The sequence below is a fragment of the Adiantum capillus-veneris genome, chromosome 12, assembly GCF_014529385.1.
Source record: "Adiantum capillus-veneris isolate H3 chromosome 12, ASM1452938v2, whole genome shotgun sequence".
Classification (NCBI taxonomy): domain Eukaryota; kingdom Viridiplantae; phylum Streptophyta; class Polypodiopsida; order Polypodiales; family Pteridaceae; genus Adiantum; species Adiantum capillus-veneris.
In genome coordinates, this window is record NC_140942.1 from 132,421,037 (window position 1) to 132,565,215 (window position 144,179).

A 144,179-nucleotide genomic window follows, 5' to 3' on the forward strand; every position below is an offset into this window, starting at 1 on the left:
GGGTTTGAATTTGCTTTTGTTCTCCAACCATCAAACTTCTCATATTTCAGAGTTTATGGTCTCAACAACCAAAATAAGGTTTTGAGAGTTTTTTCCTTGATCCTTTTTGCTCAATTTGATGGTTATAAATGTTACCTAACCAACTCCTAATTTTATAATTGAATCTTAGGACTAAACACCAACAAATGGTGCAAAACTGGAAGAAAAATGGAATACGGAACATTACTTTTAAAGCATCAAAGAATATGCAGAATGAAATGCTTTCATATGTCACTCACAACTCCTAATACCTCTCAAGAGTAGACCTAGCAAGTCCTTGACTTCTAGCCTTTACCAAGCACTAAACCCCGTGTCTAGCTACCTGATTGCTAAAATGTCATGAAGTGAAAATCAAAATCAAATTCTCTAAGTAACAATCTATGACTATGTCACTCACCACCTAAGGATCAATATCCCTAGCAATGGTGCCAATGTTAGCAAGTCGCCACCATGACGGACGTCTATAGCATAGCTTTCTGGCACTAGCATAATGTCAATACTCAGTGAAGCGATTCGGATGGGGAACAGAGACTCTTTGAGAGTGTCAACCTTAAGAAGTGAACCTATAGAATGATGATATCTCTAACACATGCAAATCTATCACTCTCGGATCTAGAAACCTACATATGTCCTATGGTGTTAGCAGGTCACCGTGACGGACGTCTGCAGCATAGCTTTTTGGTACTAACATAATGTCAATACTTAGGGAAGTGACTCGGATGGGGCACGGAGAATCTTTGAGATCGTCAATCTCAAGAAGTGAACCTTAACAAGCAATCACACTAGCTCAACAAGCAAACCAATACTCAATGATCAGGAAACTCTACCTATCTCCTTTCTCACAGCTCTAGGTCATCACGCCATTTTGGCACTCGAACGGACTCGAAATGCAACGAAACTTTTGGAGGAGGTCTAGGACACTTAGGGGCATTGTCCTACAAAGTTTGGTTGCAATCCAACAAGGTACCAAAATCACGATCCATCATGAAAAAGGTCCTGAAAACTGCAACAAATCAGTCCAAAAAGGTCGCCCTATGGTCTACGAGCACTCTCTTATGGTCAAAATGCCTAAAAGTAATGATTTAAGCACTCAAATCTGATGATTAGGCTCACTAATGAATAGTCACAAAGCCCAACAAAACTGAAAATGCTTACACTTAACTGAAAGAGCAAAGAGAGAGGAACACAATGCAAGTTTCAGAACTAAAATCTGATTACCCATTCATTAGTTGCGATGATTACAAGTTGGAGCAGCTTCGTAGCTTGGAGCGTACGTTTTTAGAGCTCCTTTCTCCTCTCTAAAGATAAGCCTCTTTTCACATTAAGGTTATTGACCTTTATACCTAGGGCATTCTAAATGGTTAGTGGCCGACTCACATGGACCTTCACAAATATCATTACAGCATTACAACTTAGGGAATTGATCCACTACTCTCGAATCAAGATTTACACATAGTATTACTACACTAGCTCAGCAAAATAATAGACTACAAATGTGGTGTTCGGCTACGTGTTCGGACAGGTGGACACCCGTTTGACATTCCCCCCTTCCTAAATCGTGTCGTCCCTTGACACAACCTTGTGTAGTCTTGTCATAGGGTTGTCTTCAGCTTTGTCTTCAAGGTTGGTCTTCAACGTGGGAAGTGCTTTGTCATTGATGATGCTCCCCCCTTCCCTGAGTGATTCATATATGCCATGTTGTTGACATGTGACTTGATCTTTGATTATCAAGGCAACTTTTCTTCTCACTGTGGAGTCTTCTCTTTGTTGATAGTCTTGGCCACCGTAAAGATGGATGTTGATGTGTCTTAGCTTGTAGAACTGGTCCTCTTTGTGGCATGGACTTTATGATCGATTTGCTTTCAAGGTCCAGTGCAATTTGAGTTTTCCACGATAGGTAGCCAATGTTGAAGCACTATGTGAGCTACATAGGTTGTTGTGGATATATCACTTGCTGAATTTTTCATTGCTTGTCGTTGTAGGCCATTCTTTGACTTGCCATTATTTGATGAAGCTTTGTTGTCGACCTTGGAGATAAAAGATTCTCTTGATAAGCATATGAAGACCTGCAGTTTTTTCTCCAAGTCGTTGTCGATTGATTTGGGTAGCCATTTCTTTATTGCTAATGTAGAAGGAATATATACAAGAAGTCGATGATGAGGGTTTCTAGATTAGGGTCTTAAAACCTGGATGACCAAAGGGAAAAAACCCGGCGGAAAAAAAGTGCCTTTGGTATACGTTCTTATTGGGGCTGAGCATTTGGACTTGAAGTACCTGTCATGTAAGGTGAGTGCTTGGGAGAAACAAAGGAAGAGTGCCTAATGCAAGTGCCAATTATGGGACACTCTATATGCATACGAGAAATTGGTCGAACAAAAGCATGCAGTGCGGAAGGTTAGTTGATTGGTGCTTCAAGGAACAAATGTAGCACATGTGACATCAAAGGATGTCTCAATAGCTTCCACGTTTCCAAGAAGGGTTTTTGATGCAGAAGCATGCCCACTCTTACCTCATTGTGATGAGTGCGTGAGTGTCTTTTGGACTTCCTCCTTTACTTACCACTATACTACAATGACTCCGACTCTTATGCTCACCTATACCAGCATGAGCGACACAACGTAATTATGCTCAACTCTTGCAACTTGAGCAGTACCTAGAATAGCTAAGACGCTCAGACCACAGAGAATATTACATGAAGGTTTGGGACTAACGCCTTGCTCATTTAGTGGCTTAGCTGCTCGACTAGACTTTCATGCCATGTATTTTTAATGGCGACTTGGACTTACCTGTTCAAGGCCAGAAACCCAATTCCATAAGTTCTGGAAATTTAGGACTCTTCCATTGTGTTGGTCTTTGGATGCTACCATTTTGGAAATTAGACTGACATACTTTGGCTCCTCTTGACTTGCTTGTTGTATATTGTCACTACTTTGTGAAACAAGTTCTTCAGTTGTTGTAAGAGACTGATGGAGCCTTTGCTTTATCTCCCATGAGAAGCGGTTGAATCTGTGTGTGGATTCTTTGTGTCTAAGTTTCCACGAGCAATTTTGGAGCCCACCTTGTCTTTGGTCCTTGTGTGACCGTCTTTGGCATTTTCTCTTCTGCTTTGGCTTGATTGACACTAGGTTTTGGTATCCATATCTGATGATTTCCTTTGTAGAAGCCTTGATTTTGGAGTTGATGGTGAGGTATCCATCTAGAGATTGCAGCAGCCTTGGTTGCAATTGACTTCTATTGGATGTTGGTTGTTTTTGCTTGCTTTTGGACTAAAGCTTGTGCTGCATGATTTCTTTTGGTTGTTCCAAATTGAGCTACAACTTTTGGTAACCATATTTGAGTGTTACCTTTATAAAATCTTGTAGCTTGATCGGAATCATCCTCTGCTTCACTTGTCTTTGTTGGGTAACTTGGCTAAGGTATGACTTTGGTACCCATTGTTTTTGCATTGCCCGCTTGGAGGTCCTTTTTCTACCTTTTGTTGTTGTTCTTTCGCTTGCCTGAGTTGTTTGTATTCCATTGATTATTTGGCTCACTTCTTGTAGAACTTCTTTCTTGAGGTGAGCACATCCAGGCTGTTACTTTAGGCTTTTTGGCCCAAACATTATTGTTTCCTTGGAAGTAGGCCTGAGTAGTGATTGACTCATTTGATGCTACCCACCCTGTCATCATTTGTTTGCTGAGGTACACTTGTGTCTTATGTATCCAAACTGGGTCTTTGACTTGGATGTGCTCTTTGGATACTAATACTTGGTCGATTCTCTTTGGCTTCTTTTGGTTGCTTTTTTGTGATGGAAACTTTGGTTGGTAGACTTTTTCCTTTGGTTTCCATTGCATTGTTGATGGTGTGGCTCTTGATGTAGAGGCTTCGTTGGAAGTTTTATGTAGGCTTGTTGAAGGTAAAGTCGTCTTGCGAGGTTGATCTCCTTCAGTATTTACTTTAGCTTTACCTTTTTCCGCAATGGATGGCAATTTCTTCTCCGCATGGATTTGAGAAGCTTCATGGACTCTTACTGTTGTTGTTGAAGCTTTTGATTGCTGTTGAAAGAAGATGTTTCTCCAAGTTTTTGTCAAGACTAGACTCTCCTTGATGTGATGGGATTCAATTATGTGGAAACTATCCTTGTACTCCCCAGTACTCAACTTGAGTACGGCTTCTGCCACTCCGAAGCTAGGAATCAGCATTTTTGAACTTGTGTACACAATGTTCTCTAGCTATTTGATTGGTGGCTTTCCCATCATGATCCATGTTCCATAAGTCATTAAATTCTTTGTCGCTTCTGGATCTATCACAGCTGAACATGTGATGTTGAGTCCTGTTTCTCCGCATATGCTAAATTTGATTGTCGTAGGAGACAATTGATCTTCTTCTTTATTCTTGTTCTTGTCTTGATCTTGCATTTGTTGAAGATTTGCCATTGAACTTGAAAACTTTTCTCCTTTATCTGCTTTCATTTGCACTTTTTTTGGAGTCAGCTTTTTTGAAACATATTTTGTCAATTCTTCACGTATGTCAATGATGACATATTCTCGTTGTTGCTTTGCTTCCTTCATGTGCACTTTGGAAACATGCCCCATGATGTAGCCATCCGTCTCCCTTTTTCTGCTTTCACACTCATAAACTTCATTAGCTTCCTTCAACACCTTTATCGTAAACAAGGGAATTATATCATAGCCATCTTCATCGCAAAATTTGGTGTTGCTCACCTCATTTACACAGACATCACGAGTCGCCAGTATTTGATCCCATTCAAAGGGTTCAAACAAATCCTCTGGAAATGGCTCCGGAATATAGTATGTGTCCTCCACAGGTCGATCGAGAATACAATCCTCCTTCCTTAGACTTACACTCTTAGGAGCTCTGTACATCCAAATATGCGTTTTGCTTTCCAAATCAGTTGTGGAGTTTAATTTGTCCCCCGCGGTTCATTCTACATCTCTATAACTATGATCTTTGACACTGATTTTTGTAGTGATCTCTTTGTGTCCCAAGTAGATATAGTCATATCCCCAATCTTGTACCATTTTGAGTTGACTCATGAAGGGTCTGCTCAATATGATATCAAAGTTGCTGCTCTTGTCAAAATTCATTATGGCAAAGGTGTGCTCATGCTCAATGCCACACGAGGATACAATGATTTTTTCTAATATTCCAATCGGTTTCTCCACGTATCCATCTGCTAATTGCAGTTTCATTCGAGTTTTCGTAAGAGCGGGCTTTCCCCATCTTTTCCATATTTATTTGGTTGTAATGGCAATTCCTGCCCCACTATCTAATATAGCAACCGTCTTTACTCCTTTGTACTCAAGTGGTAAGGTGGTGTTTCCTTCTTCTCCTTCACAATAGTCACCCACCTTATTTACTGGTACTGGCTTTGTCTGTTGTTTCTTAGGCGAGGTGTCATCCATGTTTCTGTCTGCAAGTTGGTCATGTGAAGGGATTTTCAACCCCATGTTTTCCAGTTTTTTGCCCATTTGGCCCCATAGATGCGATCTAATTTTTAGTAGCTTTATGAAATAAAGTGTGCATTGTATAGGAGAAGACATCAATTCATGCAAGCTCTTGGTATCCATCATTTTTGGTGTGGCTTTCCACTGAGAAGGTACCATTTTAACCTCCGATTTTGTTTGGAGTTCTCCTATGAAAGATGGAAAAGTCTTTATAGACCTGGTTTACTCTATTCAGATGCGACAGACCCAGCATCCCCATATAAAGAATATCCCCTAGGAAAAATTCATGATCCATGTTTTTTTCAAGGATAGGTGTTGACTGTAAGGTGGCACTACCATCTTTTTGGTTTCTAATTGATTCCCATAACGATTGTGGCCATAGTTCTTCTACCTCCGGAATTGGCATCACAACTTGTGAACCCATCCCATCTGTGGTATTGGCTACTTCCCTTGTATATAAAGGTGCCTCAACTCCTGGCTCTTCCTCTCTATTTACAATACCATGACAGCCCCAATTGAGTAGCATGAGAACCTTGAAGAGTGTTTAGAGGTTGCTTCTCTTGTTGCTTGCCCCGAAGTTTGGTGCCCCCTAGAATGAGCTAATCTCTTTAGAAAGTTATTCCAGTGTTGGAGTTCAAAGCTAGTTGTGAGTTCAGAGAATTCAAATGGTGCATATGAGATCACACAACTGGAATAGAGAACTGAACTTCGACATAGTATTGAACTAAAAAGACTGAAGACTTGGAAACTGGAATTGCTAATGCATCAGAAGGACCAATACCAACATTTTCCTTTTGGATGAGTCTGTAAATGGGCTCTTGTTCAAGCTAATCCCTCCTTGTTGTAGTCATCTCATGTTAATAGGGTGTGAGAGGGTTGTATGTTTTGGTGTCAGGCTCATATAAGGTTCATTTGCGGCCTTTTGGCAGTCTTCTCTACTACTGGCATTGAATATTCAGTAGGCTGGGTTTCTAGAGGCACAGTGGAAGATGTTGGTTCGCTAGATCTTTTGTGAAAATCCTTCAATACCTTAGAGATTTTAGCCAAACTGATCCTAGGTCTTTTAGGGATACTGGTCTCACTAGCTTCACTAGTTCTTTTCTGACCCACAACATCCAATTGTTGGCCTGTATTTGTAGCTTGGTCTTGTTTTTCCTCATCAAAAGATATTGTAACCTTTTTAGGCGGTGCACCAGGTGATGTTGCCTAGGCTTGTTTGACTTTCTAATGAGGATCTAGACCTTGAGCCTAGTAGAGATATTGCCAACATACCAAGCTTTGAACAGATTTTGTGATTTCAGTTTGGCAGTTTGCTGCAACATTTTGGTCTCATAAATCTCTATAGACATGATCACAATAAGGATTAGTTAATTGCAGATCAATGAGGTCCAAAATGGATCTAGATGCAATTACTAAATACGTTTTTGATGGTCATGGTCTAAGATTTGGAATGAATTTTTATGTGATTTGTCATGTGATATCGAATGATGTCCTGTGATGTGGCTATCAATTTGTACAAGTGTTAGATGTGTCGTGTAGTGCGTCGGTACTAACAGTCAGTGTCCCTACTAAGATAGTTTATGGCCTCTAACTATTTTTCAAGCGTAATTGAGGGAAATTACAATTCTTTCAAGAGGGGGGTATGTCATAAATTGATGACTTGGCAGTGCCCAGTACGGATTGCTGACATGGCAGCTGACGACAGACAGTACGGACTTTTACGTTTGGTGCTGACAGCTACTGACATGACAGGCTGTACAAAAATCCTGCTTTTTGTGCTGACAGGTTGACGTGGTAGAACTGTACAAAATTTTTCTTTTTGCACTAACATGCTGACGTGGCAGAATTATACGTAATTTTGCTTTTTGTGCTGGCTGATTTTATTGGCAAATTTTGAGCCAGTTACTTTTGAGAGATTATTGGTTTTGAGTTTGAAGCTTTTGGGGCTCTGCTTTTAGCATAACTTGTAATGTTTATAAGTGACCCAAGGAGGCTCACTCTGTAGAGCATCTGGACGTACAGTCTGAGAGTGAGCACCCGTGGGCAATTGTACTTTGCTGAATATAAAAAGAAATACCGAAAGGGGTGCCAGTCTTTGGGGCCAATACCTCTGGGCATGAAACTCCGCCCGGCCATGTCGACTCTCTCTCTCTCTCTCTCTCTCTCTCTCTCTCTCTCTCTCTCTCTCTCTCTCTCTCTCTCTCTCTCTCTCTCTCTCTCCATATTAAAGTTCAGTGATTATGAAGTTTTTGTTTGTGTCTTGCTATTGAATTTCCGCTTGGAGTGTCCAAGGCGGTTACAGTGGACAAACTTGGACACCCCAAGTCTAGAATCTATCTTGACACAAGAGAGAATCACTTAAAATACTTCACAACTTTAAAATCACAGTTCAATTTGGTCGACACAGCCCGGCGTAGTTCCGTGCCGAGAGAGATTGGCCCCAAAGGCTAGTGCACCTTTTGGTATTTCTTTTATATTAATCTTTGAGCAAAGTACAACTCTCGCAGAGTCCTCACTCTCAACCTCTGCGTCCAGATGCTCTGAGAAGTGAGGCCCTTATGGCTCTTTTATTCATACAAGGGATGCCCCAAAAGCAGAGCCCCAAAAGCTTCTAACTCAAAAGCAAAAGTCCTAAAAGCAATTAAACTCAAAAATCTATCCAAAAGCAAGTAGCACAAATTACAAAAATTCGTACGACTCCCATGTCACCGTGTCAGTGCATTATGTGAAAAAATTCGTACGACTCCCACGTCACCGTGTCAATGCATTATGCGGAAATCCGTACGCTGCCACATGGCACCTGTCATTGCAAAATTTGGGTGCTATTGTTGACCTGTGGGTCAACATCACGACATAATTCAACAAAGCCTTATTTTTTTAGAGTTATGAAATGCTACATATTATCGTTAAAAACATCATTTGTAATGAGTAGCTAGTTTCACCTTCGCTTGCGCAGACATCTCAGCCTCTAGAAGAACCATCCACAAAGGAGAAACCAAAAAGTTCTAGTTCAAGAGGATCAGTGTTAGTCGAGAAGGTTAATGAGCCACTAGACGCCCTCTTGAAAGCCTATGAAGTGCGGCTCAAAAACAACCAAACCCAAGAATAGAGATGGATGACATATCCATATGCGGAACTAGAAATGGACAGGCTTGAAGTGTGCCAGAAAATGATTCAAACAGCACAAGCTTTACTAGAACCACCATTTGGAAAACTTGAGGGTGTGATCCTTGTCCCACCTACACCAGTAATCCCAACAAACCATGAACAAAAAGAGCTATATTTCAATCACGAGCACGGAAAAAAGCTCAAGGACCCCGCTTTAGAGCCAAGGATAGTGTTGAATACAATGGATAACTTTTCAAGGGATTTCACAAAGCTATACCTGACATTTGTTTAAAAAAAATAGATGGTCTTGAATTGTGGAAACAAGTCAGAGAGGCCAATGAAGAAAGTGAGATAAGCAGACAAGTAAACTAGATGGGTGATAGAATACGAGTGGTTCTTCCGCCAATAGAGTAAATTGAGACTGTATCACAAACGAATCTAGAAATGGAATCATATTGGGGAGACAAAGGATTTGTACAATCTATGTACAATCAACCTCATTTGCTAATAACACTACCATTGTATACGGGAAAGTACGAGGCCAAGTCAAAGGTTGTTGCAGTCCCATCACAGAGACTGTCTTCCAACAAGGTCATTGACTTGAAAGGGGCTGATAGGCATTTTGTCGACACCAATCACATGTACGATAACGTTAGCTGAGTTGCTCACAATACGACCAAACATGTGGGCTACTGTGGAAAAATGTCTAGAGAAATGTAGTGTTAAAAAACATATGACTCAAATTGAGAAAGAGATCAAAGAGCTGGAAATGCCTCAGCTAAATACTAGATCAATGTTGTTAAACAAGGTCAAAGAGTATTATGAGGCAGAATATGGGAACACCACTCTTCCTGTGGAATTCCAAGGTGTAAAAACCATGGCAATTCTTGATAGCGGAGCTAGCATTTCCATCGAAAAAACCAACAGTTACCAGAATGAAACTGTAGCGTGCAGATGGACACATGGAAAGGCCCATAGGAATGCTAGAAAAAGCATTTGTTACTTCTTTGGCATTTAATATGAGCAAACCTTTGCTATTGTTGACCTTGGCAAGAAGAACAATTATGATATCATTCTAGGAAGACCATTCATGCAATAATTGAAAATGGTCTAGGACTAGGGATATGACCATATCTACCTAAGACATATGGAAACCACGACAATATTAAGGACCATAGTTACAAGGATGTGACAAGAACCCCAGTAGAAGAGTTTGATTCCACTATCGTAGCAAGATTAGAAATTCCAGCATGGTGGGTAAGCCTAAAGAACTGTGGATGTGTGGAGCTTCACAATGCAAAAGTTTAAAGTGAGAGGAGTCTATTTTAGAAAGGGCAATTGAAGGTAAGGATAATATCACAGATACCTTTCCTGAGGAAGCATTTGAGCCACTTGAATGGGAACACATCTTGCCTACTCTGGATGTGTGCGCTATTCAAGAGATCCAACAACAAATTTTTGTGATGAAGATGGCTATGATGTCGTTTCTTACTTTGCAGTGAGGGTAATCCAACAAAACAAAAGATGAAGAATTATATGAGTTCTATGACTCCATAGAACACTTGGAGCTTCAAGAAGATGCCAACAATAGAAATCCGGACAACCCAGCAGGTGACAAGAACGAAACTTTAACTAATGTACGGTTTTATGATCGTTTAGATCAAAAAAACCAGGAACCAATGTCATTGCTACAAGAATAAAGTACATCAAAAGTGGATTCCAAAATCTACACTGAAAATGCAATTGCAACAAGCATCCTCATACTACGTGGCTCCTATACATGAAGAAAAAACTCAACCAAGAAGAACACGGCCATGTCAACCAGCTAACAATACGTTAATCAAGCGGATAGAAATGTCATCCCAGAAACAACAACCCAAGAGCAAGCAAACAATAACTTTCCATAACAAACCAAACCACAAAGGAAAAGTGCTAGAATGCAACATTGTTGAGGATAGTAGCAACAGTGATGATTCTTATGACATCCCCTACCAGAAACTCAAGTCATCACTATCAATAGCAACTTCTACAACAACTAAGGAAGGCCAAAGAACAACAAGTCAGAGCCAAAAATCTTGACAAATTTGATACCAAAGAGCCAGCTCAGCCAAAAGCAGGTATGGATCAATTAGATGAAAATCTCTGATGGAGAATCACAAGATCCAATGCCAGAAGAAAAATGAAGCCTGCAAGAACATCTACAAAAGTCCCAAAGTCACAAGATTCCGCAACTCAGATTTGAGTTCAAAGAAGTTGATTCAAGCACAAAGAGGTCAAGAATTTATTTGGATTCCAAAATAGTTAGAATATCAACTCCCAAAGTCTAAATCCCATGCCCAACCAAGCCTACAAGGATTGAAGCAAAGATTGTTGCTGACTCACACAAAGACAAGGTGGATCGCAGAGAAGTCTCTTCAAACACAAATGAAGCAGGGACAAGTATGGGTTACCAAACGAGCAGCATCAATGAAACATCCAGTAATCACAAAGAAGTGGGTCCCAAAGGAAATCAATAAAACTATAGTTACTGCACCGTCGCTTGAATTCTTTCAATTCCTCCTACATTTACAATAATGCAATTAGAAGAGAACCCACTCTGAGGAACATTTCCAAATGCGACAACCAACCACAGGGCTAAACTGGATTCCAAGAAGCATCAAACATATTTCAATTCCTCCTACATTTACAATAATACAATTAGAAGAGAACCCACTCTGAGGAACATTTCCAAATACGACAACCAACCACAGGGCTAAACTGGATTCCAAGAAGCATCAAATAGATAAGTAAGCCTTCAAACAATCTCTACAACCTTCAATCAAGCAAAATAGCACACACATGAGCTTCAAAGATTATCACATTGCTTAGAATACGAAGCCTCGCCAGCAAATGCCAATAAGAAAACTGCTTATATCCACATCTTGCACATCATAAATTTTTCCACGCATTGATTGTGTATGCATACTAGGGATACATTATAAGGCCTGCATAGGCACAAATTTTTATTGCCTAAGCACAACACATACCCTTGGCAATACCTTGTTGCCAAGGAGGACTCCAAATAGGAGGGGGAGAGGCATTCTAAATGATGACCTAATATATATGAACATTAGAGGGCAATGCTTGCGAGTTGTATTGAATTTTTGCGTTTGTTTGTGATAATTTTTTGACAAAATTCAAAGTATAGGCCCTCATAATAGTGTTACAAGAGGAGTACAAGGACAAAAGCCATATATGAGCCCCTAGGGACATGTGTACAGTGTCTATAGCATTTAGAATTCTATTAAAATGATTTTGAGTTTTTGGTTGAGTTGATTTTTTATTTTATTTTGCTATTTTTGCGATTTTCCAAAAAAAATCCATATTCTAGGTGAAGAACACACTGAAGAGATACCGAGCAATACAAAGAGAACAAAGTCTAAGAAAATGACGACACTTCACGAAGCATGTCTCAAAAGCCATATGCACAATAAGTAATGCCAGAGGTAAGAAAAGGACGCTGATCAACCTTCAACACCAAGATGAGGCCAAAAATGACTAAAAATTGTCATAAAACTCTGGGATGGACTACAAGGACAAAGAAAGTTGGTGATAGACTAAACAAAAGCACCCATCAGTGTAAAGTTTCCATCAGACATTTTATACAACTACAATGCCATATACACGACGTAGATCTTTATATTGTACTCTTCTATCTTGTATGTGACTTAATGAAGCTGAACAAACAAAAGGAACTAATAGTACTGACAAGAACATAAGGTGCCAGAGATGCCCATCAGTCATTCTCGAGATTGAAATTCAAAAAATTAAGCTTGGAAAGCCAAATGCAAGTCCAAATCAAGCTAAACTTTGCCAGGAGGCTATGAATAGAGAATACCAGCTAAGGGTTTATTTTTACTTTTTTTATTTTTAAAAGTCTAACCCCTAGCCACCAAAGATGTAATTTTTTCAAAGCTAAAGCAATGATAGCCACCTACATACCTTGTACATCATGTCTATGAGTTTTGGGGACGAATAGCTCATTGATGATGAATGATGATAGATAAGGCCCTTTTGATGCAAGTTACTAACTTTGGGAATTATTTGGGGTTTATCGGGCTTTAATTAAGTCATGTATCAAGTAGAAAGGGTATAATGATTTACACATCACACAAAAGCTAACACTGGCAAATGCGACTTGGGTCACCTTGATGTAGGAACAAAGGAGTCACCAATGACGAAGATCAGACACAAATGGTCGACAAACCAACCTTTGCAGGGTTACATATCTTGTCCTTGATGAGGCAAATTGAATGATGGCCATGGGTTTTCCACGTCAGATAAGACAAATTACCTCCCAGATTCAGCTTGACAGGCAGACTTGGTATTGGACTAAAGAAGTTGAAGGTTTAACCAGACAATTTATATAGAATCCTTACAAAGTTGTCATTGGTTCACAAGATCTGAAAGCCAATCATTCAATTCTACAAATTGTAGAAGTTGTTTTTGACAATGATAAAGACACAAAATTGGCAGATGTTCATCTCATCAATTATGATTTTCTTGAATCATGTGAAGACTATGTACATCGGATTGGATAAACAGGATGAGCTCGTGCAAAGGCTACAGCCTATACTTTCTTTACATCAGCAAAATGAAAACAAAGACCGCACCACCATCGACAACCAGGTCATGTCAAGGACGACATGAATTTGGAAGGGGGAGTTTTGACATGTGGGTCAACATCACGACATAACTCAACAAAGTCTTATTTTTTGAGAGTTATGAAATGTTGTGGATTATGATTAAAAACATCATTTGTAATGAGTAGCTAGTCTAGTTGCAGAAGCCAGGGTGCAATGGCACTTCCAAATTATACATACAAAGCCATTTTACCCCTTGAACTCTATTTTAGGTTTAGCCTATGGTAGCCTTAGTATATAAGGTACCTAGGTCATTTTGTAAGAAGGAACATTATCATAATCTAAGCTATAAGCTGTCATCGACTCTGTGTGAGAGAGAGAAAGAGAGAGGGCGTGAGCTTCATCCTAGTGCTACTCCCCGCTCGCTCATTGCATTAGAGAATCAACAACATCATTGTGCTAGGCTCGTTGAGAGCTACACAACAATGCCAAGTATTCCTCATGGAACGGAGTGTGCATCGTCAAGAAGTGCGCAATGCGGCTAGGAAAGCACTAGGCCTCTAACTGTGAGAATTCATAGCAAAATCAAGTAAGGCGTAGACGATTTGAAGCTAAAAGTACACTAAAAAAGAACAAAACTCCATCCATAAAATCTCCACTTCGAAAAAGAACCAAGATCAACTTAAAACTCTTGTTTGTGTAAAGATTAGGTATAACCTCGCTCCCAATTGCACAGATGCAATGCTCTTTCGGCCTGTTAAAAACCCTAAATTGGTGCTTTGATTCTTTGTTGTGACCATTTCATGGAAGCTTCACAACTTCATTGGAGAAGCCCAAGTAGTTATTTGAAGAGGGAAAACCCTAATTGGAGGCCTCATAGCCTCGAACGTGTAGTGGAAGCAGCATATGACTGTACTAGCACCCTGGATTGTAATGGTTGTATCTCCTTGCTTATATGCTCAAATGAGCTCATTCTTGGCTCTAAAACTTGCCTCAACTAAAGGATCAGTTAGTACCGGCTTTACCTGAGACCATGTTGGCTGCGGTACAAGGACTAGCTGATGAACTGAGAATTGATGGAAGGAGTGGAAGCGCTGCAAAAGAGGAATGGCAGTGTGAAGATACCAGTTCTTCAAGCTCTGACAATCAGTCTGACCAAGAGAGAGAAGAAATTCATGTGAAAATTTGTGATAGAATTCAGAAGTTGATTGTAGAGCTGAAGGATATCAGACTAACCTTGCTTGAAGTGGCCAACTTTATCAGACAACACAGGAAAGCTGAGGCAGAGGCTCGAACAGTGGACCTGACGGCCGTCCGAGATGATGAAGTTCCACTTATTCAGGTGGACTACAAGGTTAGGAAGCAGTGGGAACCTCTCTCAAGTGCTATCTTGGATGGAGGAGCAGGAGTCAACATAATGGGAGTTCATCTCCAGCAGAGAATGGGTATCACTAATCTGAAGCCAACACCATTTAAAGTGCGAATGGCAGATCACAGAGTGGTACAAGCAACGGATATGATTGAAAATATGCAGATAAGAGTTGGGAGGAAAAAATTTAAAACCAGTTTCTTAGTTCTGGATGTCCAAGGGGCATATGGGATACTGCTAGGGAGCCCATGGTTGAGAACAGCACATGATGTTCATGACTATGCAAACCAAACATTAACCATAGAAGGGGCCAGTGGCAGAATTCAAATCCAGACAAACAATACTAGGAGCTGGAGAAAATAACTAAGGCCGAAGGATTTATGTCAGAAGTACAGAGCCAAGAAGATCGAGCGAATGTTAGCGGCCATGAACATATTCCCTTTAGCAGAGATTGACTTGAATGCAGTCTTGCTGAATAAAGAGCAGGCTGACAAGCAGAAAAGGCAATTCCCCGATCAGTTTACTGAAATCAACACAGGGGAAAGAACAGTTCAGCTAACTGGAAGGTTGGTGGAATCATCTGATACTGGTATGGTAGAGAAACCAGTACGTTATGAAGAGTACCCAGTGGATCAAAATGTTGATTCAGAAATGAATGGACCATCCTGGGATTATGCTAAAGAGTCGACCAAACGCAAAGGAGGCGGGCCTAATTGGTTGCTTCCAGACGACCAAGAAGTGGAGGAATGGAACCTAGGATCAGAGGATAGTCCTAGGATGATCAAGGTCAACAAGCATCTCAACCCGGCAATGAAGGAGAAGGCATGTAGGATGTTCCAGAACTATAAAGACGTGTTTGCTTGGAAACATACAGACCTGAAGGGAGTGGATCCTGAAGTATGTCAGCACCGAATACCGATGAAACCAAATGCTAGGCCAGTACGACTGCAAAGATACTGGATGAACCCCAACTATGCAAAGAAGGTCAAAGAGGAGATTGATAATCTTCTCAAGGCTGGGTTCATCACAGAGGTGGCCAATAGCGATTGGCTATTTCCCATAGTCGTCGTTCCCAAGAAGAATGATAAATTGAGAGTTTGTGTCGACTATAGGAAACTCAACGCCCAAACTATCAAAGATCCATTTCCATTGCCTTTTACTGACATGTTGCTTGATGAGATCGCAGGATATGAAATGTATAGCTTTATGGATGGTTACAATGGCTATAACCAGTTACAGATAGCTCTTGAAGATAGAGCGAGGACCACTTTCATCACCAAGTGGGGAGCTTTCATGTATCTGGTGATGCCTTTTTGCCTGTGCAATGCACCAGCTACCTTTCAGTGGTGTATGATGGAGATGTTTAATGAATTCCTTCATCGGTTCCCCGCCATTTTTATGGATGACTTTACTGTCTATTCAGATGAGGAATAGCACCTACTATTCCTAGAGATGGTTTTCAAACGTTGTCAGGAGAAGCGGATTTGTTTGAATCCATTCAAATCTATTTTCCTAGTCTGGAAGGGACATCTACTGGGACATGTGGTTTCTTGAAATGGAATAGAGATGGCCAACGACAAAATTTAGTGTGTTCAGCATGCTAAAGCACCCAGAAATGCTTCAGAGTTGAGCTCTTTCTTGGGTTATGTGAATTTCTATAGAAGATTTGTACATAAGTTTGCTTCTCAAGGAGTACCACTATATGAGCTTACAAAGAAGACCAGTAAGTTCAACTGGACTGCTGAATGTGAGGAGAGCTTCCAGAATCTGAAAAAGGCCATTATCAGTAAACCAGTCCTTAGGCAGCCGAACTGGGATATTATTTTCCACGTACATGTAGATGCTTCGCGATTGGCAATGGGGCCAATATTAGCTCAGCCAGACGGAAGGACTGATTATCCGGTTTATTTTTCCAGTCACAGATTCAGTCGGGCTGAACAAGGCTATACAACTACTGAGAGAGAATCCCTTGGAATGGTTTTCAGCACTACAAAGTTCAGGCATTACCTGTTGGGAAAGTTGTTCCATTTTTATGTGGACCATCAGGCTCTTCTGTTTTTTATTAATAAAGTCATTATTCAAGGCAGGCTGATAAAATGGATGATGTTCTAATGGAGTTTGAATTCAGAATTTTCCATAAGCCTAGCAAGAATCATTGTGGAGCTGATTTTCTCTCAAGAAGTACGGAAGGTTATTCAGAGTCACCCTTGAGAGATGAACCAGTGGACGCTGACTTATTTCAGTTAGAAGCAGGAGAATCAGTTGATCCTGAATGGTACGATGTTTATCAATTTCTTTCCCAAAGTGCTTTTCCAGAGGACTGGAAGCAGAACCAGAAGAAAGCTCTGGTCATAAAAAGCTTGAAGTTTACTATCATCGAAGGATCACTCTATCGACTGGGTGTTGATGGTATACTTCGACGTTGTGTCCCTATGGAAGGAAGAATGCAAGTGATTTCAGAAGCACATAATGGTGAATCTGGTGGACACTTTTCCAACAAAGTAACCTACAAGAAGATTCTACAAGCTGGTCTGTGGTGGCAAACACTGATTGTTGATGTCAGAAGTTTTTGTGAAACTTGTGACATATGCAAAAGAATGGGTCGACCAACAGCTACAGATATGACTCCTTTGATGCCAGTACAACCACTGGGAGTGTTCATGAAATGGGGACTAGATTTTATGGGACCTTTTAAGAAGGTTACCCCCAGGAAGAACAAGTACATAGTAATGGCTACTTGTTATGTAACTAAGTGGGTTGAAGCTAAGGCTCTTCTTGACAACACAGCCAAGTCAACTGCAAGGTTTCTATTTGAGAATATTGTCTGCCGATATGGATGTCTAGTAGAGATTGTGTCAGATCAAGGAACACATTTTATCAATGACACTATGGAAATCCTATTGGATATGCTTTCAGTCAAGCATCGGAAATCTACTCCTTACTATCCTAGATGCAATGGACAGGCTGAAAGTAGCAATAAGACAATAAAGACTATTCTCACTAAGGTGGTGCAAAAGAAACCAGACCAGTGGGATTTGAAACTCCAGACTGCTTTATGGGCGTATAGGACAGCTTATAAGGACACTACTCAAATGACACCATTCGGATTGTGGTTCCTATGGAGTTTGTGATCCCCAGTCTGAGAATGGCTGTGAAGTATGGCTTAGACTTCAACCACAATCTGAAAAAGTGCCTAGATGAACTGATGCAGTTAGATGAACTTAGGCAACGGGCTATGCTGGAACAAGAAATTGTTCAACAACAAAGGAAGCACTGGCATGATCGCCGAATTAAGGTTCGGGAATTTCAAAAAGGAGATTTGGTGCTTCTATATCAGTTTAGACTGGGTCCAAAGAAGCCAAACCTGAAGATTGTCTGGGCAGGACCATTTGAGGTAGATTGGGTCTTTTCCAATGGAACAGTCAGATTGAAACATTTATCTGGATTATTATTGCCAGGAGTATATAATGGTGCAAAGATCAAGATTTATTATTCAGAGGCTAGAGAGAATGGGCAAGAACAAGGTACTAAGGAACTGGGAACTGATGAGCAAGAGATACCAGAATCAGATATTTTTGGGCTTTTTCATGTGCAACCAGTTCCAATTTCAGAACCGATACCAGTAGAACCAGACTAGAGAGATCTTAGAACCAATACCCGTATGATCGAGCCAGACTAGGAACCAGTCCAGTATCGATGGGAGCACACTTTTCAATTTTTAAGCGCCCAACGGTCAGATGGCACGCCAGTAGTAATCATTTCAAGGATGGGTCGCAGTCTTGTCCAATGCATGTCTGCCACGACAGCAACGATGCACATAAGTCTAGGAGCGGCAAGTAGTGGAGCTTTTATGGCGCGAACACGTATAACAGTCAGGAGAGTTGGCATTTTTCTTCACAAATCCCCTACGCGACGCTTTCCTCCTGTTATTCATTCGCCATCACCGAGCTCCGAGGTTTCTTTGCTACAGCCGCAGACCTCAACCTCTGAAGAGACAGTTGACTGTCAGCTGGCCTTGCCAGCGACACCAAGGTGCGGCTTTGAAACATCAAGTAAGTCTTCTTTTCCTTCGCCTGTTTCATCGTCTTCACAGTGTATGGGTAGAAGGAAACGCTCAGACAAGATGCAGGAGTCTCTTGAGGAAACCCAAGCCATAGTTGTTGCTGCAAAGGCAACCCTTCCCATCATATAGTACAGTAAAATCCAGCGTTATGTATTCACCGACCAAGCAATGACTTTGCTGCAACTATGGGATCTCCAAGTTGTTTTGCAAGCCACAAGAATTGCTTTTGACGCAGACATCATAAAGCAGGTTCTTGATTCTTTTGACGTTGAAGATGGCAGTGCCATGGTGAATGATAGAAAGGTGTTGATTACATGAGAGACCATAGCTTTTGCATTCCGGATGCCCAATGAGCCCAAACCATCTGTGGCAACTCCACAGCAGATAAGTATAGCCCTGAAGGAGGATGAAGCGGCTAAGCGTAAGCGCAAGGCAAGTGGTCAAGGTGTTCCAGTAGCAGGACTGGAAGCTTCCACTGCTTACAGGTTTGTGGATGAAGCAGTAAGCCTTAAGAACAATCCAACGTATGTATCTGAGAAACTCTTTGCTATGCTATTGGCCAAGACATTGGATCCAAAGGTTTCAATTAACCTTTTTCAAATCCTGTCATAATGTGCCTCAGCAAACTGCCAAGCTAAAATCCCAGAATGTTTTTAAAGCTTGGTAGTTTGGCAATTTTTGTATTGGGCCACTGCTGCAGATGATCATGAGCAGGTAAAAAAGGCTTGGAGTGAGAATCCGGTTTCTGAGCCCAAGAACATTGAGCTGTCCTCAGACGACGAAGCAACGGACAGTCAGACTACTTCAACAGATCTGAAAAGGAAAGCCATTGAGGAAAATGCTAGCAGTTCGAAGAAGCCAAAGACTACACTGACGAAGAGTAGTGCGTTTTTGAGGCAGATAGAAAGCCAAGTCAAGACTGTGAATACTAAGAAAGCTATAGTGAGCCAAACTGAGAAGCAACCTCCTCAGAATACTGGGCCTAGCCAGTCAGTAGGACAAAGTGCAATCGCTACTAGTTCTGGAAAAGATCAGGCCAAGGCAGCAACTTCTGAGGTAGTAGACCAGTCGGTGGACACAGGCAAGGGCCAAGTGGACAAAGGCAAAGGCCCAGCTTCTTCAACCTTGCCAGGTGGAGTCTCTATTCCAAATACTGGACAAATTCTGCACCTGGTGAAACAGGACAAGTTGTAGCAAATGCAGACCCATCCACTGAAAGGGCATCTTCTGCTAACGAAAAGCTGATTATGCAACTTTACCTTACATGACTCTAGTAACAATATATGAGCCTACTAATTCTGATCCAGCTATAGTAAAGGATAAATTTTCAGTCCTCATACAGTCTTCTTGGAATACTATTGTCAATTGTATGGGACAACTGATAGAGGTTGTTGGGTCAGAAGATGAAGTGAAAAAGGCTAAAGCTGACTTAAAGGAGGCTGAAGATCATATTCAAAAACTCCAGAAAGCACGAGATGAGCAGAATATACAACACAGAGTACTTGAAGCTCATTCAGAGAGGGTTATTGAGCTATGAAACAAGAAGCTAGCTAAGGCTGAATTTGAGATAATGATCATCAAGAATCAAAGGAATGAAGCACTGAGAGTTGCAGAATGGGCTGAGACAATGCTCAAAATGAAGAGGGTTGAATTCAACTCCTTGTTAATTCGCCATACAACTTTCAAGGCTTCTTTTACTGACAGATACATTTATAACAGCTTGGCTGAAATTCTAAATCCAGCAGGCAATGCTGTTTTTTATTTAGAAAATTTGAGTCTTTGATGGAAAGTATGCAGAGTGATTTGCAGGACAAAGTGACTGAGTATAATAATGCTCTGATGAATCAAGCAATATTGGATTTTATTGAGCAGCACACTTCCCCAGATGAAGAGAAGAGGACAAGGAAGATGAAGACAAGGACGACGGAGCTGATAAGGATCCTAACACCAAAACCTATCATTCCCACACGCCTTATGAAGTAGAGATGACCACAAAAAGGCGGGATCAGCTTGAGCAGGAGGCCATTTATCGACTGATTCAGAAGGAGAATGCTGGTACTGGGACTTCTCAAGCACCCTCCAGGTCAAAAGCAAACGGAAGACGGTCCAATGGAAGGATACTGGGTAGTTCCATCTCAGACTTCAGTGGCGACTTTTCTTCCTCAGCTGGGAGGTAGACGATGAGAACTCTACCTTGGCCTTTTCAGCTGCCTCTCGCAGTACCTTGGCCTTTTCAATTGCCTCTCGCAATCTTTGTATGGCCTCTCTGTCAGTGGTCAAGTCCGATCCCCAACATCAGAACTAGACGGTGGATTTTTCAGTCTCACCTCAGAATCAGACAGGGAAATTTTTCAGAAATTTTGGAATCTTGCCAAAATTCAAGAAAGAAGGGAAGGATGTAGACGGCTGGATAGTTTCACTATGTGGGAACGTTCTCTTATGAGACGGGCAACGAATTACTTAGTAGTTACTATGGTAATTACTATAGTAAACCTGAAGTGTATAAATAGGGCCCATTACATTGTAATCGGGTTGGCAATTGTTATCATTTGGGTTAGCACTTTGGCTACACTTGTACTTGAGAATCATTGGCAGTTGTTGTCGGTTGTACTCTCTCTCTAAATCATATCCTATTCACTGTAATCTTTTATCTGTAATCCCAATCATGGCAGATATTCCAGTTACACTTACTTCTTGTCTAGTGCTCTGAATCTGAATCTGAACATTATTTCCAGTACATAAGTCTGATTCTTCTTCAAGTATCCAAATTTCAGTCTAGTTTCTGATTTCTGTCCATGCCAGTCTACTGTCTGAAATCTTCTCACACTAGTAGTTGAAATCTTCTAACACTGGAATTAGCTATCTCAAGAGATCAGCTCCAATTCCACATCGGCCATGTGATGTATCTCTCTCTTTCTTTCTATGGTTTCAAGAAAGGAACTTCTTCTATCCTTGATTCATGCTAGAGAGAACACCACCACCACCTTCTGTTGTCTGTTGTGGCTTAGACAACAACATGCTTGGCAAATGCCCTCCTTGAATCCAATGTACTACCAACATGTCTGTTGTGGCTTTGGACAACAATATGCTCGAAAAAACGGCCTCATCAAATCCACCGTACCACCAACATGGCTCAATTGTGAGTGCCTCTTGGAGCATGCCCTCACACCCATGCAAGAGTTCATGCCACATTGCCCCAAAAAGCTAGTCAATGCTAATAATCATGTGCACTCAAAGGCAGATCAACTTCCTTAAGCTATGTGGCATGATCACTTTGAAGCCAAAATTGTTGCCATACATATTACTACGACCACCATGCATAATATTGTTGATGCCTTCCCACCTTCAATACCTATACACATGCCTACTAATCACCATTAAAAGGCATCATCAACAAGCCATTTGTTGTTGTCATTGTCAACAATGTGCTCTTGGATGTCTTCGATTCATCTTTTCACCAAGTTGAATAGTACAATGATGAATAATTTCATGGACACATGCTTCTCTTGCAAAAATCCACTTGGACATGGAAGAGATATTTTCATGTACAGGTACTTGAACAGAGGGCATGCCAAAGGATTGCATGCATGCAAGCTGCTCTACATTCACCTGCTCGAGTTACTCTCAAAGCCAGCTTGTGTCAACCACTTGAAGCCCTCCTTTGCTAGGCCTTCCTCATTATCACATCTGGTCCAAGTAATTGATCTCTCTCTCCCCCCCCCCCCCCATGCTCTCTCTTTTGGTGAAGAGGTTGATTACACAAGACTTACGCCATTAAGATTGAGGATTGTATGGGGCCTCACCAAATTCTGTTCTCATACTTGATGAATCACATGAAAGGACAATACACATTGCTATACTCTTTGGACTGTTGAAGGACCTATGAAGGTGGTAAAAAGATTTGCTTCTTATAGTCACATTAGCTATGCTTCATGATGCTGAGAATTTTTTTGGGTATGTAACATGTTAGCTTATGCTGTATGAAGAATGCTACCTATCAAGATTTTATATGCAAAGCAACCAAAGCATGACTATCTCTTTGTTACACAACTTCATAGTGTTATGCACATACATTTAAATGAGCAAAAAAGTTATCATCTTCTCTTTGTAGCCAGATAGGAAGAAATTGATACATCATGCCAAATCATGCATGATAAAATGAAGGGGATGGGTTCCAACGTTCCAGAGTTGATTATCCTAGTTTATAGTGCACATCCTAGTGAAATGCAAACAATAATTTTTTACCAAGCACCACTACGAAAGAGGTGATTGCAAGCAACATTGGAGAGCCATCTTTCCCTCTCTCTTGGTGTTGCTCACCATGATGCTATGCAAGTTATTGACTTCATTTGAAGTTAATGTTACCCCTTTCTGTTTGTTTCTAATTTTGACCTTAGGTCCTATGTGCCAAAGCACACATGACCATAATTGTTAGCCCCTAGATTTTATGGTCTAAGCATTGGCAGGCTATCAAGAGGGTTTTCTGCTAGTTGAGTGGCACTTTACATCTTGGCTTGTTTTATCCCAAGGGGGGACCATTGCCGCCAAACTTACATGCTTTTTTAGACTCAGATTAGGCTGGTTGTTTTGACATGCGAGTGTCCACAAGTGGTTTTTGTTTCATGCTTGGCATTTCATGTATATCATGGTTGAGCAAGAAGCAACCTATTGTGGCCAGTTTGAGTTGTGAGGCTGAGTACAGGGCAGTCTTCACAGCTACGGTTGAGTGTGTATGCCTCAAACGCCTTATGGCTGATTTGGGTGTTGGATAGGACATTGGCAACACTATCTACACCAACAGTCAGAACGCATTGGCAGTTGTGAGGAACCCAGTTTTCATGCTCACACAAAGCACATTGAGGTGAATTACCACTATGTTAGGGAGAGGCCTCAGTAGGAGAGATCAACTTGGCTTATGTGCCAACACAAGACAACCTTGCAAATCTTTTCTGCAAAGCTTTGGGCCAACACAGGACAACCTTGCAGATCTTCCATGATATACATGAACTGCCAAGCATGAAACAAAAACCACTTGTGGACACTTGCATGTCAAAACAACCAGCCTAATCTGAGTTTGAAAAAGCATGTAAGTCTAGCGGCAATGATCCCCCCTTGGGATAAAACAAGCCAAGATGTAAAGTGCCACTCAAGTAGCAGAAAATCCTCTTGACAGCCTGCCAATGATTAGACCATAAAATCTAGGGGCTAGCTTGACCTTGGGGTGCTTGTCAATGTGCTTCAAACGACACTTTTCAATAGGCAACCAAACATAATCATTTAAATTGAACTCAATAAACTTACGCTTTTTGTTGGCTTGTGTTGAGTAGCATGCTTGGGCTTTTTGGATAGCTGTAGTGGCTTTTTGTAAAATGAGAACATGATCTTGTGCAAGGGTGTCGGCCGCAGGAACATTACTAGTGAGGGTGGTCATAGGAATAGGCAACTTCTTACCGTAGACAATCTCAAAGGGAGCTTTGTTAGTGGCAGAGTGGGGAGTGTTGTTGTAAGCAAATTGGAGGAGAGGAAGATGTTGGAGGAGAGGAAGATGTTGGTCCCAATTTGCTACATTGTCTATTGTGTAGGCCCTAAGGAGGTCAAGAATAGTACTATTGGTAGCGTCGGTCTAGCCATTACTTTCAAGGTGGAAAGCAGATGTGAAGTCCATTTTGGAGCCTAAATTAGTGCATAGTGCAGACCAAAAATGATTGCAAAATCGACCATCATGATCAAAAATTAGTACTTTAGGAAAGCCATGGTGAGGGAAAATGAGATTAAAAACATTTTTGCAGCTTGAGATGCAATGAGAGTCTTTTTACAGGGAATAAAATATGCTTGTTTACTAAACCTATCTACAACATTCCATATCATATCATTGTGTGATAAGGTGGGTGGAAAATCGGTGATAAAATCCATGGAAATCTCTTCCCAAGGGCCCATTGGAATAGGCAGGGGCATAAGAATTCCATGAGTTTTGCCAGGGTGTCGCTTCACATGTTGACAAACAATGCAGTGTGAGACAAATTGTGAAACATCGTGCTTCATGTCAGGCCAAAAGAAATAGTCAGTGCGAGTAGATAGAGTGTTTTGAATACCACAGTGACCCATATACTTTGGTACATGCATTTTGTGAATAGCAAGTTCTCTAAAGTATGCAGTGACACAAAGCTTTTGACGATAAAAGATAAAACCATGACATATACCATATACACTTTGTTTTCTTTCCTAAGTGCACGTTTAACTTGAGTGTGGGAAAGGAGTGCGTGCGTCTCAAGCTTCGGGTTGCTTGTGAGAGTGATGTGTTGACCTTGAAAAGTGAAAGACATTGTGTGCATCATGTAGTCAATGTTAGGGTTATGTTCATGACAAAAAGGCATACCTAAAATTACGTCGATCGATTGCAGTGGTGCAACGAGAAAACTACGCTTTTGGGTGTATGCACCTAAAGTGATTTCAACATCATGAACCATGTAAATACCATTAAACCGTGTACCTTGGAATGCACTCTTCACTTTAAAGGGTGATTTTACTTTAGGTAAGTGTAATTTGTGTGCAAGACGTTCATAAATAAAATCATGTGTACTGTCATCGTCGTGCAAAAGAGAAATTGTTGTATCGTGTATAGAAGCAGTCATTCGCAACAAAGAGTGTAGAGTAATAGGAGTACATGTTGCATAGGCTGCATTGAGGGATCGATAGTCCAGTCATCGTAGATTTTCGTATTCGTGTCAAGAGTATGTAGCTGAGCCACTTGATTGGGATGCTGGCGATTGAGAGGGCAATTGGCCATGACATGGCCAATTCTGTGGCAGCGATGACACACTATGCAAGAATGATTGTTTGTGGGAGGTGCAGGGGTGGGTACAACCAGTGGAGATGCAAAATTATGAGGTGTTTGCCCATATGTAGGGCGTCGTGGACCATAATTAAAGACAATGCATGGAGGTGGTGTATTACGTGGAGTAGTCAAAGCATGTGCAGGTGCAAAATGGCGAGTGCATAGTGTCTATACCTACGATTATTGTTGAAGCGCGAGAAATTATTGAAAGGAGGTGGTTGGTGTCGTGGTGAATTAACTTGCAGCATATGTGTGATTGAATTGATCTCCTTTTCAGCATCATGTGCATAAGAAATAGCTTCGTAGAGAGTGGCTCGCTTCAAAGAATGGAACTTGGCTTGAATACCGTGTTGAAGTCCGTCTTCATACTTGATTTGAAGCGTATCTTCAGGAACATCCTCCATCATGCGCAGGAGCAGCAGGTGTTGCCAAAATCTGTCAGTGTAGCGGCTGACGGTCTCGCCTTCTATCCAAGAGAAAGTGGACCAGGCATGTCGAGCCTGCAAGTGGGATTGCGGTGGGAGAAAGTTGTGCTTGATTTGGCTTTGAAATTCGAGCTAAGTGGCTGGGCGTTGTGCGCTGCTACGGGTGATGTTTCACCAAAGCGAAGCCTTACCGGTCATGTGGCTCGTAGCACACTTAATTTTGTCCTTCTCGAAGAATGATTCGTCAGCAAAATAATCATCAAATTGACTAAGCCAAGAAAGAATGATGTTACCAATTTTGTGGCCATCATAGGGGAAAAAGTGAAAGCGCGACGACTGATTTTTATGTTCTTTGCGATCGGCTTGGTTGTCGAAGGTGGCCTTGAGAATTTCGGCAAGGCGCTCGTCACTGAGCTCGGCATCGTGGTCACGTTTTTTGCGTTCAGCAAGTTGATTTTGGAGCTCTGGAACATCTTCTTGGAGAAGCTCGATCTGCCAATCAGTAGAGAGTGGATCAAGCAGCAAAGAATCATCAATCGGCATGATGCAGTGTGTGAAAATTGCGTGATGGTATTCACGGTACCATAGTTGTAGGCAAGGCAAGACAAATCGGCCGCTTCGACGAGGAGCTGGAAAGCAGCTTGCGTCTGTTGGAATCTGCGGCGATTAATTGCGATGGGAGAGACGTTGTCTTCTGTTCGCATCATAACGGTGATGAAATGGGGGGAAATCATCCGAGATGGAGGAGTGATGCATAGCCCGAGGGATGGGTGTGGGAAAAGACTCGTGAGGAATTTTGTTTTTTGGTGTGGTGTGTTAAGGGAAAACGTGATGAAGGTCTCTGGTTTTGTGTTGTTTGTTGCGCTACGCAGGTCGGGCTACAGGACGTGTGTATGTGTAATCGTGAAGTAGGTGGGAATTTGAAGTGGTGTGTGTTGTGATGAGGCTACATAGGGGAGCGCGGTCTGTAGGAAGTGAAATTTTTTTAAAAAAAATATTAAAAAATACATAACTATGTGTGGTTATGTGTGAGAAGAATGTCTAGTTCGCGAAAAACGACTATGGAAAAAGGTGTGAGTGGTGTCGTGCGAGACTACATGTCGGCTGCCTAGGAAAGAAAAACAAGTACCGTGTGGGGGCTCCGGGCAGGTGACGAGGGAGTTGATTGTGGGTAGGCGAGCACTGAGAACAAAGAGTGGTGTGGGGAGTTTGGGCGTGCATGCAAAAAAGAAAAAGGGATGCAGTGGGTGAGGAAGGAGCTGGCCGCCATGCACAGGAGGACTGGGAGAGAGAGGCACTGGTGGAGAATGAATTGCATGGCGGGCGGGAGGCGGCTTATAAGGCGGAAAATAATAAATAATTGAAAAGATAAAAGATAAAACATGTGGTTGAGGGCTGAAGACGAAGGAGAAGAGTGAGCGGAGGGCAAAGAGCAGGGTGATGTGAGGAGTTCGGAGGGCGGCGCTGTTGACAGGGGTGGCGAGGTGAGAGGGTCGAAAGGGTGAGGATGTGTGGTGAGAAGGCTGACGCTTGCGTATCCGCTGTTGTGCCCTTCTGTGCAAAGTGTACGCTGCCAAGCATGAGCTTAAGGCTCAGTGCACGAAGATAATGATGATTTTGTATTTATTTTTTATTTACATGGTGAGCCTAATGCCCCCTTTTGTTTCCTCAAGCTTGGAACCTGCCACTTGGCACGATCTAGACCATTGAACTCTCCCAAAATCGGATTGCAGGGGCGCATGTTTTAAAGTAATCACGCGTAGATATAGTACAACGCCCGCTTTTTGTGCTCGCATCGCCATTAACAAAAGCCTCTAAGTTAGCCTGCAAACGACTGTATGCTCGGGCAGGTGGTGAGTGGTGAGAAGGCGCAGATCAGGAAACAGTGCTAATGGCATGGTTACCCTGGTGGAGCCACCGACGATGGGCGGCAACGGGAGCTAAACTGGAATCTGGGGCCGGTGGCAAGTTTTATCAACAAGCGGTAGTTTGGTGGCGGGTGCTTGTAGCAGTAGGCGGTAGCAGCGACGTCAAACAACCTACGGGGTGCCTTGCAACACGCAACAACGTCAGCAAGGGGCACATAGGCTAAGGCAAGGGCGTTCAACAAGGCAACGATGGCGCGAGTAGGAAGCGTCATAGCGGGTCACGTTTGACAATGAGGGGAGAACGTCTAGTGAAAGCACAGCTAACTACACCCATTCTAGGTAACCAGACAGATAAGTTGAGTGACTCACTGCTGAGATAGCTATACCACTATAAAATCTTTATTTTATTTTATTAACGACATCATGATTGCATTTTAATATGCACTTTTGATTTACTTTCATGCGTATTGTTAGGTGCAATAGCATGCAATCACACTTGATGCTAAGCATGCTTTTGCAGTTAACTAACGAGCCTCGTGCATGCAGCATAACTGATCCCCAATTGCCCTGGCAGTGGATGATGGTTCATCCTGAGCCGTCATGATCAACAAATTGATTATATACATGTGATGCTTGGTTGATCCCTACCCTTGCTGCACTACAAGAGGCTATTCATATTAGCGACGCTCACACAGCGACGCTCAAAAAAAAAATCCCGGCGTCGCTATGAGCGTCGCAAATTTACAAGTAAATTTGCGATGCTCATAGCGACGCCGGCTGGGCTAAAAAAAATAACAGAGAGGACCCAAAAACTCAGATCTCATATCTGAGTTTTTCGGCGTCCTCAAGCAAGGAGCAGGTAACGCTCTCCTTCTCTCTCTCTCTCTCTCTTTCTTCTCCACACACACACACACACACACACACACACACGAGGAGAGGAAGGAGAGCCAGGTATGCTCCTTCCCTCTCCTCACTCTCATGTTCCCTTCCCCTCTTTTTCTCTCCCTCTCTCTCTCTCTCTCTCTCACACACACACACACATAGTGTTTTTGAGAGAGAGAGAGAGAGAGAGAGAGAGAGAGAAAGAGTACAAACATAAACAAAAACGCACACACACATACATAAACAAAGAATGCACACACACATTGAAAGAGGAAAAGAGAGAGAGAGCATGCATAAACAAAAAACGCACACATTGAGAGAGGAAAAAAGAGAGAGAACATGCATAAACAAAAAACGCACACATTGAGAGAGGAAAAGAGAGAGAAAACATGCATAAACAAAAAAACGCACACACATTGAGAGAGAAAGAGAGAGAAACTAATTTAACGTCGTAGGAAACTAATTAAAATTAAAAGACCTAAAGATCTAGCCGACGAGGAGTTGAACTCAAGAACTATTATTCAAGAGGGAAATGGCATAACCAATCTATCATACTTGGCATGGGTGATAGAAAGGTTATACCATTTATCTCTTTTTATTGGCACACACATCCACACACGCGCACACACACAAGAAGAAGAGAGTTATAACGTCGTAGGAAACTATCCTAAAAGACGTTAAAGATTACGTTAGATGTAGACTTACATTAAATTAGATTTTGGTTTATTTAAGTTAAATTAGATTAGATTTAGGTTTATTTTTAGTTAGATTTACGTTTATTTACGCTAGATTTAGATTTACGTTATATTAAATTAGATTTAGGTCTCCATAGACTGCGATGCCTGCATGAAGCGGGTGAAGAAAGCCCTCAATGGAATATAGGGTATTACTGCCTTCACTCATGGTGGGCTCCGTCGATCCAAAAGTACTGGTGAAATGTCTTCAGAAGATAGGGAAGAAGGTGGATCTTCAGGGCGGCAAGAGTCACTATATCCCCGACAATGACCATCTAGACGGAGATGACAATGACAATCTCCCGGTTCTTCTCAACATGCAGGCAAAGTTTGGATGGAGTGACACTAGCGTCACAGCGCTTTTCAGGTGATCTATTACAATTAGTTTACTTTAATAAAACTCTAAATGTATAATGATCTGATAGATTTTTACACGACTGTATCGTATTTTTATGTTGTGTAGATTGCTTAAAGAGCACATACTACCAGCTGACAATGTGATGCCAGATTCCCGAGATGAAGCAAGAAAGATCTTGCGAAACTTGGGGATGGATTACAATTCTATCCACGCTTGTCCTAATGACTGCATTCTTTTTAGAGGGGAATACATAGACATGGAGAAGTGTCCGAAATGTGATTCCGAAAGATATCGAGTAGATCTCCACGGGACAAAAATTCCACAAAAGGTTTTGCGACATTTTCCTCTGCTTCCTCGTATCAATCATTTCTTCGAATGTAAGTCCATGGCCGCCCTAGCATCATGGCATGAGGAGAATAAATCTTCGGATGGTGTGCTACGAATTCCTGTAGACTGCGTAGCCTGGAAACATATAGATGAAACATGGTCGGATTTTGCCAGGGAAGCTCGAAATTTGCGCTTAGGCCTGGCTATGGATGGCGTAAATCCATTTGGTCAAAGATCAACATCTTACAGTGTATGGCCCGTTGTCATCGTCAACTACAACATTCCCCCGTAGTTGACTACGAAGAAGGGGCACCTATGGCTAAGCTTGATTGTGCCAGGGCGATATAAAGTGGAGAATATGGATGTGTATCTTCGTCCACTATTGGAAGAGCTACAACAATTGTGGATTGGCATAGAGGTGGTGGATATGAGCCGACACACAGGACGACGGAATGCTTTGATCAGAGGCATTCTAATGTGGACCATGCATGACTATCCCAGGCTAACAGAATGCTCAGGTGATCTATTGACACTCCTCACTCAGACACTGTAAATCTTGTTTTTTCCCATAGTTGATCTATTATCATGTGTATACACGCAGGGCTTCAAACAAGCGGATACAGAGCATGTGTCACATGTGGACCTAGACTGAATGCACGTAGGGCGCCCTCACTGAAGAAGCAAATCTACGAAGGTCATCAAGCGTATCTTCCAGAGAATCATGTGTTACGCGACGGCTTTTTGGGAAGAGAGCCACCAAGGATGTCTGCACAAGCATGGTTAGAGCAGAAGGAGATGTGCAATGACGGATTGCCTCCAGGGATGAAGAGACTATCTCTATGGTACGAGTTACCATACTGGCCCCGACTCATGATCAATCACTTGCTCGATCCAATGCACATATTCAAGAATGTGGGTAATCTACTATGGGACCATCTGACCGGCAAGAAAGATACTTTGGGAGCCAGAGTTGACCTTAGAAATGTGGATCGTATGGAGCAATATTGGCCGCAAACAGCGTCTGATGGATCGATAAAACTCCCTAAAGCACGATGGATTTTCACAGAAGCCCAAGAACGCAAAGTAAAAGAGACCATTCGATCTTTGCGGACCCCCACTGGCGTAATGCACTCGCTCCGAACGTGTTTTACTAAAGAAGGAAAGCTTACCAGTTTGAAGTCACACGATTGGCATAAAATGTGTCAGGTACGTTCATAGTGGACTTTAATATCATTGCATAAAATGTGGACTTTAATATCATTGCTGCACATACTTTATAGTTTATTTTACCAGTTGCCATTGAGGGATGTTTGTCTCTCGACATCCGTAACACAATCTACAAACTTGCAAAGCTGGTGCAATGGATCTCACAAAAGGAGATCAACGTAGACTCCATACCATTCGCCAAACTAAATGCTGCGGAGCTTGTGTGCATCTTCTTGTTAACATAGTTGATGAGGTGGAAATAGCTGGCACAGTTCATTCCAGATGGATGTTCTTCTTAGAACGTTTCATGAAAACGCTTAAGGGATATGTGCGTCAAAAGGCACGTCCGGAGGGTAGCATGGCAGAAGGTTGGTTGGTATCAGAGTCCCTAGTGTACATCGGAGAGTGGCTAGACGGATTTGATAAAGCCCGGGACACGCTATGGCGAACCATAGATGATGAGCGCATATCTGGGATTGTCATGTGCAATCTCGGTGTTGGGAAGAAGATGACGGAAGATCTAGAGGCTAAAATCAACCGATTTTGCATGCTTCACAATCCAGTGATGCAAAAGTGGATTTCACAATATGAGGATGCAAAGCAAGAGCGACAAAGGGCACGAATTGAGTGGAGACGGGGAAGACGACCACCGATGCACTATCCGACGGGTCTGGAGAGCCTACCAACATTCATGAGCTTAAGATGGTTGCACAACCAATTGAAAAGCGCACAACAATGCGGTGACGAAGTGACTGAGGAAGAGTGGGAGTACTCTCGGGGTTGCGCGACCAAGGTAAGTTTGCAATGTACGACTAGCTAGTGACTTTATTTCTAAACATTTGAACGGCCACTCATAATCTTTGTTCGTTGTAGTATAAGTCATACACAGCAACATGGTGTAAAGGTCGAAATTTTAGGGTGGAACAGATCGACAAAAAGCGTTTTACTCAAGATTGTGGAATCATGGCAAAATTTGAACAGTCTAGTCGACGACGTTCCTCTGATGCAGATCCTGTGGTGGCGGAACTCACTTACTTCGGCACGCTACAAGAGATTTTGAGGATCGATTACAGAGGATTTTTTGTCGACTTGTTCGACGTGCAATGGTTCAAGATAATCATGGAGGGTCGCAACGCTACTGTGCGTAGAGGAGAGTCTGGTTTTCTTGAGGTGGATTCTACTAAGAAATGGACTGACCTAAGAGACACTTTCGTACTACCCGAGCATTGTGAACAAGTAAGTATGTAAATAGTTAACATCCCCCTTTTACAAGTTATGTGCTTGAAAGCTCTCATGTAAGTTATGTGGCTCTGGCAGGTAATATTTCATCCTACAAAGTCGACATCAAACTGGTGGTACGTCATAGAGATAGCCCCTCGTAGTGCAAGGACATATGAAGGCTACCATGTGCCAATCACAACGGCATCAATGGAGGAGATCAGAGAAGATGCTCAATCAAAAGCCGCTGCGGTGGTGCCAGACGAGCATCAAGATGCTACTACTCTATATGGGGTGCATGCAGAGGAGCTACAAAATGAAACAGAGGATATGTGTTTAAACGGAGAGCTCTATATAGATATAGGAAGTTATGCTGAGTTATGCGAGGATGAGAGAGAGATCTCCTAAAGCTACAAATATTGTATTTGAACAATTTTGCTCCGTGTTGTAAAAGCTCTGGCTCTCTAAGTACCTTCCATGGTGTATAACGCTCTTTTCTACTCGCGCTCACATCTTTTGATTGAAAATTCTGAGTTTTCGACTTGCCTCTTCTATCACTCAATTCATTGCGTCATTGTATTTATATGCGTCATTACGTCATTGTATTTAATGGTCTTTGCGTCATTGTCTACTCTATTCATTCAATATTAAGTTTAAATATTCGTGTGTTTAATGCAGGTATGGATGATGAGGAGTTTCTTTCTTCTTTGTCACCGCAGCAGAGACAGTGGTACGTGCAGCGTCATCGCTCTGGCGCATCATCGCGCGTTCCTACTCCATCCGCATCTCCCTCTCTTTCGGAGCATTCAGCGCGCTCCGAAGCTTCGGTGTCGACGAGACGATCTTCACACTCGTTTAGACACCGGCGCTCTAGTGGTGGCGGTGGCGGTTGTTGTGGGGATTCCGCCGCCGATGCCTCCACACCGCCTCGTGTTCGACGAGGCTCTTTACCCTCCCCTTCTTTGCCCGCCCCCACACCAGCCACAGCATCGCTATCTACGCCAGGTTTCACGCGGCTGATTGTTCCTAGCAGCTACACACCTCTACCTACTCCGCCAGGAGCCACCCCACTCGACACTCCTCGCTTCGGGGCCCAGACGCCGGTGGAGACACCAGACGTCCGTACCCCCATCGACACGCCACTAGAGACCCCTGCCGGGACACCCAGGTTCACGCGTCACCAGCTAGAGGGCTTGCCTTACTCCGTCGACTTCAGCGGCGGCATCATCATGGATGATGACGGCAAGAAGGTGATCTCGCGCATGCATGGTCTTTGCTCTCAGCTGTTTAGACACTACATACTAAACAAATGGAGTGAAGTACTAAGTGATTTAAAAGCCAGAGTCATCAGCATACTTCATGATGAGTTTCCCGTTCCAACACGGGATCAGCGCTTCAATGAAGACCTGATGAAGATTCGAATGCGCGAATACTGCAAACACAAGCGTTCCGAAGTGCAAAAAGCAATCAAGCATGGGTGGAACAGGCCAGATTGGCTGGCCAAAGAAGATTGGAAGAATGCGAAGAAAGATGCACGCGAGAATCCCGGCAAGTGGAAGCAACAAAAGGATGCAGCCAGAGCGCGAGTAGAGGCAGGGACCTCGCACCACTTGGGGAGCGGTGGATGGGCATCATTTGAGGCCGATATTGTAAGTGTTTTCGCATTGCTCTTTATGTTCGATAGTTTAGGGTTTATGAGTTTAATTCTAACATAATTAAATCTTTGTATGTTTTGACAGTGGTCGATGACAGGACGTGATCCCACACTGTACGAGCGCGAGTACGCAGGCAGGAAGGGCTTAAACGCCCTGATGGACATTCTCACTTCTCGCGGCGGCATGGTTAGTATTAGGGTTTACTCTTTTCTATTTTTTGTATTGTTTTATAAATGTCGTTATATGTTTATACTTACTGAAAGGTGTCTTATTGTCTTTTTTTGCAGAATCCGACAGATACGCCGCTTAGACGCGATGAGACGTCTGACTAAACGACGTCAGTTTAGCCGTAGCTAGATAGCATTAGTTTAGGGTTTCTCATAGCTTATGTATCATGAGACGGATTTTATACGTCTTTTTGAACCATGTATATTATTACATTTGTCACCGCAGTTCATTTTGCCAATCAATTCTTTATGCCTATGATGTTGTACAATTGTCATTATTACATTTGCCAATCAATTCATTTTGCCTATGATGTGTACAATTGTCAATTTTACGCTTGTCAATTTTGCAAACAATGCATCTTGTGGGTGACTATTTTGGGTCTATTATCTACCCTTGCACTTTTTTTAAAAAGTGAATCAAGTACAATATGGTTGATGGGTGGCAGGGCATTCAATGCCCTGTCACCAAAAAAAAATTCTCTCGGGCGTCGCTATAACCGTCGCTATTTATGGCTCTGTAGCGTCGCTATAGACTTCTGTGTAAACGTCGCTATGAGCGTCTCTATATAGCGACGCCTATAGCGACTCATATAGCGACGCTCTCGTAGCGACGCTATTAGCGACGGTTTTAGCGACGCCGAGGGTTATAAAAACCCATTGTATTTCCATCGCTAACAGCTTTACAAGAGCACACAACCTCTTGTAGTGCTGGAGCAGTGCCGGCTATAACTAATTATACCTCAAGCTGTATGGGTTTGATGCCCAATTGTATGCCAGTTCTATCGTGGGCGCTGAGGACAAGCAGGAGGGAGACAATGCGACAATTTAGGAGGGCACCATTAAATAATGGAATGGCATACCTCAGTCAGGTTATGGATAAAAATTGAACTACCCTTATCAATCATAAGTTACAATACAATTGCAGCAATCAAAAAATATTCACGTCAACAAATCAAATCAGAGGCAAAGGTGCACTCTTGTCTTTTGGTGGTCATGTTTACTTGGTGAGCCCAAGGCTCTCTTTGCCCTATCCGGAAGCACACACCACCACGTGGCACGATTAAATTAAGTTTTTGTTAAAAAACCCAGCGATGCTGCAATACCGAAACGAAACGAAAAGCAACGCCATGAAAAGCTTATTTTTGGCGTTGATCGTTGATGGTCTACGTAAATTGCCATCTGATTTTCCTTTATCGCTCGAGTAGGTTAGCCGTCAGCTCTCATCCCAACGTAAATCAACCCTCAGTCTATAGGGTCCTATGGTTGTAGATCAGGTTGCAAGCTCGGAGTGCCGATAGTGTGGTGCACGCTTGGGATAAGCTTGTTGAGCAAATTAGGTCAATTAAAATGTTGTGAAAACAGATCAAGAGGTATATGTTAAGGTCATATCTAGATGTAATCACCTACGCTTGCATCTTGAACACATGTGGCAATTTGGAAGACTCCCAACAAGGACAAGGACAGGAAGCTATGGGCTGTTTTCATCAAATGCAAATTGAGGGCATTTCACCGTATGCCCAATAAGGACAGGGATAGGAAGCTATGGTCTGTTTTTATCAAATGCAATGCAAGGGCATTTCTCCATATATGAAAGTACAAGAAGTGGGGATAGGGGATGGGGCTCAAATGGATTTTTAGTGTAAAAAAGAGGGTGTTTATTTATCTCTTAATGCGTGTTTTGTGTTTGACAGGGAGGACATATATTCACAACACTGGACGTTTCAATTGCACAAGCGCGACTCCATCTTGACAACACTACAAGGTTCGTTATCTGTATCCAGCATCACATCACTATGCGTTTGCTTGGCGCAACACATAAATGCTACGGGGCAGGGCACGGCTTCCGTTTCTTATAATTTTTGGAGAGACCACAGTGCCAACTCTCCACCATAATTTTGTATGGCACCTCTGCATGACGTGCACTATATACTTTGTAGTTTCAGTTTGTGATGTTTCATTGCAAGAGGATATGTTTAACTATTCACATTGCTTTGTAGCTTGAATCAAACATTGTCCTCCGGCTTGCACAACTGGATGGCATTCGTACATGATTTTTATCCTCTATTTATGGTTTTTGTATTTTTTGAGTTTGTCAAAGCTTCAGTTTAGCCATATGTTTTCCTTACGAGTGCATGCTCAATTTCGATCATCGTATCTACATACCAAATAGACATACATTTCTTTTCGCATAGTTTGGCAATTCAACCTATAGATTGAAATAAAGGAAAGTTGACTACGGTTGATTGAGATAAGATGGGTGTCTCAAAGATGGTTCCACGATTTAGAGACTAAATGGTCGATATTACTAGATTGAATGGTGCAATCTGCAAACAACTACCAAACTAGGTTAACTTGCAACCCTTTTGCTCTATTCAGTTACCCTCTTTAGTAGCCCGATGTCCTATATGAAGCACTATGCGACACAACTTACTTCTTTCCAATGCTCATCAAGTCCCAAGCTAAGCTATTATTGGTGCAGATCAATTGGTTCTACTCATTTTTTCGAGTCACCACAACAAAATCCAAGGTGACAACAATCACAACCAGCAACCAACTAACCACATGCGCTCCAAAATCTATCAGATTATGTACGTCAAAGGCCCACCAAGCAAGACTAGTTTTATTTTAAGGGCCTGGCCCCAAAAATCATAGTGCGACTCCAAAAGCAATTATGTGCCTCTGGGTTACTTCAAGTTTCTTGAATGTCCTCACTACTGATGCTTTGCTGGTATACATCTTCATGTGTCGTTCGCTTTCTTCTCTGTAGCACAAATGGTCGTTCTCCCTTCTTCATCGAGGGGAAGATATGGGTTCGAATCCCATCAGAGATAAATTTTATCTACTGCTACATGAAATTAAGATGCAATTAGTAAGCAATTAAGAGGAAAATTTTCAAGCAATTTATGTACATAATCATATTATTTAAGATCAAAGTTGCACCTATCTTTGCATGCGTAGCCTTCATGGTGTTGAAATTGATCGAAGCGTAGACCTGGCTCTGATATTACTGTTGTGAGGTTGGAAGTCGTGATGCCGAAAACACACCGCATAAGGCTTTGCATGCTCCTCTGGAATGAGGATGTCATGCTGAGAGAGAGAGAGAGAGAGAGAGAGAGAGAGAGAGAGAGAGAGAGAGAGAGAGAGAGAGAGAGAGAGAGAGAGAGAGAGAGAGAGAGAGCACGACAATGGGTGCAATCATCCCCCCATGCCTAGAGTGAGTTGGCTTCCTCTAGGCATGTATTATATTATTTCCAAAAAGGGATAGCTAAAAAATGAGGCTATTTACATTCCACTTTGGGGATAAAGATTTATTGAAATAATCAAATTATTATCGACCTTAATCCATGTCTTGCTATCTGCTGTTAGCCACCTGCCCATGACTTAGCTACCTTGACCTGCTACATCATGCACACGACCATAATTGTTAGTATCCCACTTCTCAGAATCAATTCCATAACAGTCATAAATGTCCTGTGAGCTTACATTACTGTCTCTAGTACTTGACAACAAAGGCTGAACAGAATCTTCCAAAAACACAACAACACAACATCACGTGAGACCAAAATACGCTTTTTTTGCGGACGGTACAACCTGTAACCTTTGCTTTCAACACTATAACCAACAAAAATACATTTGACAGCCTTATCATCCAATTTTCTGTGCTACACTTGTGGCACTAAACCATAAGCCAAACAACCAAAAACACGCATGTGCTCTTTCTATCATGCCATGCTTCATATGGAGTCATAGACTGCAACGCTTTTGTACCTGTTGAGTATATAAGTGGCACACATGACAGTCTCGAGTCAAAATGAATGTGGTGAAGCTTGACTCTTGACCATACATCTTGCCATTTTCGTAAGTGACTTGTTTTTCCTCTCAACAACACCATTTTGTTGAGGTATACGGCACTGTACATTGCTGTTTTATCCCACAACTAGCCATAAATGCATTAAAATAATGAGACATATACTCTCCCCCTCGATCAAAATGGAGGGTGCCCATAGAACATTTCGAGACATTTTTAGCCATAGCAAGAAATTGCTTGAAGCACATGAACACTTCGGACGTAGCTTTCGACAGATATACCCATGCATGCCTGGAGTAGTCATCAATGAAAGTCACGAAGTACAAGTAATTTCCTAAAGACGGAGTTTGCACAGGCCCACAAACATCACTATGCACAAATTGCAATCTGCATGTAGCATGAGATGACCCATCCTTTGGAAACTTAGCACGTTGCATTTTACCCAAAATAAAGCCTTCACAAACATGTTTGACAGGTGCTTCAAGAGGCGGTAAAGAAGCAACCATATCAGATTTTTACAAACGCAGCAAACTGGCAAAATTCAGATGCCGAAAACGTGCATGCCATAGTTTTGCATCTGAAACAGCCCTTGAATTTGCAACGCATTTGCAAAATTTTGTCCACACTTGTCATATAAAGTGAGTTTATATAGCCCACGGCACAAAAGGCCAGATGCAACAATTTCATCACCAAAACTGAGATCATGAACTGTACATCTATCATCCACAAATTTGACAACAAGTCCAAGTCTAACAAGTGCATATAAAAACAAAGATTCTTCTTGATCCCATGTACGTAAAGTGCATCAACAAGTGTGAAAGAACTACCATTTGCAATAGTAAGCACAATCTTTCCAACTCCCTAAACCGGTTAAGAGGCATTGTTGGCACAAGTGACTGAATTCCCATGAGGGACAGACTCGAGAGAGGTGAACAATTCACGATGTGAGGTAATGTTCTTTGTAGCACCACTGTCGAAATACCACACATGTGAATCTGCAGCAACTGACATGCATGCATCATGGACAACAGGATTGTAATTGCACTCTGCACTAAAAGCGCATTCTGCATCAACATCAGCATCACAGTCTCCTTTCACATAAGACTCGATAATGACTGCATTTGTAGTGGAACCACCCTCTTTCTTCTTAGCCTCTGTGGCCTTCAACTTAGGACACTCCTTGATCAAGTGATCATTACCTTTACAATAATGGCAACGCATCTTCTTTTTGCCCTTAATCACCAAAAATTCCAAACGGATTGCTGCCAGCAGAAGCATTAGGAATAAGTGATTTTCCACTCGCAGAAGAACCATAAGAAGTGGCTGCATTGCCGTTACCACCCTTTCTTTGAGAAAGCAATAAAACCCTGTTCAATTGCACGCTGTCTAGTCCTGCTTTTTCTGGAAAGCAACTCTTGCAACAACAATGTGCACAATGCAGCAAACTTGACAACTTCAAGATTTTCTTGGGTCATGAGTCTCCAAGTACTAGCAAAAATTGGTAAGAATCTGGTAAGGCACAACAGAGAGTGTGTTACTTAGTGTGCAATGGAAAGATAGGTAGCCTTAGAGTGATGGGTGTACATACAATGCATGGGGGGGAAAATCTCCTAAAGAGGGAAAAAATGCCTGGCGATCCTAACTGTGTTCACACACATCACTACCACATGTATATGGTAACATGCATTTGCTTGGGTTGCACACTAGACTACGGGGCAGGGCCCAACTTTCATTCTTTATAATTCTTGGAGAGACACAATGCTAACTCTCCACCATACTTCTATATGGCTTACACTATGTGGTCTATGTTTTGTGTCATTTTGTAATGTTACGATGAAAAGGTTATCTAGTCTCATGGTTTTGTTATAGCTTGTTAAAACATCATAGTGGGCATCACATACTTAGACGAGACACCTTTTCGCTTAATAGATTGATAGTCTACTTTCATTTGTGCATTTTGATATCACTTACTTTAAATTACTTCAAACACATGCAATAGTAAATATTTGATTTCAAGATCGTTGGGATTCAGGCCAACTGGCCGGACATCCCACTTACTACTAACCCATCTACTAACTCAACCTATATACACTTATTTTTTAATACAAAAGAATAAGGAGGTGCAATAGGATAACGTTGTTGTGCGCTCCACCCAACAGTAGGTCTCTCTCACTGCTCTCTCACTTGCACTCGCACACGCTTCTCGCGGCACCTTCAACTGGTATCAGAGCAGGGTTTGTGCTTGCTGTTTTCGCGTCCGCGCGTGCAGTTTCAAAAGTGCAAATAGGTTTCTGATTTTGGCATCGGCAAATTTAGTGTTCCGAGAGCGTTTTTAGGAGGTGCCCTGCAGTTTCACCCCCCTCTCGAAGCTGTTTGTGCAGTCGAAAGCTTCATCCGAGCTACGCTTTAGGAGTTGTATATTTCAACTCCACTTTTGCTAGAGGTACATGTACAGGTACAAGACACAGATGCAAGCTGTTCATAGACTATTTTGGGATTGTATATAATCGTTTTATGGCTATTATGTGCTACTGAGACGGTGTTTATGGGTTGATTAGGAGCACTTTTCGGCATCGACATTGTCTCGGGTTTTTCAGGCATCCATCTCCTCACAGGTTCTTGCGTACATACAGGACATCCAGGTTTTTTACATGTTGCAGTGTTTTGCATCGACACAAATTTCAGTGGGAGTACTTAATGCGCATATGCATTGTTTTGCACTTTTGATAGTGCTTGAGCTCTTTTGAGAGCGGTTTTACTCCCTACAGAGATTTCTTTATTGCTTACACATTTTGTTTGAGCGCGTATACTGCACCTTGCAGTATTGTTGACAGTGGATGTATGTTGAGTTGCAGAAACTGTCATATGTACCTTTTGTGGAGCTGATTTGGCTTGTTTCTGGCAGTCCCGACCGTTTCTGAGACTCAGTTCGGAGGCCCTTTCTGAGACTGGGCTGGTTTCTTGTCTGCATAACCTTTTGTGAGGGTTGATAGCGTGAGGTTTTCTTGAGCTGGGGGATTCTAGAATGTTGAGATCCTTTCGGTGATACACGTTATTGGAGTACCCCTTTTTTTGTGGCCTCACCATAGGACATGTATAGAGAGGGCTAGGTGTATTTGACACCGTGTTGGCAGTCTTGGGTCAACTTTTGACTTTTTATGCACGTTAGTGGTTGATGCGCCTGTCTTATGCTTCGAGAGCATTACTTTTGATGCGTTACTGATCTCTTGTGACAGTTTTGGATTGAGATTCTATCAGTTTTTCTGGGGAAACTCTGCCGAATTTTTGCCAGAATTACCAATGTTTATCGCCATATTATCTTTAGCTTGCAACCATGTCATCTAGTGGTGAAAAGGATATTTACAATATCCGAAAATTTGATGGGACAATTTTTGATATTTGGAAAGAGAAAATTCAAGATGTTCTTATACAAAAAGGCTAGCTGGATCCTATCATGGAGCGCCCAGAGGGCGAGTATACAGATGTTGAGTGGGAGAGATTTGATGCTAAGGCCAAATCTATCCTCCGTTTGCATTTGACTGAATTGGTGTACTTTACTATAGTTGGAGAAAGGACTGCTAGAGATGTATGGGATAAGTTGTGTTCTAGTTATGAGAACAAAAGTGCCACTAATAAGGTTTTCTTGATGAAAAAGCTATTTGACCTTCGTATGAAGGAAGAGGGCACTATTTCTACTCACATTAATGAGTTCAATATAATTTTCACTCAGTTGACCACTAAGGGTTTGGTCTTCGATGACGAAATCAAATGTACCTTCTTGCTATGCAGTTTACCCTTGTCTTTGGATACGTTCTGTACTACGATTAGCAACTCAACACTTGGTACCGGTCTAGTGTACAATGACGTCCTTGGGAGTCTGTTTACCGAGGAGATTCGCAGGAGATCTCTCAAAGGCAAGAAGGATGGTGATGCGTATGTTGCTAGTGATAGATAGAGGGGTCACACTCAAAGTCGTGCCAAAAGCAAGGAACGTGGGGGCTCACACAGTAAGTCTCGGGGTTCTATGCGTAATTTCGAGTGCTATCACTGCCATAAAAAAGGGCATGTAAAGAAGAATTGCAGGAAATGGCAACAAAGCAAGAAGGATAAACAATCCGGTGACACTTCTAAGTCTGATGATTCAAATAAGGGGAAAGCAAAGTTAGAGGAGATCAATGTGCTAGAGTCTTCAAATGCTTCTATTGTAGAGACTCTTCCAACGGTTGTTATGCCACTTACCTCTGACGTATTGGTCTTCACAACAAATCTACCTGTCGAGGCTCTTGTTACAGAAGATGCGCAGTATGCAAGAATTAGATAGTAGATTCTGGTGCAAGTTTCCATGTGACACCACATAGAGATTGTTTCTCTACTTATTCTCACTCTTGTGGCAAAGTGAGACTCAGTGATGCTTTTGAACTAGACATTGAGGGTGTCGGAAATGTCAAATTGCATCTAAGGAATGGCACGGACTTTACTTTATGTAACGTCATACATGTGCCCAGGTTGACTAAGAGCTCGTTTTCTGTTGGCCAGCTTGATAATTTGGGCTACAACACCACATTTGGCAATGGTTGGTGGATAGTACGCAAGGGTAATCTTGTTGTACTCAAAGGTCAAAATCATGGTACCTTGTACTCCATGCATGTGTCAGATGTTGGTCATGATTACATATCTAAAGCCGAGCTGCCGTCTACTGAGTTGTGGCATTGCCGGCTAGGTCATATTAGCCAAAAAGGAATGAGAACTTTGACTCGTTTTGGCTACTTACCTGTCTTGTCTTATGTTGACTTTCCTGTTTGTGAGCACTGTATCTATGGCAAACAGACTAGGTCCGTTCACTTACCATTGGGTCAAAAGCAAGCTGAACCTCTAGATTTAGTACATAGTGACGTTTGTGGTCCTATGTCAACCAAACCTCTAGAGGGGCTAGCTATTTTGTGGCATTCATAGATGACTCTACTCGAAAGGTGTGGACATATCCTTTGAAACATAAGGATCAAGTTCTTCCTGTGTTCCATAAATTTTTGGCACTCGTTGAGAATCAGTCTGGCAAGAAACTCAAGAGGTTGCGAACTGACAATGGTGGAGAGTATGTCTCCAAGGAGTTTGACAATTTTTGTGCTAAAAGGGGGATTAAAATGCACTTTACTATACCATACACACCAGCTCATAATGGAGTTGTTGAGCGCATGAATCGTACGATTCAAGAAAGAGTCACAACCATGCTTTCTATGGCAAATCTCACACAAGGCTTTTGGGCAGAAGCCGTCTTGACCGCAGTGCACATTATAAATTGTTCGCCTAGTACGCCATTGAATTATGAGATTCCACAAGAGTTATGATCTAAACATAAGCCCCACTATGACCATTCACGTGTTTTTGGTTGTGAAGCTTATGCTCACGTGCCTAAACAACTTCGACTGAAGTTAGAACCAAAGTCACACATGTATTTTCACTGGATATGGTGCAGATGGAGAGATGGATATCGTCTCTGGCACTCGGAATCTCGTCGAGTCATTCGTAGTTCAGATGTGATCTTCAATGAGTCGAAGATGCATAAACAACCTATCAAGGAAATAGAGGTTCGGAGAGTCACTTTTGAGGATGTTGCCTCAGAGACAATGAAATCAACTCAGCGGGCTAGTGATGTACCTTCCAATAGCTATGCTCCAGAGGGAGAGGATAGCAATGGTCAAGGAGTGAGACGGTCTACTGGAGTCTCTCGTCCACCTGCACGTTTTGAGCCAGGTCTTGATTACATCATGTTGACCGATTGCAGTGAGCCAAGCTGCTACCAAGAAGCCATGATGACGAATGATGTGGTGAAGTGGGAGTAGGCTATGAAATCTGAGTATAACTCGATTCTGGATAATGATACTTGGGACTTGGTAGAACTGCCAAATGATGCAAAAGATTTACCTTGCTAATGGGTTTACAAGAATAAGTTTACCTCAAGTGATCCAAATTCAAAGTACAAAGCTATGCTTATAGCCAAAGGGTTCAAACAGCAAAAGGGAGCCGATTTTGATGAAAACTTGTCCAAATGGATGTGAAGACAACATTTCTTCATGGGGATCTCGATGAGGATGTTTACATGCAGTAGCCTGAAGGGTTTGTTCAGGAGAACGCATCTTGTGAGCTAGTATGTAAGCTCAAAAACGCACTTTATGGCTTAAAGCAGGGTTCAAGGCAGTGGTATCATAAATTTGATGCATGTATGAGGTCTCAAGGATATAAAAGGAGCGAAGAGGATCACTGCTTGTACACAAGAAAGCTAGATGATGGCTCGATTATCATTCTAGTTTTGTATGTTGATGACATGCTTATAGCTGGGAAATCCATTGCAGAGATTGCCAACTTGAAGAAAACACTTAGCAACAATTTTGCAATGAAAGATTTGGGGGATGCTACACACTTTCTTGGCATGCGAATCAAAAGAGATCGCAAACGTCGTATTCTTGAGTTATCTCAGGAAACATACATTGAGAAAGTTTTGCAGCGTTTCAATATGCAGGGGGGAAAGCATTGAGTACCCCAATGTAGGCATTCTTGAAACTGAGCAAGGAAGATGCACCCAAATCTGATGCTGAGAGAGCAGAAATGGCTAAGGTACCATATTCTTCGACAGTGGACAGTCTCATGTATGCTATGGTGGCCACAAGACCAGACATTGCTTTTGCAGTTGGAGTGGTGAGCCGATATATGACAAATCCTGGTAGCAAGCATTGGGAAGCAGTGAAGCACATTCTTAGGTACCTCAAAGGAACGGTCCGTAGGTGTTTACGCTTCGGAAACAGTGATGCATCCATCGTGGGTTATGCGGATGTAGACTATGCGGGTTGTGTCGACAATAGGAGATCGACATCTGGCTATGTCTTCATATTTTGTTGGAGCAGCAATATCTTGGAGGTCATGTCTTCAAGATTGTACGTCTTCTTCCACTACAGAAGCAGAGTATGTTGCATTGTCGGATGCAAGTAAAGAGGCTGTATGGTTATCTCGCTTGGCCAAAAATCATGGCATTGATGAGACTCCAGTGATATATTGTGATAGTCAGAGTGCTCTTGCATTGGCAAGCAATCTCGTGTTTCACTCCAAATCGAAACACATTGAAGTTAGGTATCATCTTGTGAGAGATTTCTTGGCCAAAAAGCTCAATGATTTGGTCAAGGTACACACTGATGACAACCCAGCAGATGATTTGACGACAGGCTTAGCTTTGGCGCGGTTTACACATTGCTGTGAGTTGATGGGTATAGGTTGAAGCCACTAGATTGCTTTACAGTTGTACATACCAGGTCGCTTGGACTGCGTTGGCCTTCAAGTGGGAGTTTGGTGGGATTTAAGCCAACTGGCCGGACATCCCACTTACTACTAACCCATCTACTAACTTTTAATACAAAAGAATAAGGAGGTGCAACAGGATAACGTTGCTGTGCGCTCCACCCAATAGTAGGTCTCTCTCTCTCTGCTCTCGCACTTGCACTCGCACAGGCTTCCCGCGGCACCTTCAAAGATATATATACATTTTATAGAAATACATATTTTCTACATTTGGGCTACATATTGGCTCCTCTTTTCCCATTTATTAGTTAGAATTTGCCGAGATTCCATCCAATGCAACAACCAAAATTTGTAAGAAAGAATTCGAACTCTTGCCGTTCCATGCCAACGTCACATAGATTTTAGTGCTAAGACATGCAGGCAGTTGCCCATGTTGCAGAAAGTGGAGCAACCCAACTTTAGAAAAAATACACCCAAGTCCCCCCATATGCCTGCTCGAGTCGTCGTCGATGACTTGTGTGCCCCTACTTTCGTGGATGACTCCATGCTGTCGCTTGTGCTAGCCTGCTGTTGTAGAAGACTCCACGTCCTTGCTTGTGCCAGCCCCATCCTTCGTCTCCACGCAGCCCCAGCCTTGCAACGGGCATCTCTTGGGATTCGCCTCAAATGAGCATTTTCAAAGATCGTACCTACATAAACCACTGCAACATCTCAATAGGTTCTCCCTAATGAAGTAGCTAAAAATTACCTTAATAACAATCTAACTTCCACATTAAAAACAATCCAACGACAGGTAGGTTCTCCCTAATGAAGTAGCTAAAAAAATTTGCCACCCCTATTACCTTAATAACAATCTAACTTCCACATTAAAAACAATCCAACGACAGGTTAAAAGAAGAAGTCCCGACTCCCGCGCATTAGCGGCGAAGACAGTCTCGTCGTTGGCCAGATGCGGAGCAGGATACGCCTCCTGATCATTGGTGTCGTGTAAGAAATTCACCTTGCCAGTCAAAGCTTAGAATAAAAGAACGTACATTTTTGTGCCGAGCACAGAAGGAACTTAAATGCTTATCACGCCTGTGTCGCCATAGCCCGGTCAAGGAGCGACATGAAGGCGAGAGCCCTTATTTCTGTTACAGAGAGAAAATGGATGATTCCTTTTATGGCCAGCTCCTTGGTCTCATTCACCCTAATCCTGGCAGCAGTCGTAAGCTCTAACAAATCACAGAAAAGCAATGCATCCCTGTATGATCATCTAATCAATGGGTTCCGACAAAGTGGTATTGAGGATAATTCCCAGCTCTTGACGGAAACCCAGATCGTGCAACCGCCCACTCCCTCAGTACCCTTAGCACCAAAGTTGGCTTACTTGATATCTGGAACAAAAGGGGACAGCCATAGGATGAAGAGGGTCTTGCAAGCCATTTATCATCCTAACAACCAGTACATCCTACACCTGGACCTTGAAGCACTACCAAAAGAACGCATTGATTTGGCTAGATATGTGAAGCTTAACCCCATATTTGTAGATGTAGGAAATGTAGACGTTATTGGTAAGGCCAACCTTGTCACTTACAGAGGGCCCACCATGACTGCGTGCACGCTTCATGCTGCTGCAATACTGCTAAAGAAGGGATCTGACTGGGACTGGTTCATCAATCTCAGTGCATCAGATTACCCTTTGATCACTCAAGATGGTATTTTTATTTCTCTCTTTACCCGTTCAATGCTGGTATATTTCTGTTTGTGCACGTTGTTTATGGATTCATGTGTTGAAAGGGGCACCTTTTAGTGACTGCTTTAGAAGAATGTTTTATACGGCTAGATGTGGTGCTCAAATTTGTCGACAGGTCACTGTATTTGAAAATTTATATGGCATTCTTACTCTCTGTTTTTGCCAATAACTCATTGCATCCATGATTGAGGGCTTTGGAGTTTTTGATATAATTACCCCAAGGTTAGTTGTTACATCTAGTCATGACATATTGTATGATGTTAGTGCAGATCTGCTTCATGTTTTGTCTTTTCTGCCAAGAGATCTCAACTTTTTGGAGCATACAAGTGACCTAGGATGGAAAGAGTATGTTTGTAAGCTAGCTTTTTTTTGGAAGCCTGTTTAGAGTGTTTCTACATGCATTTCATCTTATTACATCTATCTGTGATACAGGGTTCAAAGAGTCAAGCCTATCATAATTGATCCAGGGTTGTACCTTTCAAGAAAATCAGATATATTTTGGGCAACACAAAGACGAGCAGTACCCAATGCTTTCAAATTATTCTTAGGTAATTTATTCTGCACATTGCTTTAGATGCTGACAGTCTCTATAAATAGCCACTATAATTCTAATTGGCATTATCATTTTCCCTTGTTTTTATGAAGTGAGGTGATCTTAAAGCGCACCACAGGCACTTTTACAATTTACACGTTTTAAATATACAATGACCATTGGAATGGGTTTGCCCATCAAATGCGATCCTTGCCTTTTCTTCTACGAACTGATCCGCTGTGGCAATTTCTTTAGGCTGATCCATGAAATAATGAAGTGAGGAGCACATGAGAGATGAGACAAACACAATCTGAGAGGGTGAGAATGACCCAAGAGCATTAACTCAATAACTTGAGACAATTCTCATACAATGGATAACTGAGAATGATTGCTAGGGCGTCCATATCTATCGATAAAGTTGACTTAGAGTCCTGGAGAATAGAGTTGCGGGCTGACTCATCTTTGCTAACTGCCACATCATTTAAAAATATGACAAGGAAAAAGTGCCATTAAATGTGCCACATCAGCTAAAATTTACTACAATAACATCAAAGCTAAAAAATGGGCTAACAATGCATATGCAAGGAACATTCAGTTACTCATTGCCAAGGTTGATTGGTTCAGGAGACTCTCTCTCTCTCTCTCTCTCTCTCTCTCTCTCCCCCCCCCCCCCTTGGTCTCTATGCTCCGCATCGTTGACTTTGACATGGTATCAGAGCCTTGGTAGAGGCTGAGCTTTGAGAGGAGAGCACTCGTGAAGAACTCCATCGTCGTTGGGTTTCCCTCGTTCCCTTTGTCATTGCCCATCATTGCAAAAGCCCCTGTCGCTAGCGTTTCCATGAAAGCCCCCCCTTGGTGGCGCTGTTGAAAGCACTCCTCGCTAGCGTTCTGGAAATGCTACCCGACAGCGCTAGCTAGGCGGCCCCTTCCCCTGCCTCTTGCGTTTTGAAACGCATCATACGGCTCCCTCCCCCCTTGTCTTGGCAGAAGCAGTGCCCCCCCCCCCTTTCAACTAGTGAGCCCAACGTTTTAAAATGTTGTGGGCTGTGAGGGCACCCTTTGGAAGAAGGGAGGAAAGGTGGGGTTTTGAGCCTATTTTGGAGCGATTTTGTTGTGGAGTGGTTTGGGAGACAAAGAGATGAGCAACTTTGGAGTTGAAGAAAGGGATAGCAGAGGGTGTGGAGCAGCTTGGGAATTGCAGACAATGGAACGGTTTGGAGTTTACTTATCGGCTTGGTTCGTGCGGCCATCCTTGGAGTGTGAGAAGGCTTCACGGAGTTCTAGATCTTGTAGCTTCATCATGGCCCCCCCTTGCTCGAACGCTCCACCATCTAGTTAGCTGCCTATGCATTGACAAAGTTCTCAAGGAAACCGGCAAATTGCTTGGCTCGAGATTGTGAAGGCAAAAGCAAATGGACGAGTTCGCTAGAGGACACAAGCGGAGACAAGCTTGACAAGGATGGTAGTACCAGTACTCAGTTAGCTGCCTCGGTACCCACGAGGTCCGACAACTCTTGTTATAAATGTGACACGATGATTTGTTTGGCTCGAGAGTTTGAAGCCAAAGGCAAAAGCAGGAATTTATAGATAAACAAAGACAAAGGCAAGCTAGACAGAGATTACGGTAATAAAGATTTGATGGAGATCGGCATGGTGTCACAAACCAGTGACGTGGCAACCACTTGGGCAAGAGAAACCAGACACCCCTCGGGCTGAAATGCTGACGTGGCAGGAATCAGGATTTCCGGCTTTCGTGCTGTCGTGCCGCTCCGCTCCCATGACAAGAAAATGAGCAAAGGAAAGCCAATCAGGTGTATTTGAATCCTGCATGATTATTCAGCAGTTATAAGGGCTTGCTAACAAGCCAATTTATAAGCTAAAAGTGTACCAGATGGGGCTCTAAGAACCAAAATATGTCTTGGTATAGTATGCTTGATGTGGTCATAGCTGGGATTTTATTAATCAAAGTTGAAGTACTTGAAGGGCTCTACGTGCCTGTCTTTACGGCTCGTCCATCGGAGCTACGGATAAGAAGTTATGACAGTTTTAATTTCAGTCAGTAGCAGATTCGTACCGGATTGAGCACCTGTTGATAAAAGGTCAAAGATGAAAGAAATGCATGAGTCCGAAGTGCTCACTTTCAGGAGCATGTCGGTCTTTTCAGTTCGTCAATCGAGGTTTCGGTTGGCAAGATATAGCCAGTTTAAGTATCGCCGTGGGCCGGGTTCGAACCGCCCTGATCAGTCACGTTCATCTGGCTTAATGCAGTGCGGTGCCCGATGTGTATGCCAAATGTGGGCCGATGCGGAAGCATTTTTTATAATATGCTTAGCCTTGAGGGGACAACTCTCCAAAAGCAATCACTTGCATTTGCTTCTTGCAGGCATGTGGCATTATTGACGATTTTTATGACATCAAAATTCATGATATTATTGTTAAGCGATGGCGACTGGAGAAGATATTGTGCTTGACGATGCTTGCCCGATATTTATGCACTCAAGGGCTATGGGGCCGGTATCTGAAGGCCGCACCATGGAGAATGGCATTGCTTGGCTGATAGGTATGCCAAAGGAGATGATTTTCAATGGTGCCCTTTAAGGGCCAATGCCCGCCCAATGTGAAGCCATGAGGAGTTTCGGCTGCCCTTTGTAAAAGGGCCACCATCTAACTTAAAAGGGCTGCCCATTTAAGGGCTTTTTAATGTGAAGGGAAGAAAAAAAAAAGCTATGGCGTAGCTGCAGCCGACGAGGAGAGGTCTTCGCGGGCTAGCGCTGGCTATTACGGTGCTCAGTCGCCCTCGCCACAGAGACGAAAATGGTAGGAAACCGCCTCGCGATGATTTTCAGCACCGGTTTCGTCGGATTTAGCGCTGCTCCAGAAACGACTGCCACGTCAACAGGGGGGTACCTATTAGCGACATCGCTAATGGGTGCCTAGGCCCCTTTTTAGCAAGAATTTGGCTCATGCAAGTATAAAAGGGGAAGATGCGGCTCCCTTGAGCTCTCTTGTGTTTTTTTTAGAATCCTCACCTCTTCATTTGAAGCTCTCTCTCCGGGAGAATAGGAAAAAGCTCTTAAACACTCATTAAGCAAGCCATTAGGAGGCTTTCATAACAAGCTCTTGGGCAAGCAATTAAGCCATCTTAAGCTCTCATCGATTTCTTTAGCCAGAACCATGCTAAACTTCATAAGTTCTCTAAGCCCAAGCTTTGAATCTTAAGCTCTTCTGCCAAGCCAAAGCCAGGCCTAAGCCTAAAATCATAAGTTGAGCTCTAATCCTAATCTCCTTAAGCCAAACCCAAAGCTCCCTAATCTCTCAAGAGCTAAGCCACGTTTGCCCATTCTCACTCTCATTAGCCATATTCTTAATCTCTAAGCCTAACCTCGTGCTCATTAGCCAAGCTTAAGCAATCATTAACTAGGATTCTCTTAAGCTCTAAGCCTAATAGCCAAGCATCAATCTCAATCTCGTCTAATCTTAATCCTTAATCTCCTTAAGCCAAACCCAAAGCTCCCTAATCTCTCAAGAGCTAAGCCAAGGTTGCCCATTCTCAAACTCATTAGCCATATTCTTAAGCTCTAAGCCTAACTTCGTCCTATTAGCCAAGTTTAAGCAATCATTTTTGGAGTCTCTTAAGCTCTGAGCCTAATCTTAAACCATTAGCCGAGCCTAAACCCATTCAAATATGGGATTTAAGCCATAAATCTTAAGCCAAATCAGACGGCCATTGGAAGACGAAGTTCCTATGCCATACCGGGAAGAAGCAGAAGGCAGAATAACGCAGGTCATTATTGATTTTCTTGATTAGCACCTGGATTAAGCCAGGTTCCACCTTGTAAGGAGCATAAAGCCTCCATTAACGATTGATTAATCATGGATACTGTTGATTAACTGGTATTAAGCGAACTGTTTGTTTTGATCTATGTTTTCGTTAATTGTGCCTGTTGCACCTCTTTTCCCCACACCTCTCACAGCCAGGGGCCCGGTGCCTTCCTGGCTCACCTTTCGCATACTTATCCCCCGACAGTGCTGCTAGGGTTGACGTGGCATGGCTGTACGGAATCCCGCGTTTTGCGACGCATTTCACGGGAGGGCAGGTTGCTTTTTGCTACGCAAAGGATGTCTGAATTCTACGCAAAGTCAAGCTGCTTTATTTTACACAAGCTTGAGAGAGAGAAAGGGCTTTAAAATTTAAAGATGCTTTTAATTGAAAGCCTATTTTTGGGGCAGTTTTTTATGGACAGCTTTTGGTATCCCTTGTAACTCTTTATAAGTGTAGTTGGGCTCCCACTTCTCAGAGTATTTGGACGCAGAGTTTGAGAGTGAGACCCAATCACTCCCTTGTACTTTGAGCAATAGATTCAATACAAAAAGAAATACCGAAAGGGGCGGCAGTCTTTGGGGCCGATACCTCTTGGCATGGAACTCCGCCGGGTCGTTGTCGAATCTAATTGTGAACTGTTTTGAAGTGAATTCCTATCGTATCGCGGTAGATTCTTGACTTGGAGTGTCCAAGTCTGTTACATTGGTATCAGGGCGCGGCTGATTTCTCTTCTACCAGGAAATCTGATGATCACGAAGAAGATTAACGTGAGGAGTACGACCCGCCTAAGCCTGTAACAAACTGTTGACGTGTCGAAACCCTAATCCTAAAATCAAAAACCCTAACCCTAAAATAAAAAACCCTAATTCTGTCCGAAACCCTAATTCTACTAAAATCCTAACCCTAAAATCAAAAACTCTAATTTTGCTCGAAACCCTAATCTTAAAATCAGAAACCCTAATTTTGTTCGAAACCCTAACCCTAAAATCAGAAACCCTAACCCTAACCCTGATTTATTGACGTGGCGGTGTGAGCGGGATGAAAACACACAGAACGCCTCTATAACGACCCGACACACACTCTTGGGAAGATACACACACACACTATGGGGCACCACTCGGCTTACACAACACACGTGGCCGAGACAAGGAACACACCTCTGGAGTGAGAGGAGAGAGACTATCCACTTGCCCACTCCACACAGACACACACACACACACACCCAAAAAACTCAGCTCAAAAGAGGAGAATTTCTGATGTTTAGATACAATTGAGCTTGGGCCAACACCAATGGGGCAAATAGCTCACACAATATGGGTAAAATAAGCTAGATACAATCACAAACTAGAGCAGAAACTTCGCTCATAGGAGAAACTTACACAGAAAAACAGCAGGAAAAGAGTGAGGAATTTGGCAAAATGGACAGCGCCATCGCGTCCGGAACGGCCCAAAACCCTAGTCTTCAATGTCAAAGTGCTCAAATCTGACCTCGGATGAGCAGTTTACGGCCAAAACAAGCTCCAAAAACCCCAAAAACACACCTGCGGCTGTTCCTCCTCTCTTCTCCACGTTTTTTCTGGTCTTCTCTCTGTTTTTTCAGTTCCCACACTTAGCTTTATTAGTTGGGCACCCTTGGCCTTTTAGATGACCTCAAACGGACCCCGAACAGGCCAAAAAGTGACCTCGTAGTGCATAGTTGTCACCCTGCTGCATCCATGCGCACACCTGGCACTCATTTATTTTCAATAATGCGTCTCGCAACCACGTGAAGTGGCCCCAAAAAGTGGTCCTAATGATGACCTTTCTGCATAACTCTCACAAGAAAACACCACTTTGTGTCCGTATTCATCCACGTGCAAATATTGACCCCGTTCGCCCTCTTGACGCCACTAGATGCCATCTGACGCACCTGCTTACCTCATGTCGTCGGCCCGCGGATAGCTTCCTCGAGAAGTTTTACGCACTACCAACTCCTTATTATTATAGAAAAAACACACTGGTACTAGTAATAGTGAAAATCGATGCACTATGTACACACTGTCCTACCTGTACACATGTGGGCCCCACATAACCACGTGGCTCTAGAAAATGGGCAATCCTTTATTCGATGCACCATGCATGTGTATGTACATATGCGCAATCCCTTGCTCCAAAAAACTCCTGACAGCGGGTTGACACGTGGCTTGTTGTACGGACACCAGCGCGATTTACAAAAAGCTGGTAGCTTTTGGCATTGCTTTTTGGACCAGGAGCTTTTGAGTTTTGAAGGCTTTTCACTGTAATTGCTTTTTAGGCTAAGGGCCTTTAAATATGAGGTTAGGGCTCATTCTCTGGCATGCTTCTTGGCGAAGGTGTAGAGTCTGGAGTACCGGCTTGTACCGTGTTGATGCAATATAAAGAAATACTGAAAGGGGCGCCAAGGTTTGGAGCCAATACTCTCTGGGGTGGAATTTCGCCACTCTGTGTCGCGTGTCGTCTCTCTCTTTCAGTTCAGTTGTTATTGAAGTGCTAAAAGTCTATTCTGTTTGTTCTTTTCTATTGGTACGTGGTGCCCGTCTTGTGACAGTGGTATCAGAGCATCAGGCGTGTGCTTTTCTGAAAGCATACCGGTCCTACGAAAGAGTAGACAAAGCTATTGATGGAATTTTATTTGAGAGATCTTCGTCCTCCAACGCGAACCTATTAGCCACTCCCACCCTTACTTCATCGCGCATCGGGCGCGCTCCCGTCTTCACCGCTCATGTCTTACAGGGCATAAGCCAATTAAGATCACTTGCAAGAGAAGGATCCATATTTGTTTCAAGTCACTGTTTTTCTTAGAAGCAGTGCCATGCAGATGTTGATATCTACAGCTACTCAGCAGCATACTCCAAGTACTTGGCAAGCTTTCAAGAAAATTTTTTGCCCGAAGTTATATGGTTTTTGACATCTTCCTTCGGAGTGCAACTTCTGGCAGAGTGGGATACCTTGAAATGCTTGCCATGGAAACCCTAGCAGATTATAACTTGAAATTTCTCAACATCTCTGAGTAGATGTCTCTTCACGAGCAGATGACCTTGGAGGTTTAGTGCGATTACTATCTTGGGACTACCATCACCGCCAAAGCAACACTGTTTTTCCAAGAGCTAACGGACCATGCTGTGCTCGGCTACGACCTCATGGAAGGAACCTAACCCTAAATTTTTGGTACAAGTTTCAAGATAGAAAATCAGTCGACTTTTCGAGCTCGACTGATCTCGAGATTGCTTTTTGAGTTTGAGTTTTGTTTGATCTTGTTTGGTGATCCTGTTTGGAATTTGTTTGAAATGGATGGTATCTATTTTGAACCTGTTTTGGTGCCGATTTGAATTGTTTGACTTTGGTTTGATACTGGTTTCAATGAATGATGATTTTACTCCCGGGTGGAGAAGTGAGAAATATTGTTTTGGTATTGTTTGAACCTCGGAACGACGCAAGCCGATGCTTGGGGAGCGTTTCGTTGTATGTTTGAAAACCTCTGAACGACGCAATCCGATGCCTGGGGAGCGTTTGGTTGTATGCTTGTAAAATAATTGTCGTTGTGACTCCCAGCCCGGACCTGGATGGTTATGCGGGAGGAGTATTAAGAAGTCTGAGCAGTGGTTACTCTCAACACCTCCAAACGACGCAGGTTGCGGTCTGGGGGGCGTTTGGTTGTAAAAGGCCTCTATATCTCCTAGCCCGGACCTTTTTAGGTTATGCGGGAGGAGTGATGAGGGAGTCGTTGAATATCTCCCGGCTCGGACCTTGTTAGGTTATGCGGGAGCAGTGTTCAACGGCGGCTTTATGTTTCTATGTCTTGTAACATGCATATGTAAGCATTTGTGTTGCATTGTGATGTGCCAACCACTGAATATTCCTAATTGGATGAGATTGCCTGGGTATGTAATTTTAGTGCATCAAGACACCCGTGGAAGATCAGTACGATCTGGGTGTGATGGTTAATTTTACTACGCCGGAATATCAAGAGTTCCGATCTGGACGAAAGGAGAAGCTAACTCCTTGATCAAAACAGCCGAAAGGAGAAGCTAACTCTTTGATCAAAAGAGCAGAAAGGAGAAGCTAACTCCTTAATAAAAAGAGCAAACTGATCGTCCCTCGGAATGTGTCCCTCGGAATGACCCTCGGAAATTTTTGAGCTAACTTGAGTTGTTTTGCAGATATGTTGTAATCGCGGATGATTACTCTCTTTCAAGAAGGGGAGATGTAACAAACTGTTGACGTGTTGAAACCCTAATTCTGCTGAAACCCTAACCCTAAAATAAAAAAACCCTAATTTTGTCCAAAACCTTGATTCTGTTGAAACCCTAACCCTAAAATTAGAAAGTCTAATTTTGTCCAAAACCCTAATTCTATTGAAACCATAACCCTAAAATCAAAAACCCTAATTCTACCCAAAACCTTAACCCTAAAATAGAAAGCCCTAATTTTGCATAAAAACCTAACCCTAAAATCAGAAACCTTAACCCTCATTTGCTTACGTGGCGGGTTGACACGTGGCTTGTTGTACGGACACCAACGCGATTTACGAAAAGCTGCCAGCTTTTGGCATTGCTTTTTGGACCAGGAGCTTTTGAGTTTTGAAGGCTTTTCACTGTAATTGCTTTTTGGGCCAAGGGCCTTTAAATACTAGGTTAGGGCTCATTCTCTGGCATGCTTCCTGGCGAAGGTGCAAAGTCTGGAGTACCGGCTTGTACTGTGTTGATGCAATATAAAGAAATATTGAAAGGGGCGCCAAGGTTTGGGGCCAATACTCTCTGGGGTGGAATTCCTCCACTCCGTGTGGCGTGTCGTCTCTCTTTCAGTTCAGTTGTTATTGAAGTGCTAAAAGTCTATTCTGTCTGTTCTTTTCTACTTGCACGTGGTGCCCGTCTTGTGACACAGGCGGAGCTTGAAGAGATGGAACATCGGAGATTGGTCGATGAAGCGACAAAGTTGATGCTGAATTTTGCGAAGGACCCTAAAGTTGCAAAATTTTTCACCCAGACCTCCTTCGACGAGGTGCACTCACTGTGGTGGCAAACCATGGAGCCACCCCTCAAACCGGCGCTCAAACAACCTCCTACGTCGAGGATGTTTACAAAGCAAGAATTAGAAGAGCTGGTTGATGCACGGATTAGCCAGCTTTTGACGCGTAGAACAAAGTCAAAAAGCACGAAAAAAAGCATAAGAAAGGCCCTGACTTCTCGGGTTATTTGGGTCGTCAATCTACTTTTGCCTCAGTAAGAAAGCAAAAGAAGCGTGTGCGGTTTGAAGGAGTACCTAGTTCTTCTTCTTCTTCTTCTTCTGGCAGTTCTTCTGGCTCTGTCGACTCGAGCGAAGAAGACAGAAAAGGGAAAAAGCAAAGCAAAAAGCAACGCTTCGGAAAGGGCAACAAAAAAGGCAAAGAAGTCTAGATCTCGGCTAGTTTCGGACAATTCTACAGAGGACTTGTCTTCGGATAGTTGGGACTCTGACGACAACGGATTTTATGCAAAGAAGAAGAATTTTTATTGTCACGTGACACATCCCAACCCTATGTGTCCGTGGACAAGCTACACCACAGCAGGGTTCAGTCAGTTCAGTCAAGTCTAGATTAGCAGTGATCTGGCACTTTTGTGAGTCTATTCGTAGACCGTGCATGCCCAGTCACTTAGCATAGATACATATCCTCCGGTTGCACACAGCATGATCATCAGTATTCCCTTCAGGATCCATCAGATTCAGTCAGGGGAATTTTCCAGTGCATTTAGCCTATTTCCCTATTTTTGGTATTTTCACTTATTATTTTTAAGCGACTTTCCAACAAAAGTAGGTAGGGCAATTTTGCTAAGTTAATATATAAGCAAACCCAAGTTAGCACTTTCTGACAGAAGAGGCAGCAGGAGCTTCTCGCTCAACAGGCAACTTCTCAGTAGTACCTCCATGTCTTGGCGTTTTGGAGTTCCTAGCTCGCCATACCCCCAGACCTCCCTAGCGTTTTCCTTCTCTAGCAGCAGATCCATCACCTTGGTGTTTTCCCGCGACGCACAGGCATCAGCATTAGCGTTTTTCCTCCTGATCATCATCAACGATTTCAGCCATTTACTAACGCTAGCATAAGCAGCAGATTCAGCGTTTTCTTCATTGAATTCAGCAGAGCATCATCAGGCATATCAGCGTTTTGCTTTGAAGATGCAGACAAGCCTAGCGTTTTTGGCAAGAGACATGTCCAGCCAGCATTTTTGATTCTCAGCCCAAACCGCATCAGATCCACGCAGGTTTTCAGCCATGGCACAGTAGCAGATTCCCCCCAAGTTGGTTGCAGATGATCCCCCATTTTCAGCCATCAAAACGCAGCCAAAACAGTCATTTTCAGCCACCAAGAAGACCATTAAATCAGCAGACAAAAGTTCACAGATTTCAGCCATTGAGTCGTCGTCATCATCGTCGTCGTCATCAGCATAGTCCCATTGCATCAGTCCATTGCATACGCATTGTACACCTTTGTGCAATCAAAGTAGACCACTGTCGCCGACGAGAGTGGGGCCTTGGGAGGAGGGTTTTACAACTCTCGGGTGTCGTATCTCTTCTCTCTCCTTCTCTCAGTCTCATTCACTTGCACGCACAATCCACTCACTTTGTTCGTGATCATAGCACTCTCCATAAGACGGAAAGCTCTCTCTTTCCCTAAGAACTAAAAGGAACCTTGAGCGAATAAAGATCACTAATCTTGAGAAAATACAACATTCATTCCGCTGCACCTTACATTGGTATCAGAGCTTTGGAAGTGTTCTGCATTACTCAAGGAAAGAACCACAAGAACCACAAGAACCACAAGAATTTTTTTTGCTTGTTGCGATCGCCCGAACCTAATTTTACTTGGGCGTGGCGATTCCTAATCGTGTTTTGTTGAAGAGTGACAGGAATCCCAAGAAAGAAGGGCTTGTCCAGCCTCCCCTTGTGTCTCTTTTCACTCATTGAGAGCGGACCGTGCACTTAGCGGCCGGCCAATCGACGTGAGGTGGGAAAAAGCAACCTTGGTGTGAGCGCAAGGCCGCCAAGGGGTGCGTCCGCAGAAAAGGGTAGAACTCAGGCGAAGAGAAGATCCTTCTCCAACGCGATTTGCAAGCGAAAGAAAACCTCAAGAACCCCAAGAACCCAAGTCCCTCAAGACTCAAGAACCTCAAGAACCCAAGATTCTCACGAATCAAGGACCTCAAGAACCTCAAGAACCTCAAGACCCTCAAGAACTGTCACCAGCGTGTGACTACTATCTATCCTTTTTGTTGATTTGTTTCTTATTATCTATTTACTTTCACTTTTTGGAAACACCCCTCGGGAAATCTAACTGCCCTGCATTGCATAGCTAGTGTGGAACTGTCCAGAGGGAGTCCAGGCCTGAGGGCAAGAGAGCACTAAGGTTGGACAAGGACTATGGTTAGCCAAGTGGGGTCATTGACTAGCCAAAGTGGAATCCTTTGCTACAGAGGCTACATTTCAGTTCTGGATGTGGCCGCAGTGTACAAAGAGGGTCGGATGACCTAGAAAGATACAATGGCAGCATCTCCTAAAATTTAGGGAACTGCTATTTTGGGACCTGAAAATGTATTGACGTCATTACCTCTGGAATGACAAAGGGAACATTTTCTTGCTCTGTTGCAAAGTCAACTGACGCACCAGTTGAGATATTTTTAGCCGGGAATGCCCAAAGTCGGAAAATGTGCCATGTGGCACTCTGTGAGCATTCTGCTACTCCTGGCCAGAGAGGGGGCGCCTAAAATGAGAGAGGAGGCTGATTTTCAGAATTTGTCACAGGTTAAGAGCTATGGAGTGCTTGCTTTCCCTCTTATGCACAGTGCGGTGCCAGGAGTGATGCCCTGCACGCTACACAGTGCCCTCTCTCTCCCCTTTGGCAGTATGTTATGCCCCACTAGTGGGCTCTTCATTTGACCAATGTGCAGTTGTGTGGGTTCATGCGCGATTGCCGAGGCAAGAGCCTCTTGTACAGGTACTGGATTAGCTAGCGGCTAATCCCCCCGCAGGTACAGGTGAATTCGGAGAGGTTTCACGCCAGAAATCTCGTCCGATTCAAAGGGCAAGTAGCCCTACATGTGCGGGAGCTCGAGGACTTGCTACGGATGCGACCGGCACGCGAAACGGAGCCCGAAACAGTGAATTACAGCCTGCTGTGTATTTTTGCAGGTTTAGGGTTTTGGCCCTAAACGGACCCTAATACCCCCAGGAGGTTCGGGGACGCAAGGGGACCGCTGTACAGGCGATTTGGCGCATTTTCAGGGCTGAAAACAGAGAATTCAGCGTGCTGCAGATTCTCGCCAGGTTTTGCAAAGTGCCCGTATGCGTCGGGAAAGTCTTTTAATGCGTGGGAATACTGACCGTGAAGGGTTCTAGTACAGCTATGCTGCCGAAATCAAGCCAGAACAGTCAAAATTCAGCCAAGGTTGTGCGGGGCAGCTTGGAAAGAACCACAACGTTTATTCACTCTTTTAAACAATAAAGAAATACCGAAAGGGGCGCCTAAGTTAGGGGCCAATTTGGTGTCGGTCTTCTCATACAGGTGCATTCTAGCATCTGTAACCCATTCCCCTCTCGTGTCACTATAGCGCAAGTATAATAGACGACTAATAATGGGTGACAGCTAAATCAAGGTTTGAAGTAAAGTCTACCGCCCTTTTTGGATTGAACAAGCCGGTTTCAAGAACCCAAGTTCCTCGCGAGCTTAAAACCCCAAGATCATAGTGCATGGTCGCCACCCGAAGCGGAATGGATACTTCGCATACAGGTGATGAGCATGAGAGAGGCGACGGAGACTCGTCCCCACCCGGAGATGATTTCTTCAACCCTCCCCCTTCGCCATCTACGCCAAACCCTCTGGAGGCAATGGTCAAGCAGATGATGGCCATGATGGATAGACAAGAAGCAAATCGCCTTGCTCTTGCCGCAAAACAAGAAGAAAATCGACTTGCTTTCGAACGCGAGCACGATGAACGAGAAGCTCAAAGGGAGATTTGTCATCAAGAATTTATTTCCCACATCCTCGCCTCGAAGACCGAACCACCCAAAGATCGTGGGAGTTTGTCAAGTGGCGCAAGCCACCACGTGGATTCCAACCATCCAGTTACAGAAAAGTTGACTTTCAGTAAGTATGACGGTAAGATGGATGCTACAGTTATTCATTCTTGGTTGCATCAATTTAATGCTTATTTTGCGACAACTAAGAAGACAGGAAATAGCAAGGTTTTGACGGCAGCTATGTACCTTGCCAGTGATGCCATCAATTGGTACCACGCATGGCAAGAGGCACAGCTAGCCGCGCACCTAGAGGGAGCCGACGATTTCACGCTCCTCTCTTTTAGTTGGGCTGATTTCCAAGACAAGCTCAAGGCGCGGTTTATGCCACCTCAATACCTCGCACGATTAAAGGACGATTGGCGTGCTCTCAAGCAAAATGGTATGCCGGTTATGTCCTTTTCTAATTGTGTTTTGCAGCTAGGTACCCAATTACGCATGTCGGATGATGAGCGCAAAGAGGCTTTTCTGTTTGGATTGGACAAGTATATCAAGTACGATGTCGAGGTATTCGATCCTATCGATCTCAACAAAGCGGTAGCGATTGCTCTCGCACAGGAGATGAAGCACAACAAGGGGAAGCCTAAGGAGAACAAGACTTCTACAAGTACCTCGCAGACTTCTCAGAACCCGCAGAATGGTAAGAATGGGAAGAATGATAACTCTTCTAACCAATCTTCTAACAGTCTCTCATCAAAGAATTCTTCCAATGAATCTAAGGGTAAGGCTAACACAACTGCTAAACCTAAGCTTACTCCAGATGAAAAGGTAGCACAAGGAATTGTAGGAGGATACATCACGTCGGAAGAACAAAGCACTTATTCTAACGAAGGTCGTTGTTTTCATTGTCACATTAAGGGTCACATAAAAAGAACATGTCCTAAGCTTGAATCGAATGAATCTAAAGAACCCACAACACCCACTACATCTGTCAATGCAATGAATGATAACACAATTGTGCCCACAGTTTCTCAGGACCCTCCTCTCTTGTTGAGAGAGCCCGCCTCGAAGTTAGTTTGGGATCTCCTATCGATGTCTCTGGCTTTCGTCCTAGTATGGACGCTCTCATCACCGAGGAATGCCTTGATGTGTTATTTGCAATTAAACAGACTGCCTTCACTAGAAGATCTGTTGTTTCTCCTCTCTCAGGATGTGATATGATTTTGGGCATTCGATGGTTTCGTGATAATGACGCTCTCATGGATTTTTTGACTAACACTATAACTCTCAATGCCAAAAGTGATTCTCCTATTGTCATTCATGGAGAGGACATTGCTCATTCTCCATCTCTCATTGCTAATATGTAGGACAAGATTGACAAGATTCAGGAGAAGGAGACTCTCTCAATCTCTTTTTCTCCACAGCATGACACACAGGATTTGCATGATTATGAGAAGCATGATGATTTGAATGATAATGATTTGCATGACAAAGACAAGCATGATGACTTGCACGAAGATGATGATTGATGATGTGTTAGTTGATGCTGTTCCTAGCGAAGCTAACCTCGTTGTAGATTCGATCAATCACAAAGAATCGATCTTGGCTTTCGAGTCGAGGTCCACAAATCCCCCACAAGAAGATTCGATAGATGCCGAAGACGTGATCTTGGCTCTCGTTCCTTGGTCCAAAGAACCCTCACAGGAAGTATTATGTGTTCGCATGATTGATACGCACGCATTGTTCGAGTGTTTCATTCGTGAAGGTTTCCTGTATTTTAGTCGGCATCGTTATGTGATCCCTTTTCCTAGGCATGATATATTGTATGTTGAGCACGTTTCTATCATGGATGAGCACGAATGTATGCGGATTGTTCATGAAAAGTTGAAAAGTATGTATGTCAGGAAGTCACATTCCATGTCTCTTCCTTGGCATGACACAGTTTCCGAAAGAGCACATGATAGTATGAGCACCAAACATGGGCATTTCCATTGTGATTTGCCACAATTGATTGATTTCGATCAAACAGAAAAATTCGACCTCATTGTTTGCATGTGTTTGATGAACGGGTTGTCACTCCGTCTCTATGTTCATCTACATTGCATACACAGTCGTTAGAGAAGACTACGATTTTTTTCCTTCACTTTACATGGAATAGGTATGTTCATGGTTTTGTGTTGGAGATGGTTTCATGAATTTTCAGCCATGGAGATTCTTGAAGACGAAAGAAGCAGGATTCTAGACGAAGTTAAAGCATCGAAGGAGCCACATAAGACTTTGTGTCGCTTTCGGTGCGGCCCATAGAAGCAAGCGTTGCAGACCTGTATGAAGTTCAAGTACTGCATGACCAACACATCAGAGTGGGCCGGCGAAGAGTCCCTTCTAGGATTCCGGATGCTGTTGGCGATCTCCCTCGACGCCATACAATTCGGTACCAGCACCTCACTTTGAAAAGAAGGGGATGTCACGTGATACATCTTAACCCTATGTGTCCGTGGACAAGCTACACCAAAGCAGGGTTCATTCAATTCAGTCAAGTCTAGATTAGCAGTGATCTGGCACTTTTGTGAGTCTATTCGTAGACCGTGCATGCCCAGTCACTTAGCATAGATACATATCCTCCGGTTGCACACAACATGATCATCAGTATTCCCTTCAGGATCCATCAGATTCAGTCAGGAGAATTTTCCAGTGCATTTAGCCTATTTCCTTATTTTTGGTATTTTCACTTATTATTTTTAAGCGACTTTCCAACAAAAGTAGGTAGGGCAATTTTGCTAAGTTAATATATAAGCAAACCCAAGTTAGCACTTTCTGACAGAAGAGGCAGCAGGAGCTTCTCGCTCAACAGGCAACTTCTCAGCAGTACCTCCATGTCTTGGCGTTTTGGAGTTCTTAGCTCGCCATACCCCCAGACCTCCCTAGCGTTTTCCTTCTCTAGCAGCAGATCCATCACCTTGGTGTTTTCCCGCGACGCACAGGCATCAGCATTAGCGTTTTTCCTCCTGATCATCATCAACGATTTCAGCCATTTACTAACGCTAGCATAAGCAGCAGATTCAGTGTTTTCTTCATTGAATTCAGCAGAGCATCATCAGGCATATCAGCGTTTTGCTTTGAAGATGCAGACAAGCCTAGCGTTTTTGGCAAGAGACATGTCCAGCCAGCGTTTTTGATTCTCAGCCCAAACCGCATCAGATCCACGCAGGTTTTCAGCCATGGCACAGTAGCAGATTCCCCCCAAGTTGGTTGCAGATGATCCCCCATTTTCAGCCATCAAAACGCAGCCAAAACAGTCATTTTCAGCCACCAAGAAGACCATTAAATCAGCAAATAAAAGTTCCACAGATTTCAGCCATCGAGTCGTCGTCATCACCGTCGTCGTCATCGGCATAGTCCCATTGCATCAGTCCATTGCATACGCATTGTACACCTTTGTGCAATCAAAGTAGACCACTGTCGCCGACGAGAGTGGGGCCTTGGGAGGAGGGTTTTACAACTCTCGGGTGTCGTATCTCTTCTCTCTCCTTCTCTCAGTCTCATTCACTTGCACGCACAATCCACTCACTTTGTTCGTGATCATAGCACTCTCCATAAGACGGAAAGCTCTCTCTTTCCCTAAGAACTAAAAGGAACGTTGAGCAAATAAAGATCACTAATCTTGAGAAAATACAACATTCATTCCGCTGCACCTTACATTTATAAAGCCAACCAGTATGACTTTGTGGAAGATAAAAGCAAGAAAGTCTGAGAGTTTGAAGAAGGTGGACAATCAATTAAATTTGACTCGTTTTCTGGATTTCGAGATGCTTCGAAGTTTGGCCTTTATATAGCAGTTTGACATAGCTTTCTCTGGAGGACATTACTCAGAGCGCTCCAAGATTCGGAGGGCTACCTCTTACTTCACGGAAAATGCTCGAACTTGGTGGTCCACTCTTCTATTGAACAAGAAAGCGCCACTTAAATGGCTGAAATTTAAAAGGTTTTTTATTTCTTCATGGCTGACTCGGGAGTATGAGCGTGACATACTAATTGCTTGGAACCATCTTCGGATGACCAAGAAGGATACATTGGACGCATATTGCGAGAGATTCTGAAACTCTTTTCTACCAGCTTCTTCATTTAAGAAGATCGCGTTCAAAGAACAGATTGAGCGGTTTACCTTGGGACTTCCTAGAGAGATCCGAGATCACTGCTTAGAGCAAAAGTCAGATTCCATTCAGGAATTGATGAGTCATGCGAAACGGGGTTTTGCCATTCATTCTGGCAATTTGACTTACCCCACAGATGAGATCATGACGCAGAGAACTGAAAAGACTTCTAACGATGAAAGTAGAAAGAAGAAGAGTAACCGAGAAAAGAAAGAAAAGGATGCATGACCCCAGCTCACTCTTCGAGAGAGTGTCAGCTATATCAAAGAGGGGAAGTGCTTTGGATGCGGGGAAACTGGGCACATCTCCGCAAAGTGCCCAAAAAAGGCATCAAATGAACAGGCTGAAGAAAGGTCAGAGAGTTCGAAAGTAGCTGAGGAACGTGGCGGAAAAGGCAGATGAAAGCATAATTGGTACCACATTGCGTGGGGCCCGAACCGAATCAAATGAATGAAAGTACAAATTTTTGCCACTTTAGGGCAAAGTGAAAGATCAGGAAGCCTTTTTTTTTCTTGGATGAAGGAGCCAAGGCCAAATTCTTTTCACTTGAATTGGCGGCTCGATTTGGAATTACGCCCGACAGGCTGAGGCCACGGGCAGAGGTTGTTCTAGCGGCACCTGGATGAGATGTTGCCATAACACCGATCATTGGCAAACTTCGTCTGCAATGTCAGGGGTGTTTAGGGCACGAGACTTCTACGTAATTCCCTTGGGAGGTTGTGATGTCCTGCTCGAAATCCCTTGGTACCACAAGAACAACGCTGTGGTTGACTATCGGGCCAAGAAAGCGACTTTGATAAATGAAGGGCTTAGACATTGTACTCGATGAAATTTAGTTTCTTTACTTTCTGGAAAGGATTGAATGATGATTGAAGGTCGAATATGTTTTGACCTCGAAAAAAAGAACGCCAAGATTTTCTCCACACTCATGCCGATTGCTTTTCAGAGGGCTTGCCAGGCGAGTTGCCACCAGCTTGTCCTGAGGATCATACCATTGATTTGATACCTGGAACCACACCATCGAATCGGCCACCTTAACGTGCGAGTCGAGCCCATGGATACACTTTTTGGGACACATTGTCTCAGCAGCAGGAGTGCAAATGGACCCGGCCAAGATAGAGACTATCCGTGATTGGCCCGATTTGAAGAATGTCCATGAAGTTCGAAGCTTCTTGGGCTTATGTTTTTACTACCGGCGGTTCATCAGAAAGTTTGCAAAGGTTGCTTACCCCTTTGCATTTGTTGACATCGAAAGGAGTCCTCCTCTCGTGGGGACCCACAGAGGTGACTGCCTTTTAGGAATTGAAACAGAACTTGACTACAGGACGAGTTTTGACTTTGCCGGATTTGCAGAAGTCGTTTGTAGTATATTGTGATACTTGTGGTCGTAGTCTGGATGCGGTCTTAATGCATGAAGGCCATGTCATTGCCTATGAGAGCGGATTGTTTTCAAGGCCGAAATTGACAGTACAGTTATGTGAGAAAGAGCTTTTGACGGTTATCCATGCTCTTGTGGTGACATTACCTACTCGGAGCCGATTTTACGGTTTTCACAGATGGTTGGAGTTGACGCTGCTACTTGTGACAAAAGCGGCTATCGGAAAAGCAAATGCGGTAGGTAAACATCTGGTCACACTTTTACTTCCGGATTGTCCATGTGCACGGACATAAGAAATTGGTGGCAGATACTTTGTCCCGGAAGCCGTTGGTTTTGGCTATTTCAGCGATGCATCATAGAAGCTTCGAGGATATGGTCCGTCAGTACGCCACATATACAGATTATGCAGATGTATTCAGTTGAATACAGAATGGGGAGGTAGTAGCGGAATATTCCATTCGGGATGGCTACTTGATGAAGAAAATGATGTGCGTTACACAGCCGTTGAAGGAAAAGGTTCTAACCGAATGCCACTGTCCACCTTTTACGAGTCACCGCGGCATTGTAACCACCTTGAAAGGGGTGGAGAGCTACTTTTGTTTGGCCGAGACTCCAGAAGGACGTTGACGAATTTATACGCAGTTGCTTGGTATGCCAGAAGGTCCAATTTTGACAGGCATAAAGCACAAGGATTGTTACAGCCTTTATCCATACCCACCCGCCCCTGGAAAAGTACTGCAATGGATTTCATTTTTAATCTCCTGAAAACACAGCGTGGGCACGATTGTTTATTGCCCAGATATTCAGATTACATGGCATGCCTAAGGCGATTGTCTTCGACAAAGACCCCAGATTCACGAGTTTGTTTTGAAAGGCTATTTGGGAGAACATTGGTACGCGGTTTCAGTTCTCGTCATTCCACCCGCAGACTGACGGGCAATCAGAGATTGCTAATTCAGTGGTACTGGATTTGTTGAAGTCTTCTTTTTTGAATCTGAAGACTTCATGGGAAAAGGTTTTTACCTTTGGTGGAATATGCCTACATAAACACGATTAACTCTTTGATGGGGAAGGTGCCATTTGAGATTATTGAATTTGCTACGAAGGTTCCACTCTTCCTTAGCACGAAAGATAAGCTTTTTCTTTGAAGCCAACTAGTTCATGAGGGACTTAGTTCGGAAGGCTTTAGAGCAATCTCAAAAAAAAGGCAGCGGATCGACATCGTCGCGATTTGAAATTGAAGGAGAACGATTGGGTGTTCTTATGTTTTGGGAAGGCACGCCTGGGAAAGAAAAAGGGAAAGGAGCGGCTTTCTCAAAAGCTTAGCATGAGATACTATGGACCTTTCCAGATTTTTCGAAAAGATAAATGATGTCTCCTTTCGATTGAAGCTGCTCGATACTTGGAGAATTCACAACGTTTTTCATGTGAGTCTCTTGAAGCCTTTTGAAGGCGATGTGCCCGATGATGGGGAGCCGGATGAGCAACCCAAAGTGGAGGAAAACGAGCAGATACTCGTTCCAGAATAGATATTGACACAAAAAGATTAAAGGTAAAGTGATAAGACAGTTCTTGGTTAAATTCAAGACCTACTCCGCATTGAATGCGAAGTGAATTTATTTTAAAAAGTGCTCAAGAGAGAGCTTGAGAGAGAGAGATTCTGCTTATGGTCTGGAAGCTTTTGGGGCTCTGCTTTTGGGCATCCCTTGTAAACTTTAAATTAGCGGTTTGGGCTCACTCTGCAGAGCATCTGGACGCAGAGTCTGAGAGTGAAACCCTAACCGCTCTCTTGTACTTTGACATTGATTAATACATAAAGAAATATCGGAAGGAGCGCTAGTCTTTGGGGCCAATATCTCTAGGCACGGAACTCCGTCGGGCCAGTGCAAATCTATTGCGATCTGTGAATTGTTTTGAAGTGGTTATTTGGTGCTGTCGTGATTGATTCTTGACTTGGAGTGTCCAAGTCTGTTACAGTGGTATCAGAGCACCGCCGATTTCTCTTCTACGTGAAATCCGATCCCAATTTTTTTTCCGCGTCACCTATGGCTTCATGCAAGGATCAGTCGACTCTCTCTGCATCTGGAGATGCGGACAGGGATCACAACGAAGATTCTGACAGAGAGTATGGCGCGCCTCGGCCTACTCAGGTGGAGCAACGAGAGATGAAGCGTCGTCAATTGATCGGCGATGCAACAAAGATGATGCTCAGTTTTGCGAAGGATCCGAAATTGGCAAAATATATGAGCGAGACTTCTTTTCAGGAAGTGCATGCACAGTGGCAGAAAACCACTATATCACCCCCGAAACCCGCTCTCAAGAAACCTTTTGATCACAAGCAATATTCAAAGAAGGAACTAGAAGAGGTGGTTGATGCACGGATTGCTTAGCTTTTTGACGCGCAAAAGAAAGCCAAAAAGCACGGCAAAAAGCAGAAGAAAGGCATTGACTTCCCGGGTTATTTGGGTTGTCAGTCGACATTTGACAAAGCAAAGAAACACAAGAAGCGCGTTCACTTTGAAGGAGTACCTAGTTCTTCTTCTTCTTCTTCTTCTTCTGACAGTTCTTCTAGCTCTTCAGATTCGAGCGAAGAAGACAGAAAAGGCAAAAAGTGAAGCAAGAAACAACGCTTCGGAAAGGGCAAGAAAAAGGCAAAGAAGTCTAAATCTCGCCCAGTGACTACTCGTCTACAGACAGTTCAGACTCCGATGACATAAAATTTTATGCGAATAAGAAGAATTTTTATAAAGCCAACCAGTATGACTTTCTGGAAGATAAAAGCAAGAAAGTCCGAGAGTTTAAGGAAGGTAGATAGTCAATCAAATTTGACACTTTTTCAGGATACTCATATGCTTTGAAGGTTGTCTTTTATACAACAGTTTGACATCGCTTTCGCGAGAGGACGCTACTCAGGGCACTCCAAGATTCGGAGAGCTGCCTCTTACTTTAAGGGGAATGCTCGAACTTGGTGGTCCATGCTTCTTTTAAACAAGACGGCGCCAGTTAAATGGCTGAAATTTAAGAAGCTTTTTATTTCTTCTTGGTTGACGCAAGAATATGAACGTGATATACGAGCTGCTTGGAACCATCTTCGGATGACCAAGAGAGATACAATGAATGCTTACTGTGAGAGATTCTAGAGCTCTTTTCTACCCGTCTCTTCATTCAAGAAGATCTCGTTCAGAGAACAGATTGAGCGGTTCACCTTGGGTCTACCTATAGAGATCCGAGATCATTGCCAACAGAAGTCAGCTTCTATTGAGGAGTTGATGAGTCATGCGAAGCGGGGCTTTGCCATTCACTCTGGCAGTTTGACCTACCCCACCGATGAGGCCATGACACAACGAGCCGAACAAACTTTTGGGAATGAAAAAAGAGCAACCTAGAGAAGAAGGATGCATGACCCAAGCTTACTCCTCAAGAGCGAGCTCGCTTCATCAGGAAGGGGAAGTGCTTTGGATGCGGGGAACATGGACATATCTCTGCGAAGTGCCCTAAAAAGGCACCGAAAGAACAGAATGATAAGGACGACGACATGCCTGAGAGTTCGAGAGCAGCCGAGGAACGTGGACAGAAAGGCAGATAAAAAGCAGAACTGGTATTACATGGCGTGGGACTTGCATCGAATCAAATGAATAAAAGTACAAACTTTGCCACTTTTAGGGCAAAGTGAAGGATCAGGAAGCTCTTTTGAAGGAGCCAAGGCAAACTTCTTTTCACTTGAAATTGGCGGCTCGATTTGGAATTACGCCCGACAGACTGACGCCATAGGCGGAGGTAGTTCGACTGGCACCCGGATAGGGATGTTGCCATTACACTGAGCATTGGCAAACTTCGTTTGCAATGACAGGGGTTTTCGGGGCACGCAAGTGACGTTCTACTAGGAATCCCTTGGTACCACAAGAACTACGCTGTGGTTGACTACGGGGCCGAGAGAGCGACTTTGACAAATGAAGGGCTCAAAGATTGTACTTGATGAACTTCAGTTTCTTTACTCATTCTTTTGGGAGAGAACTGAACAATGGATAAACGTCGAATATGTTTTGACCTGAACAAAAGAACGCCAAGATTTTTTTCTCCACTGTAAGGTGCAGCGGAATGAATGTTGTATTTTCTCAAGATTAGTGATCTTTATTGCTCAAGGTTCCTTTTAGTTCTTTATGGAAAGAGAGAGCTTTCTGTCTGTAGAGTGTTGTGGTCACGAACAAAGTGAGTGGATTGTGCGTGCAAGTGAATGAGACTGAGAGAAGGAGAGAGAAGAGATACGACATTGAGAGGTTGTAAAACCCTCCTCCGAAGGCCCCACTTTGGTCGGCGAGAGTGGTCTACTTGATTGCACAAAAGTGTACAATGCGAATGCAATTGGACTATGCCGATGACGACGACGGTGATAACGACGGCGACTTAGGCTGAAATCTGTGGCTTTCTTGGTGGCTGAAAAAGACTGTTTCTCGCTGTGTTAATGGCTGAAAATGACTGTTTTTGTCGGGGTCAAAGAGGTGATGAAAAACACTGCTGTCCTCTGCTCTTTGGCTGCGTTTTTGGATGGAATTTCCTTGCTGAAAAACGCTGGGACAGCAGAGGGTTTCTTGCTGAAAATTGCAGGTTTTCAAGTGCTTAATAAACTCTTACCCGGCTATGGTGATCTGCTGCAAATGGCTTGATGAAAACGCTGCATTGGCTGAGGTTTCCTCTGGCGTTAGTGCTTGCAAAAAACGCTGATTTGACCAAGGCAAAAACGCTAGCTCTTCTTGCTTGCTGGCGATAGTTGCATGGGATGAAAACACTAGGCAGCCAGTGGATTGGGCGATGGCAGATCTTGGAAACGCCTGGGAGGGAGAGGTAGTCTATAATGAAAACGCTGGCCTTGAGGGATGTGGCCTCGCCAAGGGGATGGAGAGGGTTCTGCTGAGAGAGGGTGGGACACCTGTTGCTTGGGGAAGCCTGTTGTATCTTTGCTCATCTGCCAATTTGTGCTAACTTGGGTTTGCTTATAAATTAACTTACCCAATTTGCCCTACTGAGTACCCAACAAAAGTCACTTAATAAATAAGTGAAAAATGTCAAAAATAGGGAAAAATGGGATAAAGTCATCTGAAAAATCCCCAAATTGACTCTGATGGAAATGCTTATGCTTAGGCAAGGTGCAACCAGAGGATATGCATCTACACTGAGTGACTGGGCATGCACGGTCTACGAATAGACTCACAAAAGTGCCAGATCACTCCTAATCTAACTTGACTGGACTTGACGGAAACCCTGTTATGGTGTAGCTTGTCCACGGACACATAGGGTTGGGATGTGTCACGTGACATCCACACTCATGCCGATTGCTTTTTAGAGGGCCTGAAGATCATACCATTGATCTGATACTTGGAAGCATGCCATTGAACCGGCCACCTTACCGTGTGAGCCGAGCATTGAATGAAGAGATTATGAACCAAGTGAAAGACCTCTTGGAAAAGGGTCTTGTCTAGCCTAGTACTTCACCGTATTGCTCTCCAGTGTTGTTGGTTTTGAAGAAAGACGGATCTTGGAGAATGTGCATCGATTATAGAGCTATCAAGAACATATTTTCGATTCTTAGGATCGATGATATACTCGACAGATTACAGGGATCCTCGTGCTTCAGCAGGATTGATCTGATGAGTGGATATCATGAGATCAGGATCGCGCCGGGAGACGTCTACAAGACAACTTTTCTGTCACGTGACACATCCAACCCTATGTGTCCGTGACAAGCTACAACATGATCAAGGTTCAGTCAGTCCAGTCAGTCTAGGTTAGAAGTGATTTGGCACTGTTGTGAGTCTATTCGTAGACCGTGCATGCCCAGGGTCCCTTAGTGTTGATCCATATTCTATGGTTGCACACAACATGATCATAAGCATTCCCATCAGAATCCATCAGAACCCTTCAGGGGAATTTTCCAGTGCATTTAGCCTATTTTTACCTATTTTTGACATTTTTCACTCATTATTTTTAAGTGACTTTTGTTGGAAAGTAGGTAGGGCAAATTGAGTAAGCTTGTATATAAGCAAACCTAGACTAGCACTATTTGGAGAAGAGGCAATAGGAGCCAAGCTCAGCACGCAACTTCTCAACAAGAGACCCGTTGGCGGTTTCCCCCTCCAAGCAAGAAGAACCACAGACCCTTGCCCTAGCGTTTTCTCATCAAGGAGATCATCGCCAGAAGCAAGCTCAGGCCTAGCGTTTTGCATCAGCATCATCGCCACAAAAGCCCAGCACCTAGTGTTTTTGATCCCATCAGCCTAGCGTTTTTAATACATTGCAGCCTTGGCGTTTTCAGGAGGATTAGCGTTTTAGAATCGCAGCAGTAGACATCGCCATTTTCAGCAGTAGAAGACCATCAAGATCAGTCCCTAAAGCGTAGCAGATTCAGCCGAAAAAGACCATCAGTTTTCAGCTTTAAGAACCTCAGTTTTCAGCCACAAACTAGCAGATTTTCAGCGTCAAAGACCCACGGAAACAGCCCCCAAAAGCAGCGGTTTTGGACTAACCGCAGATTTCAGCCCATAGCGTTTTTGGACAGCAGTAGAAAGATTGCAGATTTCAGCCCTAGTGTCGGCCTCGTCATCCCCGTCGTCGTCGTCATCAACATAGCCTAGATTTGCATTAGTCTCATGCATACAGTTTGTACCAGCTTGTGCAATCATAAGTAGACCACTCTCGCCGACGAGAGTGGGGCCTTCGGAGGAGGGTTTTACAACGTCTCTGGTGTCGTATCTCTCTTCTCTCGGTATCTCTCAGTTTCATATACTTACACGCACAGTGTCCATTCACTTTGTGTGTGATCATAGCATTCTCTTATTAAGAACGGAAGGCTCTTCCTTCCATAAGAACAAAAGGAACCTTGAGCACAGTTCGGAGCACTCATCTTGAGCAAAGCGCGAACATTCATTCCGCTGCACCTAACATTGGTATCAGAGCTTTGACAGTGTTCTGTATCACTCAAGGAAAGAACCACAAGAACCACAATTTTTTTTTTGCTTGTCGGGGTCGCACGAACCCAAGTTCGCTTGGGTGTGTCGATTCCTAATCGTGTTATTGAAGAGTGACAGAAACCCAGGAAAGAAGGGCTTGTCCAGCCTCCCCTTCTGCCTCTTTTCACTCATTGAGAGCAGACCGTGCACTTAGCGGCTGGCCAATCGACGTGAGGTGGGAAAAAGCAACCTTGGTGTGAGCGCAAGGCCGCCAAGGGGTGCGTCCGCAGAAAGGAGTAGAACTTGGGTGAAGAGAAGATCCTTCTCAAACACAGATTTCAAGCGAAAGGAAACCTCAAGAACCCAAGTTCCTCGTGAACTTAAGAACCCAAGACCCACAAGAACCCAAGTTCCTCGTGAACTTAAGAACCTAAGACGACAAGAACCCACAAGAACCCACGATGTCAGTGGATGGTCATCACCTGAAGCGAATGGATACTTCGCATACAGGTGATGAGCATGAGAGAGGCGAAGAAGAATTTTTCCCACCAGGAGGTTTTTTCGACCCTCCCCCTTCCCCATCTACGTCAAGGATTGCGCTAACTCCTATGGAGGAGTTGGACCAGTTGTTTCTGGAAAGAAAGTTCGAACGCGAAGATAGAGAAGCAGAAAGAAAGGCCCCTACGAAAAAGAAATGGCAGCCATAGATCGTGACTACAAAGAAGAAATGGCAGCCATCGAACGCCAGTACGACTTGGAAGAAAGAAAGTCAAGCAAGATTTGATCGTGAGAACAAAGTAAGAATGCAAGAGATGTTGCGACTCTTTTCTCAAGTTTATGCACAGATGCAAGAGATTTGGGAAAAGGAGACTCTCTTAGTCTCTTCTTCTCCCAAGCATGATGATTTGAATGACAATGATTTGCATGATGATCAAGATGTGATTTCTCACAAGCATGATGATTTGCATGATCAAGATGTGATTTCTCACAAGCATGATGAGTTGCATGAAGATGATGTGATTGTTCACAAGGATGATGTGTTAGTGGATGCTTTTTCTAGCGAAGCTAACCTCGTTGTAGATTCGATCAATCACAAAGAACCGATCTTGGCTTTCGAGTCGAGGTCCAAAGAACCTCCACAGGACGATTTGATCATTCAAGAAGAACCGATCTTGGCTCTCGAGCCTAGGTCCAAAGAACCCTCACAGGAAGTATTATGTGTTCGCATGATTCATACGCACGCATTGTTCGAGTGTTTCATTCAGGATCGTTTCTTGTATTTTAGTCACCGTCTGTATGTGATCCCTTTTACTAGGCATGACATATTATACGTTGAGCACGTTTCCCTCATGAATGAGCAAGAATGTATGTGGATTGTTCATGAAAAGCTGAAAAGTATGCATTCAAGGACGTCACATTCCATGTCTCTTCCTTGGCATGACACATTTGTAGAAAGAACACATGAAAGTGTGAGCACCAAGCATGGGCATTTTCGTTGTGAATTGCCACAGTTGATTGCTCTAGATCAAAAGAGAAAGATTCAATCTCATTGTTTGTGTGTGTGTGGTGAACGGTTTGACACTCCGTCTCTTTGTTCATCTACATTACATGCATAGTCTGTGTAACTAAGTCAGACTTTGTAAATAATTAATTTATTTACGAGAAAAGAATTATCTAATTAGTTGTGTGCACACCAGAATAGACCTAGCAGTTCTAAGGCCTCAGGTGAGCCTAAATGCGGGCTAGAACACCTCAGAGGGACCTTAGCAGAAATTACCCTGAAACCCTAGTGATTGGGAAATCGGGTCTTCAGAAAGGGGTAAGCAGTAGCCTCAGGTTTTAGGCTCAGAAAAATACGCGCGTCAGTACAAGCACATGAATGAGATGGGGTCCTTAGAACAGTGACCCTAAGGCTAATAAAGCCTTATGGTAAGTTTTGTTAAATTAAATTTAACGGTCCGTGCCCGGGCAGGCGGCCGGACAAGTGTGAACAGGTAAAGGTGGTGCAGTGCAAGTGCGGCATTGCGCCGGCAGACCTTTGGTGTTCTCATAAAAGAATCATTGGTAGCATTTGTTAGTTAGTTGCACATTTTTAATTAATGAGCTAGAAGTTTTTAAAGTCAAAAGTTGAATGGTTTTAAAGTTTTTAAAGTAAGTGTGCCAAGTGGCATACTTACCAATGCAAACTAACTCTCTCTCACTCTCACTCTCACCCTCTCTCTCTTCCTAGCGCCCCCTCTCCCTGATGGCTATTTAGGAGCCCCCCTCCCCCATTTTTCAGGGCTTGCAGTGCACCTACCCTCCCCAATGTGAGCGTGCTCTACGCGGTGGAGCCCTCCATTGAAGCTTGAGAGCAGCCCCTTGCGACATATGTGGTAGCCTTGTGCTCCCATTGTCAAGAACAAGGGATCTCACAGTCATAGACACCTTCTGGTGAAGTTTCATCGCGAGAAGCTGCCGTAGACGCTCTCTTAGGAGAGTGCGGCTGCTGTAATTCTCTGTTTTCAGCCCCTAATCACCTCGATTAGGGCTGTTTTTAGTAGATCAGCCATAGAAATTCTCTTCTCTCTCCTTATCCTAAGTTCATATCAAGTTTGGCGCGATTCCATCGCGAAGAAGACCTCTGTTTCGGCGTAGGGGTGTGCACAGGTAAGAATTTCAGGTTATGTGCAGAAAATTACAGCAAGCATGTGCGTGTGCATTTTGCTTGTTTCTCTTTTGTGTTCGATGCATGAATGAATGAGCATGAAGGCAACACATAGAAGACTCAATGGGAAAAGTACTTACCTTTGGTGGAATTTGCCTACAATAACACCATACACTCGTCGACGGGGAAGGTGCCATTTGAGATTGTTGAAAGTGCAGTGAAGGTTCCACCCTTCCTAAGCACGAAAGATAAGATTTTTGAAGCGGATGAATATACGCGAGACTTATATACGGCTTTTGCCAAGGTTCGCGAGACTTTGCAGAAGTCTCAAGAACGACAGAAAAAGGCAGCGGATCGCCATCGTCGCGACTTGAAATTGAAGGAGGACGATTGGGTGCTCTTACGTTTTGAGAAGGCACTCCTGAGAAAGAGAAAGGGAAAGGAGAGGCTTTTTCCAAAGCTTAGTATGCGATACTACGGACCTTTCCAAATCACTGAAAAGATAAATGATGTCTCCTTCCGACTGAAATTGCGAGATACTTGGAGGATTCACAATGCATTCCATGTGAGTCTCTTGAAACCTTTCAAAGGTGATGTGCTTGATGATGGGGAGCCTGATGAGCAACCCGAAGTGGAAGAAAATGAGGAGATCCTTGTTCCTGAACAAATTTTGGTACATAAGGATACGAAGATTAAAGGTAATGTCCAAAGGCGATTCTTGGTTAAGTCCAAGAACTATGCGAAGTGGATGGAGGAGGAGGACCTAGCAGATTGTTAGGTGCAGCGGAATGAATGTTGTATTTTCTCAAGATTAGTGATCTTTATTGCTCAATGTTCCTTTTAGTTCTTAGGGAAAGAGAGAGCTTTCCGTCTTGTAGAGTGCTGTGGTCACGAACAAAGTGAGTGGATATTGTTCGTGCAAGTGAATGAGACTGAGAGAAGGAGAGAGAAGAGATACGACACCGAGAGGTTGTAAAACCCTCCTCCGAAGGCCCCACTCTCGTCGGCGAGAGTGGTCTACTTTGAATTCACAAAGGTGTACAATGCGTATGCAACGGACATATGCAATGGGACTATGCCGATGACGACGACGATGATGACGACGACGACTTGATGGCTGAAATCTGGGATCTTCTAATCGCTGAATTCGGGGACTGTTTCGGTGGCTGAAAATGACTGTTTCGGCTGCGTTTTTATGGCTGAAAATGGGGGAACATTTGCAACCAACTTGGGGGGAATTTGCTACTTTGCTAACTGCTGAAAACCTGTGGTTTGAAGTGGTTTAGGGCTGAAAACACAAAACGCTGGCTGAATCTGGCTTTCACCAAAAACGCTAGGCTGATTGTATCTGCAAACACAAAATGTTGATGGATTTGGTGCATGCGAGGCTGATCCGACTCTGCAAAGCAAAAACGTTGGAATCTGCAAAGTGGGCTGGCGTTTTTGTGAAGAAAACGCTGGGCTGGTTGGGTATTGTTTGTGCAAGCAAAAACGCTAGGTCTTGGGCTGATCTGCCGGGGGATTATTGCCAGAAGCGGGAAGCTTCAAGCGATGGCTGATCTGTGGCAACGCCAAGGTAGTGGGAGGTATGGCGATGGTTCTGCTGGGAATCCCCGTGAAGGAGGAGGTCCAAAAACGCTGGGGGGGTATTGTTGAGAAGTTGCCTGTTGAGCGGGAAGCTCCTACTGCCTCTTTTGCCAGAAAGTGCTAACTTATATATATTAACTTAGCAAAATTGCCCTACCTACTTTTGTTGGAAAGTCACTTAAAAATAATAAGTGAAAATCTCAATAAATAGGAAAATAGGCTAAATGCACTGGAAAATTCCCCTAACTGATGCTAATGGATTCTGATGGGAATTCCGATGATCATGCTGTGTGCAACCGGAGGATATGTATCTATGCTAAGTGACTGGGCATGCACGGTCTACGAATAAACTCACAAAAGTGCCAGATCACTGCTAATCTAATCTGACTGAACCTTGCTGTGGTGTAGCTTGTCCACGGACACATAGGGTTGGGATGTGTCACGTGACACAAATACTCCTCAGATTGTGAAACTTTACCTTGATGCTTTTGGTTTAGCATATTCTACTCCAAATGGAACCTAGAATTCAGCTTGGCCGGAGATCTGGTGCAATGGGATGCACAAGAGGGGAGTCCGCTTCTTTGTCAACAGATGCCTTGATTTTGATACTAAAGTCATTGATGTCTCTTTGAGCTTTAGGGATACTGAGAGCTGACAGTATTCTGCTGGACGACTTTATGAAATGGAATTCTTGATTATGTTACTTATTTATTCTTGACTTCTTTTGAGTGCAGGAACTGATAGACGAAATGACTGCAGCATTTTGGTCTGATTGATCTCGAATAGACATGATTGCAATAGGGGTTAGTCAATCGGACATCGATGAGGTCTCGATTGGATCTAGATGCGATTGCTAGCTACATTGCCGATAAATCATGGTCTAAGATGAATGTTGAATGTCATGTGATGTCTAGTGATGTGACTGTCGATTGGTACGTGTGCTAGATGTGTGTTCCTAGTACGCAGGTACTAACAGTCAGTGTCTGCTAAGACGGTTTATGACCTCTGTCTCTTTTGCAGGCGTAATCGAGGGCGATTACAATGCTTTTAAGAGGGGGGTATGTCACAAAGTGACGACGTGGCTATCGAGAGCAAAAACCCTAATTTCTGCTAGAAACCCTAAAACCTGCAAACCCTAATTTATGCAAAAAACCCTTGTGATGTCCTGTGATGTCAAGTGATGTCCTGTGATGTGATTGTCGATTGGTACTTAACTTATAAACTTGTAGCGGGTCTCGGCCCCATGTGCTAGATGTGTGTTCCTAGTGCGTCGGTACTAGCAGTCAGTGTCTGCTAAGACAGTTTATGGCCTCTGTGTGTTTTGCAGGCGTAATCGAGAGCGGTTACAATGCTTTCAAAGAGGGGGCTATGTTACAAACCAGTGACGTGGCAGCCACTTGGGCAAGAGAAACCACACACCCCGGGCTGAGATGCTGACGTGGTAGGAATCAGGATTTCCGGCTTTCGCGCTGCTAGGACTGACGTGGCATGGCTGTACGGAATCCCACGTTTTGCGGCGCATTTCACGGGAGGGTAGGCTGCTTTTTGCTACGCAAAGGATGGCTGAATTCTACGCAAAGTCAAGCTGCTTTATTTACGCAAGCTTGAGAGAGAGAAAGGGCTTTAAAATTTAAAGATCCTTTTAATTGAAAGCCTATTTTTGGGGCAGTTTTTTATGGATAGCTTTTGGGGCTCTGCTTTTGGGGTCCCTTGTAACTCTTTATAAGTGTAGTTGGGCTCCCACTTCTCAGAGCATCTGGACGCAGAGTCTGAGAGTGAGACCCTATCACTTTCTTGTACCTTGAGCAACATATTTAATACAAAAAGAAATACCGAAAGGGGCGCCAATCTTTGGGGCCAATACCTCTTGGCACAGAACTCCGTCGGGCCGGTGTCGAATCTAATTGTGAATTGTTTTGAAGTGAATTCCTGTCGTATTGCGGTATATTCTTGACTTGGAGTGTCCAAGTCTGTTACACATGTCACATGTGGCGGCGGCCACAGTGGCCTCGATGTCAGATTTCTAGTCAAACGGCAATTGCCACCACTAGCTTCAGACTTGTGAGTGGTAGAGAGGGGCAAGCAATGCTCCCTATAATTAATTTGGACCCTTGTGTTGGAGTTCAAGTTATCGGTGTTTGGACCCGTAGGTCTCAAGGCACATGCATTTGGCAGGGAACTAATCAAATGTATCTAAAACACTATGGATGAGTGCACCAATCCATTGCTGTTGGTCAGATTATGGACACGGTGTGTTCCACAGTTCATTACCTAGAAGTATTATATTGCGGATGTGATGTGTTCACAGTTCACGAATGGGGATTCTTGGACGTAGTGTGGTCTATAGTTCAAAAGGCGACCGATGCTCAAGATGGCATTCTTAAGTACAAAGTTGAGGGTAGCAAATCCGAGGTGTATCCAACATTACCGGTGTTGCTGGGGTGTCCGTGGTAGCTTCTTCATCGACTTGGTCTCACTATTGATGTCCACTATGAGCTGTAGAGAGGGTGTTTTGGCATCTCAAGTGAACTGCCCAATGTGATCCCATTATTTCTTTTGGCTTTTAGGTATTTATTTTACTTATTTGTCAAAGTCTGGGTAGGGCAATTTACTGAGGTTGCTATATAAGCAACCCCTTGCCTCCATTGTATAAACATTCAGTTATTCATTGCCAAGGTTGATTGATTCAAGAGACTCTCTCTCTCTCTCTCTCTCTCTCTCTTGATTCAAGAGACTCTCTCTCTCTCTCTCTCTCTCTCTCTCTCTCTCTCTCTCTCTCTCTCTCGTGCTCACTCTCCTTGGTCTCTACGCTTCTACATTGTCGACTTTGACATTTCTCACGTGCACTCAAGCCCTTGGTTGTAGCTTCGCCACCCGTTCACCCTCCTAGTAGGGATTCTAGTCACATGTAGGGCTTGCACCAGGGACATTGCCCATTTTATAATTTATTTAGTTTTGTGGATTTTTTCTATTGGGGTATTTTTAGAGGGTTTGCCTGATCCACAGTGGGCTTCCTATATCAGTGCTGCCCTTGTCCTTTATCTAGACTTCTTGTATCATTTTGCTTCTGGAGTTGTTGAGTTGCCTCCTTAGAGGTTCATGCTTGCCTTTGTCTGCTCGACCCATCCGCATCATTGTCCACACTTACCTCTATGATCTCAGCTCTCTTATATGCATCAGCCCTCAGCACACTACTAACACACCTGGTCAAAGCCATTGCACAGGTTGGCCCCACAAAGTCGTGGATTGGCTTGGATTATAATAAGATGTGTAGAAGTATGCTAGATGAGCAGAAGATAGATTGTCAGAGATGTTGCATAGGTTGGCCCCACAGAGTCGCGGACTAACTTGGATTATAATAAGATGTGTACAAGTACGCTAGATGATTAGAAATCAATCATTGACAGAGCAATCACCCCAATAAAAGTTGGGTGGCAGACTTTTGGGTGTTCCATCATTTTTGATGGATGGAGTGATGTACGTAGACTTTGCATCATTAACATTTTGGTGTCATCTTGCCTTGGTATGTATTGTCTGAGAGCCGTGGATGTAGGAAAGGCAGGTGAGAAGATCACAATAGAGTTCATCTACAAACATATTCGTCGGCCATTCTTGAGGTGGAAAAGGAGAGGTGCAAGTAAAGTCAATCTCCCCATCTCTTCTCCTTGTGTTCATTGTTCAATCTCTACTATTTCAAGAAGACCACCTCTTGTGTCTCTATGATTCTACATTAATTAAAAATTTGTAACTTTACATTGTTTGGCTACTTCCAGGTTGTATTGATAATGCTAGGAATTTTAAGGCCATGGGTGAGATGGTAGAGAGGGAGTTCCCTCACTTTCTGTCGACTCCATGTGTCGCCTAGACTTGCTCATGGAGAAATTGCCTTGGGTTTAGCTTATTGTGTCTGAGGCAACGAGGATGACCACTTTTTTCTGCAAGAAGCATCGAGCGTTGGCCATCTTCAGGAGCCGAGCTTTGGTCATCTTCAGGAGCCACAATACATTGGATATGGTACGGCCCTCGAAGACCAAGTTTGCATAATGTAGCTTGTTCTTCAGAGATTGTATTGGTTGAGGGACCCACTTTCGCAGATGGTTGTGGATCCAAAGTGGTGCCTAATGCGCCATGCAAGAGAGGAGCCTACTATCACAGATTGTTGACGTGTCAAGCCACTAGAATGGAGCCAACTTGCAGATCCGGTTGAGGGGCCTAAACCCTAGAACTTAGAAGAAGCAAAAGCAGCAAAAGAAGTTTTGCCAATTTATAAAGTCTTGTCGAGGGTGGCCTATTTTTAAAGAAGAGTTCCCACCAACTTACGAGACCCCACCCGATGGGACCCAAGTGACCTAAAGAGATTAAATAAAGCGGGACCTCCACACACACACACACACACACACACACACACACACACACACACACACACACACACACACAAACAAAGCGTGGAGCATGATAACGTGGCAGTTGTACGGATGCACGCATCGTACGGATGCACGCATCCGATGGGACCAAGTGACCTAAAGAGATTAAATAAAGCGGGACCTCCACACACACACACACACACACACACACACACACACACACACACAAAGCGTGGAGCATGATAACGTGGCAGTTGTACGGATGCACACATTTTCATGTAGCAGGCAATATAGATTTCCTCGTTTTACGTTGATCACGTGGCAGCTGTACGGATTTCCGTGAAATGTGCTGGCAGCTCTGAGCGTCAGCTTTTGGGACCAGACGCTTTCAGAATTTGATGCTTTTCATGGAACTGATTTTGAGAGGCCAAGTGCCTTTAAATATGAGCCAAGAGCTCATTCTCTGGCACGCTCTCGCGTGGAGGTGCAGGGTATGGAGTATCGGCGTTGTACTAAATTCAAGCAATATAAAGAAATACTGAAAGGGGTGTTGTAACAGGCTTGGACACCCAAGTGGGGAATCTAACATGACACACGAGAGAATCAGTAGAAACACTTCACAAAACTTAGTCACTACTAAATAGAATTCGACACAGCCTGACGTAGTTCCGTGTCGAGAGCAATTGGCCCCAAAGTCTAGTGCCCCTTTCGGTATTAATTTTATATTAATGCTTGAGCACAGCTATAGAGTCGGAGGGTCCATGCCAAAAGCAGAGCCCCAAAAGCAGTAAACTCAAAAGCAGTTGGTACCAAAATCAATTGGTCAAAAATTTGCTAGCAAAAAGCATCAACGCAATTTGCGGAAATCCGTACAGGCTACCACGTCATCAACCACCGCAAAAAGAGAGATTCCGTACAGTTTGCCACGTCAGCCTGCCAACGCGTTTTGCGAGGGTCTGTACTTCTGCCACGTGGCATTTCTGTCGCAGGGTCTGTAACCGGCTTGGACACTCCAAGCGAGAAATCAATAGCAACACACGAACAGAAACTTCATAATCACTAAACTTTAATATGGAGAGAGAGAGAGAGAGAGAGAGAGAGAGAGAGAGAGAGAGAGAGAGAGAGAGAGAGAGAGAGAGAGAGAGAGAGACGACACGGCCTGACAGAGTTCCGTGTCCAGAGGTATTGGCCCCGAAGACTGGCGCCCCTTTCAATATTTCTTTTTATATTAATCTTTGAGCAAAGTACAACTCCCGCGGATGCTCGCTCTCAGAAAAATAATCAAACTCAAAAGACGTGAGCTCCAAAACAACTGATTCCCAAAATTTGCTAGCAAAAAGCACAAGCGCAATTTGCGGAAATCCGTACAGGTTGCCACGTCAGCACTGTCAGCGCAAATTCAGGGATGTCCGTACAATGAACCACGTCCTTGTCCACTCTACCTTTCATCTTTCTTTCCTTGTGTGCCAAAATCTGTTTAGGAATGAGTATCTTCTCGCTCTCTTCCACTTCGGGTTGATCATCAGGCTCCCCCATCAACTAGCACCTCACCTTAAAAGGTTTCAAGAGACTCACATGTGAATCCTTATTCAATCGAGGTTATCTGTTGACAAAGGAGCGGAGTGACTTCCCTCTTGTGCAAGCCCGCTGCACCAGATTCAATGCAACAAACTGCTGACGTGTCAAACCCTAAAGAATGGAGCCAACTTGCAGATGCTGGCCGAGGGGCCTAAACCCTAAGAGAAGAAGTAACAGAAGAAGAAATCCTACCAACTTATGGTGACCCCGTCCGATGGGGCCCCAAGTGACATAAAGGATTAAAATAAAGCAAGACCTGCACACACACACACACACACGCAAAAACTGATGACGTGGCAGATTTCTGAAAATTGCGTTGGCATGATTACGTGGCAAGTTGTACGGATTTTCGCGTTTTGCACTGCCTGATGATGTGGCAGGTTGTACGGATTTCGGTGATTTACGTTGGCAGCTTTTTGGCTTTGCTTTTGGACCAGATGCTTTTAAGTTTGAAGGCTTTTTACTGTAAATTGCTTTTTAGGCCAAGGGCCTTTAGAGATTAGGGCTCATTCTCTGGCATGCTTCCTGGAGAAGGTGCAGAGTCTGGAGTATCGGCTTGTGCTGTGTTGATGCAATATAAAGAAATACTGAAAGGGGCGCCAAGGTTTGGGGCCAATACTCTCTGGGGTGGAATTCTGCCACTCCGTGTCGCGTGTCGTCTCTCTCCTTCAAGTCAGTTGTTATTGAAGTGTTAAAAGTCTGTTCGGTCTGTTCTTTTCTATTGGCACGTGGTGCCAGTCATGTGATAGTGGTATCAGAGCATCTGGCGTGTGCTTTTTTGAAAGCATACCGGTCCTACAAAAGAGCAGACAGAGCTATTGGAATTGTATCTTCGCCCTCCAACCCGGACTTATCAGCCATTCTCACCCTTACTTCATCGCGCATCGGGCGCGCTCCCGTCTTCATCGCAGTGCCTTACAGGGCATAAGCCATAAAGAACACAATACTTGGAATTCATGGATTCAACAGAATATTTGCAGTTTCTAATTTTAGTGCAACAAGACACCTGTGGAAGATCAGTACGGTCTGGGTGTGATGGCTAATTTTACTACACCGGAATATCAAGAGTTCCGATCTAGACGAAAGGAGAAGCTAACTCCTTGTTCAAAAGAGCAAAAAGGAGAAGCTAACTCCTTGATCAAAAGAGCAGAAGGAGAAGCTAACTCCTTGATCAAAATAGCCGAAAGGAGAAGCTAACTCCTTGATCAAAAGAGCAGAAAGGAGAAGCTAACTCCTTAATAAAAAGAGCAAACTGATTGTCCCTCGGAAATTTTTGAGCTAACTTGAGTTGTTTTGCATATATGTTGTAATCGCGGACGATTACTCTCTTTCAAGCAGGGGAGATGTAACAAACTGTTGACGTGTCAAACCCTAAAGAATGGAGCCAACTTGCAGATGTTGGCCGAGGGGCCTAAACCCTAAGAGAATAAGTAACAGAAGAAGAAGTCCTACCAACTTATGGTGACCCCGTCCGATGGGGCCCCAAGTGACATAAAGGATTAAAATAAAGCAGGACCTGCACACACACACACACACACACACACACACACACACACACACAAACTGATGACGTGGCAGATTTCCGAAAATTGCGTTGGCATGATGACGTGGCAAGCTATACGGATTTTCGCGTTCTGCGTTGGCTGATGACGTGGCAGGTTGTACGGATTTCTGTGATTTACGCTGGCAGCTTTTTGGCTTTGCTTTTGGATCAGATGCTTTTAAGTCTGAAGGCTTTTTACCGTAAACTGCTTTTTAGGCCAAGGGCCTTTAAATATGAGGTTAGGGCTCATTCTCTGGCATGCTTCTTGGAGAAGTGCAGAGTCTAGAGTACCGGCTTGTACTGTGTTGATGCAATATAAAGAAATACTGAAAGGGGCGCCAAGGTTTGGGGCCAATACTCTCTGGGGTGGAATTCCGCCACTCTGTGTCACGTGTCGTCTCTCTCCTTTGAGTCAGTTGTTATTGAACTGTTAAAAGTCTGTTCAGTCTTCTCTTTTCTATTGGCACGTGGTGCCCGTCTTGTGACTCCAGATGTTGAGGACTGGGTACTGAGTTACTGAAGGGGTACTAAGGTACAAGTCACTATCATGTTCTGGAATTTGTAATAGACTTGGACACTCCAAGTCAAGAATCAATCACGACAACACCAAATAACCACTTTAAAACAGTTCACAGTTCACAATAGATTTGTACTGGCCCGACGGAGTTCCGTGCCTAGAGATATTGGCCCCAAAGACTGGCGCCCCTTTCGGTATTTCTTTATGTATTAATCAGTTCAAAGTACAAGAGTGGGTCGGGTTTCACTCTCAGACTTTGCGTCCAGATGCTCTCTAGAGTGAGAACCCTCACTGCTTATTTATTGTTTAAAAGGGTTGCCAAAAGCAGAGCCCCAAAAGCTTCAAATCAAAAGCAGAATCCCTCTCTCACAAGCTCTCTTGAGCTTTTGATAAAATAAAGCAAAGCCTCTCTCTCTCTCTCTCTCTCTCTCTCTCTCTCTCTCTCTCTCTCACACACACACACACACACACACAGTTTGCGTAGAGAAAAGCAGTTGATCGCTGCCCTAAATCAGCACTGCAATTTTCGGAAAATTCCGTATGGTGCCACGCCATCATGCTAGCGCATTTCACGGAATTCTCAGCCTGCTGCTAGGGTTAGGGTTAGGGTTTATGACAGTTTTTAGGGTTAGGGTTTTTGGCAGATTTTAGGGTTTGCAGGTTTTAGGGTTAGGGTTTGCAGAATTAGGGTTTTCAGCAGCAGTCATGGTTTCGGCTCCCGGGCAGACATGTCATCACTTTGTGACATACCCCCCTCTTGAAAGCATTGTAATCACCCTCGATTACGCCTGCAAAATAGACAGAGGCCATAAACCGTCTTAGTAGACATTGACTGTTAGTACCTATGTACTAGGAACACACATCTAGCGCATGTACCAATCGACAGTCACATCACATGACATCATAGGACATCACTAGACATCACATGACATTCAACATTCATTCGGATCTTAGACCATGATTTATTTGCAATGTAGCTAGCAATCGCATCTAGATCCAATCGGGACCTCATCGATGCCCGATTGACTAACCCTTATTGCAATCATGTCTATTCGATCAATTAGATGAAAATGTTGCAGTCATTTCGTCTATTAGTTCTTGCACTTAAAAGAAGTCAAGAACAAATCAGTATCATAATCAGGAATTCCATTTCATAAAGTCATACAGCAGAATACCGTCAGCTTTCAGTATCCCTGAAGCTCAGAGAGACATCAGTGACTCTAGTATCTAAATCAAGGTATCTGTTGACAAAGGAGCGGAGTGACTCCCGTCTTGTGCATCCCACTGCACCAGATCTCCTGCCAAGCTGAATTCTGGGTTCCATCTGGAGTAGACTATGCTAAACCAAAAGCATCGAGGTAAAGTTTCACAATCTGAGGAGTATCTGCCAAGTCCTCCTCCATCCACTTCGCATCCAATGCAGGATAGTTCTTGAACTTAACCAAGAACCGCCTTCGGACTTTACCTTTATTCTTCGTATCCTTATGTGCCAAAATCTGTTTAGGACCAAGGATCTCCTCGTTTTCTTACACTTCGGGTTGCTCATCAGGCTCCCCATCATCAGGTACATCACCTTTGAAAGGTTTCAAGAGACTCACATGAAATGCATTGTGAATCCTCCAAGTATTAGGCAGTTTCAGTCGGAGGGAGACATCATTTATCTTTTCAGTGATATGGAAAGGTCCGTAGTATTGCATACTAAGCTTTGGAAAAAGCCTCTCCTTTCCCTTTTTCTTTCTCAGGCGTGCCTTCTCAAAACGTAAGAGCACCCAATCATCCTCCTTCAATTTCAAGTTGCGACGATGGCGATCCGCTGCCTTTTTCTATCGTTCTTGAGACTTCTGCAAAGTCTCGTGAACCTTGGCAAAAGACGTATCTAAGTCTCGCGTATATTCATCCGCTTCAAAAATCTTATCTTTCGTGCTTAGGAAGGATGGAACCTTCATTGCACTTTCAACAATCTCAAATGGCTCCTTCCCCGTCGAAGAGTGTATCGTGTTATTGTAGGCAAATTCCACCAAAGGTAAGTACTTTTCCCATTGAGTCTTCTGATCCGAGATACAAGACTTCAATAACTCTTAAACTACTGAATTGGCAATCTCAGATTGCCCGTCAGTCTGCAGGTGGAAGGATGACGAGAACTGCAACCGCGTGCCAATGTTCTCCTAAATTGCCTTCCAAAACAAACTCGTAAATCTGGGGTATCTGTCGGAGACAATCGTCTCAGGCATGCCATGTAATCTGAAGATCTGGGCCACAAACAGTCTCGCTAAGTGATCCGGCTTGACTATTTTCTTATTGGAATGAAATGAGCCTGTTTGCTAAATCTGTCAATGACAGTCCAGATACCATCGTGACCACTCTGTGTTCTCGGGAGATCAAAAATGAAATCCATTGCAATACTTTCCGAGGGGCGGGTGGGTATGGGTAAAGGCTATAACAATCCCCTGTGCTTTGTGCCTATCAAACTTGTCCTTCTGGCATATTAAGCAAGTGCACACAAACTCTTCCACATCCTTTTGAGTCTCGGCCAAAAGAAGTATCTCTCTACCTCTTTCATGGTGGTAGCAATGCTGCGGTGACCCGTAAAAGGTGGACAGGGGCATTCAGTCATAACCTTTTCCCTCAACGGCTGTGTAACGCACAACATGGTTCTTCTCATCAAGTAGCCATCCCGAATGGAATATCCTGCTATTGTCTCCCCATCCTGTATCCGTGTGAAAACGTCTACAAAATCTGTATTTGTGGCATACTGGTCGACCATATCCTCGAAGCTCCTATGATGTATCGCGGAAATAGCCAGAACCAACGGCTTTCGAGACAAAGCATCTGCCACCACATTCTTTTGTCCCTGCACATGGACAATCTGGAAGTGAAACTGTGACTCTGAGAAGCAATCGGCGTGAGAGTGGAGAAAATCTTGGCGTTCTTTATCGAGTTTAGACATATTTGTCCTATCCTTATCGCTCAATTCTTTCATAAAGATCGAGTAAACAAACTGACTGGAGTTCATTAATTTAGAAATGGCCGAAGCCGATACAATAGGGACAGACTCGCCCTTCAGTTTAATATCAAGTACAATGGTTCTGCCCTTCTCTGTAGTCAATGTCGCTTTCCTCGCTCGATAATCGACCACGGCGTTGTTCTTGTGGTACCAGGGAATCCCTAAGAGAACATCACAACCTTCCAAAGGCTTATGAAAAAGTCCTCATGCCCCAAATACCCCTGACAATGCAACTGAAGTTTGCCAATGACAGGTGTAATGGCTACGTCCTTGCCGGGTGCCGCTAGAACAGCCTCCGCAAGTGGTCCCATCCGATCGGAAGTGATATTGAGCCGCGCCGCCAATTCCGGTGAAATGAAGTTGGCCTTGGCTTCTCCATCAAAGAAGATCAGGGCCTCTTGATCTTTCACTTTGCCCCAAGCTCGGCAAAGTTCTGTACTCTCGTCCATGGTGTTGGGATCGGTACCCACACAATCTGGAACCAGTCCTGTTTTCATCTTGCCTTTTCTTCCACGTTCCTCAGTTGCTCGAACTCTCAGGCCTGTCGTCATCCTTGTCATTCGGTTCTTTTTTTACCTTTTTTAGGGCACTTCGCGGAGATATGTCCATGTTCTCCGCATCCAAAGCAGTTCCCCTCCCTGATGAAGCGAGCTCTCTCTTGAGGAGTAAGCTTGGGTCGTGCATCCTTCTTCTCTGGTTTGCTCTTTCTCTTTCTACTTTCATTCCCTGAAGTTTGTTCGGCTTGTTGTGTCATGACCTCATCGGTGGGGTAGGTTAGACTGCCAGAGTGAATGGCAAAGCCCTGCTTCGCATGACTCATCAACTTCTGAATAGAAGCCGACTTCTGTTCCAAGCAGTGATCTCGGATCTTTGTAGGTAGACCCAAGGTGAACCGCGCAATTTGTTCTCTGAACGAGATCTTCTTGAATGAAGAGGCAGGTAGAAAAGAGCTCCAGAATCTTTCACAGTAAGCATCCACTGTATCTCTCTTGGACATCCGAAGATGGTTCCAAGCAGCTCGTATATCGCGTTCATACTCTTGCGTCAACCAAGAAGAAATAAAAAGCTTCTTAAATTTTATCCATTTAACTGGCGCAGTCTTGTTTAGAAGAAGCGTGGACCACCAAGTTCGAGCATTCCCCTTAAAGTAAGAGGCAACTGTCCGAATCTTGGAGTGCTCTGAGTAGCGTCCTCCCGCGAAAGCGATGTCAAACTGCTGTATAAAAGACAAAGCTTTCGAAGCATCTTTGTATCCTGAAAAACTGTCAAATTTGATTGACTGTCCACCTTCCTTAAACTCTCGGACTTTCTTGCTTTTATCTTCTAGAAAGTCATACTCGTTGGCTTTATAAAAATTCTTCTTGTTCGCATAAAATTTTCCGTCATCGGAGTCTGAACTGTCTGTAGACGAGTCCTCTGTAGAACTGTCACTCACTGGGCTTTGCCTTTTTCTTGCCCTTTCCGAATCGTTGTTTCTTGCTTCGCTTTTTGCCTTTTTTGTCTTCTTCGCTTGAATCTGAAGAGCTAGAAGAACTGTCAGAAGAAGAAGAAGAAGAATTGGGTACTTCTTCAAATCGAACACGCTTCTTCTTTTTCTTTGCTTTGTCAAATGTCGAGTGACGACCGAAATAACCCGGGAAGTCAGTGCCTTTCTTTTGCTTTTTGCCGTGCTTTTTGGCTTTCTTCTGCGCGTCAAAAAGCTGAGCAATCCGTGCATCAACCACCTCTTCTAATTCCTACTCTGGATATTGCTTGTGATCAGAAGGTTTCTTGAGAGCGGGTTTTGGGGGTGGTGGTGTGGTTTTTTGCCACTACGCATGCACTTCCTGAAAAGAAGTCTCGCTCATATATTTTGCCAATTTCGGGTCCTTCGCAAAACTGAGCATCATCTTTGTTGCATCGTCGATCAATTGACAACGCTTCATCTCTCGTTGCTCTGCCTGAGTAGGCCGAGGCGAGCCATTCTCTCTGCCGAAATCTTCGTTGTGATCCGGGCCCGCATCTCCGGATGCAAAGGGAGTCGACTGATCCTTGCGTGACGCCATAGGTGCCGCGGAAAAAAAAAATCGGATCGGATTTCCCGTAGAAGAGAAATCGGCAACGCTCTCATACCACTGTAACAGACTTGGACACTCCAAGTCAAGAATCAATCACGACAGCACCAAATAACCACTTCAAAACAGTTCACAGTTCACAATAGATTTGCATTGGCCCGGCGGAGTTCCGTGCCTAGAGATATTGGCCCCAAAGACTGGCGCCCCTTTCGGTATTTCTTTATGTATTAATCAGTTCAAAGTACAAGAGTGGGTCGGGTTTCACTCTCAGACTTTGCGTCCAGATGCCCTCTAGAGTGAGAACCCTCACTGCTTATTTATTGTTTAAAATGGTTGCCAAAAGCAGAGCCCCAAAAGCTTCAAATCAAAAGCAAAATCCCTCTCTCACAAGCTCTCTTGAGCTTTTGATAAAATAAAGCAAAGCCTTTTTCTCTCTCTCACACAATTTGCGTAGAGAAAAGCAGTTGATCGCTGTCCTAAATCAGCACTACAATTTTCGAAAGATTCCGTACGATGCCACGTCATCATGCCAGCGCATTTCACGGAATTCTCAGCCTGTTGGTAGGGTTAGGGTTAGGGTTTATGACAGTTTTTAGCGTTAGGGTTAGGATTAGGGTTTTTGGCAGGTTTTAGGGTTAGGGTTTGCAGAATTAGGGTTTTCAGCAGCAGTCATGGTTTCGGCTCACAGGCAAACACGTCATCACTTTGTGACATTGGAACTGAAAACGCTGGTGGTAGTGGCTGAAACCGTTGATTGCTTGCGGTTGAAAACGTTGGGTTGATCTTGAGAAAACGTTGGGACCTGTGGGTGCCAACCTGCTTTGCTGTGGGTGCGTGTGCTTTTGTGTCCTGCTTCTTCTGTTGCTACTGAGTGCCCAACGGGTTTCTTTTATAGATCTTTAGCAATTTGCCCTACCTACTTTTCCAACAAAAGTCACTTATTAAGAAATAAGTGAAAAATGTGTACTTTGGCAAAAAGGGTTCTATGCTCTAGAAAATGCTCATGATGGGATGACTGTACTGTGCAAGAGAGGGTTGCAACTATGACCGGCCTGGGCATGCACGTCTTGCTAGAGGCTCACAAAGTGTGTCAGGTGCAGCGGAATTAAAATGGTGAAGATCTAGTTTTACACCTCCACAAAATCCTTTCCTTCTTTCCTTGCGTTAGTGAATGTTTTGCACTTCAATGAATGTTCCCCTAAAGAGAGGGGTTGAGAGAATGTAGTAGAGATGTGTAGAGGGAGAGAGAAAGAGAGAGAAGAAGAGAGGGACACCCGATGGGGTCTTAACCAACCCTCTCAAGGGCCCCCCACACCGTTACCGATGTGGTATTTGCTTTAGATTGCGTAAATGGAATGTATACACAATGCAATACCTCAATGCAGACTCTAATGACTTGACGACGACAAATCACCACGGTAACTCCTCGGGGAGAGGCACCTCCGGGGTTGATTTGATGCACCTTTGGATCCTTCTCGATGTGGGATTGCGGATGGCCACCAAGGGTAGATTTGATGCTAATTTGCGCTCTCGATGTGAGGAATAAAGGGGCAAATGATGGCTGCAAAAACGCAGATTTGCGACGAAAAACGCAGCAGATCTCTGCGTAGAGCAGAGCTGAAAACGCAGATCCCGATGAAGGCGATGATGGGTAGCAATGTGAGCACTCGATGCCGGCGAGGGAATGACCGAGAGGAGGCTCGATGGGCTGCCGAAGTATCGGACCGCAGCCGTGTAGGTTAGATCTCACCCGCATTGCGACGGCGATGGGCTGAAAACTGAAAAGGCTGGCTTGTTGTGCAGGGCTGAAAAACACGAAGGGCTGAATTCTGAAAACACTGGTTGCTCCTCTTCAAAAACATTGGCTGAATTGCAGTCCCTGAGAGAATGAGAATAGCGCTAGCTCCTTGGGTGCCTTTATAGGGAAAGAATAGGCCTTAAGTAATTATTAGGCCTTAGATAGGGCAAGTGTCCACCAGTTTTCCCAACAAATAAATCATAAAATGATTTATTAAAAATTGGTCCAAACTTGGTGAGATTGTCGCACATCTGCCCACCTGGGAATCCGATCGACGTGCAGTCTGGCACGTCGGATTCCTCTAACCTAGAACTACATGCTCGTCATGCCAGATGTCCACCGTAGTGTAATAACATCTGTCAAAACGCGTATACAAACCATTTATGCAAGAGGGTTCGAAACTGAAAAACCTAATCTAATGGATTTAACCGGATATGCAGGTCCTACGAACAGGCTCACAAAATTGCCGATACTAATCCTCCTAGGATTCTAGACGTCCCTATCTAGGAAGAAGGGGAAAACTGGCTTTGGAAGTCAATGAAGTATGTCCACGTGGCACACAGAGCCATGTGCACGTGACATCCCCTCCTGCTTAAGTTGAGGTACGGGTACCGATCTGCATGGCCTCCTTGTATGAGGCTAGCAAATCCGGGCAATCGATGAAGAATTCCTCGTCCACCCACGCCGCTTCATGTGTCTCTCGATCCTTGAATTTGAGGAAATATTGTCGTGCTTCTTTCTTATTGCCAAACTGAAATGGAAGCATTCGAAAACACTTAGACTTGGTGACTTTGACTAGAACAATGATCTCCGGTGGTTCTTCTTTTGGATTGCTCCTTGGAAGTCCACCCTTGTGGCGGCAACTTGATAGGTCCACTTTGGAAACTCGTTGTGCCTCCTGTGGACGTTCCAAAGGAGCGGCCACGTGAGATCTCGTCTTCTGGAATTTGACCATCGTTGACTTGAGTGCCTTGAAATCCACACAAAATTGAAATGAGTTTGATTTCTTACGAACAAAGAGAAATGGTAAACCAAAAGACGGTTCTTTGGGAGGGGGAAGCCTCCTAAATGAGAAATCACCTGGTTTTGGCTTCTCTTTATCCAATGGAGAAAATTTTTTACCTACATGTTCCTCATCATGCAATTTATCGGAGACAATGTCCATAGGTTGATGGGGAGGGTGTGTAGGGGAATGATGATCTAGGGAAAACACTGAATTGACCTTAACAAAACCTTCACTATACCTGTCAGGAATACCCAAGTTCCTTGATGTGGGGTTGGCATAGATGACGGTTGCTTGGGCTCCTCGACGTAGTTCTCTGTTTGCCTGGATACGAGAGATGAGAGGGAGAGAGAGAATACCGCTCTCGCCTCGAATGAGGACGGGACGGGCTACGACACATTATCTTTGATGAGAAACGTGAGCTTCTCCCAATCGAGAATGGGTTTGAAGGATGCGAAACCACTTAATACCCAAAATGATATCACATCCTGCAAGTTTTGAGACTACAAAACGACGAGTGAATTGGGTTTGTTGAATGATCAACTTGACATCATCACATTCTTGAAAAATCGAAGCGTCCATGCCTTCAGAGAACCCCTGCACCGGGAGGGTGGGCATGGGAGAAGTCTGAAGACGTGCACATGGCACAAGAGATTCACTTATGACATCTTGAGAACTTCCAGAATCAAACAAGAGAATGACCTTTTGACCACTTACATGTCCATAACATTTTATGAGTTCATCCTCTTCGAAAGTCCCTTCCTGCTTAGCTTCTTGCTTTACCACACTCATAGCATTCACTTGAGGGGTAGCATCAGAAGTTGACACAGTAGAGGTTTCCTTGTTAGATTCTTTCTTAGGACATTCCCTTTTTATGTGACCGACTATATGACAATGAAAACACCTATGTTCCTTTGCATACAATGCTTGTTCTTCTTCACTTAATTGGCCACCTAAAACTCCTTGGGCAATCTTTTCATCAGGTGTGAGGTCAGGTTTATCAGATTTTCCTTTACCCTTATCGCCCTTAGATTGAGATCGAGAAGGAGAATTAGATCGAGAAGAAAACTGAGAGAGTTCTTTTATGGCTACCATTCCCAATAGAATCCTTGTCCTTTTCCTTAAACGAGTCATGAGAGGAAGAAGTACCATTACCTGTGGCCGTCTTTAGCTTACCTTCGTTGTGCTTCATCTCTTGGAGTTGAGCCAAGCGGATTGCTTCTTGCAATGTCTTTGGATCACCGGCTTCCACGTCAAACTTGATCGAGTGGTCCAATCCAAAGAGAAAAGCCTCTAACCTCTCCTCATCTGATTTTCGCAATTGTCCACCTAGTTGTGACACACGGTTAGCATACGATATCACCGGTTTACCTTGTTGAGACAAAGCCCGAAAATCCTCCTTCAAACGCTTCAAGTACTGTGGAGGAGGAAGCGAGTCTTGAGATCCTCCACGAACTCCTCCCAACTAAGCTCGAGAGGGGGAACGAGGTAGGACTCAGCATGGGCAGCCGCATAGGCCACCTCTTGCTTCTCCATCCATTCATCCTTCCAAGTGATGACATCACCCGTGAGATGCATGGAAGCCAAGAGAACCTTGTTATTTTCAGACTTTCTAACAACCGCAAAATAGGATGTAAATTGATGCAACCACGAGTAAATGACAATAGCATCCATCTTACCGTCATACTTACTGAACGTGATCTTCTCGGGAATTGGATCACTGGTCGTCCGTGTAGCAATGGTTGCCTCTGCAATGGTCTTGGCAAGCTTTTCATAATCGGGCTCCGAAGATGGGGGACCCCGCATGCAACACCCGGTATACAATTGGTTGCTATTTTCCGACGCTCAAGGCGCACGGCTCTACGCACAATGGCAGGCCTGCTGTTCCAAGAGTGGGAGGAGTATACACCGAAGGGCTGCCAACACAACCAAAAACCACAAGAGAGAAAAAAAACTTGTTGTGGATTAGCGGATTAGTGCAAAATCTTCAAAGCTCTGATACCAATGTCAGGTGCAGGGGAATTAAAATGGTGAAGATCTAGTTTTACACTTCCACAAAATCCTTTCCTTCTTTCCTTGCGTTAGTGAATGTTTTGCACTTCAATAAATGTTCCTTTTATTTTCCCCTGAAGAGAGGGGTTGAGAGAATGCAATAGAGATGTGTAGAGGGAGAGAGAAAGAGAGAGAAGAAGAGAGCGACACCCGATGGGGTCCCAACCAACCCTCTCAAGGGCCCCCCACACCGTTACCGATGTGGTATTTGCTTTAGATTGCGTAAATGGAATGTATACACAATGGAATACCTCAATGCAGACTCTAATGACTTGACAATGACAAATCACCGCGGTAACTCCTCGGGAAGAGGCACCTCCGGGGCTGATTTGATGCACCTTTGGATCCTTCTCGATGTGGGATTGCGGATGGCCACCAAGGGTAGATTTGGGGCTGATTTGCACTCTCGATGTGAGAGGAATAAAGGGGCGAATGATGGCTGCAAAAACGCAGATTTGCGATGAAAAACGCAGCAGATCTCTGCGTAGAGCAGGGCTGAAAACGCAGATCCCGATGACGGCGATGATGGGTGGCAATGTGAGCACTCGATGCCGGCGAGGGAATGACCGAGAGGAGGCTCGATGGGCTGCCGAAGTACCGGACCGCAGCCGTGTAGGTTAGATCTCACCCGCATTGCGACGGCGATGGGCTGAAAACTGAAAACACTGGCTGTTGTGCAAGGCTGAAAAACACCAAGGGCTGAATTTTGAAAACGCTGGTTGCTCCTCTTCAAAAACGCTGGTTGAATTGCAGTCCCTGAGAGAATGAGAATAGCGCTAGCTCCTTGGGTGCCTTTATAGGGAAAGAATAGGCCTTAAGTAATTATTAGGCCTTAGGTAGGGCAAGTGTCCACCAGTTTTCCCAACAAATAAATCATAAAATGATTTATTAAAAATTGGTCCAAACTTGGTGAGATTGTCGTACATCTGCCCACCTGGGAATCCGATCGACGCACAGTCTGGCACGTCGGATTCCTCTAACCTAGAACTACATGCTCGTCATGCTAGATGCCCACCATAGTGTAATAACCTGTCAAAACGCGTATACAAACCATTTATGCAAGAGGGTTCCAAACTGGAAAACCTAATCTAATGGACATGCAGATCCTGCGAACAGGCTCACAAAATTGCCAGTACTAATCCTCCTAGGATTCTAGACATCCCTATCTAGGAAGAAGGGGAAAACTGGCTCTGGAAGTCGATTAAGTATGTCCATGTGGCACACAGAGCCATGTGCACGTGACAAAGTGCTAGGCTCAGTCCTAAGCTAGGCTATGACTGATGCTAGACTGTGGCAGAAGCGTGTCCACGTGGCGCAAGTGAAGTGCGCACGTGACAAGGCGTGCCTTCTCAAAACGTAACAGCACCCAATCGTCTTCCTTTAATTTCAACCCTCGACGATGTCGATCTGCTGCCTTCTTATGTCGTTCTTGAGATTAATCCTTGTGCCTTATGCCTGTCAAACTTTACCTTCTGGCATAAACAACTGCAAACGAAGTTGTCCACATCCTTCTTGAGTCTCGGCCAAAAGAAATAACGCTCCACTGCCTTCAAGGTGGTGTCGATGCCACGGTGACCCGTAAATGGTGGACAATGACACCTTGTCAAAACCTTTTCCCTCAACGGCTGTGTAACACACAACATTGTTTTCTTCATCAAGTAGCCATCCCACATGGAATATCCTGGCACTATCGCCCCATTCTGTATCCGAGTAAAAACAGCGGAAAAAAAATCCGGATTGGTGGCGTACTGGTCAACCATATCCTCGAAGCTTCTATGATGGATGGTGGAAATAGCCAAGACAAGGGGCAACCGAGACAAAGCATCTGCCACCAAGTTTTTTTGTCTTGAACATGGACGATCTGAAAGTGAAACTGTGACAAGATGTTAGCGCACTGCATTTGCTTTTCCGAAAGCTGCTTCTATGAAAAGAAGTAGCGTAGACTCTGATGATCAGTAAAGACCGTGAAATCGGCTCCGAGTAGATAATGTCGCCATTGAGTGAGAGCATGGTGCACTGCCAATAGCTCTTTTCTCATAATTCTGTGCTACCAATTTTGGCCTTAAAAACATTCTGCTTTTATAAGCAATCACATGGCCTTCTTGTATCAAGATGGCTCCCAGACTACGACCACAAGCATCACAATATACTTCGAATGGCTTTGCAGGTCTGGCAAAGCCAACACTGGTCTAGTAGTCAATTTTTCCTTAAGTGTCTGAAAGGCGGTTACCTCTGTCGGTGTTCACGAGAAAGGGACTCCTTTCTGAGTGAATAAGTGCAAAGGCGAAGCTACCTTTGCAAATTTCTGAATTAACCATCGGTAGTAAGAACACAAGCCCAAAAAGCTTCTAACTTCATGAACATTTTTCAAGTCTGGCCAATCGCGGATAGTCTCAATCTTGGCCGGATCCATCTGTACCCCTTCTGCTGAGATGATGTGTCCGAAGAAATGTATCTCAGGCAAGAAAAACTCGCTCCTTTTCATATTTACAAGCAATCTATGCTTCCTCAGTGTCTGGAAAACCCACAAATGATCAATACTCTCTGAAAATCTAAAAAGTAGTCCTGGAAAGCTGTCTTGTAGACGTCTCCAGGAGCAATGCAGATCTAATGATAATCACTCTTCAAATCAATTCGGCAAGTAGAATTCTGAAGTCTGTTGAGTATATCATCGATCCTCGTAATGTGGAAATCTGTTTTGGTTCATTGTTTCTTTATTTTGGCCTTGGCTAACTCTGTAAGGTGGCCGGTTCGGTGGTGTCCTACTAGGAATCAATCATGTGATCTTCACGACGTAAAGGAGGCAACTTGCTTTGTACGCCTTCAAAGAAACAATCAACCCCTATTGCAAAAAATCTTGTCGTTCTTTTTTGAGGTCAAACATATTCGACCTTCAATCATCATTTAGTTCTCTTAAGAAAATCAAGTATAGAAACTGAATTTCATCAAGTACAATCTCCTTGCCCTTCATTTGTCAAAGTCCCTTTCTTAGCCCGATAGTCACCACGACGTTGTTCTTGTGGTACCAAGGGATTCCTCGGAGGACATCACACCCTTCGAAAGGCATGATATAAATTTCCTCGTGCCCTAAACACCCTTGACATTGCAAACGAAGTTTTCCAATGATCGGTGTAATGGCAACATCCCCTCCGGGTGCCGCTAGAACTGCCTTCGCCTGTGGCCTCAGCCTGTCGTGCGTAATTCCAAGTCAAACCGCCAATTCAAGTGAAAAGAAGTTGGCCTTGGCTCCTCCATCAAAGAAAAATGAGGGCTTCTTGATCTTTCACTTTGTCCCATGTGCGACAAAGTTTTGTACTTTAGTTCATTTGATTCGGGTCGGGCCCCACGCAATGTGGTACCAATTCTGCTTTCATCTTTCCTTTTCTTCTGCACTCAATTGTTGCTTGTAACTCTCAAGTTTATCTTCTGGTGGTCCTCTTGTTCATCTTCTTTTTTTTTTCCCCCCGAGAAAAAGATCCTTCTATTAGTTAATGAAACTGCCCATAGGGCTACAACACCTCTTCAAGAGAGGGCTACAACAACCATGATGGGGATACTCTCCCAATGAAAAAACAGCATATGTACAATGAGGCTAAATCAAGAGATGGGAGGAGGGAAAAGCCACATAGGTGGTCGGTAGTGCCATCTGAGTACACCTTGGACCATGGTGTAGAAAGGCCCAGGACGCCAGAGTCGAAGGAAAGCCTCTCTGCGCTCCTGCATGCGGTCGAAGCTGCCCTGTAGTCTCTCGAGCTGTCCTCTGAGAGTGTGGATCAGCTCTAGCCAAAGATCGCAAACAGTCTCTGCTGGTGGTACAAGGCGAGCCTCAAAGATGCGGAAGCAACGGGCCCGCCAGATGAACCAGAGTGTCAGGCTACTGATGAGCTCCCAACACTCCTCTCTCTCACTGCACGACTCATGTGGAGTAAGCTCTTTGGCAGGCTGGAGTGTAGGTCGCCCCCCCTGCATCATTATCATCCTGTTTGTGGAAGATAGCTCAAACTTAAGTGCCGGGCCCGTGAGGGTGGACCAAGCCGCTGCTCCCCAAGTGTACTGTCAAGCCGTGGAGAGAGCAAGCATCAGCCGAAGAACACAAAAGCCACACCTGCTGTGCCAAAAGACAGTCCCAAAGACAGTGACACTGACTCTCCACAAGATGGTCACAAACTGCAGATGCGGCCGAGAGACCACTATGCACTAGCGAGCTCCCAACTGATGTAGCTCTGTGTGCGACCAGTGGAGTCCCACAACCTCTCCCAAAAGGCTGCCAAGAACTCAGCTGTGAGACCCTCCTCCTGCGAATGAGGTGCTGCAACGGGGCGAGCGTCTCTTTGTGCTGCTAGTATGTGACGTCCCAGCCGAACAGTGTACTGAGAGAACGGGACACCTGGGTGGTCTGCAGAAGAGAAAGGGTCCCTCCAAAGCCACTCTCCAGGATCCCACTGTACTCGTGCTAGTGGACAGCACTCCCAAGCCTACAGTCTCCAGTGTCCAGACTCGAGCTGTTGGGTCAGGATCGATGACACAAGTCCTCCCACAGATGCCCACCACTCGGATCCTCTGAAAACAGCACTCTACCACCTGCGGGGCCTCTACTGCAACTCACTGTAAGCGTCCCTCACCTTGTAACTCGAAAAAAAGGGATGGAACAGTATCTGAGCAGGCCCGGACTGAGATGAGAACCTCCAGTCGTGTGAAGGCTCCTATCCACCTGGGTGCTACTGGCTCGAGAGGAGTGAGCTACTCAGCTGGAACTGCCTCTGAGATGTCTCGGCACATGCTCTGCACCCCTCTCATGCCCTGTAGCTGGAAACCTTGCAACTCCTCTGACAAGCCTGAAAACTCTAACCAGTCACCTAGAGAGCGCGTTGGACCCGCTGCCATGGGACCCCAGGAAACATGAGGCCGACTACCAACCAGTGGCCTCTCTGAGTGCTAACCATGGGCTTCTAAACAAGGGGCTGTCGTAGGCGCTCCTCCGTGCAAGTAGGCTGTCACTGCTCTAGGCCTCGCCGCAAGTGCTCCATAGCTCGAAGCAAACTCACAGCGAAGCGGTCCTCCAGTCTCCTGCTCAAACCAACTCTACGCATCTCTGTGAAGATCCATTTGGTCGAAGGTCGCCAGGGGCCTCCAGCCTGAGGCACCCTAGCACGAAGCCGCTGTAGCAAGAACTCCTTCCAGGGCTCCTCACCTGGAAGAAGTCCTCTGACTATGAACTTCCCAAGAAGGGCTCTGCTCTGCTGTGCTGGGTCAATGATCCCAAGCCCTCCCTGTGAACAAGGAAGAGTGATGACCTGCCAAGCCACTTTGGCTCGAGCTATCTGAGTGTCACGTCTTGACCAAAGGAAGTTCCTGATCAGCCTCTCTACCTGGCTGATACAAGAACTCGAGAAGATCCAACAATAAGTGATGCACCACATAGTCGCCAACAACACCTGGTTGGCCACTACTACTCTGCCAGCCAAAGAAAGTCGTGCTGAGCTCCAATGTGACAACTTCCTCTTGATAGACAAGAGGAGGGGAGCAATTTGCTGCTCGGGAGACAAGTCCAGACCAACGTGACAGCCCAAGTACCGAACTGCAGTCCCTGGGGGAATCCATCTAAAACCCTCACGTGGCATCCAATCGGGCATAGGAGTACTACCAACCGAGAAAGCCACTGTCTTTCTCCAGTTGATCAGTGCGCCAGATGCACAACAGAAGGTCTCAAGAGCCTGCTCACACCTGTGAAGGTTGGCCTCCTGGCCATCCAAGTACAAGACTGAGTCGTCAGCAAACTCAGCGTCCAGTAGCTCATCTCCCCCAATAGGAAGTGCTAAGCCCCGCAAACCAATCTGTTGCGACACCAAGAACCTGCTCATCGCCTCAGCATAGAACAGAAAGAGGAAGGGGGCAAGAGGGCAGCCCTGTCTGACCAAACGTGTGAGCATGAAACGATCGCCTCTACCTCCTGACAAAAGTACCCGACTGTGTGCTTGTCTGTACAAAGCTGACACCCCTCTGATCCAAGCATCTGAGAAGCCCATCCTGCGTAAAGTTCCCTCCAGAAAGTCGCAGTCAACTCTGTCGTAGGCCTTGTCAAAATCGAGAAGAAGAATCACTAGATCCTCACCGCGTAGCCTCGCTAGGGTAGAAGCTTCCAAAAAAGTAAAGATGTTGTCAAGGATACTACGCTCCTTGACAAAACCAGTCTGGGTCCCATGTATAAGGCTCTCTAGAAGTGGCTGGATCCTCAAACTCAGAGCCTTGGCAAGAATTTTGTAGGCTGAGTTGAGGATGGTGATGGGGCGTCACTGTCGAATCTCATCCAAGGAGCCACCCTCCTTGGGAATGAGGTAGATCAGACCCTCACTCATGCTGTCAGGCATCTCTCCTGTGTGCAAGATGTACTGAAAAGCACTACAGAGATCATGGCCAAGCAAGTCCCAGTACTCCAAGAAAAAATTGGGAGTCAAGCCATCCTCACCTGGACAGCTACCACGGGGGGGTGCACTAAGAGCCGTGTGCAACTCAAGCTGAAGTGGAAGCTCAAGTCTCTGGCGCATCTCCTCAGTCACAAGGCAAGGCATCTGTGCCCACACTTGCTCCCTGCATGCATCGTGACTCTTTGACTGAGGCTCTGCAGATAGTAACTCACGGTAAAAGTCAGTAGCAACTGCACGCATGTCCTCTGGCTCAAAAGCAACTGACCCGTCGGGCCTCCTCAATTGACTGACCTTGGCATGCGTATGCCGAGGTCCCACTGCCTCGAAGAAAGCATCAGTCACTCTGTCACCCACCTGCGTCCACTGAGATGCCTGTCAGTGAAAAGCAAACTCATGGCGTTGCTCCTTTGTGCTACGAAGCTCCTGGCGAGCCTGCTGTAACTGCTCCTCTAACCAAGGACTGTCTGGATGCTGCTCCTGCATCCTCTGCAAGGAAGCAACGCCTTGTCTGAGACGCTGCTCCTCCTCTCTCGCTGCAGTTAGGCGAGTCAAGGACTCCTGGAGAGAGAAACGACTAAGCTGAGCTAGTCCTGAGGCCACTCTGTTAGCAGGAGAATCCTGCATGTCCAAGCTCTCTGTCCAAAGAGCCTCTACTCGCTCTCTGAGTGCAGAGTCCAGCAAGACCCTCTCAGGGATGCGTAGCATCGTGCTCCCCCGCCTCTGCCTATTTGTCACTGTGAGGATCACTGGTGCATGGTCCGAGAAGGAAGTCCCTGCAAGGATGCCAACTGTCCCACCCGAGTCACAGAAAAAGTCACTAGTCTAGAAGCGATCTATCCGCGATAGATTCACTCCTCCCACTCTGCGGTCCGAACGAGAGAAGACCAGGCTGTCTGGGGGCCTCACAAAGCTAGAGTGCTGCCACACATCCGAAACCCTCAGTCATACAAAACCTCCCAAGCTGCCAACTCAACTCCCAGCACAGTAGCGTGGCTACCACCAATCCTGTCAGAAGGGTCCTCGAACATGTTGAAGTCACCCCCAATGCAGCACTGCTTTGCTTGCGGCAGAGACTCAACAATCTGTGACCAAAACTCTGCTCGTGCACTCGCCACATTGGGCGTATATATGTTCAGGAAGCCCACAAGGCAATCCTGAACCTGCATAGTGATCCACTGACCCCTGCCTGGCACAATAATCCCTCTGCCCACAATGGCCTGCTGTAGAGACTCCTCAATAGTCATACATACCCCACCCCGGATGCCTCCAGGTCCAAAAGCAGCTGACCAAAAAGTCTCATAGCGACCACACAAAATCTGACCACAACGCCGAATGCGGCTCTCACAACGATGATGCTCCTGCAGCATAAGAATGTTAATCTCACCACCCACAAGGCATCTCTGCAACTCCTGACGCAGCCGACCCCTCTGTCGCTGAAACTGGGGCCCTCCTAATCCTTGCACATTCCATGAGATGATCCTCATGGAGTCAATGAGAGAAAACAGATGCTGCAACAGCAGCCAACCTCGCTATCTTTGAGCCCGGTTTGGATTGGGAGTAATCCGCATCCGAACGACCTCTAGACAAGCGCGCAAGAAGTGACTGTCCTGCCCAGGCCCAAGCCGAGCGTGCAGCCCGAAGGGCTACATCCTCTGTCCAAGAATCCTCGTGCACAAAAACATAACACGGAGGGCACTGAGTGTCAGCAAACAAATGTACCACAATGTGCTTGCAACCTGCTGCATCTGGAGGTGTCACGTTGAACTTGGAAAGAGGCCAAAGTGTCTGCACCAGATCTGTCACTGCTAAGTCCCTTGTGTGATGTGAGAACTCAATAGCCTGTGTCTGGAGCCAGTCCAAGAGTGTGTGTTGGGTCCACTCCGTGATATCCCTACCACACAACGGAAAGGAGAAACCGACCGCTGTGTCCAGGGCCTCACTGCCTCTAGCTGCAAGAAAGAGGACGTGGACTCGAAAGCTGGCCTTCTCCAAGTCGGTAGAGGAATCACCCAGAAATCGAGTGAAGCTGTAATCGAAGAAATCCCAACGTTTGCGAATGTCGAAGCTGGTCAGACCTCTGGGGATTGCTGCAAAGGGAGAAGTGAGCAACAAAAAAAGCGGCATCAAGTGGGGCTGTCCCTCACGAGCCACACGGCTCGTAGCGAAAGCACTAGCAAGAGAATGCCTCGCGGTAGAGGCGTGGCCAGTACCCTGTGTCTGAGGAGGAGTGGCGGAGGGGTCTGGAGGCGAGGCTGTGGGTCCCATCGAGGAGAGGGGAGGGGCGGGGGGCGAAGGTGGACGTTGGGGGGGGGGGGGGGAGGAGGCGGGGCAGCGGCAGCAGCTGAGGGAGGAGGAGGCGGTGGTGGAGGAACAGAAGTGGATGGGGCCTCCGCAGGAAGGTCCTGTTGAAGGGGGTTGAAACGGTTCCCAGTCGGAACCCAATGCTGCTGAGCTGCAGTAGGTTGGCCACCAAGAGGAGCAGTGGGGTGAGCTCTCCCCTGACGGCGGCGGCCAGGCATCTGTTGCCAACCATCAGCTGGTTGGTCACTAGTCTCTGTCCAAGTACCGGCCTGTGTATCCTGTGTACCTGGCTGCTTGGCATGCTCAGCCTTGGGCGGCTGCGCATGCGTTGTGGGTCAAGATCTCCTGCGAGGACAGGCCTTTGCCATATGACCCATCTGTCTGCAAATGAAACACTGGTTCAGGAGACCTGAATACTCCACTCTGTCTAATCCATCCCCCACTCACCCTAGGCAGCAGTACCACCTTGGGGAGGGAGTGTGTGTCACGAACAAGAACCCACACAGTAGGTAGACCTGTGGCCTTGGCCACAAACCGAAGCTGTCGTGCGTGGAGACTCCAAAAGTGTCCCGAACATGGAACCGATCCTAGGTAGGAGGGGATGGTACTCTCGCCTCAGGCCTGGAAAGCAAACCGAAATCGGCAAGTCTGCCTCCTTCTCGAGCACATCTGTAGTAGGGTCGAAACCGTGATGCCAACGTCGGAAGTAAGCTCGAGCTGCGCTGATGCCGAGCGGGCTCATCGAAATCACTTTCGTCACCATATATGCAGACTCGAACTCGACCTGGTAGTATCCTCTCCCGAGGATCTGGACATCTGTAATCTTGCCCACATCGGAGAGAAGATGGGCGTGCAGTAAATCCGGAACTTTGCCACTACAGGGCGGAGTGCCAATGATTTTACAGATAACCGAAGTGGCTTGCAAGCGCTCCACTTCGGCCATCAAGCTCGCTTGCTCTTCTGGCGAAAGAGCAAGTCGAAGGGTCGGCTCCGCGGTGTCGGTCGAGGGGGCTTTCTGTAGAGTTTCTCTGAGTTGGAGCAGAGGCTGCCATTCTGTGTCTGCTGTTGAGAGGATAGGGTCGTTGGTGTCGAGGCGAGTGCGAGCAAGCTGAAAAACAGCCTACAGGCACGTAGAAGGCGAAAAGGGATGGAAAAGGGGGGCGGGGGGTAGGAGGGCTGAGGCCGGGGGGCAGGAGGCTGAATCGGCGGCAAATGGGGGACGCGGGGGCTGGCTGTACCAGCGCAGCAGCGCGCTGGAGGTTGGACAACGGCGGGCAAGGGAGCGTGCAGCGCGAGGGAGGAGGGGGGAGGCAACAACGAGCTCGTCAGGGGCTAGATCGGTTTATCTTCTTTTCAAGAGTTCTTGTCCATCTCTTTTTGCGAGTACAGGTTCTGCTTTTCAGCACTCGTCTGTCCTTGTAGCTTTCTTGAGAGGAGAAGCAATGGTCACACGCCATCTCGAGTAAATCTTATCAATCGGGTAATTCTTTAGGTGTTTCGCAAGTCTCCGGTCTATGGAGTACTTGATCAATCTTTTCACAGATGTGTCACAAACTAGTGACGTGGCAGAGCCACCGGAAAATGCGATGACTGTTGACGTGGCAGTGTACGGACGCCCGTTTCTCGCTCTATTATGCTGACATGGCAACGTACAAATCTCTGCAAAACGTGCTGACTGTCGCACGGATTTTCCGCAAATTACGTTGATTGCTTTTGGCAGTTTTTGAAGACCAATTGCTTTTGGGAATTAAAGCTTTTGAGTTTAACTGCCGTTGGGCTCTGCTTTTGGCATCCCTTGTAAGAATAAATAAGCCCTAAGGGCCTCACTCTTCAGATCATCTGGACGCATAGTTTGAGAGCGAGCACCCGCGGGCTCAGTTGTACTGTCACAAACTGATGATGTGGCTGGCCCTCGGATAGTGACATGTGGCAGACTGTATGGAACCCCCGCAATATGCGCCGACAAGTTGGTACGGAATTTCGGAAAAAGCAGTGGGATTCGTGGCGCTGTTGACGTGGCACTGCGTACGGATTTTTGCTGAAATTGCATTGTTTGATTATAGCAACTTTGGGGAGAGTTGTTGAGAAGCTTTTAAGTTTTATTGCTTTGGGGCTCTGCTTTTGGGGCACCAGAGATTCACTTCAAAACAGTTCACAGTTCACAATTGATTCGACACGGCCCGGCGGAGTTCCGTGCCTAGAGATATTGGCCCCAAAGACAGGCGCCCTTTTCGGTATTTCTTTTTGTACTAATCTGCAACTCAAAGTACAAGGAGTGGGAGGGGTCTCACTTTCAGACTCTACGTCCAGATGCTCTGCAGAGTGGGAGGCCTGTCCATTTATTTATAAGTTTACAAGGGACGCTAAAAGCAGAGCCCTAAAAGCTTCAAAATCAAAAGCTCTTAAAAATAAAGCATAACTTCAAAAGCTTCTTCCAGAAAAACTTGTGTAGATTTTCTCTTGCGCAAAAAGCTGCACGTCCGTACAGCTACCCGTAATTCACGGAAATCCATACGCTCAGCCACGTCACCCTGTCAGCGCGTTTTGCGGTGGAATTTCCCGAAGTCCGTACGGTTGCCACGTGGCACTGCGGCCAGCTGGGGGGTGTGTGTGTGTGTAGAGTGGGGCAGCCACGTCACCAGTTTGTGACACTTATAAATTAGTGGGCAGGGCCTCACTTCCCAGAGCATCTGGATGCAGAGTCTGAGAGTGAGCACCTACCCACTCTCTTGTACTTTGAACACAGATTAATACAAAATGAAATACGGAAAGGGGCGCCAGTCTTTGGGGCCAATACCTCTTGGCACGAGATGTCACGTGACACATCCCAACCCTATGTGTCCGTAGACAAGCTACACCACAGCAGGGTTCAGTCAGTTTAGATTAGCAGTGATCTGGCACTTTTGTGAGTCTATTCGTAGACCGTGCATGCCCAGTCACTTAGCATAGATGCATATCCTCCGGTTGCACACAGCATGATCATTGGAATACCCATTAGAATCCATTAGCATCAGTTAGGGGAATTTTCTAGTGCATTTAGCCTATTTTCCTATTTATTGGGATTTTCACTTATTATTTTTAAGTGACTTTCGAACACAAGTAGGTAGGGCAATTTTGCTAAGTTAATATATAAGCAAACCCAAGTTAGCACTTTCTGGCAGAAGAGGCAGCAGAAGCTTCTCGCTCAACAAGCAACTTCTCAGCAGTAGACCCTCGCCATCCACTCCTTCCCTTTGGCGTTTCCTCCCAGCAAGCCATCGCCTACAAGTCCTCTTGCCTGGCGTTTTCCAACCTTAGCAGATACATCCCAGCCAGCGTTTTTCAGCCTTGACAAAAACGCCAGCATCACTTACAGATTCAGCATTTTTTCAGCCTTGTCAAAAATGCCAGCTCAGCAGTAGCAAAAACGCAGAATTCAGCAGTTGGATTCACGCAGTTTTCAGCCTAGACACAGAAGCAGATCAGCCCCTAGACGGTTGTAGATGTTCCCCCCATTTTCAGCCATAAAAACGCAGCCAAAACAGTCATTTTCAGCCACCGAAACAGTCCCAGAATTCAGCGATTAGAAGATCTCAGATTTCAGCCATCAAGTCGTCGTCGTCATCTCCGTCGTCGTCATCGGCATAGTCCCATTGCATTAGTCCATTGCATACGCATTGTACACCTTTGTGCAATCAAAGTAGACCACTTCGCCGACCAGAGTGGGGCCTTCGGAGGAGGGTTTTACAACTCTCGGGTGTCGTATCTCTTCTCTCTCCTTCTCTCAGCCTCATTCACTTGCACGCACAATATCCACTCACTTTGTTCGTGATCACAGCACTCTCCATAAGACGGAAAGCTCTCTCTTTCCCTAAGAACTAAAAGGAACCTTGAGCAATAAGGATCACTAATCTTGAGAAAATACAACTTTTATCCCGGTGCGCCTAACATTGGTATCAAAGCTTTGGAAGTGTTCTGCATTACTCAAGGAAAGAACCACAAGAATGTTTTTGCTTGTTGTAATCGCACGAACCCAAGTTTACTTGGACGTGGCGATTCCTAATCGTGTTTTGTTGAAGAGTGACAGGATTCCCAAGAAAGAAGGGCTTGTCCAACCTCCCCTTGTGTCTCTTTTCACTCATTGAGAGCGGACCATGCACTTAGCGGCCGGCCAATCGACGTGAGGTGGGAAAAAGCAACCTTGGTGTGAGCGCAAGGCCGCCAAGGGGTGCGCCCCTAGAAAGGAGTAGAACTCGGGTGAAGAGAAGATCCTTCTCCAATGCGATTTGCAAGCGAAAGAAAACCTGAAGATCCTCAAGAACCTCAAGATCCTCAAGAACCCAAGAACCAAGACCCCCAAGAACCCAAGTTCCTCGTGAACTTAAGAACCCAAGAACCCACAAGAACCCACGATTGCAGAATGATCATCACTCGAAGCGGAATGGATACTTCGCTTGGAGGTGATGAGCATGAGAGAGGCGAAGAAGAATTTTCCCCACCAGGAGGTTTTTCCGACCCTTCCCCATCTACGACAAAGATTGCACTAACTCCTATGGAGGAGTTACAGCAGATGTTTAAGGAAAGAATGGCCGAAATGAAACGCAGACACGCAGAAGAAAAAGCAGAAAGAGAAGCAGAAAGAAAGGCAAGCCAAGAACGGCGCGACCGACACATGCAAGAGTTCTTACGACTCTTGTATCCCGTGCCGACACAGATGCAAGAGATTCACGAGACGGAGACTCTCTCAGTCTCTTCTTCTCCACAGCATGACACACAGGATTTGCATGATTGTGTGAAGCATGATAATGATTTGATTGACAATGACTTGCATGATGATTTGAAGCACAATGATAAGCATGATGATTTGGATGCCAATGATTTGCATAATGATTTGGATGACAATGACAAGCATGATGATTTGCATGATCAAGATGTGATTTCTCACAAGCATGACGATTTGCATGATCAAGATGTGATTTCTCACAAGCATGATGAGCTGCATGAAGATGATGTGATTGTTCACAAGGATGATGTGTTAGTGGATGCTTTTTCTAGCGAAGCTAACCTCGTTGTAGATTCGATCAATCATGAAGAAGCGATCTTGGCTTTCGAGTCGAGGTCCAAAGAACCTCCACAAGACGATTCGATCATTCAAGCATAAGCGATCTTGGCTCTCGAGCCTAGGTCCACAGGACCCCTTCAGGACGAAGCGATCTTGGCTATCGAGCCTAGGTCCAAAGAACCATCACAGGAAGTATTATGTGTTCGCATGATTGATACGCACGCATTGTTCGAGTGTTTCATTCGTGACCGTTTCCTGTATTTTAGTCAGCATCGTTATGTGATCCCTTTTCCTAGGCATGACATATTGTATATTGAGCACGTTTCTCTCATGGATGAGCACGAATGTATGCGGATTTTTCATGGAAAGTTGAAAAGTTTGTATGTAAGGAAGTCACATTCCATGTCTCTTGCTTGGCATGACACAGTTGTAGAAAGAGCACATGATAGTATGAGCACCAAGCATGGGCATTTCCATTGTGATTTGCCACAGTTGATTGATTTCGATCAAACAGAAAAGATTTGAGCACATTGTTTGCATGTGTTTGATGAACGGGTTGTCACTCCGTCTCTAGGTTCATCTACATTGCATACACAGTCTTTAGAGAAGACAATATTTTTTTTCCTTCACTTTACATGGAATGGGTATGTTCATGGTTTTGTGTTGGAGATGGTTTCAGGAATTTTCAGCCATGGAGATTCTTGAAGACGAAAGAAGCAGGACTCTAGACGAAGTTGAAGCATCACAGGAGCCACAGAAGACTTTGAGTCGCTTTCGGCACGGCCCAAAGAAGCAAGCGTTGCAGACCTTTATGAAGTTCAAGTACCGCACGACCCACACATTAGAGTGGGCCTGCGAAGAGTCCCTTCCAGGATTCCGGATGCTGTTGGCGATCTCCCTCGACGCCATACAGTTCGGTACTAGTACCTCACTTTGAAAAGGAGGGGATGTCACGTGACACATCCCAACCCTATGTGTCCGTGGACAAGCTACACCACAGTAGAGTTCAATCAGTTCAGCCAGTTTAGATTAGCAGTGATCCGGCAGGGACCCACAGAGGTGACTGTCTTTCAGACTTTGAAAGAGAAGTTGAATACGGGACTAGTTTTGACTTTGCCGGATTTGCAAAAGTCATTCGAAGTATATTGTGATGCTTGTGGTCGTAGTCTGGGTGCGGTCTTAATGCAAGAAGGCCATGTTATTGCCTATGAGAGCCGATTGTTTTGAAGGTCGAAATTGACAACACAAATTTATGAGAAAGAGCTTTTGGCGGTTATCCATGCTCTTACTCAGTGGCGACATTACCTACTCGGAGCCGATTTTACGGTCTTCATTGATCATCATAGTTTACGCTACACAAAAGCTTGTTGTGTTTATTTGTAGATTTAGGATTTTGCACCTAAATTGCAGATAACACCAAGGGAACCTCGGGAAATCCTTGGGATGCTTGTATAAGGCTTTGGGCACCTGACAGTGACCAAAATAGGCATTACAGCATGCTGAAATTGACCTGTAGCTCACTGGAAAGCTTCTAAAATTCAAGGGACACTGTTCTAGACGTGTCCTTTTGACCTACAAGGATTTTGGCGCCGTTAAAATACCGAAAGGAGCACTTGTCACGAGGACGTGGCAACTGCTAACCTTCATTGTTGGTTTTTCCAATGAATTTTGTTTACTTTTTGAGACCCTCTTTTTGAAGTTGCAAATGGTTGGACATTGTATGGCCAAGGTGAACGGTAGTTTCACCCGCAGACGGATAGTTGGTCGGCATTGGAACTCGTAAAGTAAAAGGATGTCTAGGCTCAGTTCAAGATCATGTAGGTCCCCTTGTCGCACTTAGCAAGTTGGTGGATACTAGGAAGTGAACTCAATAAAGGCATAAAGTCAAGGTGGGATCACCAACAGAAAGTATCCAACAGTGGGGCCACATTGCACTTTTGGATGCGGTCCCAATGAGGATAGATGGTCAGAAGACTAGTGAGAGCCCAACGGAAGCATCTTATAAAATTTAGGGAACTGCTATTTTGGGCCACGAAATCTATTCGCGTCATTAGCTTCAGAATGACAAGGGAAACATTTTATTACTCTGCTGCAAAGTCAACTCATGCACCAGTTGAGAGATTTTAAAGCAAGAAGCCCAATGTGGGGAAATTGCATGTATGAGTGCCAAGTGGCACTTTTTGGCCAATTTACTAAGTTTGGGAGAACAGAACTCGTAACGGACTTTTTGGAGCAGTTTTGGAGGTTGTTAACGCTGATTTTCAGCCATTTCTCTCCATTTTTGAGCTTCCCACGACTTTGCCTAGGTTCAAGGAGGTCATTTTCAGCATTGGAAGGCATCACATGTGTGTTTGCAGGGCTGTTTTGCTGCGTTTTCAGTGATACGTAGGTTTTGGCAGCCATGGAAATCTTCCCCTTTTTGCATCTATTTGTTCACAGATGCTTTACAGGTCAAGGGCAGAAGAGGGGGCGCTCGATTTATGCTGGGGGGATGCTTCATTGAGAACCTGTCACAGGTTAAGAGCTATGGAGTGCTTCCTTTCCATTCTATGTACAGTGTGGTGCTAGGAGTGATGACCTGCACACTACACACTGCTCCTTTCTCCCCTACGTGCAGTTATGTGATGCCCCACAAGAGGGCTTTTCATTTGACTGATGTACAGCTGTGTGGTCTCATGCTTTTGTGCTGAGGGCAAGAGCCTCCTTGAGCAGGAACAAGGGTAGCTAATTGCTACTCCAAAGCAGGCACCGGTGAGGGTCAGAACCTCACCGTACAGGTGCAAATTCAGCGCTGTGTATGCACAGAAAATTGATTGTTTTTCAGCCATACGGATGCCAGAACACTTGGGAATCGTGCCCCACTGGCAAAGGACAACTAGGGGTCTGTTTGGGGCTGAAAACAAGGCAAAAACCAGTAAATACAGCATGCCGAATTTACTGTTTTTGGGCAGGAAACAGAGGGTATCCGCCAGTGGAAGTGAGTTCTAGTAGGGGAATTGGTTTCGCGCAAGTTTTGGGGCTCTTATGTTACCCAAATTTGGCCAAATCAGGTAGTATCTAGCGGGATACAGGTAAAGGATTCCCAGGACTCTACTTTGTAATTTACCCTCTCAAAGAATAAAGAAATACCGAAAGGGGCGCCAATTTTGGGGCCTACAGGTTGTTGGTGTTTGCTCGGAGCATTCTAGCTTCCGAGCCGTGTGTGTGCTTAAGTGTTAATTCTTGTCACAGGTTTCCTTTACACGTTCTCTTTGTGTGTCTAAAGTAAAGAATTTCGGGAGAAAGCCAACGCCTACCGCCCCACAGGCCGGTTTCAGCACTAGTCTTTGAGGCCAACAGCGTGTCGTTGTCTACTTGGGAGCGCTCTAGCTATCGAGTTGTGGATGGTTTTGCGGTGGTGAATTCCAGTTACAGGTTTATTTGTGTAGTTACTTTGTGTCATAAAGTACAGGTAAAGTTAAACAACGTATAGAACGGGTGAAAGCTAAAGTTTACCACTTTTTAGTAAGGCTACAAGCTGGTTTTAAATTCTTATAACTACGCAGACCCCAGTGCAGAAGGAAAGTGAAGGGTAAGCTGGTCTGAAAATACTTGCTCATGTTTAGGAACTACCCTACTCTTAATGCAAAGTGAATGGAGGAGGACTCGGCAAATACTCCTCAATTGTTAGAGCTTTACCTTGAGGCTTTTGGTCTAGTTGCGACTATTGCAAAGTGCACGCCAGTTTAGCTGGTTGAGTGTGGTGCAGTGCGTGTTGCGCAAGAGAGAAGTTACTCCACTCTTTGTCGTAGATTCACGAGAGGTATAGATAGAGTCAACTGATTGTTTTTGACTTTCTGTTGCTCATGTAGTATTTAGAAGTGTGGCCGAGATTGGTGCCATAACATGTGCGAAGTGCACTGTAATTTGTGCTTTGGTTCTTTAGTTGCATGGATGATTTGTTATCCTAAGTAGATATGATCTGCTCTTGAGAATGTAACTTTTGCTTCCTCAACATTCTCCATTGTATGCTTGCTTGTGAAAGGAATAGCTGGTTTCTGCCTTTCATTACTACTTTTTGTGAATTGTTTATGTAAATTTGAAAGCCTAGAGGGATGAAGCCCAAGAATGCATCGAAGCCTCATAGCTTACGCGCTTTTTCAGTTGATGGATTATAGCGTAGTAAAAAGGGTCATGTTAAATGGTGGTTTGTTTGTGTATGTTGCACAGGGTCAGCTTGGGTGGTACTGACTCGAAGCTTCGTTGAATATTGTATCTGGGGCTGGGACAACTTACCACGGAAAGTTTTGATGTATTATGCAAACATGGTATCATCCCCTGAAGCCTACTTCCACACAGTGATCTGCAATGCAAGAGAATTTAGAAATACCACGGTCAATCATGATCTGCATTACATCGCGTGGGACACGCCTCCTAGGCAGCACCCACTTTCTTTGAGCTTCAAAAATTATGGGAAGATGAGAAATAGTGGTGCTCCATTTGCAAGAAAATTTGAAAAGGATGATCCTGTGCTTGACAAGATTGACAGGGAACTTCTTGGGCGGCACCGTGACCGCTTTACGCCTGGAGGCTGGTGTGTTGGTAGCATGGAGAATAACAAAGATCCATGTACAGAAAAAGGAGACCCTAATGTGCTTAAGCCAGGGTCAGGGGCGAAGAGGTTTGAGAAGCTTACCTTGAAGCTGTTGGGTCCGGAGACATTTCGAGCGAATCAATGCAATTGACAGGGCAGAGGTGGTGTTTACATTCATCTAAGGTTTTTCCTTGTCAGCTGTACATTAAGCAATAAGAACAGCTCAGTCAAGAAATACAGCCACACCTATGATTGACATCCTCTCCTTTTTGTAGCACAGCCCGATTATATTTGTTCATATTTTACCGAATTTTTTCTATATCATGTAAATACTCTATAGAGTAATGCTGGCATTTCTCTGGCTATCGTTTGTGGAAAGTATGAGGTGCTTTTGCTTGGGCCATTCTCTACCAGAAAGTGCGGGTTTTTGGAAGACATAATCCTACAGGGGAGGTTAGAACTGGGTGTACTGCAAAGCTTCCTTATGGACTTATCACCTTGATATTTCATTTGGCAGCCATGACTGTATTAACTTTGTATTGCTCAAGATGTATGGTTTACAATCAGAAAGTTACATTGCTTTGAAACACCTTTTGAGCGATTTTCAAGGATCTCAAGTTGGCTTTCATGATTTGTTTCTGTTTAGACAAAAATAGAGATTCTCTCTCTCTCTCTCTCTCTCTCTCTCTCTCTCTCTCTCTCTCTCTCATGCACACATGCATATGCACAGTGTGGAATTTATGTTGCTCCTTGTACTGGTTTTGCTAATAAACAGGACAGCTATTGAAGACCCTCTTCATCTTTTCAAGACTACAAGGCCACAAGAGGCTTGGTGAGGGAAGTGTGCAAATGGATGCAGAAGTCTCTGAAGATCTGCTGCTTCAAGAGCGACTTAACCCTAGGAGGGGTCACGTACCGTCCCGTACTGCGATTTTTTTTATTTTTTTTTTGGGGGCAAAATTCACAATTGTGAATGGATTACATTGAGCAGCCCAACTCTCTCTCTCTCATGCTCTAGCCTCTTCCTATTTAAGCAATGCCTTTGCATCTTGTTCTCCAACACTTCCAAGCTCTCAATGCTCATTGCTCTCAAGCTCTCAATGCTCTCAATGCTCATTGCTCTCACTGCTCAATGCTCCCATGTTGTAGCTCTCAAGTGACAAGCTCTAGAGACTAGAGTCTTGCCTCTCCATCTTCTCTCCATTGGGTCTCTCCCTCTCAAGCTCCCATTGAAGATCTCATAATGTCAAGTTTCTTTAAGTGTAAAGTTTAAACCCAAGGGCCTGAGCCTTAGACGTAAGAATTCTTTGTTTTTTTATTTTGAACGTACGTAACGTCATCGTACATCTTAATATTTTTTAGTTCGTTTAGTACCGCACATCATCGTACGTGTACAAAACGTACGGGACGGTACGTGACCCGCAGTACGGAACGAGACGTTCCGTACGTCGTATGAAAACTACCCTGCTCTGGATGAAGCTAGTGGTGACAATGATCTCCATGTAACTAGAAGGCGGGAGTCCGTGCTAGTGTAATCACCGCTACACCGCCACACACTAGCCTCTTTGTTGTCTTTCCCTGAGTCACTATCACTGCTTTCCTCTTGTTGCTTACTTTTACCTTTGTCTTGTGTAGAGTCTCTATCTTTGCCTTTGGATTTGCAATCCTTGGCCAAATGACCACACTTTCCACATTTGTAACGGTACTTCGTCCTCTTTCTCGAATCTGAAGCAACAAGTGCTTCACCATGTGCTTCCTCTATGTCAGCAATTTGAATTTTGCCTTGAGTTACCAAGACAACTTCCTCCTCAATGGTGAGAAAAGAGCTGAGATCATCAAATTCTAACTTTTCCTTCGTGACTTGAAGCCAAAGTGTCCTAGCCACCGTTTCATACTCTTTAGGCAACTTTGTGAGAACCAAAGCAACTAATTTAGTACTCGTCAATGCACTCTTCATAGCCCCGATAGTTGATCATCAATAACTTTAGTCTTCATAAGAAATGATTGCTTGGAACTTCCTCATGGAAAGTGGATGGCAAATAATTGTCCAAGAAGGGTGACTGCTCGTATCATAAAATCCCGATCAAACATTCTTACGAGCTTAAACCACATTTTGTTGACAGTCTTCAAAGTTTGAATGGCCGGAGAAAGATCCTTTTTAAGAGATTCCGCAATGGCCGGCATTGCCTTCGACTTAGCCGCATCAACACAATTTGAGGTATTCGTCATCTTCCAAGCAGGTATACGTGTTGCGGAGATCCCTCGTGGGATGGAGCTTCGAGACATCAACACATCCCATAAACCTTTCCGTGAGAACCAGAGTCACATAATCAAATTCCAATCATAGTTATTGCTGTTTAATTTGTCGCTGGCGCTCGAGCAAGGGGTGGCCATGACGTAGTTGCAAGATCTGGAACTCTTGGAAATCCTTCTTGCACACCGGCGATTTGTTTCTTCTCCTCCACTTTGCTCCTCTAGGCCAAGGGCTTCAAGCACAACTCAACTCCAATGCTATGTCAAAGTCAACAATGCGGAAGCATAGAGAACAAGGGGGGGGGGGGGGGGGGGGGGGGGAGAGAGAGAGAGTCTCTCCTGAACCAAGCAACCTCGGCAATGGATAACTGAATGTGTATACAATGGAGGCAAGGGGTTTATATAGCAACCTCAATAAATTGCCCTGTCTAGACTTTGACAAGTAAACTAAATACCTGAAAGTCAAAAGAAATAATGGGATCACATTGGGCAGTTCACTTGAGATGCCAGAACTTTTAACACAATTGTCATGGCTACTTGTCCTAGAACAGACAAGAAATCCAAAAGCTCAATGACTATCACCAACAATCAGTGTCTACAATAAATCATTTTTCTAACCATACACGATTTCTCTCTATACTTTTTTAAAGAGGAAGTTTTGGAAATTTAAGCCATTTTTTCACAAATCTACTCAAATTCCACATGGAAATTCTCTCTTTTCCCTTCCTCTTGAGTGGGCATTCTTGAATCCTCGAGCAGCATGATTGTAAGCTGAGACACATATTTCCCAAGTATTGCTGGTAATAGAAGCAACAAAATGAACCGCTAACTTTTAGTATCAAAATGGCTCAAAAAGTTCAGTCATCTCATATAACATATCAACCTCATAAGGGAATACAAAGCCTCTGTGTTTTCCCCCTGCACTCCAAACCCAAAATGTTCGGCCCCATCAAGGTGGAGAGGCTGTTGCACTCGAGCATTTCTTAAAAATGAAAATTCACCTCTTCATAAGTCCATGACAAAGTTAATGCCTCTGCAATTGAAGCAACCCCTGGAAACTTTGACAAAAACCTTTTCGACTTTAGCTGGATTCGCAATTTAACCCTGTTAACACCATATGCACAAATACGCTAACATTGGCTTCAACAAAATTGGATCATAAAAAGCTAGTATAGTTGCTTGAAAAAGGGTAACAGCTAAAATCAGTTGAATATCTCCTTTGAAAGGAGGCACAGGGCAAAGAAGAGAATATGTGGACAAGTTAGGCTTGGGCATCGATCTTCCGGCCTCCATGTGACTCCTCGTCTCTCTCCCCCACATGATCAAGCAGCCGTCCTGCCTCCTCGTCTTGCTCCCCGCTCTTCTTCTGCGCCTCCTTGGCCTTAAGCGCTTGAAGCTTGCAATGGTTGTAGTAGCACACTCCGAGAAATGCAAGGCCATAGCCTACCAAATTGATAGTGGTGACTCTGTCTTTGATAACAGACCATGAAAAGGCAATAAGCAGCCAATCCTTCACCACACCTGCTACATTCATGGTGAGAGCCGACGTCTTGCCAATAAGAAGGAAAACTGCCAGATTCAGAGCAAATGCACACGCAGAATTTGTCCCAAACACCATGAAGTCGAAGTTGAAAGAGGATGTTGCCTGGAGGGTGGGGTATTCCACAATTATCCATGGAATTGAAAGGAACGCAAAGCAGCAGGGAGCAACATAGTAGAGAGACGTGATGGGGTTGAGTGTGATGCCCTTGGAGGTGAGCAGAATTTGGATCAGGACAAGACGTGTCGCTTCGAATGCAACAGCACCAAGCTGCAATATTACTCCCCAAGCATTGAAGAGCGCTTCACCATACGCAGCGATGGCAACACCAACAGAAATGCCCACCATGTTCAACATGGTATCTGACTTAAAACCCTCTCTCTTCATCAAAACCCCGATGGAGTACACGGCAACAGGCATCAGAGCCTTGAGCATTTGAATGAAAGACACAGAAAGGTAAATGTATGCAGAGTTAGAGAGCCATAAGCTGAGAGAATAAAGAGCACCTATGGGGACGATGGATGACAGATACATTTCCCGTGACATGCCGATGGGTTCAACAAGCTTGAGCACCCGAACCAAAAGGAAAGCGAGGGTGGAGCAGAAGCCCATGTGGATCATGGTGAGGCTGACGGGGTAGGGCCAGTCATACATTTTCCGGTCCAGTATATACTTGTTGAAGATGATGACGGTGAAGCTCAAGAAGATCCAAATGGAAACATAGAGGTAGCTGAGCAAGATCTTTCTGATGAGGCCCGAGCTTCCATTGCTGCCACTTGCAAACCCCTTCCCCATCGCTGCACGCAGAAAGGGTTTCTCTACCCTTGCTGCAAACAAACCTGCACAATGCCTTTAATCGCTCTCCCGATCTAAAGCAAGAGGGGCCGTAAATTACAGTATACAGAAGAAGAACGGCAAGATGCAAGAAGGGGTTTTAGCAGAAAAATTGCAATTTGCGAACAAAACTGGAATGAAGGAGGCGGGAGGAATCAATAATGGTAAAAGAGAACAGATTTCTGTGTGTAAAAGAACGGGAGAAGAAGATCGAGAACCGCAGAGACGGAAAACGAGAGAGAGAGTGGGGGGAGGAAGGTTTGGGCTACGGAAAGGAAGATGCGTATTTGTATATGAATGAAACAAGGAAGTGCGGTTGGCTATAAGGCTATATGGCCTGCGCGGTCACAAGATTGCAGGACTTGACTTCAAACTCGCGCACTCACTGGGTCGGGGGCACACACACTTCACTCTTAGGCATGTCGGGGCCCAAATTAGGCAATGTGGTGCGGGCTTGATCTCCACCTTCGGAATCTCGGATTGCCACGTAAGCTGCAAATGTGTGAACAAGGAGAGTGTACACGTGTCACACCCACCTCGACCCATGACACACGATAGCGTGGTGGTAAGGCTTTCACTTGGGAACCATGAGGTCCGAAGTAAACCCTATGTGATATGAGGGGCGATGAACTAGGGGTGATCTCAACATCGAATTTGGGTGAGCTTAGCGCGCCATTTTTTACCCCTTCGAAGAATTGGGTTTGTCTAGATCACGTTATGATTTAGGGTGGCAATCTCCTTTGGGACACCCTATGGTGGATAGTGAAGCGGTAAGGTAGCGTTCAAATGGCTAGGAAGCGAAGCTCTATATCGATGTATTTCAATGGTGGCATTATACCATTCATTAGAAGAAGGGAAATGAAGAAATTTGGACCCACCACGATGATGGGCGACCTTCCCCCCCGAGGAGTAAGTGAGTGGATAGTAAGTGATGGTGGTTGCTAGCTGTGTTGTCAAGGTGCTAGACTAAGTCAACCATTGGCAACCTATCCTTAGAGGAGTAAGTGAATGGATAGTAAGTGATGGAGGTTGCTAGCCGTGTTGTCGACGGGCTAGGCACATTTCAACGATGCAGAAGCCCCTTCACTTGCTTGCCCATCGTCGTTATCCAACAAGGTGCTAACAACGTGTGTGTGTGTGTGTGTGTGTGTGTGTGTGTGTGTGTGTGTGTGTGTGTGTAAAAAATGGGAGCTGCATAATGTGTACAAGAGACCTCTAGAGATGTTCAATGGGCCTAGTTCCCAAATGAAGTACAAACTGGAGGAGTAGAGTATGAGTGCTAGCTATACAACATGCTGGCATATAGGAAGAATGCAGTATGAACCACCAAGATGGTGCATAATGCCAAGTAAGGTGACCTTGATCCAAATTGAATAATATCGAAGAATGCACTCATTGCAAGAAGAAAAGAGTATTTGTGCCGCTCTGCTTCCCTGGAGGAGCCTGCTCATGGGTGCGAAGTGTATGCCACAATTGTGACCAAATAGCTATCAAAGTGCTAGATGTCGGGGAGGCTGTGAGCTGAAGATGTGAGCACAATGAGCCTTCCATAGAGTCTTTAACTTAATGTAGCAATTGTGATGAAAATCGTATCCAGTGGATGTATGTCAAATTGATGCAGAGTGGGTGGAACCATATCAAGAGTGCATGTCTATAACCCAAAGATGTGAGCATGAAGACTCGATTTGTAGGAGAACCCTCAAGCAGAGTGTGCAAGCCTAGAGGTCGCAATAACCATGTAATTTTCCCCCATGTCATAGATTCTCCTCTCTCTCTCTCTCTCTCTCTCTCTCTCTCTCTCTCTCTCTCTCTCTCTCTCAAGTGTTATGTATTGGTTATCCTATCTCCCTTGGCGACACTATTTATATGGTACTCGGCTCATGATTTATTGAGGAAGGTAGGAAAATTTACAGATATCTTTATGTAGATTTCTCTCCTTGCAACGGATGTGATTCGCATGCATGGCACTATTAACGGACAACGTGTTTGTATTTTAGTGGATGATGGTGCAACTCATAACTTCCTAAACTATAAGCTAGTCAAGAAATTGAAGCTTACACAGACTCCCTGCTCTCACAAGTATGTGGTCGAACGGATGTCTGGCAATGATAAAGAAGTATGGAACACGTAGTTCAAGGGGTTCATACGATGACCCTTGACTTTCAAGTTATGAACATGGACCGTGTTGATGTAGTTTTAGGCCGGGAGTGGCTGCATGGTTTTGAAACACATTGCACACTAGTTATGAACACAACTCCTTATCCTTTATGGCCAATGGTAAACATGTGCTTTTGCTTGGTGAGAAAAATATACCATTTGCACCTCTTATATGTACAACCGAACTTTCTATTTTGCAAAAAGCAGATTTAATAGATAAAGTTTTTTTGTGTTACTGCTTGTTTCCAAGTCTTGTGAATTCTCAAGAGCAAAGTGCGGTAAATTTTAGTAATGGTATGTAAAGTGCAATGAGTTCTATTGATAAGAAAAGTGTTAGAAAATCTAACGAGCAAAGTGCTCTCAATTTTAATTCTATAGAGCAACGTGCAATTGTTGTAAAACAAACATTACATGAATTACAAGATTCTCTATCCCGGCATAACTCTAGTTTACTTTCTCCTTTTGCACGGCAAAAGCTGATTCACTTACTCACGGAGTATAGTGATGTATTCTCAAGTGATTTACCGCCGGGTTTACCCCCTACACGTGATGTGCAACATGGCATAGATGTCTTGCCAGGCACTAAACCGGTGAGTAAACCACCTTATCGTATGAGTGCTAAAGAAACCAAGGAGGTTGAGAGTCAGTTGGCTGACTACCTCGCCCCTGGTTTCATTAGACCTAGCACTTCGCCTTGGGCATCATCAATTCTATTGGTAAAAAAGAAAGATGGTACTATGCGCATGTGCGTAGATTATCGCGGATTAAATGCCATAACCATCAAGAAGAAGTATCCTCTACCTTGAGTGGATGGGTTCTTTGATCAACTCCATGGGGCAAGATACTATACAAAGATAGATCTTCGTTCAGGATACCACCAGGTGCGCATCCTTTTGCAAGATATCTCCAAAACTGCCTTTAGAACACGGTTTGGGGATTTTGAATTTTTGGTTATGCCTTTTGGTCTACCCAATGCTCCAGCTACATTTATAACACTCATGGATAGTGTCTTACGTCTCTATCTTGAAAAATTTATTGCGATTTTCCTTGATGACATTCTCATTTACAGTAAGACTGAAGATGAACACATAGAACACTTACGATTAGTGTTCGAATAGCTACGAACTCACGCTCTGTATGCTAAGCAAACCAAGTGGGATTTCTTTAAAACAGAGATACATTACCTCGGTCATGTGATCTCTTATGCTAGCATCAAGATGGACACTGAGAAGGTCGCTGCCATTCTTCGATGGCCACATCCCAACATGGTTGAGGAGCTTCAAATATTTTTAGGCATGGCTAGATTTTATCGACAGTATATCCGTGATTATGCCAAAAGCGCTGCTCCTATGACAGATCAATTTAAAGCAAAAGCTAAGACCTTTTCTTGGGAAGAAGCCCAAAAAAGAAGTTTTGAACAGCTCAAGGTAGCTACTGCTCCCATCATAGCAATCGTTGACCCACTTAAGCCGTTTGTGGTAGAGACTGATGCTAGTGATAAAGCAATTGGTACGGTACTTCTCCATGAGGGAAGACCTATAGCTTTTGAAAGTAAAAAGTTAGATAGAGCTCAACATAATTATCTGTCTATAAGAGAGAGCTCTATGCCATAATTCATGCTTTACAAAAGTGGCAACACTATTTATATAGTGCCGAGTTTAAAGTAGTTTTTGACCATGAGAGTATCAAATGGTTTACTACTCAAACACACTTGAAGGGCCGTAAAGCTAGATGGGCAGAAATCCTTCAACATTATGATTGTAAGCTACGATATCGCAAGGGGCGATATAATGTAGTAGCTGATGCACTAAGTCGGATGCCTCAGATTAATTCACTTGCTTTCACAAAAATAAAGAGTAGATTTTTGGAGTCATTACGTGGAAAGTGTACACAAGATCAATCAAGTGCTAAAGTGTGGAGTGCAGTTTTAAAAAGGGGACCCTCACACTCACATGTCTCTGCACCCGCATATAAAAACTCCAACACACAGAGCTCCACCCCTACTCAGGAAGAGCTTAAGCAATGGAATAATTTTTCCATTGATGATGGCTCTTACTTCACAAGGGTAGATATGTGTGCCAAAGGACTCAGACACTAGGTGCCAAATCTTATTTGAGTGTCACGATAGTCCAAGTACTGAGCATCCAGGTATTCGTAAGACATATGCCTTAGTTCAACGGCAATTTTATTGGTCGGGCTTACATCATGATGTTCAAGAGTACGTACTAAACTGCCAATAGTGCCAAGTTAATAAGGCGGAGCGCCTCAAGCTAGGTGGCCTTTTACATCCTTTAGAGATTCCACAAGGTAAGTGGGAGAGTATCTCTATGGATTTTGTAGTAGGACTACCTACTACAAATCGTGGCCATGATGCCATATGGGTAATTGTAGACCGTCTCACAAAGATGGATCGATTCGTTCCCTCTAAGACAACGGTTAAGACACCGGGATTAGCACGGCTATTTGTAGAGCATATATATATATAGAGTCTACGGTCTTCCAGCTAGTATCATTAGTGACAGGGATCGAAAGTTCGATAATAACTTCTAGAGAGTTATGTTTCACAAGTTGGAAACTAAACTTAATCTAAGTACGATTGATCATCCAGAAACAGATGGTCAAACCGAAAGAGTTAATCAAGTGCTAGAGAATATGCTACAAGCGTACGCTAGCAATAAGCAAACCAATTGGGAAGACTACTTACCTATATTGGAATTTGCTTATAATACGTCAAAGCATGTGACTATAGGGTTTAGTCCATTTATGCTTTTATATGGATGTCAACCTAAATCATCCGTTACGGTGGGGTTGGCTAAGGAGAAGATACAACAAGCGAAGGATTTTCTCCAAGACCATTTTGACATGCTTCGAGTTGCTCGACAGAATGTTAAGCAAGCTCAAGATCGCTATAGAAAGTACACAGATAAGCATCGTCATCTTGCTACTTTCGAAGAAGGAGACAAGGTTTTCCTAAAAGTTTCGGAGCATTCAAAAGTCTGAAGACGGGAAAAGTTGCTAAACTTTCACCACGCTATTGTGGACCGTTTACCATTCTCAAACGTATAGGTCAAGTGGCCTATAAGTTAGCTCTTCTAGAGCACTCACGAGTTCATCCTGTTTTTCATGTTAGCCGTTTACGAAAATAGCTAGGAAAAAATGATAATGCCATTGACACAGGTGTGTTAGTTGACCTTATCGAAACGCCAAGCATCCCTCATGAGCCCGAAAAGATTTTGGGATTCTCATGAGCTTCGCACCAGACATCATGTGAGATGACAGGTGTTGGTAAAATGGCTAAATAGAATTGAAGAAAGTTCTACATTGGAGAATGTCTCCGCACTTAAGAAACGTTTTCCTACGTTCGTTTTCGAGGACGAAAATGATTCTCCAAGGGGGGGGGGAGAAATGTAAGGACATGGGTCCTACAGGCAAGGCCACCGGCACGGCCGGCGTGTACGCTAGGGGGAGGCTATAAGATAGCACAGTTTGGTGGAGACTAGCACACGCACTACCACTGCCCTTCCATTTATGTTGATTCTAGCTTTTTGATGGTTCTCTACTTTTCTAATTGTCTTCTTTTGCATTATTTTTTGCTTCTATGAAAACACACATGAAATAGTAGATTTTGCTTATGTGGCATTGAAAGATAGCATTTACTTGATCTCCAGCTATGATGAACGTGATTCCAATTTACAAGATGGATGCTACTATAGTGTTACAAGCGGGTTCTCACTATGGTTTACAATCTAGTGCTTTATCCTTACAAAATTCTTGCTCTTGGCTAATCATTATTTTGTTGGGATGTCTTTTTGCAATGCCTCATCCTAGTTACTTGAATTCAAACATGATGCTCATTTATGGCAAGATGGACTTCTTTAACTCTTGTTTTTTGCAGTACCTCTAACATGGTTCTCTGACATTGGTAAGTTGTGTCTAAAAGGATTGGATTCTATTAGCTTACTATTGAATTTAGAATTTGAGAACCATATTGCTAAGTATGGTGGATTACTTGGTATGATTGGCTTGGTTACTTGGATTCTATGATGAATGAAAGTTAAATAAAGAGGTTCCTTGTTTCTTTGGAGAACATCAAATGTACTGTCAATCTTTTTAAGTTGTGTAGTAAGCTTCAAAGGAAAGGATGGGTTTTCCAAGCTTAAGAATGGGATTACTTGGTTTACCTTAATTTCTTTTTGTAGGCTAATCTAATAATTTTAAAGTTTGACATGGATAACAATTGATAGGTTCTTTGACACCTCCTGTACGTAGCCAAGTCTAACAGAGTCTGTTGTCCTATCTATATGGATGCAGGTGAGTATTCTATCTTTGCCTAAAAAGGTTTAGCTTTGTTGCAGTCTAGACCTTGGAGATGGTGTATTTCATCCTCATAAAGTGGGTTAGTCCTGATGTATATGATAACTAGAATGTTATGTCATCCAATCATATTGTACAAAAATGAGTCGCATGCAAAATTGTTTCTGTGCAAACCACCTTCCTAATGTCTAAAGCCGGTTGTCAACCACATATAAGAGAGCCCATGCGACTTGTTCTCATACCCTTATTTGCCCAAAAATGGAAGAGGTTTAGTCATGATCTACCTTTGTTTCTCCATTGTCCCTAGCATAGTGGCATTGCCCCTCTTAGCTACAAACATCTACATTCACCATATTAGCATTGAAAGGTTTTTCTTGATTGATACTATAGGTTTTTACACTTGCAATCCCCCTTTTGCAACTTATAAGTTCTCAGCTTCATAAGCTCAACCACAATATGTTGGGCCTTATAAGCGCACATGTGCAAGATAAAATTCTTTGTTAACCTTTGCAAAAAAGGAAAGGTGCATGTGTGTACCCACGCACGTGCACATGCACACACACACACACACACACATACTCTCTCTCTCTCTCTCTCTCACACACACACACACACACACTTACACACACTTTGGTACTATAAATACTTTGGTTCTTTTTCCCTCCTCTATATATCCCCCCCCCCCCCCTCTCCCTTAGCACTCATTAAACATCAATGGGATACTGACTCACAAAATGCCCCTAATGGGCTATGGGACTATGCCCTTGCATAACAAATGACTCTCCTGGAATAATGAGCGTGATTGAAACACCGGGCTCTCTTTACATTTGGTAGGCGGCCTTTGCATCCTGGCTATGGATCTCCCCTTGCAATGCTTTCTGTGCATCACTTGATGACACTACACAGCAGGGCGGCTCGCCTCTCTCATCGATCACGCTCGGGAGCAAGCTGTCCAACCTCTATAAATAAGTTCAGGGCGCACCTTGCCCCTCACTTAGCCTGTGTGTATTTTCTGTTGTTTTGACTGAAGGTGGTTTACCGCTTGCTTCACTATTCGAGCTATGGAGCTCACTACTCAAACTACTCAGGTTTTTTTCTAGGCCTTTTTTACCTCATGCCTGTGTTTGGAAAAAATCTTTGTACTTTGATTATTTGTTGCTTCTAGTAGCATAACATTTGGTTGATACTGCTTGCATTAGATCAGATAGTAGCGTTAAACTGTATACAGACAATCTTTTTTCAATTAGGGGTTCTACTTGACTGGTTTTTTTCGGCAGAACTCTGCTGGTTTTTTTCGACATATATCCACTGTGGCTCTTAGATATTGTAGCAAGGCATTTGACAATACCAATGGGGATAAACACCTGAGGGAATGGTGTTAGCTATACAAATGGCCATATTGGGTTTTTTTCTTCCACTTTAGGACCTTACCTACGTTTTTGTGGAAAGGTACCTGGGTATGGGTCTTTGGTTATGGGTTTTGTAGTAAGGTACCTGGTTATGGATTGTGGCATGATGGCTGGGTTCAATTGGGAGCCTGTTGGTATAAACACTGTTAACTGGTTTTTTGAATGAAGCTATTGGGCCGGGGCATGTTTTAGCATGTGCCTTAAGACCTCGTATGCATAGAATAGGGCTGAGTTGCTGTAAAACACATGCGCAGACTGATTCTTGCTACTGGTTGTTGTACTGGCTCTATTTTGAGCAGTTGCAGGTTTGTAGCTACTGGTTGTTTTTGGCTCTGCAAGTTGCACGCTACTAGTTGTAAATACTGGCGCTTGTGCGCATACTGGTTGATTGGGCTCTGTTCTTAGCCATTGCAGGACGTTAATTTACTCTCTTTAGTAAAGCAATATGACATATTGCATGATTTGCAGGGTTGAAAGTTATTTGTTAAAAACAATCTATGTTAGCTTGGCTTGATAAGTTGCTGGGCTTAAGTCCAGTTTGGCACTTGAAATTTCATATAAAACAACTAGTTGGGGTGTTATTTACTTCATCTAGTACCTCTGGTTGATGGACAAGTAAGGTATCTTACTCAATCAAGGGCCGAACACTACCGTTCTTTAAGGGTTGCTAATGACTTGTGGATATCTTGGCATTATGAAGGTAAGTATATGGTTGGTATTTTCGACTTTGGCATAGCTCCCAAGCTATGGATCGAAAAATGGGATTCCATATTAATAAGAGGGAGTCTTGCTACCTTGCTAACTGGCTATACTAGTGTTTTCAGCTGATAAGTTTCTTGTCAAAAAATAGAAATTAAATGATTAGGCATCTTATACAGAAAAGGTCGGACATGACCTATCTTTGTCTAAAGGGATACCAATGATACCATGTGATTGCTAAGTCTGAAGGTAAGTATCTGGTTGCTATTTTTTGGGCTTAAGCATAGCTACCGAGCTATGGATCTTGAAATGTTTTGGATTCTTGATGGACTTCACCACTCAGAAAGTAAAATGTACCACTCATTTTTTTGTGATGTAATAAGAAAAGATTGCTAACATACAAGTTCTAATAAAAAACCTAGCTTGTCTAAAGTAATTAAAACCTATAAGATGGACATGGATAACAACTGATATGGTCCATTGATACCTATAAAACACATCCAAGGCTAATTGAATTGTTGTCTTGTTTGGATGGATGCAGGTAAGGACTCTATCTTATCTTGGAGGGTTTTGTTTTCTTTGGCAAGCAACCTTACTTTAATGATGTACTCACTGAGGAACGGGGAAGTTCTTTTACTACTTGTCTTATTGAAAGAGGATCTCTTTCCTACAATCATTGTACCTAAATAATTCTGATACTGAGTTATTTTTGTACATATCAGTTTATTATTCCTTGGCCAGCTATCTTTTGAATGTAAAAATTCAATTATGTCTTATTAGTTAAGATTTAAACATCTACACACACACACACACACACACACACACACACACACACACACACACACACACACACACACACACACACACACACACACACACACACACACACACACACACACACACACGAGGCTTAATGTAAATGCATTACTTCAGCTGAAAATTTTCCATTAATTTTGCAATCTTCTATAATAAGCAAGAGACCAAAAAAAGGTGCATTTTGAAAACATTGTGTGCACAAAAATTTTTACAAAAATGTCCAAAAACAAATAGTAAATTCTCCAACTTTGGAATAGGTTCCTGGCGCTTCAGTTATGCTTCATATTTTTTGCAGAGCTTGGTTTGTCAGCAAAGAAATCGCTTAGAAAGGGAAAAAGGCCCACCATACTTTTGAATTGGTCTCAAACATAGGCCCAAAAAACTTGACATAGCTACCCTAGGACTTACTATCCTTAGTTCATGGTGCACTAGAGATGATAATCTAGGAGGGAACAATTACATCTGTTTGCACAAAGCTAGTGAACAAAACAACGGTGAAGAACTTCAAGACTCTTGTAATGCTTGTTAGCTAATCTACTAAATGCCAATCAAAGGAAACACATGCTCATTATGTTGTTTGAAAACTTCTTCCATTGGATGAACAACAACATCATACCTCTTCTCAAATGGACATGGAGACATTTACACCATATTTGATGACTGCTTATTGAACTGTCACCCACGTTAACCCTCCAGTATGCATCCGGTCCTCCTCAACAACCCATCCCAATTTCTTTGAATACATATTTTTGGGTGGATTATCTCTCCATACGGCATCACATGCATGACCTTGCAATACTCATTCAAGTCAACCTCTGCCTCCCTCTGAACCACCATGACCACGACCACCACCATCACCACCTCCTCCACCTCTATTGGGTTACCCATGTTGTTATCTTGGATACACATTCTATCCATCACCACCAACACCACCACCTTCTTCATCTTTGAAAGATTTCAAAGATGGTAGAGATATTTTAAACTTCTTTACTTTTAGTGACCCTCATGAAAACAAGAGTGCTCTCAAGTTTCTACATCAAATTGAAGTTATTTTCCAAACCGACAACCTCATGGAACATAGATCTATTTTGGCCACTTTTTTCCTTGAAGGCATTGATATGACATTGCGGGCCGCAATTTTTGCCAAACCCAACGGTCCCAAAATATGTGTCACATAAAAAAACTGCATTTCACGACGATTTTTGAGGTTAAGTTTTAAGATAGAAATTGTTGTGGCATGGAATAATTTATGAATGTACCACACCGACACTCTTGACACTCTTTTTTATAATCTCAACACTATTCTTAGCTTCTCTTCTTATCATCCTCAGACATATGTTGAGGATGCCAATTCCACTTTACTTGATCTTTTGAAGATGTGCATTGCTGATGACAAGAATATTCGGGAAGAGTATCTTCCATGTAGCAAGCAACCCTGGACATTCTTCCATAGGAAAAGCTCCTTTCAAGATCATTGAAGGCACACAAAAAGAACCACCCATTCTTCTCACCACAGATGAGTTTGTTTAGGATTTGGATACCACCTAGACCAAAGTCAGACAAGATTTATAAGGATCACAAAAAAATCAAAAAAAGACCGTGGACAAAATGCCGATGCAAAGTTGACATTAAGATTTATGAGTGGGTTTCATCAAAGATCTGAATCAAGTTCTAATGCCTACTTGTGAGGCTGAATTTGAGTGGAAAGCATGGCAGTGGCCTATGGATATAAATTTCTCTAAACCACAAACCAAGGAAATTTAATTCAACCTAATGTTTAGAAAAGATTGGTTCTCCCCTCTCAGTAAACTATGGCTTAAGCAATGGCCAAAATCGAAGTGGTGAATGGTGGTCAACAACATTTGGGACCACCCGTGGCCCCAGGGGATGAAGGTATTCCTATGGAAGGTGCTTTGAGGGGCTATTTTGATCGGCAATAAGATTCTATCCAGAGGAATTGGATCAAATAAATGCTCGGGATGCAAAGTGGCAAGTGAAGATCTCTCGCACTTGGTCAAAGATTTCCAGGCTATAAGTGGATTCGCAAATGGATACGAAGACTTGGAGGATTATCTTTTGCAAGAACGACTTAATCATGTAAGGAAGTTTATAAAGAACCAAGCTATCCTTACCTGCACACAAGTTGTCCGCTTTTGCTACTTTAAACAAGTATGGAGTTTTGGGAACATACACATTTTTGAAAATGACATCTCAATTGCTAACTTCAATGAGATTATTGAGAAAATCAGGGAAGTGATTGTATCTATTGGAAAAAGGAGGAGCTTTGATGAGTGGGTCCAAGTGTTACAAGCTGTCACACTCCATTCTAGTTGCCATCACAAAAAATGATAGTGGTACAAGCCAGCCCGAGGGTGCAACCTTGCTTTGTATCTTGCTCAAGTAACTCTCTTATGTCTGGTACCAAAAGGCCCCTCTATAGTACTGTTGATCGCTCAAGGCATGAGTTGTGCTTGGGGTCTTTTGTACATTTTTTTTTGGCCCCCTCTCGCAGCACTGTCTTCCAACATTATGACTACCGAAGGCAAACTATAGAGGGGCAAGTGGACAAACTTGCTTGATCGATCTCTTGACCTCGAAAGCACCCACGATTTGGGTTGTTAAATAGGAGCTGAGAGTGGCTTCCAGCACTAAGGGTGACAACTAACCGACACAACTGTGGCCCGAAGCCCAAAGCCTTCATGACCTCCTCAATGAACGACCATGTAATTCTAACATAGTCTTTGTCGAGATCCAAATGTACTAGGACACAATCGTACCGAGTGCATGAAGCGTATTCTATGCCGACCATGGCTGCCATGATATTATAGTAGATAGATCTTTCTTTGATGAATCCATGTTGGTGAGGAGTGATAGCCTTATCCAGAATGGGAGAGATCCTTAAGGCAATAGCTTTGGAAATAATTTTGTAAGCCACCAACATCATGGTCATGGGCCGGCACTGTTTCAATTGGGAGCACAAATTTTCTTTGGGATGGATTTAATGAGGCTCCTATTGATGCGTGAATCAAGGGCCCCCATGACCACGGTCCAATTGGCCATTTGCATGATCGGGGACTTTAAATCCTCCCATAATTTGTAGAAGAACTCCGTGGTCAGGCCATCCCACCTCGGGGATTTTTTCTTTGCCTTGCGCCTTTAGCGCAAAAAAAAATTCTTCCTCAGTAAAGAACTTCTCTAGGAGGTTAGCTTCTAATTGAGTCATTGTTTTCTTAACTCTCTTCAAGAGCTTGTCCCTAGCTTGCTCCACCTCGGGTAACTAGCCTTCTAGTTGGCCTATAATTTGGCTTAAGTGATCAAGCATCATCTTAGCCATTTCTTCTTGGTCCTTCACTTCATTCCCCTCCTCGTCTGCAAGCATGTGGACTAGGCCCTCTTGACTTTCAAGGCCCTATAAAAGTGTGCTTGTTAGTTGCCTCAGGCTACATGTATGTTTTCCTGAATAAGAGTCTGGCTTTTTCAGCCTTCAACAAGCTATAATTCACCTAGGTCAATTTTGTCTTGTATCCTTTAGGGTGATGTCATTCTTCCTTGAATTTTTTGAGTTTAATTGAGATTGCCAAGTGACCTGACAAACTTTGGACCGTTACTACTTTCATATCCAATATTGACCGAATCCATCTAGCTTGGTGAGAGCAGTAACATACGTCCAACCTAGAAGCCGTCTGTGCATATTGGAGACTGGTGTATGCAAAACCTGGCATGATGCTCCATGGGCCAACCTCCCACAGGTCCAACAACGCCCACTTGTCACAAAGGTTAAGCCATTTAGCTTTTTTAGAGCCACCTAACAGGATGGAGGATCCTGTCTTGTCTTTACTCTTCTCCTCCATATGCAAGTCCCCGACCAAGAGCCACTCCCCTTCCGCAGGGAGTTCTTTGAGTTGCTCCAAAGTCTGTCTTTGTCTTTCACTACACAGGGGCCATAGATGTTGATGGTAATCGCTTGATCTTTCCACTTGACCTTGACTGCAAGAGGTCTCCCAGAGGGGTGGTTAAAGACCACCTTGGGTTCTAGGTCCCTATCAATAATGGACAAGATGCCACTGAAGCCATCGGTTACCTCACCATAAAACACAAGCTTCTTCCCAAGATCTTGTTTTCTTTTGCTGTGTGCATCCAAGTGGTGCTCCTAAATGGCCCAACATTTGATCTCCGTGCCTTTTCTAACTTCTTCCTAGAAGACGGAACTCTTCTTTTGGGTTTTCGATCCTTGCACATTCCACGATTGTATAGAAAGTTCGTCCATTACTGTGATAGGGGGTACGAAGTCTTCCACTTTGAGGAACTCCTTCTCCATGCCCTCTTTTTGGTTATCCTCTTTCACCATTCACAACCTGAGCATTTGACTGCTTGGTTGTCATGAGATTCTCAGGGTTGGCACCCCACAGAACCTCAAAGATGTTGTCGTAGGTAAAGGGGGTTTTGTGGACTTTATGTGGGGCTTCTTTCAGTTGTCCAACCGCCCTTGCATGTGATTTGAAATGCTTGCACAAGATGTTAGCTACTTGTTGCGACCCTTCATCCTTTTTACAATACGTGGGTGACAGAAGAATCTTTTGCATCACTAGGGTTGCAGTTTTTGGTTCGGTAGCGAATGTGAAATGGTAGCGAGGAGCAACCTTACCATTGCTAGAGGGGGCATGGTATGGTTTCACTATTTTTTAATTTGTTTTTGTGATCTCATTGACCTGTCCCTCTTCCCTTTTTTATTCACTATTATTCTAAGGTAGCTTCTCTGAATCAACACCTATCTAAGGTACTGCTGATGCATCTTTATCCCCGACACTGGGCCCAGTAGTAGCCATGGACGAGGCTGCACGACAAGCTCTTGTAAAATGCCCAAACTTGTTGTGTTAGGACAAGGGCAAGGCCAGGGAGTCACGGCCCACGGCCAGTTGGCCGGGCTAGGCAATGTGGACAGGGGATCCGTCTAGGGCAAGAGGCTAGGAGCCTGCCTTTATAATGGGAGGTTGGGAGGAGGATCTCAAGGTCTAGCTACCCTAGGTCTTATACTGGTATCAAGAGCCAATCACTTTTTTGGGGACACATAGGCGTGGAGACTTGCACACTTTTTTGCATGTCATGCAAGAGAAGGGAAGCCAAACAGCGGGCATGGCCGCTTAGCAAGGAGCGTCGAACACTCTTGCACCCGCGGGATCTACCCCTATCGAGGAGAGTGAGCAGAGGCAAGGAAGGCCAAATTGAGCGCCCTCAAGCTCGGCAGGTGTGCGTAAGGCAGGAGGGAAAAACCATCATAGGCGCTAACCCGATCGAGCCACAGAGCGCTCTCTCTCTCTCTCTCTCTCTCTCTCTCTCTCTCTCTCTCTCTCTCTCTCTCTCTCTCTCTCTCTCTCTCTCTCTCTCTCTCTCTCTCTCTCTCTCTCTCTCTCTCTCCCTCTTGCTCGTAGTTGGAGCCGCTGCCTGCCATCGCCAGCGTTTGCAAGAATTGGGCCTCACCATATTGGGCCCCCCAAAAGCATTAGGGCAAACCTAATTTAACACATAGGGAGAGTGCCCACGGTGGTCGTAGCCTGTGAAGACATACTCAGCCACCATCGACAAAGGTTTTCAGCCATCATTAGTCGCTAATTCCTCGACCACCATCGGCAAAGGTTTTCAGCAATCAACAAGTCGATCTTTCCCTGTATAAAGGTTGACAAATCCGAAATTTTGTCCATTGGCAACATTGTCCATAAAGCCGATTGCACTAAAGCAATCACCACTTGCAATCGAATCGACTACGACGTGTCCAAGCAGGGCACGTGCACAGGTGAGACTTACGGGCTGCCAAAGCTTTGACGAACCAAGTCATTAGCATGGCTAATTCTTGTCATTAGCGGTGCATACTACGAGTACGAGTTTGTTTTTCGAATCAAGATATTCTTCTTCTCTTTCTTACACTGCATGGTGTTGCCATGGATTCAGATATCAATATGACCTTTGATTTTGAGCATCATACGCCTGATCCTTCCCATGATGGCTCGCAGTCGGATACTCTCACAGAGGGTGCCCGCAACACTGCGGGAGGTGATGACGCTTATGAATTGCTCGATATTCAAGAATTTCGTGCACTTCAGACACGCATCTCAGTAATGGAAGGAAATTTTGCATCTGTAAATGAAAATGTCACGAAACCATCCACGTTAGTGATACAATTTATGTAGCAGCAGGCCAAGGGCCCTGTTGACACACACATGCATGAGCACGCTGTCGATCATGGGCAAGGCCCTTCTGATCATGGACAAGGTTCATCTCCGGACTCTTTGCACTCTCTCACTCAAAGGAGGTGGACGAGTTGTTGAAAAACACCAAACCACCGACTTTTAAGGGAGAGGATCGAGATTGCAATAAGGATGTAGTGAATATCTTTCTCAGCAAGTGGGATGGAATTCACGCCTTACGGCGTACTCCGGATGCAGTCAGAGCATTGCAGACAAGTCTAACTCTAGAAGGAAAGGCCTACAAATGGTGGATGTCTCTCAAGGAGAAGAATATCATACCATAGAGTTGGGCAGCCTTTGAGGCTATGTTTCGAAAAGAATTTCTGCCTACAAATGAGGCATATCAAAATTGGACGGCTTGGGACACGTGTTCCATGCGCCAACACCCCTCATTACTTGAATATATCTCTCACTATCGGGATGTTATCCTCAAGTTGGAAGGACTAGACATCTTTCAGTAAGTACGTGGGTTTATCCGCGGTCTGACGCCCGAGCTTAAGAAGTACGTCAAGACTCAGGACCCTAAAACACTTGACGAGGCCATAGTGAAAGCACACATTCATGATGATCCATATGAAAATAAATCACATAATAATAACATGCTTGCTAATACACATCGTACTACACACACACAGAATGGGCACAATAAAAGGAAATTTATAGTAGCCAATTCTGAAGCAATTAAAAAACCCAAGGGGTCCCGTGGTCCTCTCTCTCCTGAGGATTTTGATAAGGCTAAAAAAGAGAAATTATGCTTTCAATGCTTGGGAAGCAGCCATGGCAGAAAGGATTGTCCCAAGGGGAAATCTGTTGCTCAGGGCAAGGATAAAGTAGTGCACACGGTGCAATTGCTACCTCTTGAGTCTTCCTCACGATTCTCTACGATGGAAGTAACACACACCGAGGTGGTGCATGAATGCTGTATCACAGCTTCCATGTGGCAACAGACCTTCGGTCCACATGAGTTAGTGCGTATGCACGGATCTCTTCAAGGGCACAAGGTGCGCATCTTGGTAGATGATGGTGCCACTCACAATTTCATTAATTATGCATTAGTGAAAAAACTCAAATTGCCCCAAACTCCGAGTTCCCAGTGCTACAAGATAGCAATGATGAATGGTTATGATATCGAAATATGGATGCTCTTAGTCGTATGCCTGAGATCAATTCTCTTTTGTTCACCGCAACTTCGCAGTGAATTTTTGGATTCTTTGAAGGGCAAATATGAGCATGATGACGCATATTCCAAAGTGTAGAGTCATGTGCAAATGAGGGATCCTTCTCACTCCAATGCTGGTAGTGTGTCATTAACCTCCACACACAATTCTTCTCTATCGAGTGATGAACTACAGAGATGGAAGAATTTTACCATTGACAATGGGTACCTACTCCACAAGGGGAGAGTTTGTGTACCAACGGACACAAACATTCGACGCCAAATTCTTTATGAATGTCATGACAATCCAAGTGTAGGGCACCTGGGTATTAAAAAGACTTATGCTCTCATACGGCGACAGTTTTACTGGCCAGGTTTACATGGCTTTGTTCAAGATTATGTCTTGCACTACCAAAAATGTCAAGTTAACAAAGCAGAGCGCCCGAAGGCAGGAGGACTCTTACATCCTTTAGAGATTCCCAATGGGAAATGGGAAAGTATCTCTATGGATTTTATTGTGGGTTTACCAACCAATGTACGAGGTCGTGACTTAGTATGGGTGGTCGTAGACCGGCTGACTAAACTATGTAAGTTTATTCCAACCAAATCAACGATTAAGACTCTAGAATTACCCAAGTTATTTGTGGACAGTCTATATAGGTTGTATGGCTTGCCAAGTAACATTGTGAGTGATCGTGATCCCAGGTTTAACAGTAATTTTTGGAGGGCTGTGTTTAAACAATTGGGTACACAACTCAACCTCAGTACAACAGATTATTAGAAACAGATGGACAGACTGAACGCCTTAATCAAGTGCTAGAGGATATGCTACGCGCATATGTTAGCAAGAAACAAACAGACTGGAAAGAATATCTACCTCTTCTTGAGTTTGCTTACAACAATGCTAAGCATGTCACGACTGGATTTAGTCCTTTCATGCTCATGTATGGTTTTCAACCTAGGTCACCCGTTACGGTGGGGTTGGCAACCGAAAAACTCCAATAGGTTAAGGATTTTCTCCAAGACCATATGGATATGTTGAAACTCGCTCGTCAGAATGTCCGACAAGCGTAGGATCGATATAAGAAGTACACTGATGAGAAACATCGGCAAGTTACCTTTGAGGAAGGAGAGGAAGTATTTTTACGTGTGCCAGAGCATTCAGAAAGTCTGAAAACTAGGCCAACACCTAAATTATCTCCAAGATATTGTGGGCCTTTCAAAATACTCAAGCGAGTTGGTGATCGTGCCTACAAACTCTCGTTACCCACACTTACATATGCAATTACATGGGGACGACAATGTCATTGACCAACAGATTCTGGTCGATATCGTTGAACCTCCTACCCTACCGCATGAACCTGAACAAATTCTTGACTATCATGATTTACGTACGCGTCATCATGTACGTCGACAAGCTTTAATCAAGTGGAAAGATCGACCTGAAGAAGGTGCCACTTGGGAAAACATTATTGCTGTTAAGAAGAAGTTTCCCACTTTTGTTTTTGAGGGCAAAACTCTTCCTTAAGGGGGGAGTAATGTCAGGACAAGGGCAAGGCCAGGGAGTCACGGACCACGGCCAGACGGCCGCGGGCTAGGCAATGTGGACAGGGGATCCGTCTAGGGCAAGAGGCTAGGAGCGTGCCTTTATAATGGGAGGTTGGGAGGAGGATCTCAAGGTCTAGCTACCCTAGGTCTTATATGTTGCACTTAAAGTACGCACTAAAGAAGGTGCCAAAGTTGAGGGGATGACCTTCACCACCAGGTTCTTGGTTTGGGGCTCCCATGTTCATCACCAGGTTCTTGGGTTGGGGTTTTCTAAGATCCCACCAAATGCACACCTTATTCATTGAGGTACCTGCTGCTTTGCAAGATAACACAAACATGGGAATTTCGAGCGCAACTGTCAGTTCCTTCAGGTTGCTCCTAAGCCAGACTATGAGATTGATGAATTCCACCCACATCGAGCACTTATTATGGAGGATCCCAAGGGAGCACGCAGACCGACGCCCCGTTGAAGACCAACGGGCTTTTTGCTAACACTTTCACCATCAAGGAAGCATCATTAAGCTGCACTGAGAAAAAACCTTTAGCAAGGAATTGGACAAACATCACTGACCTCCCCCTATTCAAAACACTCGGGCCGTATAACCAATTGATTAGTTCGGCCTTGGCAGCCACTTTGCCCATGAATTTGAACACCAAGGTGGAGCCAGCCACTTCTGCTAGCTGTTTCTTTATAAGAGCCGGAGGGACATATGAATTTGTTAATTTTTCTCTCTTCTGCCTCTTTTTTCCATGGATTCACAATCAAAGGACGATGCTTTGAGTTTAGAGGGCGATATGTGATGGGTTTAAGGGTTAGTGTTTGTGCATTCGAGTCAAAGAAGCAAGTGACCCCCCCCCCCCCCCCCCCCCCCCAAAAACCCAAAAAAGAAAAACAAAAAACAAAAACAAAAAAAAACCCCAAAAAATAAATCTCCCTCACTTTTTCACATAGAAACTTTCCTTAAGTTTGCAAGTTTCAAGTCTTCCTCCCTCTCTCTCTCTTTTGCATGTTTCGTTTCACGTCCTCTTGCCATTAACTAAAATCCCCCCCCCCGCCCCCCTTTTGTTTTCTTCTATCATTTGAAATGGTATTCGCCTTCTCTCGCACATGCCAAGACCTAACCCCACCATCTACTGAAAAATGAAAAAGTTCTTAACGTTAGCTAAAAGCTTTATCTTGCACTTCATAGACGTGATCCTCTTGGCATTGTCAATCGAGGGCCATATGCTCACGAGAGAAAGTGGGAAGGAAGGAAGGAAAAATATGGACGAGACTCGAGGGAGAAAGTGGCCTTTGTGAGTCATGACCAAAACAACCTCCACGAGTACATAATGTTGGCCGTCCATTCCGTGAACAAGAACAACACCAATGAGCCATCGTGCTTGAACCAACCTATACATTGCAACTTCAAGGCCTTACAACTTACTATTATGATTACGGCCGGCGGCTTTCGATTGCCTCTCTCTCTCTCTCTCTCTCTCTCTCTCTCTCTCTCTCTCCATCGTTGTGTGGCCGGGGGCAACATGGAACACTCGTCACTTGAAGGAGCTCTCGTCACGTGTCAAGGGGCAAAATCCCTCCTCTTTTTATAATAGTATAAATATAGATGCTCTTGTTTCAAGTATAGCTAAAAAGGGTAACTAGTCGACATAGTTCACACATACTTCACATACAATTTCTCTTTGTGAACAAACATAGCCGCTTATGTGAACCTCTGAGGGCATGTGGTCATTTGGTGGCAGTGACAGTCGCATGGTGGCACTAGGAGAGGACCATCTGGTGATGGTGATTGTGGGCTCCGCCCCTCTCGATATGCATTGTATTTTGTGTAACAGGTTAGGGCTCCTTGTAAAAGCCTTGTATGGATAAGTTTGTTTTGGTTTCGTGGCACAGTGTGTGCATGAGCTGATCGTGTAAATTTTTTGGATTTCTTGATGTAATTTTAACTCACCTAACGTGATGAGTTTTGCTTTAAAAAAGGAAAGAAAGAGTAAAGGGATGTGGCCTAGTTATTAAGGTGAGGGGCTTTAAGGACATCCACTACGGTTCAACCCTTAGATATGGGTGTAGGTGAGTGGGTGAAATCTCGTAAAACTAATCGAAGTAAAGCTTCGAACGACCAAGAAAAAGGAAAAAAGAAAAGAATAATTGAGAGTTTATGTGGAGCTTCGTTGCGATGGTTGTGCAGCCTGTGGGGTGCAAGGGGAAGCCATAGCTTGGCCTGCGGTTGGGGCTGGTGTTGCACGCGAGCATGGTAGTTTTATCCTTGCGGGTTTGTGTTCCCCTTCAAGTGGAGGGTCCGCTAGTTGTGGCCAAGTCATTCTTGCACCATCTTTTACCCCCCCCCCCCCCCCCCCCCCCCCCCCCCCCCCCCCAATCTTTGGGCCTGGTGGAGGTCGCCCCTCTTTGCCTTGTGCAAAAATGGCAACCAATGTTACATGTGTCATCTATGCCCCCGATTTGGTGGGGCGAGCGACTCCGGTGGTAGAGGTTTGGCATGCTGGGGGCATCATCAATAGGAGAGGAAGGGGAGAGGCTCCCCTCGAAAGCCCGTGATCTCTTTCAGACTCTGTTCGGTTGCCCTGTGGTGGCAAAAGATGTCGGGCAGATCCTGTAGACGTGCATTTCTTTTTTTCTGCTCCTTTGCAAAGCTTGAACAATCATGGTGGCCCTTGTTGGAAGGTCTTCTCGGATTTATGGTTCTTGGCTAGGTACTCTCCAAGGCAACGTGCGCACTGATTTGTAGCGGCACCTTGTTGGTGGCATCTCGGGTGGTATCGTGGTGATGGGCCCTGCCCTTTTGGTTGTATGCATCTTTGTTTTTGCTTTGTCGGGGATGGCCTTCCCTATTCGGTTGGTCCGATTTTGTCTATGTATTTCATGACTTCTGTATCTATGCTATGAGTCATCTCGAGGGTAAGCCTTGTTGGGAGTGGCAGTCCTTGCATTGGTGTTGGTCTTGATCTGTTTATGTGATGCCATGGCTCATGGTGGGCATGGCTACCTTTGTAAATTTTTTTTCTACTCACAATTGTGAGTACAACTATTAAAAAAAAAAGAAAGGGGAATAAAATAGGATATCTGGCAATGAAGTGGGGGTGAATTAAGATGCCATCTTTTTTAAAAAAATGGCCATCTTAAAAAAAAATCCCCATCTAAATTAAAAACACGTACATGCTATAACACTGAAAATGAGAAAGTAGGAATTGGTATAGCAGTCTCTTACTTATTTGTACAATCTCCAACAAGCTAGCCATAGAGAGATAGCTTTCAAATACACGGCAATTGCTGACCTTCCAAATATTACTTTGACAATTTGAGTACGTTAGTAGGTACTTCTAAGTGTGCTTTGGTGTAACCATCTGCCCCTCAAGGCTAGGCATGAGCTTGAGGTAGATTTGTATATTTCTTGGTAGCATTCTAATGCAATCACTCATAATTGTGAGTTTTGGTTTTTTTAAAAAGGGATTTGATATAGTAGTCTCTAGCATTCAAATTATCCCCAAAATGCTCGTGGAAAAGGTTTGACCTACAAATATGCTTTTCCATTGGAAAGGGTACTATTCGCGGCGCCGGGGGGGGGGGGGAAACGGCGGCTTGGCACTAAGCGACACCAATATTTAATGCGGGGGGGTAATGGGATCGATGATCGAGGCTAAGAGACGGGATCTCGAGGCACATTAAACCTGGCCAATGAAAAAAATGAGACATGTTGTCAAAAAAGCGAGGCGTATTAAACCTAGCCAACGAGAAAAACGAGGCATGGCGGGGATATTTGAACCCGTGACCTCGCTATCCAAGTTTAGGATCGCATAGACTAACCACCTCACCTGCGCATGCATTGTGTATCCACATATGTTTTTACAACATTATATTGTAAGTTAACATGCATTGACCAGGTTGTCCAGGTTTAATGCGTGTCCAAGTTTATTTTTTTATTTGATTTTTACAGCTACGATCTTCTCAGCTTTCACGCATGAGCTTCTCCGCCTTTGATCCCATTGCCTTCCCCTCTTAAATATGGGTGTTACTCAGTGCTGAGGGAGGGTGGGGTGACTAGGAGAAACTTGGAAGCCATCAGCAAGCAAGGAATCGCAAATAGGCTAGGTTCATACCTCTTTGGCTATTGGAAAAGAAAGAAAAAGAAGAGGGGGGGGGGGATATTGTTGTCTGCTGTGATTATGGAATGGCCATCAAGCATGTGCGTTTGTAGTCTTTTGTTGTTTAAAGGAATCCCTATAAAAGTCAGTGGAGTAGGCCTATTTGTGGGCACCGATATTGAAAGTGAAGGGTAAATCCACCAAATTTCAATGTATTAATGTGTTTTGCTTTCTTACCTTCTAATCTATAATTTTAATTCTAAAATTTAAAATTTATAGGTAAAACCCACCTGTTTCTCTCGAGCTTCCATGCAAAAATTGCCGCACTTTAAAAAAAAGAAGATATTCGAAGCTTCGTTTCGATTAGTTTTACGAGATTACGTCCATTGACCCACACCCATATGTCTCAAGGGTTGAGGCACAGTGGGTGCACTTAAAGCCCCTCACATTTACCCCGCTTGACATGCATTGCCGCGCTTTTAACCTTCTCTTGCTAATCAAGAATTTGCAGTTGATCACCACAGTGACCACACACCAAGTGGCAAGGACTCCTCTCCTCCACTAGCCCGGTTACCATAGCAAGGGCTACACATAAATGGAGAAAGGTGCAATATGGAAAATCACAAAAAAAGAAAGGTTTTCTTATTGAAAAACTCTTCAAACTTTAAAGTGTGTAGACAATGTCCGTCCTTTTGACTTTGTACAGGTAGCACATCCTTATTCTTCTTGGAATGCCCCCTTATTATATTATATTAGTTGTAGACACAAACTCACCATGTACTAGGGTGAATTCACATGGCCTTGCCTCACACATGCCTCTTCTCTCATTGGTTTCCGGCTGTTTTCTTCCCTAGTAACATGATTTAATCCCCCCCCCCCCCCCCCCAAAACACCCCCCACAAAAAAAAAAGAAAAAAAACTCACAATTGTGACTAGATGTATGTATTGTATTCATCTTTAAAAAAGCACCAAGAAACCTCAAGCTCTCATTGAGCCTTGAGGGAGCGTGTGATACATTAAAGAGCTACAAAGTGTCAAACAGAGGTGAGCCTTGATGGAGCGTGTGATACATCAAAGAGCTACAAAGTACCAAACAGAGTCGAGCGCTTACCCATGCTTATACACTATTAGCGATTATGACGGCGAGAATTTCCCGATTTCACTCGTCTGAGTTCTTCCTTTTCCCAATGGCAATAATCACATTCTTGCTTTCTTGGATGATCTCAATAAAGCTCTTGGACCGCCGCCAAGCTTTCCACTCAAAATTAGACTTGCAGATTGGCATCAAGCAATTGTCCAACCCCTAATCAACAGTCTTTCAAGGTGGTCATTTTTCCCCTCCAAAAGGGGCTCAATAGTTTGCTTCTCACTTTAGAGATCCATGGGGACCAATGTATTAATGAGTTTTGAAAATATATGGTTACCTCTCTGCATTTTGGTGCCTCCGATGCTCTGGTACACTTATGTACTAACTCGTTGTTGTGCCACCTAATCACATGCAGGACCATCGAGGGGCGAGCAATTTGTTGTGAACCTCTAGCTCTTTCCACTGGCCACCTTACAAGAAGAGCTTCACCTTGTCAATCATATCCTTGGTCATAATGGCCCATGCGTGGTCTTGCATCGTGATTGAGACCATAAAGTTGGCACACTGAGACTCTGCATAAGTAGCAGGGTGAAGTATCCCGATACCACCTTGCTCCACTGGCCTAGCGATATACTCCATTTGGCCCACTGCTAGGGCCTCAAGCCTTTCTACCTTATAATTGATAGTCCTATACATGAGTGAGGGCATGATCTATAAATCTTCAAATCTTGAAACAATAAGGCATCAACAAATAGGAGCACTATTGTCCACAAAATCATTGCAAGTGCAACATGAGCTTATTTGCATGTTTCTTTCTATATTATTTATTAGACGAAGTGAGACTCTTGATGCCTCTGAGTGCATTGCTGCTTCTGTGAGCAATTTCAATATAAAAGAAGAAGGAGAGAGAGAGAGAGAGAGAGAGAGAGAGAGAGAGAGAGAGAGAGAGAGAGAGAGAGAGAGAGAGAGAGATTTCATTATTGTCCTCAAAGGTCAAATATCACCTATGCGACCAAAAGAAACATATCATGTGGGGTGTGTAGAGCTGATAAGTGATTCTTGTTGCTCAATAATTTGTAGAAATGAGCATCACAATCTAAAATCCACATTGTGGTTGGGAAAGGAGTGTGTGTAGGGAGAGCTCACATTTGAAAGCATGGAGAAATCAAGCTCTAATATGATGAAAAGTTGAGCACTCAAGTAGCATGTGATACTCAGACTTGCAAAGTTTTTGAGGATGTAGTGGATAGTTAATGAGACTCCTTGCCAATGTTCCAGTGCCCTGTCTTGCACTGTAGGGAACAAGAATTGAGTTGGATGGAGAAGAGATTGTGAATTGCATTAAAGAAGATGAGATCAAGCATGTAAGTGTGGCCACGGTTCCATCGTTCAAAAAAGAAGATGGTTTTGTAGTTGGGGGCAATATATGTGGTGTAATGTATGTAGCATGAACCTCCAGATTTCTCCCAAGCCATGATATAGTGGTGTTGCACACACATAAAATTGCTCGTAACGACACAGTTTCAAGGGCTAGTGAGTTCTATGTACCGAGGGTATTGCTCACCCACAACAACACACACAAAATGTATGGATTTTTTTTATTAAAACATTGGACGGCCAATGTGCAATGAGCCTGGGTATAAACCTTGGCTATATATTTAAAAGCACTTTGACTTACCCACTTTTAGAAACGTTCTAAATATGTCTGAGATCTGACGATCGAGCTTTGGCGAACAAGGACATGTTCAGTGCTAGCATTTGGCAAGTTGCATGGGCCTAATAATTGCAAGTGGTGCGCCAATACCTATGTTTGGATAGAGAAAGGCATTGGCTCGTGATTACAAGGGACGACATCTGATTGGTGGGGATACTGTCAAGTTGTACTCATATGGAGTGCCTACACTCAACTACTTAAAGGTGAGGGCTACCCTCACTTACCACGGTTCTGTGGTGTTCTTTGTTTTCCTAGGCATTGTTCTTTTTACTACATTAGAGGTATGAGTTTCAATACATTGTGTGTAACGGTAGTTGAGTGCTTACACTCAACTACTTAAAGGTGAGGGCTACCCTCACTTACGAGGGTTCTGTGGTGTTCTTTGTTTTCCTGGGCATTGTTCCTTTTACTACATTAGAGGTATGAGTTTCAATGCATTGTGTGTAACAGTATGGAAAAGAAGGATTATCAAACATCACTACAGGTGCAAACACTGGCTACTTCTCAGGTGGGTGGCCTATTCTGGCTTGTTGATGAAAAAATGACTTTGCTTACAAGATGATATAATGAGGGCATGCCATTGTTGTTTTTCTACTTAAATATGGGAGAATGTATGCATATTTAATCTCACATTTTCTTAGATACTCCCAAGTGGGCTTGTGCCTACTCTAACATGAAATCTGAACAAGGTTGATTGCATTACGAGTTCACAGCTACCTTAAAATACCTTATGTATGGCTGGCCCTCATTTTACAAGTGAGGGACATTTGGTTA

At 44.2% G+C, this 144,179-nt stretch overlaps 2 protein-coding genes across 2 annotated transcripts; one reads left to right on the forward strand and one right to left on the reverse strand.

The window, feature by feature from the left end:
* Positions 1-46,358: 46,358 nt before the first annotated feature.
* LOC147446525 (beta-glucuronosyltransferase GlcAT14B-like) lies at positions 46,359-113,898 on the forward strand. The gene is made up of 4 exons (XM_086525746.1): positions 46,359-47,176; positions 47,484-47,559; positions 47,647-47,762; positions 113,172-113,898. The coding sequence occupies exons 1-4, from the start codon at positions 46,588-46,590 to the stop codon at positions 113,684-113,686; spliced, it is 1,296 nt and encodes a 431-aa protein (XP_086381872.1). The 5' UTR covers positions 46,359-46,587; the 3' UTR covers positions 113,687-113,898.
* Positions 113,899-116,906: 3,008 nt separating this feature from the next.
* Positions 116,907-118,524, reverse strand: LOC147446526 (putative sugar phosphate/phosphate translocator At5g25400). The gene has a single exon (XM_086525747.1). The coding sequence runs from the start codon at positions 118,121-118,123 to the stop codon at positions 117,050-117,052; it is 1,074 nt and encodes a 357-aa protein (XP_086381873.1). The 5' UTR covers positions 118,124-118,524; the 3' UTR covers positions 116,907-117,049.
* Positions 118,525-144,179: the final 25,655 nt, after the last annotated feature.

Bases quoted from the DNA above. Each gene is read 5' to 3' on its own strand.
- LOC147446525 (XM_086525746.1), top strand. From the start codon at position 46,588: ATGAAGGCGAGAGCCCTTATTTCTGTTACAGAGAGAAAATGGATGATT. The intron at 47,560-47,646 runs GTATGTTTGTAA...TCTGTGATACAG, and splicing joins AGTGACCTAGGATGGAAAGA to GGTTCAAAGAGTCAAGCCTA. The intron at 47,763-113,171 runs GTAATTTATTCT...TATGTTGCACAG, and splicing joins TGCTTTCAAATTATTCTTAG to GGTCAGCTTGGGTGGTACTG.
- LOC147446526 (XM_086525747.1), bottom strand. From the start codon at position 118,123: ATGGGGAAGGGGTTTGCAAGTGGCAGCAATGGAAGCTCGGGCCTCATC.